This window comes from Opisthocomus hoazin, chromosome 7 (assembly GCF_030867145.1).
Source record: "Opisthocomus hoazin isolate bOpiHoa1 chromosome 7, bOpiHoa1.hap1, whole genome shotgun sequence".
Taxonomy (NCBI): domain Eukaryota; kingdom Metazoa; phylum Chordata; class Aves; order Opisthocomiformes; family Opisthocomidae; genus Opisthocomus; species Opisthocomus hoazin.
The window spans coordinates 29401795-29545438 of NC_134420.1; the positions used below are offsets into that span (position 1 = coordinate 29401795).

Here is a 143644-nt window from a genome sequence, read left to right on the forward strand (position 1 = left end):
GAAAACTGAAGAAATTAATGAAGGATAATTTCAGTTACATTTCGGAGTCCTGCTCATCTTAAAAGTCATTTACTGTATGTGTAGTAGGAGATGGCAGTATCTTATAGTGTCTTGCTTACTCAGCAAGTTTTCAGACAGTATTTCCTCTTTTCATACATCTGTTTTAGTTACATTGCCCCTGTCTCCATGTGAAGAAATTCAAGGAAATAAAGATAAAACTTCCCCCCATTACATACGTCTGTCTGAAAAAAAAAACAAATATTACAATTGCATGCACACTCAGTCCACTTCTAATGTCTGAAATGAACATAAATTCCCCACTTCCACAGTTCTCTCCATCTTCTTTTCTCAGACTTCTGACATTCTTCATAAGAAACAAGTTGGTCAGAATAATGAAACACTAACAAATTATTTGTAATATTTAATCACCTTTCATTATACCAATCTCTGCACAATAGAAAGTAACTTTCACGCCTACTGCTTTTACTGTCAGTGCTTGAAATATCCATTTCTTTGCTCTTGAGCAGATCTTTGCAGAGCCACATCTGAAACACACTGTTTGGGAATCTCTGGCTAAAACTACTGTTCTGCTTTATATAGAAAACAGTTTCTTTGATAATTACTCGCTACTGGTTTTCTAGCTTTTAAAAAGCCACCAGCATAGAGTTTCTGCAACCAGTCACAGACATCATACTAATCTACACAGATAATTTTTTACATCAGATGAAACAGTGAAAGATGTAGCAAGGAAGATTATTTGTATGCAAATAAAAAATTTCAGAACAAAAATCTTGTGATGAATGCAGTAAACTTACTGTCACCAAGTATTACTGAAGGCTTTTGAAAGTCTATGAACAGTATGTATATATTTTTTGCAGATAATTTTGGCTAATCAAATGACACAGCATTTCTGGCTTCTCACCTACAAGTTTGAATAGTATTTGGGGTGGGACCTGCAGTAATTGTTAGTAGTTTCTGGCTGGAAAATACTTTTTAACGATCATAGCACAAAAGAAGGCAGGGTGATGAAATTAATCCAGGAAGCACTGCCTTTTGGAAGAATCGACAAAAAGGAACTGAAGTAATACTACTCCTCTGCCTCCAACACGCGAGCTGAGATGGGAAAGTGTGTCTGACAGCATGTTTAGTTGTAAGAAACACGCAAATAAACCTTCATAATAAAAACACTGATGATAATGAGATGCTTATTTTGATTATTTTATTATGGTATGGGTAAAACAAAGAAGTGTACTACTCTAAAACCAAAGTCAACTTATCCAAGGTTAACATTTGTCTGTTGCACATTGTCATTATAAAACAAATAAATCAAAAACAATGGAAAATATGCAAACAAGTGTCCATTGTTTTGTACTTTCATCTTCTGAGCAACACTATTATTTAAAAAATAAGGCACATACCACACATAAAAGTCAGAGACGTTCTATATTACAAAGAACCTATGACCAGAATGCAGTGAACTGAGAGGATCATCCCAGCATCTGGGGGACAATGTCTATTGAAAAGCAGAGGCTGAATAGCAAGAGCTTAGATTACAAAGGACAGTTTAGCATAAGCAGAGTTAGGTGCTATACCAAATACATTCTATTATCAGAAAGATGTTTCAGGAAGAGAGTAGACTTTGTGCTGTAATAGCGTACAATACTGAAAGAGTACAGAAAATAAAAAAAGAAAATGGCATTTTCCACTCAATCCTTAGCTATTCAACATGAGTAAAGTATTTTGGGAAGAGCAGTGCTTTCACAAGTGAACATTTATTTCACCTCTCAGCTGTGAAAAGCAGTATACTGCAAACTGATGCTTTCACTAGATGCTAATAATATTTTCCATGAAATTTCATTGTTCGTATGGTCTTCAAGTATGAAATTCTACAACATATATAAAAAAAATAAATCTCCAGTGCTCACAAATTTACTTTCTACTGCTTTGAAGTCCTCAAACTAATGACAGTCAAAGAAATGCCTCCTCAGAAAAACTGGCCAAGATACTACTTCTGGAAGTACTTCATGCAGGGTAGCACCAAACAGTTAGAATCTAATTCTATAAGGGCTTCTAAGAGAATGCTGTGCTTCTACATGAAAAACACAAACTAGTTTTAACTTCCAATAACAAGGAGCAAACCAAATACAAATCTGAATGACTACAAAAAAGAAATGCAGTCTAGTTAGGTTTCTAAAAATTATTATTAAAAATGTGAATTCTGAAAATTCAAAATGCTAACCACTCCTCACACACTGAAAAGAGGAAAAGGGGGAAGGTACACCTGCAAGATCTGAACTTTCTGTAATTAGTTCTAGAAGGGTCTTTAGAAAGTTGTGTTTATTGATGTTTTGCAAGCATACAGCATTGTCATTTATGTGTTCTATGGCTGATATTGATCCTGAATGTATAGTTCACTAATTCCCCATTAATTCTGTGTTGTTAATAAATTACTTCCATCCCAATCTTTTAAAACTATATATTAAAAACTACTATTAAAACTGAGCAGTTCCTCACAAACTTAGCTGACTAGGAACAACAGAGTACCTCCCATTTTCTTCCCAGAAAGGCTACTTGACAAAAAATAGTTTTGGCTGTCTTTTCCTGTGTGGGACCTCCTCTGATACAAAAATCAGATTGACTTACCTCTAAATGTCCTAACAAACATTCTTACCTTGTAGTTATTAAGTACTGTTAGAAAGAAGCATGCAAGGTAAGCTCAATAATAAAAAAAATTATTAACGTAGGCCATAAAGTTAAAAAATTCTTATCTACTAGCATCCTCTCTCAGCATATTAAGTCTTACACAGCTGACAGCAGCTACTATAAAAAACAGTACTACTGAAGTCCTTTCAGTAGTTTTCCCTGAGACAAAAAACTGTTATTACTCAAGTAAAAAAACCTTCCGTGTGAAAAGTGTATGTAACTTAGACAAACATAACCTCTTCAGACCTATTATTCCTATCCAGTTAGATGGGAAATTGACTTTAGCTTTTGATGCTACCACAATTTTAATTTAAAACACATAAATTCAGCCTGTTTGCTGCCAGTTCAGTGTACATGCCTTTCCTTCAAAGAAATTACTAACTATGTACCAGGAATAGAGATACTTAAATGCTCTGAATTAACATATGTAAGATTTGGCCAAAGCGCATGTAAGATTTGGCTGAAGTGCAGGGATGTTGCAGAGCATTACTAAAGCCACAGTATCAAGCAGCACAGAAACAGTCAGACTAACCCAGTGCTTCACTTAAGATACCACTTACAAGAAAATCAACAAACCCAAAAATATTAAGACAACCAGTAACACTTCCAGTACTCCAAGTAGCCCAGTTCTCTTGGTGCGTTGTGGCGTGCTAGCCAAGTCAACCCTCAGCTGACACTTCACTCCAGGATAATACACATTTCATATCACAGCATCAATTCTTCTGTGTTGCATTATGTATTTCAGCACTGTTGTGTAAATACCACATGTAAACAAGGTTTACTTACTCCTGGCAATAGGAAGCTTCACTTCATGCTCTTTATAAAAGCCACAAAAAGGAATTAAACTGTCAAATGCAAGTAAACCTTACCAGAACTCCTCATTTCCTTTAGTGACTTGAGATTGCTGTAGTGCTCAAATCCTAACCATTACTCCATAAGCAAAAAACAACAGCAAAATGAGTTAATGTTTGACAAATACTTTATAAGAATAACAATAAAATAAAAAAAAACAAACGTGTACAAGGCCCAGGAGAAAAACCAAAAGTCAAAGCACAATATACATTCAGAAAACCATCTTCAAGTGTAATTCTAAAATTAAGTGAACTTCTCAAAGATGAGAGATCAGCTCCTTCACACCTACATTAACTACTTTCTTATTTACTAATCTGATTTCAAATCATTACTCAAATCTTACTTTAAAAGCACAAAATCGAGCTTCTCTTCAGGACGCTCACAGGCTGAAGTTCAAGACAGCGATGGAGAGAGGGGTTTGGGGTGGGGGGGTTTCCCTTAAATGCCAACACCTGAATGCTGGGTAGGTACTGAAGCAGATCTGCGGAGGATTTAAAGCCCACTCCCACCTCCGGCCCACAGGTGGGAGTGGATTAGGAGGCCTCAGCACCACGGGCCAGCTGGTGCCTGGCAGCCTCCCTGCTCCCCTCGGGGCCGGCGGGCGTGTAACTGGGGGAGGCCCCGGTGCCGGACCCCGAGGTGAGGGCGCAGGCGGCGGCGCGCGACGGCAGCGCCCCGCCCCGGCGCTTCCCACCCGAGGGGTTCGGCGGCTGCCGCGCGCCGGCCCCGCCGAACGGGCGGGTCGCGCCGCGCCGCGCCACCGCCTCCCCTCAGCGGCGGGAGCCGTCGGTCTGGGAGGCTGCGGCCCGGCTCTGCAGAAAGTCTGACTGAGGAAAATAGGTTCAAACTGTGGTGTGAGCGCAGAGGATCGAGGTAAAGCGTGCAGGGTTTCACCCCCTTCCTCGTCCAGCGCTAATTCGGCGGGTTTATGCGGAAGCTGTCACAGGCCGCGTGTGAATTTACCGACGGTCCCTGACGGAGATGGAGAGTTCTTCCCATTGACAGCTGAGCAGGGATCGGCTGGAGCTAAAGAAGGGAGCGACACGTACGTCCACACTGAAGTCACGACAGTGGCTGCATTTGGTGGGGCTTCTCAAGTTGCAGCCCACTTTGTATTCTGCTGTCATAGATACATGACGACTAGTTTAAAACGAGCAGGCATATCCATGGTAGCGACTGCAGAATAAACATGCTCCTTGTTTCTTTCCTGAGCGTTAGATTTCTGACCGGTTAATAAAAATGTCTGTAGTATTTCACCCCCAAACTGCTGTAAATGCAGGTGTCTGCCCAAGCACTAGAGCTGTTCTTGCAGAAAGGGTGCCAACTACTGGATATATTTTTTTATAATATCCTCGAGGCAGGTTGATCCTTGTGTGGCCAAGGAAGGGTAACCTGTGTAATAAGAACCTGCTTTTCCACCAATGTGGGTATGTTATTGTGGATTCGGTAGTGATGCATTTTATTTAAATATTCAAATCAAGATTAACTACACATCAATATTCATTGTTGCAACTGAAGGCGCACTAGCATAATTATGCTGATGTAAATATCCTAAAATGAAAAAGTCATTATGCTGATGTAAATATCCTAAAATGAAAAAGTCCTAAGTTTTCACACATTCAAATGTTTGCTAATAAATCATTGCTTGGAAGATCGTTCTAATATTAGGCAGAAATCAAAGTAACACAAGGAAAACTACTTGCATTCAGTAACATGTTTGGAAAAATCTCACTTTCTTTAGTAGCTTGTATACTCTAAACACCGTCCTTGATGGATTGTTTCAGTTTAAATAGTTACTTCAGTCAATGCAAGACCTGGTTTTAGCACAAGCTGATGATCTGTCCCCCTGCTTTGCTGCTGAAGTTACAATACTGAAATGATACAGTGGGGTGAAATGCAAATTAAATGGATTGAGCTCAAATTGTCTCAACAGAATGTTTAAAATGGCACGAAGTACCTTACCTGCCATGAGTTTATCTTCCTGGTCTCTCTACAAGAGGAAACAGTTATCTTTATTGACTCGTTCAGATTTGTCTAAGCTTATTCTATAGAATCATATACAAAAATTAAATTCTACTCGTTGAAAATTAGATTGAGAGGTCAAGAGGATCCCATACGTTATTGTAACAAAGCTGTTTCAATGCAGAGCAAGACATGTATTTAAGATAGCTTCAGAACACCTCACCTGCAGGTTTCATTCCGTCTAAGAGAGGATTATTGTGCTAGCTGTTCAAGGGGAGATCTGCAATTGAGTAGAATGAGGAAAACTACAAGAAAACACTAGCTGATAGCATTTTTTTCCTTAATGTAATCGTACAATGGCCATTCAAATGAGAGCAGCAAGGGAAAAGACATTTCTAGATACCAGAAAAGTCATTTATGTTGCTTTTATCACAGAATTTCTTTGAAATAAAATCTTACATGTGTGTAGGAGAGGGGTTTGTCACTAACATACTGTCTTGGAGCAGGTTTAGAAATACAAGCCGTTCCTGTCTCCTTACAAATGAACTTTGTAAGAACAGTCTGCTGAGATTAAAAATAGCCCCACTGATACCTTTCAAGTGCTTCCCAGCCACTGAACTCTGTTTTAGAGAAACAAAAGCGGTCAGTGAGATATCCTTTAACTTGTCTTTGGACAGGGTCCCCACAGCAGTCTGCATAAGCAGCACATCTTAAAACAGGTTGAACTGGTGAAAGTTTAAAAGAAAAAGATAAGAAATTACATCCTGAGATGGAAAAAATCGTCTAGCATCTGCTTTCTGTTCCAGACGGAAATGTTGACAGTAAGCAGCCCTAAAACCACAGATAACTGTTATAGCTGTGAACACATTTCAGTCATAATTCTTTATTAGGATAGCTTTACAGAAGACAAACAATCAAAAAAAGTGACTAAACCAATATATATAAAATATCAGTGGATATGGAAATGTATGGAAATTTATATAAGGTGGAAAAAATAAGTGGTAAGTGTGCCCCCTTTTTCTTCTTCACCAGGGATAATCATCTGAACTTTATTTTATAGTCATTATGGCTTATTTAACAAACATAAAGAATACATAGTTTTCATTGTTTTGCTTGGATGTATGAACTGTGGGACCCAAATATATGAAGCCAGGATGTGCATGAAAGTAATTTAACCTTCCGTGAGGTTGCATTTGCTTGGTATCTGTCGTAATGCTAGCAACTGCCCCAGTAATCCAGATCTATGCCAGGAAAGTATGTTCACGAAAAGACTAATTACTAATATAGCTCTCAAATACAGTTTTACTGCTGGTTTTCATATACCAAACCCAGAAAAAACATGGCCCAAAATCCAGGCTTTTCTTCTGCTTTGTAAGTTAGTCCATGTATATGTTGCCTTAAAAAAACCCAAGTACAGTAGATTTTGATTGTTGGAAAGTCCTCAAAAATTTCTACCTGGAAACAGGACTTGTTCTTGCTCGCTGGCATAAGGTGGGCTAACAGTACTACGTATTTACAAGGCAAGACATTTCCTCTTCTGCTTTTTTGTTTTCTACAACACTGAAAAATTTTAAGAATGTAGACAATTTGTTCGGTTTATCAGGTTAAATGGTTGAGCCATTTCTAAGAAGGAGTGTAGGGAAGAGCTGCTGCTGGGAGCTATCACAGAACAGCAGAACTAAGACTGGAAATCTTTTCTGTTCCCTCTATAGCACTCTTCAGCACGCCACCAAAAATAATTTGATTTAAACGCGAAGGGAGTAAGAGTGGAATGAGGCTGAGGGATGAAAGAAGATGACAGAGAGCTTGGTAAGAACAGGAGAGGGGAAGATGACTACGACTGGCAGCTGGAAGGGGGCAGAGACTGGTTAAGCAGGAGACCAGGGAAGAGCATAGGTCTGAACAGTTTGGGCAAATGGGCTGGAAGATGATGATGGTCAGAGAGGCGAGAAGAACGTATGAAAAAACACTGAGGGAAACAGATGGAGACATCTGACGAGAAATTGAGATGTAGAACCGAGCCTGACTGGCTGAAGAGTGTTGGCCAAGAAACTATGAGGAAACAGTGAGGAATCCAAGCAGGGAAACCGATAGAAAGGAAAGAAGAAAGCACGTCAGCACGTTGATACCCAGAGCATTGTGGATAGACTGGCACTCACTGCAGTTAATAAGAGAAATTGACAAGGCAAAAAAGAGTGGAAGGAATGGAAATACAGAACTGAGTTTTCGTAGACTTGAAGGAAGCAACTGTTCAGAGTTTTACTGGTGTTTTTCCTGCCACCGTTTGTTCCTTTTTATATATAGCTATTTTGGGAGAAGGCGATTTCTATTTCTATGTAGGTTCCTAAACCACTTTTATCACTATAGTAACTGTTGCAAGTAGAAGCAGGACAGTTTGCCCTTGGCTGTTGTATATATGATTCTTTGTCGGACTGATGCTTTAAAACAGAATTAGTCAGTGCTAGAACTACTATGCCGCAGAAGTGTCAAAAGATTGTACACACATAAACCAAAAATTAACTGGTAACTTACAATTATACTAAGCACATGTAAACAGAAAATTAACTTATGATTTTACTAACGTTGGTATAAATGTTGAGCTGATTTTTATTGTATCTGAGGACAGAATCTGGCTAAAAGAGATCCTCTCTAAACCTAGTTTGTACCCAACTGCACTCAAACCTCATCTGTCACCAGCATCAAGCTTTTAAACCTTCAGATACAGTGCTGCAAAGAGGGGTCACATACCCACTATTATTTAAAGCATCATCACATTTGTACTATTTTAGTGAAATAGCCACATTGGGAATGGCTGTAGGAACTCCAAGCTGTTGCTCATACTGAGTATCTTACAAGAGCATTACAGGGTAGGGCTGTACGCGAAGCCATTGCTGCTGGAAGCGAATTCCCCTCAGCTGTTTGTAAATGCCTTGCCCTCGTGAGTAGATGCCTCTGGCTGAGTGGTGACTTCTGGAAGAGCAAGAGGCTCTTTGGCATTGCCTTTTGTCTGCCAAGATCCTTTGCACAGAGCTGCTGCTGCTTGGTCCTAATTCTGACTGCCTGAAGAGCTAGGAGATGTTGTCTTTCACCAAAGCCTGGCTTGTCTAAGAGCAGTGACTTGGCATTCCTAAATACCACTGGAGTCAGAGTTGAGCAGAAGCCATTTTTCTCGCAGAAGGAAGATCTTACCTCAGAGGCAACATCTTCTGACTTTCATCCATTTGGCAATTAAGGGGAACTGGAATGTAAATACTGCTCTTTGTGAGAAGCTTAGCCTCTACTTTGTTTAGTTCTGAATTCAGTGGTAACAGGAGCCTATGCCAGACATGGGGGCGAGCAACTGGTTTGTTCCCATTTAGGCAACTGCTTCCTTCTTAACAATACACTTAGTGGGAATCACAAGCCCTCCTCTGGCATAAGCAGCATGATTCTAGAAATATCTTCAACATCTTTGCAACATAAACGTTCATTCCTAAGAAGGTGTAGAATCAAAAACAGCCACAGTTTTCCCATCCATTTTGATCATTAAGATAGAACTTTAGTTGGAATCAAAATTCTTCATGATTTACATTTACTAGCAATTTAGCTTTTGAATGCCCAGATGAACATTTTGTCTTATGAACTCTGCTGTCCTGAAAGCATCAAAGCAGGAGGGTAGGGATTATCTAAAACTAGGAATCAGGGTGTAGGAAAGTTTTACAATGGTTTTCTTAATAAACTCTTTCCTTCAACAGACATCTTCAAAGTTTTTTCCAGCGATATCTTTAATAACTATCAGTTAATAAGTACTATTGTTACACTCGCTGATGTTAAAACCTTTAAAATGTGGACCCACTGATATTAGAAACTGACACTGCATTCACAAACAAAACGAGGGCATTTGTTTGGAACATCACAATAAAGATCTGCAATCCAGAAGACAGATAAATTAGTAACCTTGGTTCCACTCTGAAAACTGACAGGAAGACTAGTCACAAACCCCAGTGTTTGCGGAGAACACTTAATGGTCATTTTGAAAACCAACTTCCACAAGCAAGGAATTGTAGCAGAGAAAGAAACTTGTTCAGAATAAGCAGATACCTTTAGGTAAGGCAAGTTTATGAATCTTTGTCACATTTGTGTAAGTGCCTTGGAAATATCACAAGTGTTAAAACAAAAAGCTTGTCTTGAAATACTTAAACACTAAGACACAGGCTCCACCTAGTGGTAAAACCGGAAGGATTATTCATTTTGTTCTAAGAATCTTCTAGCAATATTTATTATTACCAATTATTCTCAGTCTTCCATTTGGTTCTGGAAGGTTTAGAAGCCTCTGCATTCTTACTGCTGCTGAGGAATTCTTACCTAAAGCTCAAAATAAGTGGGACGTGACAAAACACATACAAATCACTGTAATTATAGGCTTATGTACCTCTCAGTGCTTAGGAGGGAAGAAGTGAAGATGGAAAGGATGGAAGACTGCATTGCAAAAGTCTTCTTTTATATGCTTTTATACCAATTTTAAATCCAACCTCCAGATCTGCATTTGGTAGCCAGAGAACAGCACTGTGTATTTAGTAGTGGTAACACTGCATGGCATGCCTTTGTCTCAGATGAATATGCTGCATTCCCACAGTTAGCAGAATACCTGCCAAGTCACCATCATCAAGTACAAGAAAGATTTTGTACATTTCAAAAATGTATTCAATTTTGAAGCCAAGTCAGTTGCTTGCACCTAAAGAGCAGAAGCCCAGTGTTGGGCCACTTGCTGAGGTTGTTACTGATTCTTCCTTGCCACTGAACAGCAGGCACTAGAACTATTTAGCCACGCCTGTTCTTTAAAAATAATTAAAAAACCCCCAACTATCAAAAGGGACAGAGGGCTATTTTTATTATCAGGCCCTTTAAAAGTTTTATTATGGACTGAAGTTTCTCACCAGTTTATAAGTCATAGAAAAACACACTTGCAAAAACACAGCTTCTACAGGGAAAAAAATAAAAGGAGCTGTATATAGTAAGTGATGCTGTGCATTTAATTATTTTAAATGCTAACCTTTCCCTTATAATTTTAAGTTAACTGGTTTAAATATGTTAATAGGCCTGCTAACATAATATTTACAATTTTAAAATTAATATTGTCTAAGTAGGACCCCGTATTGCAGTAAATGGAACATCTATTGTAGAGCAAAGTGATTGCAGTCTGAACTGTACTTGTAATATAGTAGTATCAAGAATACTACAATTGCTGAAAATTCAGATATTGCTACAAAAAAATTTACAGTCTTAGAAGACGAAAGAAAAGAAAAGAAATACAAAACATGCTAATTTCAGGGTTTGCCAATTTCAGTTTTGCCTTTATATTGGGAAAGGATGAAAAATCCTTTAAACGTTGCTTCTGTCTGCATGTGTGGGGAAAAAAAAAAATCAGTATTTCAGATGTGTCTGTTTTCCCCATTCATCTTTTTCAGACACTTTTTTTTTTTTAAAGACAAATTACATAGATGCTATGATAGAAGAAAGAAACCCCAAAACTACTTTCAACTGCTTATGTGGAAAGAAATGTAGAATTTCCATTTATAGTCTTCTCTTTTTCATTATTTCATATATGTGTATGATGTATATAATTATGTTAATTTCAGAGTAAGTTGCATGAATAGAAAAGCAGAGGAGGACAAAACCCAGTTGCTGGTTGAATGACATTTTATTTTCACATTCAGACAGCTGTACAGTTTTTATAAATAGATGTGGTACTATAATATTTACATCATTTCCTCACCCATTACTAGTGTATTCCATTCAAAATGATAAATACCCTGACCAAGCCAAAACAGGGTTATTTCTGGGTACGTTTACTCAGAATTCTATGTCAAAACATACAATACATCAGTTTGCATCAGAACATTTTTTCCAGATATTTTACATGTAACATTATTTTCTCTAGACAGTCTCTCCTTCCAGCATCCTAAGAGCTTTCCAGACAAGTGCAGGACAGTTCAAGAACAAAAACAGGATGCAAAAAACATTCATATTCAGCCTACTTAAAATAAGGAACATGATGGGATAGTTGTAACTGCTGGAGTCTTATTATACATTAACACAGTATTTGCAAGATTCCTTGATACATAGATACAGATTGAAAAAAAGCAATAGCTTAAAAAATTTGGTGACAGCATCATCCTTTGGGCTTCTGAACATGTTCTTCAGATTGCTATAGAAATATTTTCTGTATAGTTACAGACCCAAAAAGACATGGGTCTGCTATGAGCTTCTGCCAGTAATGCTTCCAAGGGTGGGGTTGTTTTTTTTTTCCTTATTCATTTTCTAATCCCCGTGATTAACTGCTTTAGGTAGTGCTTATATGCATCTGTTAACTCTACTGCTGGGTTATCTATAAACGTTACCTAAAATCCCATTTGAAAATCCACACAATCCACAAGGTGTCAGGGTTTTTCACAATATACTGCCTTCAAATTTTCCCTCTCCACTTCTTTTCCCACTTGAGAAGTAGTCATCTCCACAGATGGACCAATTTAATAGCCAAACTTCAGTTGTCACCTGATATTTTAAGACTACGGTAGCTAAATTGTTCATCTCTACCAAAAGAGTCTGAAGAACCATGTGACAAAAACTCCATGTTGGTGGGTAAAAATGACCACCATAGAAGGAAAACAATAGAAACACTACATTTAAACAATGTGCAGGACCAGACTGCTTCCGCTGTGCACATACCAGAGAATCTGAAGCAGCAGCCTGCAGCTGTAAAGTGACTGATCTGTAACAAGTTCCACTAGAAACAAAAAACCAACTGAACTCAAACTGTTAGTCATCTTAAGAAAAAACAAATTCCAAAGGAAGGGCCAAAGTAGGTCACTCCCAGCTGGATGCTGATGCTCAGAACTGTCTGATTAACAGCTCATATAAAAACTCCATTAAGGATTAATTCGGAAGGAGACTGAGCAGTGAAGTCTTAGGTTTTTCTATGGGGAAGGACTTGCGGGGCCATACATGAACAATCAAGTTCTCATAGAAGACAGTAAAGTGAGCTCCAGTAACTGCAATAAAAATGGGAGTACTGCATGTCAATGTGCCAAAGGGTAGGTATTTCCCAGTATCGTGATCAACTGGAAACCGGTCGAGGTGGTTTGCTTTTGTTTTCTGCCTCTTTTCCACGAATGGCAGCCACATAAGAGAAGAGACACAGCACGGAGTAGCATATCTCATGAGCCTACAAGAATTTAGAAAAGGAGATAATGAAATTCAGATCATACAGTGTTTTACAAAATCCACATTTTGCATTTTGCTGCATGTCTTCCTTCATGGGACAACTGTCTGGCTACAGACAAAATCAGAGAAAAGTGACCCATACTACCTTATAACTGAGATGGATAGAGAAGAAAAGCATTGTAACAAATAAAAAAACCTCCCTTGGGATAAAAACATTAGTTGCTTGATGGTATGATTGTAATAATTTTTAGGAACAGTATGCTAAGCTAGAAAGTTGGAGAGCTGACTTTAGAAAAAACATCCTACATATTTGCTTTTGGTCTGTTGTATGAAGTTACAAGAAATTTTCTGGGAGGGGTTGAAAGTGCTAACTAAAAAGACTAAAACTAAACATCCAATACTGTACCTTGACTCATGAGATTCTCATGGGATTCTTCTTTATTCACAACTATCTTTTTATGCTCAAAAGTAGAAGGACTGGTAATCCTTGTAATTTTTAACCAATGCTAGTGAATCCATGGATAATACAAGCTTGTTGTGTTTTGTTTTTTTCTTTTTAAATAAAAAAAACCACAACCCAACATTGCATGTTTCATATGAAGAATGTCACTACCTTAAAGCAGAGGGTTTCAGATAGCATTAGCAAGATTTACAATTATTGCTTTTAACTGATAAAGTGTGCTATTATTTAACAGAAATTCATCTTTTAGAGTGCGACTGGCAGCACAATTCAGTGAAGGTAAGACTTAGTTTATATCCTAGTTCTAATACTGGCTGTTCTGGTGTTCTTAACAGTTCTTGTCCTGTAAACTGACGTGTATAATCTTTGTAAAAGTAATAAGCATAACAACGTGTTTTGCTGTATTACAGTACAAGCTAAAACACGTAAAATATAATTAATTTTCATTAAACTTATTAAAAAATATAGCTATCTGCTTCTTAAATTACATATACTGTAAGGATTTTGTTTCCAAAACATTTCTAGCTTGAAGTGATTTGTCACTCTCTCCTGTTGAAGGACTGTGAGTTTCCACGCAGTCACCAAACGTACATGCCACACTTCAGACATAAAATAAGAAATTTCAGTTCTGATGACAATCACTGGCTTCTGTTTCTTCCTCATAAGTGCATATAAGCCTGATCATTGAACTATTATATGTAAACATGCTAAGTATCATTATCAACTGCTGGTGTTCAAAAAATGTTGTAAAATGTGAGCACTAAACCACAGCAATAACTCACCTATATGGCAGGAATCAATACTTACACTGTTCTCTTGCATTTCACTGCTCACTTTCATGAGGACATGGGAATTTTTCATAAACTCAGTTAGCAATCATTTTATGCCCAGGAACTTGTCTCCCTTTCCATCTGTTTTGTGGATTAACGATTGCATTCTCCACTGTCTTAAATTTACAGTTCCACTAGCTTTTATTGTGCTAAAGTTCATGCCAAACCAGCTACCCTGCATCTTTATCTATCTTAACAAAAGAGACCATGCTTTCTGCACTGAGTTCCTCTACTTTCATAGGAACAACAATCACCAAGTTTTGTTGTCTTCCCTTAAGGAAAACTATCATAAAAGAGCAGCTGGTGTTTCACTGCAGCATTAGCATTGCAAATCCTGCCATCTCAATGTAATTCTTTTCGCCACATGAAAATGTAAAGATAAATCCTCTAAAGAACTACCAGAAGGCATCACAGTTGACTCACCATTGGCGTCTTGTACTTGTGGCTCACCACTTCTTTAGTTTCAGGAACTAAAACCGGACGGGCAAGAGACAAAACAAAAAGTTCAAAAAACGAGAGGAAAAGGGGAAATAAATAGCATAATGTTCCCATAGGAAGGGGAAGGGATGCACACAGACAGCAGGTGCAGGTACAGGGCTCCTCACTATCCCTCATTTCTAGATAATCTTCCTTCATTTACATGAAGTATGTCCTTGAAGATACTGGTAATGTCATAATAAATTACTCAGGCTGGCAAAAATATTTCACTGCCTCTGTTTGGAAAACCATAGTAGATATTTAATGGTTCTTAGAGACTCTGGCTTTTTTGTTACTACTTATTCCTCCTAGACAGCAAAATTAATGACAAAATGTGCTTAATGACAAAATACGCCTAATGTCTACTACAATAAAACATAAACCAACAATTCCATAGGAATGTGTCAGTACGCAATTCCCAAAGATTTTATCCTTTAGATGTTTGAATCCTTCTCTGCTGAAAAACAGATCTCAAAAGAACTGTTGGACACTCTGTAGTAAAAAAAGAAGTTGAGGGAGAAAATTTTCTAAGCTGGAAGACTGTTTCCCAGTTCTACTTCAAGAGTTTCTCAAGACATTCTTTCTCCTGTCTAGGATATGTGTGATGGTATTTACTTGACATACTCACTCGAGTTGTACGTCAAAACATTCATTGCTTTTGAACAAGTTGCCTTAAAATAAAATACTGCTTTCAGTTACACATATTCTTAAAATACCAGGCTTGTTGATTTCTAGAAGATTTTATATATAAAGAGGATTAGGGCACTGATGGAAAAAAACCCCAAAATCTATTATCCAGAAAATTTAATCTTGCTCCCTTGCACTGCCTCAAACTAACAGAAAGGAAACAGGCGTAATATAGCTAAAGAAAATTTGCCTTTAGTTCTCATTGTGGAATGCACAAAAAAGCAAGTTGTAACCATCCCATTAGTGTGCATTGCATCTGAACTGTGCCTTTGACCCACACTCAGTCTACAAATACTGTTGTGAACAGATACCATGGGAAATCACCAGGAGAGAACAAAGACCACACTAAGAACACACAAATGGCAAATTTAAAATGTTAAGATCAGTGGAATACCAAGACCAGCTTTGAATACTTCCCTTCCAGAATAGCTGAAATTTGCCATGGAATTTCTATGTCACAACAAAAAAATTTAGAAGCAGCAATACAGAAATTATGCAAAACCAAATCATACCAGGTTCATAAAGGGTAAATGTTTTATTACACATAGTACTAGTGACAAGAAAAGAAACAGAGGCAGATGAGTTCAGTATGAATAACTAGGAAAAGTCCACAACAAAACCTATCCATGCAGATGTCATCTTTTTAACTAAGATATGACACAGCTAAACGCTGGAGAAGGAGGCGGATCACACTCTAAGGGGCCAAAAGTAGGCAGTGCAGACTGGGTTTGAGAAAGTACTCTAAATATAAACCAGTGCCTAACTAATTCTCGTATGCTGTGATATTGTCATTCTTGAAAAAAATCTAGTGAAAAGTACAGAATATAATTGTAAAAAGTAATGTAATATTTTTTTAAATTCAATTCTCTCTTTTCTTGGAGTTGGCGGTTACATTAAGGACTGAGAAACAGGGGAAGTGCACACCCAGGCTGCACTGCCTCAGTGACAGCAGTGACTAGACTTGGGGAGATAAGGAGGTGCACATCCAAGCTACCTTACCCGTTGGCACCAGATGTTCCAACTTAACTCCAAGTCACCAGGGCATAAAGGTGGGAGTGAGGCTGGTGCACAGCCAAATAGGGTAGGACTTTTACAGCTGTGTAACTCTCACTGCCCACTGGATAACATACAACTGTTCATATACTCTTCAAAAAGCAGGAAGGGAAAGCTGTAAGGACCTTGTGCCACAAGGGAAGGAGAGAAGGGAAGCTGTAAAGTCCTGTGTCATAACTGAGAAAAGGAAGAGAGGGAACAGGAGAGCACCTAGGTACTGTCTCCCCACTTCACAGTCAGTAAACTGCCTTGTCTTTAAGTAATGTACTCATTCACAGTCCTTCCAATGGGGAAAATTCTCCCAAGAGGACCGAGTTAGGAAGAGTAAAAAGAGTGGGCTCAGATTTACACTCAGAGAAGTCAAAGCACTACTGCTGCAGAATAGAAAGAAAAAAAAGAAGGAAAAAAAAAAGAAGACGACCCAAGACTCAAATTAAGAGATTAGCAGAAGAACTTTTCTTCTAACATTAGAAGTTATTACTGATGCTGTTGAACTAAGTAGATGAAGGGAGTAAATTATTAAGCACCATCCTGCAGCCTTTGGTCCTGTGAATGAAAATATGGCGCTATCATAGAATGAGTTTATGGGACATCACTTTACCTGCTGGAGAATGAAGGTTTTCATAGCAGCGGCGGTGAAGGGGCCACAAGAAAGTAAAGCACAAGTACACAGCAGTAACTCAAATTCCAGAGGGAAGAGCCCTACATTTCCTCACTGACTTAAACCTCCACTTCCATTTGTGGGCAACAATTCCTGAACTTCTGCTTGCATCCTGCTCTGAAATCACAATTCCAACACTCATGCTGCCATCTAAACCCAGCATTAACACAAACAGACCTTTAATTTCCTGCTGCTATATCACTAAACTTGGAGCACTAACGCTTGGCAAAATCAAATAAACAAATCTTGCACTGAAGTATTTCCCATCAGACTGGAGTATGCATGCTTACCGGTCTCAGCCTTTCTAAGAGGAGACAGTACTTCAGTATATTCCTAGTATAATGAATCCAATTGCAAGGTTCACAATGCTTAACACAGCTAAATAACTTCATTCTTAAAAAGTCCACGCAAGCTTTTGGTTAATGCTGTTAGTTTACTATTAAAAAATTAACACAATTTCTCTTGAATAGGACAGATTAGCATACCTTCTCATCTTTATAACAATTTAAAAGAGAAGCTCTGAGGTAGTCTCTCATCTCTGCACAAGAAGAAAGGTTAGCTCCCCTGCAACATCTTTCTTCCTTTCTTCTTTATTAGCTGGATGGGCAAATTGTAAATCTCATTTGGTACATTTAAATTGGTTCTTGTCTGTGACTTCTGTTTTGGGAGAAGGGTATATTTAATCTAATCGGTTTAATTTCTCAGGTTTTGCTTGTAGTATCTAACTCACAGTTTATTTTTAATTACTTCTTAAAGTTACCCTTTCATAAGTTCCATATCACTATTCTAGTTTTTGCAATAGGCTCCTGATTACAAAATTTTCTGTAAAAAAATAAGTTATTTTTCTTACAGTTATTATAGTCATTATTTAGGGGCTAAACACTGTACTACAGAATCATCAGTAGAAGCTGACTGGAAATAACTAAGTCAAACACTGTGTTTCTTCTTGTGCAATATAAAGAAACTATTAAAAGAGTTAAAACCTCTCAAAGAATGACCCAAAATTTATTTCTGATCCAAGTAATTTAACTTAAAGAATTCAGAAGCTGAAGCCATTCTTTAAGCTAATTTTATGGCTTCTGAACTCTCATCTTTTTAAAACTCAACAATAAATCTTTTACAGCCTTAAGCAATTTCTGTAAGTAGTAAAATCAGTCATGCTCATCAGGGTGAAAACATGGTATCAAAGGAATATGCAGACAACTTCTGATCATCTAAACTATTAGAAATTTTTCAGGGTTTAAATACACTAATCTGATCATTTGAACCATGAACATTTTCAGAAAATGGGAAAAGATTGTTCACAAATTTAAGTCCCAGACTTCTGGGAGATTAATTTATGGCAAACAACAACCAAACTGCAATAGTCAGAAAGGCTTTATCATTTGAATACCTTAGAACTTTGTATCACCAAAAGAAGACAACACAATATTATGGACAAAGACATTAATTTCAGCAATCTCATATTAACTGTCTTTTATATTCTAAGATAGGATCCCTCAGCCAGGACAGTCTATTCACAGCACCAAAGAACAATGACAGTCTTGGTAAATGGAGCTGCTGATTTAGATTTTGATTAAGGGCGAAAGTATGGATGCTGATCTACTATGGAAAGAATGCTGTAAATTTTATCTTCTTTTTAAATGTCTCATACATACACTTAAGACCTAGACAAATGTCTCACAGATGGGTGGAAGAATAAACCAATACAGGTTTGGGGACTTTTTCAAGAGAAATATGTGGATCACTCTTCTGGAAAGCTGCATCTGAAGTCACTCATTTTTTTCAGACATTAGTTAAGTATAGTGTGACCGACACCAACATTGAATACTAACCTAGAATTTTGCCCAAACTAGACTGTAAGCAGATTATATATAATAGCAATAACTGACCAAAATAGCACAAATTCTTTATTCTCCTTAACCTTAACTTTTCCACTCTTTACCAGTCAAAGCCAAGGGATAAATAAAATGCAACCTGACAAAACATCTTCTGCTCCATGCAACAAAAATTAAATTAAACATAGAGCAAAGAGGAAGCTTTGCAATTAACAGCAATTCTTTGTAATAAAAGCATAGTATGTTGAGGAAGATCAGCTATAAATCCTGCTTAAAAATGTAGTTTCTCAGATGAAAAAGAAACATACCAAAGAAAATTTCTACACACATCCAAGTTTAACTGTTGTTTTGTTTGCTTCAGAAGACTCAGAATACCTTGTCTATTAACAAAAAGCACCTAGGCCACAAATCTTAATATGATAAAAATTTATATGTTAATTTTTATGTTAATTCACCCATCTCAGGCAACTTCTCATGTGCAAGCTACATTTCTCTCCCAGCTCTGAAACTGCAATGCAACTCTGAATCTGAAGACTGGAAATTTGAGTTACTGCCATGTGAGTACAGACCTAATATCAAAATAATGTAATTACCAAATTCCTCCAGGACAAAGACTCCTCGCACAGTATTGCACTTTTTAATGTGATTCAGCTCTATGAAAACCTACAAAAAGAGGAGGAAAAGTAACATAAAATTAGTCAGGTTTGGTTTTTTTGAACCTAAAAACCAAAATTAAACAAAAACATCATCACAGCAGATACAACCTGGAGTATTGTAGCATACACTACCAGTTCATTTACAGTTTAATATATAAATAAAGGTTGAAATAAATATTCAAAAGACAAACTTGCCACAATGCTAGAAATCAACAAATAACTTAAAAGTGCTAAGAAGCGAAGACAGCAGAAGATGAAGTACCTTCCGCTCCTTGCAGGAGGAGAAAGCATGGAAGAGAAACGAAGGAGTTAGTAACTGACATATCCAACATTGCTACCCCTTCAGGCACTCAAATGTGTTACTGCAAAAAGAATACCAACACACCTGAAATACAACAGAAGAGGGGGACGAGAAAAACACTGGCTCCCAAATTTGGCACGATTTGTAACCTCTGATCCATCCCAGTTAGTTTCCGCCCCTCCATGCATCCTCCTCCAGCACAGAGGGCAGGTAAGGGGCACTATACTTCCCACCCTAACACTGATCCTCCTAACCTATCTAATAGTCAAGTTTAATCCAAGAGGAACCACTAATCTTCCTTCTCCCTGAGAGCCTTGCCATTTAAGATTTTACTATAGTTTATGATATATAATCTGCATACTTACTCTTGCAAATGTCTCCTTTAACAATCAGTACCAGTTTTCTGCTTTAAGCAGGACGGGAGAGTTTGGACCCTTCTCTATCGTTTGCTTACTCTGCATATGGCTGCTGCCAGCTGAGCAGTCACTTAGAAAACAGACCTGCTTCAAACTCATGTTTTACGTATTTGAACCCCAACAGACAAAACAGTTGAATTACATGACTAGGTTTTTCAGTCCAGAACCAAGATGCTAAGATCGCATGAATAAACAAGTTCTCTGAGCATAAGGATTTTGTTCAATATCCAGTCTATTTCAAGATACAAACCAGTCCCTTCTTATATGCACATCTCCAAGAGTCAGAGTCAGTACACAGACATAAGAATACATAGAAAGTGCTGTAAGGAATCAATTCCACATTCCTGTTTCTAATATATGTGCTTTTTCAAGGCAAGAGAAACACTGAGAGTAACATTGCCCTAACATTCAGAGTAAGTCTATGTCAAATACCTTAGAGAGACCCTTGCAAGATTATGTTACAATAGTCTGGATTGATACTTCCAGTGCCTACACACTTATGACACCATGATCTCAGGACCTTTTTTAAAAAAATGTTACTAGAGAAACTTCATTGTCTTGGAAAGAAGGGAAAGGAAATCTCTGCAATCCTTTTGAATCCGATACTAGCAACACCCATATGATCACAGATGCTATGCTACCCAAGAAAGGCAAAGGAAGTCAACATCAGAAATCACTGTGGTTTTTTTAAGAAACAGGCTTATCTATATCAATAGAGATCAGTAAATGCACCATACATCTGAGAGAAGTCAGGTTGATTTTCAGGTCAAAGAGGTTTTAAATTATTTATATTAGCAAAGAATTAACAGACAGAGACAGGATATTTTTTTCTCAATGTAAAAAACTAAACTTCAGCTTACTTAATCGGAAAATCACAGAATGGTAGGGGTTGGAAGGGACCTCTGTGGGTCACCTGGTCCAACCCCCCTGCCAAAGCAAGGTCACCTACAGCAGGCTGCACAGGACCTTGTCCAGGCGGGTCTTCAATATCTCCAGAGAAGGAGACTCCACAGCCCCTCTGGGCAACCTGTTCCAGTGCTCCGTCACCCTCAGAGGGAAGAAGTTCTTCCTCATGTTCAGACGGAACTTCCTGTGCTTCAGTTTGTGCCCATTGCCCCTTGTCCTGTCTCTGGGCACCACTGAAAAGAGTCTGGCCCCATCCTCCTGACACCCACCCTTGAGATATTCATAGGCATTTAGAAAGTCCCCTCTCAGCCTTCTCTCCTTCAGGGTAAACAAGCCCAGCTCCCTCAGCCTTTCCTCATAGGAGAGATGCTCCAGTCCCCTCATCATCCTTGTAGCCCTCCACTGGACTCTCTCCAGTAGTTCCTCATCTTTCTGGAACTGGGGAGCCCAGAACTGGATGCAGTACTCCAGATGGGGCCTTGCTAGCGCAGAGTAGAGGGGAAGGAGAACCTCCCTCAACCTGCTGGCTGCACTCTTCCTAATGCACCCCAGGATCCCATTGGCCTTATTGGCAACAAGGGCACACTGCTGGCTCATGGTCAACTGGTCATCCACCAGTACACCCAGGTCCCTCTCCACAGAGCTGCTCTGCAGCAGGTCCACCCCAAGCCTGTACTGGTGCATGGGGTTGTTCCTTCCCAGGTGCAGGACCCTGCACTTGTCCTTGTTGAACTTCATCAGGTTCCTCTGCGCCCAACTCTCCAGCCTGTCCAGGTCTCGCTGAATGGCAGCATAACCTGCCAGTGTATCCACCACACCTCCCACTCTGTCCCTTCATCCAAGTCACTGATGAAGAAGTTGAACAAGACTGGGCCCAGTACTGACCCTTGGGGGACACCACTAGTTACAGGCCTCCAGCTAGACTCAGTGCCGCTGATGACAACCCTCTGAGTTCTGCCATTCAGCCAGGTCTCAATCCACCTCACTGACCACTCATCCAGCCCACACTTCCTCAGCTTCCCTAGGAGGATATCATGGGAGACTGTGTCGAAAGCCTTGCTGAAGTCAAGGTAGACAACATCCACTGCTCTCCCCTCATCCACCTAGCCAGTCATGCCATTGTAGAAAGCTATCAGATTGGTCAAGCATGATTTCCCCTTGGTGAATCCATGTTGACTACTCCTGATAACCTTCTTTTCCTCCACTTGCTTGATGATGATCTCCAGAATGAGCTGCTCCATCACTTTTCCCGGGATGGAGGTGAGGCGGACCAGCCTGTAGCTCCCTGGGTCCTCCTTTTTGAAGACTGGAGTGACACTGGCTTTTCTCCAGTCCTCAGGCACCTCTCCTGTCCTCGAGGAGCTTTCAAAGATGACGGAGAGTGGCTCAGCAATGACATCCGCCAGCTCCCTCAGCACTCGTGGGTGCATTCCATCGGGGCCATGGATTTGTAGGTGTCCAGATTGCTTAATTGATTTCTCACACAGTCCTCCTCGACCAAGGGAGGGTCATCCTTTCTGCAGGCTTCCGCTCTTACCTCCACGGCCTGGGATTACTGAGGGTCAGCCTTAGCACTGAAGCCTGAAGCAAAGAAGGCATTCAGTAACTCTGCCTTCTCTACATCCTCCATCACCAGGACACCCACCTCATTCAGCAGTGGCCCCACATTTTCCCTAGTCTTCCTTTTGCTGCTGAGGTACTTGAAGAAGCCCTTCTTGTTGTCTTTGACATCCCTTGCCAGATTTAATTCCAGGTGGGCCTTAGGCTTCCTTGTTGCATCCCTGCATGCTCTGACAACATTCCTGTGTTCCTCCCAAGTGGCCTGTCCCTCTTTCCACATTCCATAGACCTTTCTCTTCCTTGCTCATCCATGTGGGTCTCCTGCCTCCTTTGCTAGATTTCTTGCTCAGGAGGATGCACCGCTCCTGAGCGTGGAGGAAGTGATGTTTAAACAGCAACCAGCTCTCTTGGACCCCCATATCTTCTAGAGCCCTGACCCATGGGATTCCTCCAAGCAGGTCCTTGACAAGGCCAAAGTTAGCTCTCCTGATGTCCAAGGTTTTGATCCTACTTATCACCCTGCTTCTTCCACACAGGATCCCGAATTCCACCATTTCATGGTCACTGCAGCTGAGGCTGCCCCCAACCTTCACATCCTCAACAAGTCCCTCTTTGTTTGTCAGTACAAGGTGCAGCAGCATGCCTCTCCTCGTTGGCTCCTCCCCCACTTGCATCAGAAAGTTGTCATCGACACTCTGCAGGAACCTCCTGGACTACGTGTGCCTGGCTGTGTGGTCTTCCTATCTTCCCAGCAGATGTCAGGGTGGCTGAAGTCCCCCCTGAGAACCAGGGCCTGTGACTGTGAGGCTACTTTCTGCTGCCTGTAGAAGGCTCATATAATCTGAAGCTTGCTTTCTGCTTACATTTAAGTACTCGGGGAACAGAGACTTAATTCCATTTTTTTTGTTTGCCTGGTTTCACCCATGTTTTGTATCAGTTTAGTTGGTCAAAAACGTTTTATTTTTTGAGGAATAGTTACAGAGTAAATAAGTCAATAACAGAACTTTATTGCACTTATTTTCCTTTTTCTGTAATACATTCTGTGAAAAGTTTTACTAGTAGTCTGAAGTACAAAATTCAGAAAGTCAATAGAAAGGCTCAGGCAAAACATTGGTTGTTTTATCTGGTAACAGTAAAGCTGTATAAAAGACTTGACTGCCCCAGGTGCTCATGATCTGAGTATAGTGTTAAGGAGTGCTGCATTTCATTGGGGGTTGGACTAGATGACCCACAGAGGTCCCTTCCAACCCCTACTATTCTGTGATTCTGTGATTTCCACAAGAGTTATGAGCGAGATGAGAATTTATTGAGTTTGCCACAATTACAGTAAGTTTTCAATTTTCAGAAGACATATGACTTGATGGGCAATTTCTTGTTATATTGTTTAAGGGACAGAGATGCTCTCCTCTCACTCAATCAGAAAACAAACATAAAGGAAATAAGTGTTACTTACCCTAGGGAAACTGTGGTTCTTCAAGACAGAGCATTCAGTGTGGATCCTACTGTAGATGGGCATGTGCCTGCTGCATTTTATTAAATTTCCATCTAATTTTGACACAGATGAATTCATAATGGGGACAGAGTTACTGTGGCCCAATATTATAATTTGTAGATGTAAACTCAGAATAATCTGCCAGTGCCACGGGTACATTTGATTCCCCCTATTCCACAGGACCTCCTCTCACGTGCTAGGCACAGACAGACTTGAAGATTTTTTCTTCTTAAACTCACGTGTGCTGCTGGCATGGTCAGACAATTTGTGAACACTAAGGACAACTATCACGTGTCAATAACAGGCTGGCCCACCATGCATCTAAGACATTTCCTGAGGAACTCATAAGGTGGTAAGAAAGTATACACACTGCAAATCAAGAGCTTTCAAAAACAGTTTCATCAAAGCAAGCACCGTTCTAACACTGAAGCAGCATGTTCAGCCTGCTCAGGTAGGACAGAATAGACTCCATTAATTTTTATTTTTATTTTTTTTAAAGAAGTGGAACCCCCTCTCCCCATGTTCTAAACGAATTATTTCTATGACATCCAAACAAGCAGAGCAACAGAAATCCCTTCTTTTAGTAAGTTGCATTGCTGAAAAGAGTACTTAGAAAGAAGGCAAAGAAAAGGGCCTGTATATGGAATAAGGAAAGGAAGATGAAGAGAGATCTGTGCCTGATGAAGTTGTGCAGGCATTTGTTGATTGCTCAGTATCCCCCATCCACACTCAACAGAAACAGAAAAAGCTGTTTTCAACATAGAGAAACGGCTGTAGGATTCTGGTTTTAATCATGCTCATATATATATTCTGAAATCAACTGCCTTAGGGAGCAGTTAATATAACTTATATGAAAATTGGAAAGGACAATTCATCTAGAACAGCAGGCCCTTCATTAAGAAAGCAGACTAGCCGATGAGTGTTAGAATAAGAATGCAAATATCCTTTAGCTCAACAGATTATGAAATTGGAGAGGATTTTTTTTTTCTATGGTGCAACTAGTAAGAGTCTTTTACATAACTGTGACAGCTGTCCATTCTACACAGACCTTAAAATGGCAGACTTTTGATACCTGTCTAGACACTTTAAGATGGAAAACAAGGATATGTCTTAGGTCCACTAAATGGTACTGAATGCCCTCACCAGCTAGCAATGTAAATCTAACAGACCAAGAATTAAAGATACTGAATAAATGAAGTATATTTTCCAGAACTGTACTTCTTTCAACATCCATCTTAAGTAATGGAAACTGATCTGGCTATAGCCTCATTGGAAAGGTGATGAAGAGGAGGAATAATCTCTCAGGTGGGGGAGATAGCTGGTATGCTTTCTGGGTCTGACCTGCACAGACTGTGTTTCAGAAAAGATGTAGTAATTTTCACCATGACAGCAAATGAACACACCATTCTCGGTGAGGAAGGATACAATAAAGCTAGTATTCTAGGAGTGCTGGTGGTAGCACAAGACTCAGTGGTACAAAATTCAACTGGTCATGGTCCTGACAGTCCTATAATAACAATCAGTCCTAGGTTTCCCTAAGGTTTCTTTCAGAATGTCATTCCAGTCTTTCAGGAAAAAAAAAAGGCTTTGAATTTAAGGACAAAGGTATGTTCTAAGATTTAGAGTTTTTCTTTTGGACAGACGCACGTGTGCTCACTATGTGCTTAACACTGAGTGACTCTGTCTTGTGAAGATGCCTGTTAGACTTAAAACAATGATGATGAGGAGGCGGCTACCTTCTTATATATCTTTTCTCACTGCAAATGCATATGTGCCTGGGTGTTCGTTTATGAAATAGAGTCACCTCCATAGACTGTTCAAGAGGTGGGCAGTATGAGCTCAACATCTTTTTTGACTTCTGGCAGAAGAAGAAAAAGGAGAAGCAAACAGAACATTCCCTATGGTGTGTCCTTACCTTAGAACAAAGTAATTTCTATTACACCCATCCATAATGATATCAAACTGTTGCTTCAAGAGCAGGGTTTAATTTTCCAAGGCTTTAAGACCTGCCATTTCCAGTAACTATGAAAATTCATTCCGTACTACTGATGAGTTCCTCTTGCAGTTCTTCATATTTTGGCATATCCAACAAAAAGTTAAAACCTGTAACTACATCATACAGGTAGACTGTTCCATCGCAGAGTAGGTCTGAAATACTACAACAGGTCAGCTGTAGTCCAGGTTCTACCCTGGTAATAGACAGGAAGAAAACTGAAGGAGGTTCACAACTCTCCACTCCTTATTCTGGCACATACGAACTCAGAGAGGCACATGGTGCTGCTGTGACTTTGGGAGAAGTATTAAAGATTCTGAGCATGTGTGTTTGAGATGCACGTGCACTTCCAGTGGGATCTACACTGACGTATCCTCAAAGAAGCACAAATCTTGTGTGGGGAGAAAAAGTCTAGTCAGGAGGAAAGGAAAAAACACTCCACAAAGGACTGACAGAAGCTTTTCTTTCTCTCTCTCTCTCTCTCTCTCTCTCACACACACACACTTTCTCCCTCTCTCCCCTAAGAATCAATTCTACTCTCTAGCATAGCATGCATTTAATATCATATGCAAAACAAAAAAACACAAAGCAAAATAAAAAACAAGGATCACAGGAAGCAACAGAAACAACATCCAGAGAAAGGAAGAAATGACAATTCTAACTGTGTTTCCTCTATGCCCACAAAATCTGCTATTTGGAAGGAAAAAAGAATCAGTAATTTTTTCTTATTTTTGTGAATTACAGCAAAAGCCACTTTCCCATTCTATTTCCATACTAAATTCTGCAGATGATTTCTGAAATTTTAAAATAAGACAGATTAAATATGATGCAGAAGGTTGTCCTCTGTGCCTGCAATATTCAAACACTGTATCTTTAAGGCCGACTGCTTATGCCACCAGGATGTGTTCGCAGTGTGATGATGCACTATGGCACTTTAAATTACTATTGATCACTTTTTCGGTCTCTTAATATACTGGCTACCATTTGTTTTGTGCTTACGCAGTTTAGCCCACCAGAAACAAGAAGCTGAAACCCGTATCAATGTGGTTTTTTAAGTTAATTACAGTTTCCCTGAAGATACTGAATTCCAGTGTATTTTTACATACGTATATATATGTTTGTTCATGTGTAGAGATATGTATATGCTTTTTTACCCCCATCAGGCTATCCCTTGTCTTTGTTGCTACTCTGAGAAGAGGAAACACATACACAGGCATGCTGCAAAAAGCTTCATGCTCACAGTCTTCTCACAGATTTCCCTCATACCTGACTGTGCATAAATTTCAGGTTAATTCCTTCCAGTGTGACCTGAAGAAGACCTCCTTCACCAGTTTTCATATCCTGCACAGGAAACTCGCCACCCAACTCAGGGCCTGTGATGTGTTAAATAAGGAAAAAAAAAAGAAACAAACAAACAAACAAACAAAAATATCCAGAGAAAAAGAGAGAGAGAGAAAGAAGAGAAAGCAGTCAGCCAAGTCATGATATCTGGAAGGGAAATATGAAACAATAAAACCATAATTTCTATTTGATATGCATAGCAAAAGGACAACACTAACAATAGCAGGCAGCATTTCAGTGGAGTCCACTCACTAATGACAGCCTTCTGAGAACCACTAGACCTTTAAGTATCGTAACAAATATCACCCTGGTTACATGAAGGGACTTCGGTGTCAGCTCAGTCTGCATTTATTGTAGTTCCTATGGGGTTTTATTTATTTGTTTGAAATGCCATGTTTCATTTCTGCATGGTAAGACACTGCAATTACATAACACCACAGACAGCACAGTCTTAAGTACAAACACAATAAACAAGTACAAACTAGGGTTGCATTTGTGAGCGTGATGATTTTGTATGGCCTTATTTTGTGCTTTCAACAATGAAAAAGTGAACACGGCTACAACAATGACAATTTAACAGATATTAACAGATGACAATCTAGGCATTTTCACCTCGTTTCTTTAATATTCATTTCAGCTAGAAAATGCTTTGTTACAATGATTTTTTAAAAAAATATCATTTGCGGAGAAGCACTGAACTCTGGAGAATGGCTTTTAAACACATTTTTAATACTGCATTGTTGCTCAATTCTTAAAATAGCTTTCAAAGACACTTTTGCCTCCTCTGCCCTCAGTGAAAGTCCAGTCCTTGCTCCCCCTCCTCAGACTAAATTGGACTAACAGTAGGAGGAAGAAAATAGTCTTTCAAATTCCTAGGTGAGAGCTGAACACTTAGGATGCTAGATTTAAACACAAGTCATTTTCTCAGTCATACTGATGCCAGTTATTAGTATCTAGTGTAGATCCCTTAGATCTGGCATTAAGATACACCTAAAATAGGCTTGTACCTCAAAGCATGACTCCCAGAGTCCTAGCATCCACTTAAAAAAAAAAAATGAAATAGTTGCAACAAAATTAAACTTGAAAACACGAAACCACAGTGACATTACCCTGAACGTGCAAACAGACTCCAGCAAGGGAGAAACAACCATCTTATGAAGGTGTAAAATAAGCCACCTTCATGTTTGTTGTTCAGGTACATACAGCACCTGCTAGTCTCTGAGGACTCAAAAAAAAAAAAAGGCAAATTGCCTTCCTAAGAACTCAATCTCCCAAAACTGCAAATCTAATTTTGAGTCAACAGGAAAAAGAAAGGAGTGTTTGCCAAGAAAAGTTTCATCAGTATAATTATACTGTCCTGTCCCAGATGATGACGTTACACTAAGAATGTCTACACTGGAGAAGTTATGCTGATACAAGGACATTGGTTCAACTGCACCTTTTGACTTGCACCAGTATGAGACTTTCCAATACAGAAAAGGTTTGTGCATTGAAAGTCTGCAGAAAGCTGCAGATTCATCACTGTAGATTCACTAAGATGAACACGCGTATTTATTAGCCTCCATTCTCAACACAAAGTGGACAATATAGTTCTGTGTCTCAATGAGGAATATAAGGAGTAGCTAGCCAACCACGACGAGAAAGTGCAGCTCAAGTTTCATAGTCTTTTCTTAGTCACCATTTTACTGGCAGCTCGTGCTCCCTATATGTAACTCTTCTTTATACAGGTGTTTCGGTTTTGTTTGTAGTTAGAGTGAGGTATATGGGGGCAAGCTAATGATAACGCAAGTCTGCTACGTACACATGGATGTACAAAGCTACCCTCAGATTTCCAAGCAAAAGGAGATTATATATAAAGAAGTTATTAATAAAAAAGATGTGTTGATTGCAGATTAAAACAACCAATGTTCCCAACAAGCAAAATCTTGTACCTGGTTTAATGCTTTGCTGTCTTGCTGCTGCTCGCTCCATACTGTCTTTTACACAGTAGTATAATTCCCGGCACTAACACATAAACAAAGAGCAATACAGTGTTATTCTTCAAAATTACTAAGGGAAAAGAACGCAAGATTCTAAGATTCTACAAAAAGAACAAGCCCCATGTGGTGCATAACGACAAAAAGCCTATAGAAGTTCAACCACAGCTAATTACTAGGTGGCATATGTATTTCTTTTTTGAGGTGACAAAGAAACTATTTGATATCATTTCATAGCACAAGCTAGTGAAGAGTTCATGGCTTGGCAATCTAGTCAAGTTTATTCAGTTTACTAGCGTAGAAAAAGCCTCAAAACAGTATCACAATCCCTCCCTTTCTTTCAGCTTGCAGCAATCAATGTTACTGGTCACGCTCTTATTATCTATCTTTTTGTTATTCATATCAATTTCCTTCAGCCATATTCTTCTAGTCATCTTCCTCCAGCTCTCTTCTCTAAGACCAAATAATGTTAAACCATAATCTCACAGTAAAATTTCAGAAAATTTTCTATCTGAAGCCCAAAATACTATGAGTTTTCCGGGTAACTTCTGTAGCACACTGCTTTTGTCCTCCTTCCCTTTGTCTTCACACCTGCATATTATAACAACCTGGTCTAAGGAAAATTAATTTTCAGAAGCAGAAATCCAATTCCTTTATATGTCTCAAAGATAATAACCTTTCAATACATTACTTGCATTTATGAACCTTTACATTTTGTTTGCTGGTCATTGTGTAGCAGTTAATGGAGTTCTAAGAGTTACTGGAGTTTTCCTAGTAGGTTTAAGCTATTTCTTTACATTTGCAGTTAATCATAAGGAGAATAAAAGGGCTTTCATATTAGTGGAGTATGTAGGCATATATGAAATAAAAATCAAACACAGGCCCACGGAGAAAAATTCTTATCTATTTTGTCAGTTTGGGTTTGCCACTGAAAATTACACAATTAACTCAATTACTAAGACATAGTTTTATTTAGCTTTTTCCCAATAAATCTACCACAATATTTTTACTGCCATTATAAGCCTGCAAGATAATGCAATATTTAGTAATACTGATGCATTCCTCCTTCTAACCACAAAAACCCAAGCTACGTGTAATTTCCTAAATTACATCCTGCTGTACTACTGTCTTCAGGTAAATAACAAGGCATAATGCCAGCTTCAGATGTCAGTGCCGTTCAACAGCCATTGCCGTTCAGTAACCAGTGCTGGAGAGACAACGCTATTTTTTGATTAAACATGGAATATGACACACCAAGGATTTGTTTGTTCTACAGAGTTTTTCCCTCAGTATTGTGTGTATTAAACAAGATGCGTACCTTCTTTGTGTAAAACTTGTTCAATTGTGTCTCCTGACCATTCCTCCGCCAGAGGCACAGCACTTTTGTTTTGGGACAGTAAGTCATGTTGATGAGTTTCTCATACCACCAACGTTCATACACAGTTCCAATGTTGCTTCTCAGCACAATGCAATCATCACATACCTGGGAGGACAAAAATATTACCTAAGATTTCTAATACTGTTCATTGAGTGCTACTAGTTGCATTAATATTCTTGTCTCTACCTCCATGAAAAATATGTCTCCTGTTGTGTCTGTCCCAGCATGTACTACAAAAGTCTGCTTCTTGATGTGGCGGCTGCCGCTGGGTCTCACAGGGAGTTCCCGTCCATTCTAGAGAAAAAAAAAGTGCAATCGTTAACAAACTTTGAAACCAATTTGTCCTGATCTATTGAAAAAAAGTCTATTAGGTGACACTAGAAGCATCTTCAACAAATGAAAGAAAAAAGAAGTATTTTCAACACAGCTGATTGGAGGCAATTTTCGACAAAGGCTTAAACAAGATACTAGAGTAAGTTTAGTTTCAAGAAGCGTGACAACTTTAGTCTCAATAAGTGTGACTAAGAGAATTATCATCACATACAACATTCATGCTGGTACCATACTCAGTATGGGACAGTGAGCTGTCTGGGTTCCAGTAACATTGCAGTGAATTGGTCTGCTTTTTCCCAGTTAGTTGTAAGACAATTTTGTGTCCTTTCTGTGCATAAAACTAAGTTCCAAATGTAAAAATGCTTTGAAAAATTGGCTTTCAAAGGGCCTAGCTTGCATCTACCCTGATGACGGTTGTGTTAAAAAGCTGGCTTGTTTTATTAACTTAAGTGTTAGCCTATATTCTTAATGAGCATTACAGGACACAAGGTTTCTTCTGCATGGCAGCTGATAGTGGAAACATTTTTGTATAGAAACTGATTGCTACAAGTCTTATAATGATCTGGAAACCGATGGAAAACTAAACGCTCGTTACAGTCACAGTAAGAATAAAGGTTCCCACCCACAAAAGCGATATTAAGAAAACATTAGGGTTGCGTAGAACCGTAGTACTGGAATGTCATGTGTAAACATACTTGCATTGCAGTTCTAATTGATAACTGCGTAACATTATAATATTATAAGTAGGGTCATACCATCACAGTCTTTATTCTAAACATGTGAGTGCAGTGTTTAATAATTCAATTATTTTTAATATTTAAAAATTATTTATTATTTAAATTATGTTGCAGAGCATTTATAGCAGAATTTTCAGGTAATTTTCTTCCTCCACTGTAGCTCCCACAGGTACATCACTCATCACTGTTTTACTTACCAGACTGGCAAGTTTGTCTAGAATATCATTTATTTGCTGACTGTGTACCAATCCAATATGCGATTTTCCCATTAGACGACGCACCTTTTTCCTAATATCATTCTTGTTCACCTAGAAAGCAGACATAAAGACAGTTACATACTCTTCTCTATTCACAGTGGCAACTCCTATCTCCCAAAATGAACGTATCTTGGTTTCCATTGCTAGGACAGCAAAACCACTGATCTCCAGCTCTGTCATGCTAGGGCCTCTTTAGCCCAGCAGTATGAGCAGAAGTTGCAGATACACCACTTTTCTCAGCTACTGGGCAAGTGATATTGTGCACAACAGATTTCTTGCCTTCTCTTGCACAACGCAGCAGCAATTCCACTACCCTCCACTTCCAACTACTGACGTTAAAAGCCTCAGTTCTCCATGTTGCCACCTATATGATGGGTCTCATCTGCCAGGCTAGCTTCTCCACCTCTTCCTCTGCAACGAGTTCATTTAGTCAACTGTGGAGCCCTCAACAAAAGAAATATTAACACAACGGCATAGCATCTTTCAAAAGTCTCACTCTTTCATGATCTGTTTCCTGGTCCCTAGGCCAGCGCTCTAACAAAAATTTCCAGATAGTCCTCAAACAGGAGCAGGTTCCTCCTGAAGATGAACTACAGGGAAGCTCAGAAGCAAAACATTTCTGCCCCAGGTGCCATTTCAAAAGGCTGCTATGAATGCCAGCCATTGATACTAAAGGCTTTAAGATCGTACACTCATGCTTGAGCGCCAAATTCAAGCAAGATCAGACTTTTTTTTAATCTTATTGTGATTATGACCTCAGAGCTATAGAGCATACAAAACAAACTCAATCTGCTTCCTTCAGCACAAATTCTTTGCACTTGAAAGAAAGCATTGTATTTTTCAAGAATTTTTTAGGCAAAAAACTACTAGGCCCAAAACAAGAAAATATATTAAAATACCAAGGTGTTGAGTTTGGAGGATTATGCTTCCCTTGACAGCTCACAGTAATTCACCTCTCTAGTAACAAAAGACCTTGCAACTTTGCAGTTTCTACTAGAAGCTGCCCTAAGATGAGATACTTTGGTATAGTCTTTAGTCTCTTAACACCTTCACTCTAAGTGCTTGAAAAAATACAAATAATATATACCACATATACCAAATACTAGATCCACCATCTTTTATCCCAAAACTGATGGGGGGGGGCCAGTTAGTGACCACAACAATAATGGAAAAAAAACCAACACCTCACAACCCTTCTTTTGCCCAGTTCTTCACCCCATCCTCACTCTTGGGCATCTCTGAAGATGCACTGAAAGAAACAATCTTTTTATCACAACTCTCAGATCTTCTGTATTTCCTTTTCATTTATAACCCATAGGTCCAGAGTGATATAATTTTCAAAGGCATAATATCCTGTTTGCCTTCTTATCCCTTTTCACCGGGAATCTGTTTTCTAAGGGACCTGATTATTTTCACCACACCAAAAGACGCTCTTCTCCTCTGGGACTAACTCTGTCAAGATCTGTCATGAGATAGCCTTTTGAAACCAACGTTATTTGCTCTTCTCTTTTGCATCCTGCAATGAAAGTAACTGCACGGGTTATTATTACTTCTACTTTAAGTATTGCTGCAATGCATGTCCTAATGATCAAATCCCACAGTCTTCTTCTGAAATAAACTCATTCCAAATATACTCAAATCCCATCTTAAAATTTACCTTCACATTCCATTTATGTCAGAAAAAAACAGTGGCATCTTTTTCTCTCACCACTCCCCCCTCAAAAAAAATTACATACAGTAACTTCTTCCACTGGTTGTGTATCAGACACTCTTGATCTATGGCATGATGTGTCACCTCCTCATTTCAACAGTGAAAATTATCAAACTATCACCTGTGTATGGCTATTCTTACTGTTAAGCTGTTGCACTGGACAACACTGCATCAAACCTGTTACAGGTAAAACCATGTAGCTAAGCTAGTTCAAAACATGACAAGAATTTTAGAAGATTTATTTTTTTCAGAGACTTTAAGGGAGGATTTGGACTACCTAATCAATTATTCAGACTAAAAGAAAGATATTTCTAGTAGCCATCTAGAGCATTAAGGTGCATATAGACAGCCCATTGAATGAGAAAAAAAAGGTTGCTTACTAGTAATGGCAAATTTAATGTTAAGTTATTGATACACACATTCACAATCTGCCCATATTTGGAATTTGCAGCTGTGAGGAAATCAGATTTGAAGATGCTCTCTACTTAATTTATAACCCATACTCTTAACAATAAGAATGTCCTCTAAAGTTACTAGTAGAAATAATAAATTTCTATTTTAAACGGCAATGCATATGCATACCCATGTCATAGAACTGCGTAAATTCAGACAACATATCTCAAAGAATCTCCAGGTACTGAAGCAATTTTTTCATTAACATTAGGAGATGTTTTATAACATTCTTTTATACTTCACTGTTCTGAGCTCTGTGAACAGAGATGTATGGTTTCAAGACAATGCCAACAAAATACATGGCTTAAATCTGAGCAGTGATCTATTAAAAAGAAAAAAAGTCACCTTTATCATAAGCATATAAGCAACCATATTATGCAGCAGTGTAGCCAACAAGCGGTCCTCATCATCCTCCAAACGCTTTCGATCATGTTCTCCCAGGGAAAGATACCTGTAAGAAGAGCTAGATCTGAAGCAGACTCACAGGCACTTTTCATCCAATTCACTAAAGCACTGGCAGAGGACGGATCACTATTTGCAAAGTGTATGGCAAATAAAATCTCCAAAAACATTAAGCCAAATGGGCATTTTCCAGTAAAACACTGTGATTACTAATTAAACATTTCCATAAATTATTAACTAGTTGAAGTAAATAACATCTGCTCAGCGGGGAAGTTCTCAAGTGGTCCACTGGGCTTATCCATTTCCTCTTTTCTGCGGTCGCAGCTCCACAACAATTACAACTGCCAGAATCATAGAATCATTAAGGTTGGAAAAGACCTCTAAGAGGAACGTATAACTTAGTAAAAGAGCTACCTGCCTTCAGAGCTTAAAAAAAGTTTTCAGACTAGTACCCCACAAACCAGTTCTTATTTTGGCTATCAGATTCCATGTTACATGATAGCATGGGTGTAGGTGGTACAGCTGCAGGTGGCAGACAGAGCAGAAAATGATCAGATATTAATAGAGCTGGGGGGTGTGTGTGGAAGCAAGCAGGTGGTAAAGATTCACATCTTAGAAGTAGTCTAGCCTTAAGCAACCATGCAGATATTTCTAGAGTGGTTCCCTCATTATTTTTTTGTTTGTTTCTTGTAACTACAAACTGCAAAGTAAAAAGACCTGTAAGTGACTTTCCATTTTGAGAAGGCTCAAAACGCAGTTTCTGAAGACATGTCATTCCTTCACTTTATGGCAATACATTGATATCTTTCTTTATTCCACAATACAAACATCTTGCCACAGACATCTCTTGCTTGACTACTGATCTAATCTATTCTATATATTCATACTGTGATTACGCTTTCATTAGCCATTTCTCCGGAAATATCAGCACTGCACAAAAGTTAAAAAAAATATATGTCACAACTGAAGACAGTATTTCAGTATCAGGAGATACTGGCCAGCATAGAGACAAAAGGCTCACTTTGGAACAGTCAGGTATAGCAACAAGGTTTACAAAGTGACAACAGCATGTTCAGCAGAATTCAAATACTTTTTTTTTTACTATTTCAGCCCCAAGTGAAGCAATGTGGAGGAAAGAGGTCTACTAAGAACTTTACCTGTCAATCATCTCCTGAGGTCCCTGGTCCATCCCCATTCCTTCTCTCTCTAACATCACAGCATCCAAAAAAGCATCTTCCCAGAACTGCATCTGGTCCCACAAAGTTGAACGCTCTTTGCCTATCCAACGTATACAAAAATAGAGCATTTATTCCATTTACTCCAGTGAAATACTTTAATTCTTGTTCCTTCCCACTCTTTGAAAATACCATAAGCCAACACACACACACAAAAAAAAAGGTTGCTTTTAAAGGACAAGCAATATCACAACTGAAGAAAAGTGTAAAAGAGAAGACAAGACATATCTCTCATTCTAGTTCAGGGCATAATCTTTTCAAACCCTTACACAAAAGTACCTCTTATCTCTATTCTTTGAGGAATATATCTTCCTCCATATACTATTAACACTGCCCAAAAGACATAGGAATATCTCACACAAACACAGATCATGGCAAACACACAGAGAAGTGGAAAGGTAAGATTATTACTCATAGAGAAGGTTTCCATTGCAGCATCCTCTAACTGGTCCCAAACAGATCCTTTATCCCTACCTGCACCATTCCAAGCAGGCAGGAACGATAAATGGAAAGGATGAAAAACACAGGAAGAGAGAGCTCTTGATTAACAGCAAGTCCAGATGAAATGCATTTCAAAAAAGCCAATATACTCCCAGTTCAAGGATACACTCAAAGGCCATTAGTATTGAGTTTAGTAGCCCTCTGTTCAATGACTTAAGCTGAAAGATCTTTTTTCAAGATCAGTGGCACATTTTAGCCTTCCATGCATAGCTAAGTAAGTTCCTTCTCTTTTTGCAACAGTTTAAAGAACTCATATTCAAGAACAGCAAGACACTTGGACAAACTACATTTTATGGAAACTACACCACTCACACCCATCTCCTCTTACTCTTCTTCGATCTCCCCAGCAAATCTTTCGCTTTACTCTGAATGGCCTGATGCACCCCCCCATTCTACCAGTATCCACAACAGTAAATGGTTAAAAATAGTCTCTAAGACTGTAAAAATTCCAGTCTGCCCCAGATCTGACTCCACCTGAACTTCAGTCTAAAAGATCCCCTCCCTGCAGAAAAAAATAGTTTACCCAAAAGTCCTTCATAGAGATAGACACGTTGATTGCCATCCTCTGGACCTCTCCCTGGAGTACTGCCTTTGCCGTCTTTCACAGTCTGCTTCAGGTTGTGAGACTTCGCCTGAAAATCACAGAAGAGGTGTCAGACAATTTAACTGCATCCTGCAGGGCTGTTTCTTGCAGTCCACTGTTGGACTTACAGATGCAGTTTGCCAGCTGTACTTCACAGATGCTCCTCCCACAAATGTTCACAAAACAAATACATTACTCTGTTCAAAGAGCAAGGTAATATACTTAAAAGTCCAGAGCCAAAGGAAAAACATGAGAGACAGATATAGAAATTGAAACACAGAGGAAGCAAAATGCTTCCCTGAAGAAAAACTGAGGCAAAACAAAAAATGCAAATCCCAGACTAAAGGAAAGAACTTAAACCTCTTCTGTCATCCCCCATACCTCATGCTTATTTAGTAAGTTTGCCCAAATTCTAATAGCAAATCTTTCCCACTGTTTAGGAAATAGCTGAATATCACTGTCATTGTACAGCTTGCGAGGAATGGAGGAAGAAATAGGCAGCCTTCTCAGGACTGCAAAGAAAATAAATATTCACAAGCAGAGTAAGATTCTCACATTCAGACTTTACAGGTTTTTCTTTCATTTACCATTCATAAAGGTACGACTTTAAGCAAATGATTACAGATCATCTAGTCTGAAGAACTGTGTGCTGGGACTATCGGCCAACAGGAACTGTGACAATAAAGCTGGCCCAGCTATTTCTCTACCAACAGGCAAACTATGGTGAGATACTTGATATTCATCGTACATCATGTACACCTATCATCTTTGTTCTAAATCGGTTGCAATGGTTCTTAAAATTCCATTTAGTTTCATTAATCAAGTAGAAAAATGCAGAAAGCCAAGTGTAGTTTTTTTTAAAAAGTCTAACTCTTTAGTAACTGAGAAGACACCCTTTCGCAGCTAAATAAGCAGACATGGTTACATCATTTTCATGCTTTTAGAAGAAATCTGCAATGAAGCACAATGATTTTGTTTGTTGCTTAAAATTAGAAGTAGAAGCCCTGTAAAGGCTTTTACAATTTTATCAGAATTATAAAATGACAAACACAGTGAGACCAATCTTCAAGCGTTGCAAGTTGTTTTCATATTTGGCTGACAGCTTGGTTTAGCTAAATCAAGTATAATTATTTTCTTGGTAAGATGTATATTAGAGGTTATACCCAATAATCAAGGACTTTAAAAACCAAAATGAACAAGAAGTGCATTTAGTTTTACTGCATACAGATATTCCAACTAGGAAAATATATTTAAAATTTATTATTACACTTCAAATAGCACTAAAATAATGTTTTAAAGAAACAGAACAGCTGCTAAACCTACAATGGGTCTTCCCTTTCCTGTATCAAACAGCTGCTCCTAAGAAACAGGGGAATCTGTGCCTCTTAGTTAGGCACAGTCGAACAATGCCTATCAACGTTGTTTTGTCTCTAAAGGGCAATTAAATGTCCATTTCGTTTACAGAAATATTGAAGGAGGGGGAATTAAATATTGCTAGAGCCTGTAACATGGTAGGAGATGCAAATCTACTATTCTCAAAGAACAATGTATTGCACAGGAAATGAAGGTATGTGGATACATATAAAATTACATCTTTAATATTTTAATATTGTAAGTCACTGCTGATTAACCCTTAGAACAGAATCAGAGATCCTCTTCCACACATGCACACACATTGAAATGATTACTGTACAAAATTTGATTAAAAACAAAGGAAAGAAAAATAAAAAAGGGAAGTCTGCAATGCCCTTACAAAGATAGAGCTAGTAGCAGAGTTTGTCTCAATTTCACTGTCTGACACAGCGCCTCTCGATCCTGTCAAATTGCCACCATTTTCCACACTCGGGCCATCACCAGCATTGCTACTCAAGTCACTGTCTGCTCCTAATGTCTCTCCAGAACTGTTACTAACCTGTGGAGAAAAATAAAGCAGTTACCCTCAATACACAAAAATACTGTGGATACAAAAGTTGTAAAATGTTTCTTTTTAAGGCACAAAATATGAAGCAGTACAACTGAACGCCACATGTGTCTTTTATCCTTCCGTAACATTATCTTTTCATCAAATCCTACTCTGCAGGAAAAGATGTAGAGAGACTCAAAAAGCCTTTCAGAAAAATCACAGAACTGTTTAGGTTGGAAGGGATCTGTTAAGCTCATCTACAGACAAGCCCCTCCCGGCTCAAGCAAAGTCAGTTAGAGTGAGGACCATGTCCAGTCAGGTTTTTAAAATCTCCACAGACGGAGAATCCACAGCCTCTCTGGGCAAACTGCTCCAGTGTTCGACCACCCTCAAACTAAAAGTGTTTTCTTGTGTTCAGATGGAAATTCCTGGGCTTTAATTTTTGTGTTGACTGCCTCTTGTCCCGCCAGTGGGTACTACCAAGAAGAGTCTGACTCCCGTGCCTTCATTCCCTCCCATCAGGTACTTCTACCCATTGATAATATCTCCCCTGAGCCTTCTCTTCTCCAGGCTGAAGAGTCTCAGATCTCTCAGTCTCTCCTCTCATAGAAGATGCTCCAGTCCCTTAGCTATCTTCATGACCCTGAGGTGGACTCACTCCAGTAAGTCCTTATCCTTGTACTGGGGAGCCCAGAACTGGACATAATATTCCAGATGCAGCCTCACCAGTGCTGAGTAAATCGGAAGGATCACTTCCCACGGCCTCCTGACAATTCTTTTCCCAATACAGCCCAGAATACTGTTGGCCTTTTCTGCCACAAGGGTGCGTTTTCCTGTTTCCATTCACATTCCTCGCCAGGTTCAGCTCTGGGTCCATATTGGCTTTCCTAGCCCTGTCCCTGCAAGATGAGACAGCAAGTGTCACCTGCCCCTGCTTCCACCTCTCGTATACCTATTTCTTATGTCTGAGTTCAGTTAGGAGCTCTTTGCTCTTCCATGCAGGCTTCCTGCTGTCTTTGCTTGGTTTCCTGCTTGCTGGGATGGACCTTTCTCAAGCTTGGAGGAGGACATACTTGAATATCAGTCAGCTCTTTTAGACCCCTCTTCTATCTGGGGCAGCATTCCATAGAATGCAATTTCTGGGTCCATTAGAGAAAGACAATCAGAATATTATTCTTCTTCCAGGCTTGGAAAAGATCATGGAAAGCCACATATTCACAGGTATGCAGCAGTTTAGAGAGAAGAAAAACCAGTAACAACTATAAAAAGGAAAGTTCCTTGGCTTTTGTCCCTGGAATATGCCATATTAGGTAACATATGGTATGGAGAAGGCTCATTCTTTTTTTACTGAATGCATTCCTGCTACCTTTTCCCTCTAGGCCCTGTAGTTCACCAGAAAGCAAGCAAACATATTTTGATACGATTCAAGTGGTTTAAGGTAATCAGAAAGTTTGTTCTTGTTTTTAGTGCATCAAACAATCTGCCTTTTTTGCTCTCAGGTTGCATTTTTAAACTTCTATTCTTTTTCGATGGTTTATACACATCTAAGGCCTATTTATAAAATTATTGCAATCCACCAGTTCAATAAATACACTAATATGTAGGAATATGTAACAGCAACAAGCACCATATATGAAGGATGCAATCAGCTAGTAAAGCACTATGTACATTCTGTCTGACACACATGCTTGCCACCCACTGGGAGGCTCTGGAGAAAGAACTCATAGATATACATTATGCGTGCCTGACAGTATGCAGCCATACCACACAAAATGTAGGCACGAAATGCCCTCCCCAACTTCAGCAAGCAGTGAATCACATCAAGATTTCACTTTGGGCATATCCTACCACTGTGCTAACTTCAGAATCCTGGCTTGTACTTCGGACCATAACTGCTGGTCCTCCACTGGGAACAGAGTCAAAATCACTCTTCTGCAATCAAAAGATATAAAGGACAGGAAGAAAAGTCACATTAGTTTGCATCATAAGGAGAGAATGTCACTTCCCATTCCTTTGGGTCTTGAATCACATGTCTTATGCTTCCTTGGTTTATTTAGCCAGCCAAACAGAAACTACTGCCTGCTTGTCAAAAAGATCATGGGGTCACACAACTGAGGAGTTCACAAAGAGGGGAAGAAATTTTACTGAATGAGCCTTTCAAGAATGCTCAAACACTAGAAGTCTTCCCACAATTAAGTAGTGAATAGAAGAATCCTCTCTCTTACCACATAAATATAGCAAGCATAGGAGCCACTGACCTGAGAACCTGAGGCCAAACTAAGACCACTGTCTGCACTGATTTGCGATTTTTTCTCCTCCGTTTCTCCCAAATCAAAGTGTTTTACACCTTCTGGCCCTAAACAAAGGAAAAAGTAAATCATTAATACATCAAGAAAAAACAGTATGGCAGAAAGCAGATGACAGACTGAAAGCAGGAACAGTACCAAGAAAACAAATTTGCTTTCTCATTCCTTTGATTTTTTTTTATTTTTTTTTTTTAATTCCTTGATACTGTAAACAACATGGCCAGCAGGACACATCTGCCATTCTTCAAATGTTAGTTTGAATTTCAGATACTCCAAAGGCTTAGTCCAGGAGTGACTACCACTAAACCATCACTTTGTTAGCCATTCAAGATTGAAAAGAGGACAGACAAAGGTCAAGTAGCTTCTAGTTACAATAACACATGCAGAGCAGCTGCCAGTCAACTCTAGGAAGCCACTTGCTTTATTCTTGGTAAAATAAAGGATATGTATTTACTGAAAGGGAGAATCCCTTTTTTAAACAGCTAATTTGCTTGAAGTATTGGACTGACTTTGTTAGGCTGCCCACAACAACTACCTAGGCAAAAATCAGGCAACACATGATAAGAACATAAACAGCGATGACTAGTGTTACACCAGTAAGAATTTTGAGGAAGAAGCTTGTGTGATGCTGTACTTCACAACATTCCCCAATTGCATTAACAAATGGCTCTCCAGAGTTGGCAATCACATGTCAGTAGTGAGAGAGGGAACCAGCGAGCCTTAAGTCATGCATTCATTAACCCGCCGATCCGAAAACAAAAAAGGGGAAAAAAAAGCATAAAGAACTTTATGTTCAATTTCCCATGCAGTTCTAGAATCATGTCATCTATTGTCCTCTGATGCAATGGCAGAAGGAAGGGAGAATGATGGAGAGGTAGAGCCTGAAAAGAAATTTGGATAAGCACTGAACAAGGTAAATAACGAGGCAAGAAAAGAACGTGTTATAGACAGTGCACAGAATGTCACTACTCTCAGAAAGGGGAACAGACTGAATGCAATAATTCTGCCACATCCATATCTGCCAACTATTCAGTAACAGAAAGACGTGATCAGCAGCTGGAATATTTTTATTATATACCCATGACTATATCCAGTATCTCTAAGCAAACAATGCCACTATCTCTTACAACCACTGACCACAACCACCTGGGAATTATGAACATGTTTGTATTACATGTAATATTAGAGAGAGAGAGAGAGAGAGAGAGAGAGAGAGAGAGAGAGAAGGATAATATACAAAGATTTGCGGGAGTGAGTTTGAGATGGTATGTAAACTCATGAATAGCAAAGCCATAAGCGGGCTGTGCAAGCCATACTAGCTTACCAATTAACCACCAATTCTCCACGTGAAGTGTTTTACAGAAAGTGTTGTTTATTTGTTATAGTATACTGCCTCTAAATCTATATGCCTTAACTACTGTAAATCAAATCATCAAAGATTCTAACTGAAAGTATAAACAATATTTACAAAAAAAAAGAAAAATAACTAAAAGTATCTTTTCTAAGAATTTTGAATCTTAGTTTCCACTGAAATACACACTGCTCACTTCTAGAGATCTATTTCCACTCACTCAAATGGCCACCATTTCTAGTTCTGAATAACGATGCAGCAAAAAGTTTTGTATCTCCTTACTACAGCAAGAAACTTCAAACTAAACTTCAGCTGTATGTTTTAAGCAATTTAACAGTTCCCTGTCCCAACACATAATTCAGATATATTACCGGCAATTTTAAGCAGTTCAGGCATTTGACAGCTGTGGGCAATACTGGTAACTAAGTTTAAGAAGCACAATAACCACAATCACATTGTTGTCACTATCAATTTACAGGCACTTACAAACCTCCCCTTCCTTTCTTTGTGGAGTTCTATGTCTAATATACATAAACCACCAAAACCTCAATTTATCCCTCCCAATGTGGGCACCTACCGGAAAGGCCCAGCTTGGGTGAGCACGCGTGTGCATGTGCTATCTGATGGTCTGTCTCACATCCACTCCTACCTCACTTAAATGTAGCAAGCTGTACTGCAGAGGTGCCCCATTTGGCCCTTTCTCTCTGAACTAACTCCAGATGCTCGCTCACTTAACTGAAGTATTTAACTGAGGAGCCTAAAATTCCTGTAGCAAATCCAGGTCTATTCAGAACGTCAGGAATTTTCACCCATTCATCTTAGCTATTAATCCTCTCCAACCTTCAGTCTGTAAAAGGGGCACCAGCTCTGCAAAGTAGAAACTACACTTACGGTTAGGAAACACCCACCACATCATGGTTATTATGAACTAGCTATTGTCCTTATGTCATATGTCCCTATTCACAATAGTGATAACCAAAAGAGCAAAACCTTGTACTACACCTGCAGATAATACTTAGTCAATATTTTATTCAATATCATATTTCAATAGACATTAATATTTGTGTAGATTTAGACTACTATTTGGACTCTGAAACAGCCTCAGACTATTTCACTCTCCTTTAACAAGGGATATAAAAAACAAAACCAGGTTGATTCCTTATTATAAGGCTATTCTCTAACAGCCATCATTAAATACAATTCTTAACATACACCTTCTCTCTCCCCCTCAAAAGTATTTCTTGGTGCAGACTGACTGCAGTCATAAACTGTTCATGGCTGATGCCAGGTAACAAAATTTGCCATCCCACGGCTTGAAAGGACAGCAAACTCTTCATTCCAGTAACATTCAATCAATCAACATATTCATGTCAAAGACTTGTTAAGCAGAACTGGTCTTTAATTTTTAAGAAAGGAGATGGAATATCTTAAAACCCTTCCATATATAGCTGATATGGTGATGATGCAGAATATCTGCTTACCCTTCTCTGAAGGAGGCAACGTTTAGGGAAGAAAAAAAAAAAAAGAAGCGACATTTGAACACAATTTCCCCAAGGCAAACTGATCCGTTTGGTCTCCTCTATGATGCAGGCCTTCTTGATAGACCTTTGTTCTTGTTAGCATAAAAACTGTGTGCCATAGATGCAAGCTCACCCTGCACCTGGGGAGTTGGCAGTTATGGGGAGGCTGGAGGAGTCAGTTTCTACGTTTTTTAATTTTCTTACTCATTTTTTCCAAAGATTTTTGCTTTTTCACTTCCTGGTGCTTGTTCCACAATTCTACCCAAGATGCATTGAAAGCAGGAGAGAAAAAGAAAGAGTCAGCGGCTGGTAAGACAGGTGAAAATGGGGAAAAAATTTGAAACAAAAACCCCACCCCTTCATCTCAAAAAAAAAAAAAAAAAAAAAAAAAAGAGAGAGAGAGAGAAATGTATGACAACTACTGAGTGAAGGGTTAATTAACACCATTTTACAAGAAATTAATGTTAGGAATCGAGCACTGCATCATCTCTCTTTTACAGAATTTAAATGCTAGAGATGACTTCGTACAGCAAACCAACTAAGGAAAAACAGCTATTATGAATATATAAAATGCAATTGACCACCTTTCCTGAGAAAGTCCTTTAAGACTGTCAGATATTTATTCCTCCAAAACATAGGCATCACAGAAGCTCCAATTAACAGAAATATTTTTAAGTCTTTAGTTTATATCATTGAAAGGAAAAGGCACAAAAACAGCAGCAGCAATTCCAAGAAAATTAAAACTGTAGGTTAACACAATATTTAACCAATATTATATTGTAAAAATTATCACAAATTTTACAAGTACAACACGTTATTTTTGACCTGACAGCATTCTCAATAAGTGCTTGGATCTGCCTATCAACCAGTCCTACATGCAAAAAGATGAACTCTGCATCCCCTTGTTCCTATCAGGGTACAAAGAATGAAGACCAGAGAAGAAGAAGAAAAATGAGCAAGATATCGGTCATGCTTAACACCAACTTCCAAAATTCAAATTAGGTCACAGCATCCCAAGTCAAGGGATTTCATAAGAGGATACAATGCAGAGAAAAGGAAAAAAATCTCTGAAGTCTGCATGCACTCTTTTCATTTGAAGCATAGCCCTGAGACGAAATACTGATAAGGCACTTGCACTTTTCTATCACTCACATTCCTCAACCCTCTGAAATGCAGTCATCTTTTCTGCTCAGAAACATGAGATCATTCCAGGTGCTGGCCTGTTGGCCAAAGGAAACATTACGAGCTGACGTGCTGAACTGACTCTGAATGGTGGGCACTGTCCTTTCTCACTAGCATGGTTAAAGCTGGGAGTGCTACCAGGCAGATACTCTTAGAAAAGCAGCAGAGGCAAAGGGAAGGAAAAAGAAATAAAATGCTCTTCAAGGAAACTTACTGAGCAACTAAAAAGGTCACTTGAAACATGGCAGAAACCCATCCCACCCTGCGAATGGCAGAAATCAGGGCAAGACAGGCCCTAAAAAAGTTCTATTTAGCAAAATGTCTACTGAAAAAAAAAATAAAAACGGATATTGTTACAATTGTGGAGGAAGGCTCCAAAGTATTATCGTTAAATGTATCAGGATCAAGGCAAATGTAGCAAAAGAGAAAAAGCTATAAAGACAGCTGCTAACCAGGTGATTTCTGTATCTGCTTCATGATTGATGGATGTTCCTTCAACTTTCGTAAGTACACAGATGGATAGGATAAAATTGCTTATGGATCCAAACAGCATCCTATAGGCTTATCTAGCTGAGCACACACTGACAGAGATAACCATCTCTAAGATGTACCGAATTTGTTTGTTAAAGGGCTTTGAAAACATCTGGCCTCTTAAGTGCTCAGTCTATATGGCTTTACTTTAAAAACCACCAGGCTGAAAGCTACGTTACCTGCTGTTAAATTACTTTTAGCTGACTTGCTTGTTAATTAAGGGTAGAATATCCTAGCACATTAAAAATAGTCTAGATTTTACTCTCAAGTACTTTGCCAAAGAAGAAAAGGAAAACCTCAAATAAACTCCAGGGGAATAAAATACTATGCCTATAACTTTGTTATATGAGCCTGAACTAAACAGGACAGCAGGTGCAGAACGGATCTGATGCAGACAAAATAGGCAGTACAATCTTCTCTGTTTCAAAAAACTATCAGAATAAAGTGATCTGCCAGCATTAAATACTTATTTTAAAAGTAGTAGTGGAAACTTCAGTAATTACTAACATTTTCATTAAAAGTTACTGCAAGTGTGCAATAAAACCAAACTAACCATTAACGTAAAGGGGGAAACTATTAACTATCAACTTTAAAGCCACCAGTGTCCTAACAAAAAGGACAACACTACAGGTGACGACCATGGACCCTGGAAGACAGGAACCCCAGAAGCAAGCAAACAATTTGTATTCTTTTATGAAACAAAGTATCAGAAGCATCATATTCACAATTAATTTCCTAGCTAAGTAATTAGATATTAAAGCACAGCAAGGATCAATCCTCAACTGATAAAAAACCATTAAATAAGAACTTTGAATACCAACAACCTTCCCTGTTACAAGGGAACATCCTGCATACTTCAGAGGTACACAAGAAACCATAAACTTTCCGAAAAATGAACAAGAAAAGGGGGTCAACCAGGAACACATCCACCCTGAACTTTGGAAAACTCTGTGAACCTGCTGGCTGCTGTTCCCGTAGTGCAAGAAAACTGCACACATTCAGCTACCATACCTCTAGACCTTAGAGGTGTAGTTTAATCGCCACGCCAACACACAATTTATGTATGGCTATTGCAGAGAGTACTGTACATGATTTTACTCCATCATGCTGACAACTAACTTTTCATTCTGTATTTTCTCTTGTAACTAGATCAAAAGGTTAGCAGCTCAATTTGTATTTTGTCCATACACTACCAACATATTCATTGAGAGTTTTATTTATGTATTTGCAACCTGAGGCTGTAATTGCCTTCCAAACCTCATACAATCAAGGAACTTCTGAGGTTCAAAGGGACCTCTGGAGATCATCTAGTCAAATCTGCTTGCTCAAAGCAGGGTCAACTAGAGCAGGCTGCTGCAGGACCAGTCTGTACACAAATCAGGTGTTCACTGTCTCCACAGATGGAGAATCCACAACCTTTCCAGTCAACCTGTTCCAGTGTTGGATCATCTTCACATACAAACATTTTTTCTCATGTTTAAATGGACTTATTTACAAATATTTTGTTATTTCAGCAACATGTAAATGTTTACCAAACTCTCCTTCCCTAAAGAAGTTAGTTTGAATGAGAAAGTCTGCATTTCACTACAGAAAGAATTTCAGTCTAGTCATGAATAACTCTGGTCCTGTATATCCAAAGTATTAGCTTATACTGCAGCTTCCATAACAAAACATAAAGGAAGCATAATAGCCAAGCAGCTTTAAATTATCTTCCTGCAACTGAAAAGAAATTCCCTTTACTTCTAGATCTCAAGAGTCAGATGAACATGGACACTACATTGTTTTTACAGCAATTTTTTAAAGACTGACTTGCATACTAGTTCATGGTTCTTGGTGACAGACAAAACCAGTTAGAAAAAAAGGCTTCAGAAAAAACATTAAAGTCTTTCAAACTTTGATCAGTTTTGGTGAAACCATACCCTTCATGTAACTTAGTTCCACAGAAGACACGTGGAAATCATCAGAGCATCAGAACTACCAATAAGAATTTACCTGTTGCCTGTCCTTGAACACTGTGAGTTGTTTAAGGCTAATATTCTGCCAACAGTAGTTGACATAATACATTAAGTAGAACTTCTTAAGGTGCTTCACAAACACAGACTGTCTGATCTTTACGGTTTCCATTTCTATGAGGCTTTAATTTCATTGAGGGAAAGAAGCAGTCTCCGCAATTCAATCAAAAGATCTCTCTTCATTCTTTAAAAGAATGCTGGCCTAGCATCTGTTTTATTCTTAGTTGTGTCAGAAGCATACTTTCCTTTTTCTCTTTTCTACAGAAAAGAAATTAAGTGCCAGAGTGAGCCAAACCACTAAACTGAAATGCTGGAAATCTGAAGCTCTTTTAGCTCCCCGACAGATTTTTCAAATAGAGCGCAAGACTAGTTTCTGAGCAACTGCCTCCATAGATTACCTTTTGAAACAAGAAAGCAAATCAAGTCAGAGGAGTTCAGCATCAGTTCATAAGGACTCAACACCACTCAGCCTGCAGCTATTCTGTGGGTATAAGAATGAACACCTGCACTCCTGCCCCATAACTGCCCAGTACACACATTTCCTTGTCTTATGCTACATGCTGCAGGTACAGCCTCACAGTAGCGCGCTGCTTTCAGAAGATTAATCTTTCATACAATGATTCCATTGCAAAGTTATTTTAAACAGGCTATAAGAAGCAATGGCTAAAATTCAACATAACACATATTTGGAGTTGATAAAGAATTTCTCGCACATGCTGATGGTACTTTTATATGTTGATGGTACTTTTCTCTTGTTTACAGTCCTCAGCAGGTTGGATCCAACCAAAATTTTTTTTTTTTTTTTTTTTCTTCCCCCACCCGCCGTCCCCCTCAAAAAATCTGCAAGGCCCTTTTTAGGTAAAACAGTTTAAAGCCTAATCCTAACTTTTTCCCAGACATAGGGAAAAGCTGTACCAGCTAATAAATTAGACTGGGTAAACTGCCAGTGACCAGCCTAGCAGATGCTGTTTAGAAGGACAGGCATTCTATTTGCTATTGCATAGAAGGAAGATCCATCAGTCCTGCTCACTGAAACTGTAACACTAACTAAAAATGTTTTTGGTAGTTTTTATAATCACTAATCAGCAGATCCTGGGTCCCACTCCTATCAGGATGCAATTTAGATAACCCACAGGTAGTCAGCAATGATTAGAAAACTTTTGTTTCATGTAGTGCCTTCCACAGTCACCCTTTCCAAAGTCCTGCTGTCCCTGTTTCCCTTCTGCCATTTTTGGTTGCTTGAAAACATCAATCATAAAGTGAAAAATAAAGTTGTCTAAAGTGTAATGAAATTCAGAAACAATTAAGATTAGAAAGCTTCTGGGAGAAAACTGCCCTGGATAGTTTATCCAAGAGTAGAGTGAGAACACATATGATTGTTCCTTGTGATCCAAAGTGTAAATGAAGCATGTTACAGCAGCAATGTAGTGTGTCAAAATGGAAAGAATGCAAATAGAACCTAATGCTGAAACAGAAGTCCCTCCTCCACTTCACATGCACCTCAATACACACCAATGGAAGCAATAAAATTTTCTTCCTTTAGACTTCTTGTGTCAAACTCCCTTGGCCCTTTGCTTGTAGGGCTTGGTGCCTTTGGCATCAGCTGAGGTACCGGCAGCTGCACTGCAGGTTTTGGCTCCACTCTTGGCGATGACGCAGGATCCTTGCCAACTGGAGTGATAGATCCATCCGTTGGACTTCGTTTTCTCTTTTCTAGTTCTTTAAAGGAAAAAACCAAAGTGTCGGGGGGGGGGGGGGGGGGGGGAGAAAAAAGACATAGGGAAAAAGGAAATGAGAGCAGAAAAAGGAAGATGAGACATATGGTCTCACCTAAATCATTAAGCCTGGCATTGAAACAGCTCAGTCCCACATTTGTTCCCACAGGTCACCATGGCTTGCAGATAGTCTGACACACTGGCGGAAACAGTAGAGGAGAAAGCCAGAGTGCTGTTTTTGGGATTCTTTTACCAAGAATATCACTTCTAGAATACAAGCAAGCTCCTGTCGCAGTGAAAAGATGACAAATACAATCACATTTGATGGGTAAACACTAAATGAAACTTCAGTTAGGAAAAAAACCCAAAAAACTATCAGCTATAGTTCTTCCATCATTCTCTGAGAATTCCTGTAATTATATGTCCTCAGAGGCAGTTTGGATTATTTCTCTGTATCTGTATCAAACTCCACAGCCTAAATTACAGCAAAACTTTCAGAATAAAATAATTCAATTAGGTTTTCTGTAAAGAATTTCCTGCGATCCTACACAAACTAATAGTAAAACTAATAGCAAAAACTTCATATCCTAATATCTAAATTTGTCATACCACTAGAGCTTGTGATACCTTTGTCCAGTAGATTAAAAGACTCTATCAGCAACACCTTTCCATTTAGATAATAATTAAAAGAATCAACACCAAACATTCAACAGACTGAACAACTCCATCTTTTCAGAGCAAAAGTGTTTTCCCAATTCCTTGTACGTCTTTTCAGAAACCTCCTCAATTTTTCAAGATGTGATGATCAGAACTGGAAGCACTATCTCAGCTATCTAGATCAACTCCTTGGACACAGGTAAAACATACTAAACAGCTAAAATTTTACTACAAATCAAGATATCACACAATAATGAGAGAAGTCCTTCAAAGACATATCAAGGCTTCAAAATTTTGTATCAAATTTTGTTTATTATGACCACAATTAATATACTGGATAAACTCTACTTACCATCAAATTATGGTATCTGGCATTACATTAGCAAGACTTCACTCTAAACCCATTGAGCTTTACATCAGCCACTCTATAATTTTGCTTAGGATCAGTGTCAGACCGAAAGGCTTATAATTACCAAGAGCAGCCTATTCCCCCCATCCAGGACTGTTACATTAGCACAGCTTTCCTCACCTTCCTCAGCATTCTAACAGCAATTGGAAATGAACACCTGGAACTCACAGGGCACCTAAGCCAACTCATACAATCCCCAATGCAAGCCACCCAGAACACCAACTGTAAAGCGTTCAGCAGATGTTACTCCTCTGCTACAATGAAGTAAACAGCTTTTCATCATCTGAGATTACAGCTGAGTCAGATATTCAGCAGTGAGGTAGCTTTCTGTCATCTTTTGCCCTTTTTCCTTACGTATCCATTTTCTTATTTTGCATTAAGAATCAGATTTTAAGAAAAAGCCGAAAAATAAAGATGTATTTTCAGACTTTTCTCTCCAAGAGTACTTAGTGATATAAGAACCATTGTGCAATGCAAGGTGGTTGGACAGTTCTCACCTATTTTGAAAGTGTCGTAAACCCCCTGAAGTATCAGAAGCCACAAAACAGCTACCTTCACAATAAAGATCTTGTTTGGTTCATAAACACCATATTCTTATAAACACTTTTCTTACCTTTGTTGTAATAGTGAGTATGTGCTATCTCTAGCAGGCCAAAAACACTGGCCATGCCTCCCAGGCCAGCATTGGCATATGACTGCTCCAGGCTCAACACAGTACACTTCAGCAAGTCCAGCATGCCTTTATAAACCTTGCGGCTGATCTCCTGCAATGAAAATCCTGTTAGTGTCACTATTTTAAAAGTGAGAAAGTAATTCAAGAATATAAATTCCAGAACTGCTGTAACATCAGCTTTTAGGAGGCAATGTAACAAAAACTTTCTATGAATCGAGCCTCAGCAGACATTAGGTATGAGGACCCTGCTGAGTTCAGCACTGACCACATCCTGTATGACATCCTGTCGAGCATCTTCTTCTGACTGGATCGTGCGGTTCAGCTTGCTTAGTACAAAAACACGGAGCTGCTCACTCTCCAGCAGACGTCGGACTCGCTTCATGTTCAGCCAGCCAACACCTTGTCCATCGAGAACATTGTGTACCACCTCCTTCAGGAACTGCTGGTTCTCACTGATGGATTAAGAGGAATCAGGCAAAAGTCAGCCCTCTGCTTACATCGGCTTGCATGGGAAGAGAGACATGGCCAGGACACACTCAGAAATGCATTTCCTATTAAAGCTAAGTTTACAAGAAAAAAAGTTCAAATCAATAAGCACAGAGTGCACACAGCAATCTCACTACCCTGGACTTCAGGACAGTCGACTTTGGCCTCTTCAGGGACCTGCTTGGTAGAGTACCACAGGATAAAGACCTGGAGAGAAGAGTGGCCCAAGAAAGCTGGTTAATATTCAAGGATCACCTCCTCCAAGCTCAGTAGCGATACATCCCAACAAAGAGGAAGTCAGGCAAAAACACCAGGAGGCCTGGATGGATGAGCAAGTAGCTCCTGGACAAACTCAAACACAAAAAAGAAGCCGACAGGGGGTGAAAGTAAGAACAGGTAGCCTGACAGGAATACAGAGAAATTGTTCGAACAGCCAGGGATTAAATCTGGCCAGGGACATCTAGGGCAACGAGAAAAGCTTCTATAGGTATGTCGGTGATAAAAGGAAGGCTAGGGAAAACGTGGTTTCTTCAGAAGGAAACGGGAAAGGTGGCTACCCAGGATATGGAGAAGGTTGAGGTACTCAGTGACTTTTTTGCCTCAGTCTTCACTGACAAGTGCTCCAGCCACACCGCCCAAGTCGCAGAAGGTAAAGGCAGGGACTGGGAGAATGAAGAACCACCTGCAGTAGGAGGAGATTAGGTTCAAGACCATCTAAGGAACCTGAAGGTGCACAAGTCCATGGGACCTGATGAGATGCATCCATGGGTCCTGAGGGAACTCGTGGATGAAGTTGCTAGCCCACTATCCACCGTATTTGAGAAGTCGTGGCAGTCTGGTGAAGGTCCCACTGACTGGAAAAGGGGAAACACAACCCCCATTTTTGAAAAAGGTAAAAAAGGAAGACCTGGGGAACTACAGGCCAGTCAATCTCAACTCTGTGCCTGGCAAGATCATGGAGCAGATCCTCCTGGAAACTATGCTAAGGCACATGGAGAACAAGCAAGTGATTGGTGACAGCCAACATTGCTTCACTAAGGGCAAACTTTGCCTGACAAATTTGGTGGCCTTCTACGATGGGGTTACTGTGTTGGTGGATAAGGAAAGAGCAACTGATGTCATCTACCTGGACTTGTGCAAAGCATTTGACACTGCCCCGCATGACATCCTAGTCTCTAAACTGGAGAGACACAGATTTGATGGATGGACCACTCAGTGGATACAGAATTGGCTGGATGGTCGCACTCAAAAGAGTTGCGGTCAATGGCTTGCTGTCCAAGTGGAGACCAGTGATGAGTGGCGCTCCTCAGCAGTTGGTATTGGGACCGGCACTATTTAACATCGTTGTTGGTGACATGGACAGTGGGACTGAGTGCATCCTCTGCAAGTTTGCCAACGACACCAAGCTGTGTGGCGTGGTTGACACACTGGAGGGAATGGATGTCTTTCAGAGGGACCTTGACAGGCTTGAGAGGTGGGCCCGTGCCAACCTCATGAAGTACAACAAGGCCAAAGTACAAGGTCCTACACATGGGTCAGAGCAATCCCAAGCACAAATACAGGCTGGGCGGAGAATGGATTGACAGCAGCCCTGAGGAGAAGGACTTGGGCCTGCTGGTTGATGAGAAGCTCAACGTGACCGAGCAGTGTGCGCTCATAGCCCAGGAGGCCAGTCATATCCTGGGCTACATCAAAAGAAGCGTGGCCAGTAGGTCAAGGGAGCGGATTCCGCCCCTCTGCTCCACTCTGATGAGACCCCACCTGGAGTCCTGCATCCGACTCTGGAGCCCTCAGCACAGGAAAGACATAGACCTGTTGGAGCGGGTCCAGAGGGGGGCCACAAGAATAATCAGAGGGATAGAACACATCTCCTATGAGGAAAGGCTGAGAGAGTTGGGGCTGTTCAGCCTGGAGAAGGCTCTGGGGAGACCTTACAGCAGCCTTCCAGTACCTGAAGGGGACCTACAGGAAGGATGGAGAGGGACTTTTTGCAAGGACATGTAGTGATAGGACAAAGAATAATGGCTTCAAGCTGAAAGAGGGTAGACTTAGATTTGAGATAAGAAAGAAATTCTTTGCGATGAGGGCGGTGAAACACTGGAACAGGTTGCCCAGAGAAGCTGTGACTGCCCCCTCCCTGGAAGTGTTCAAGGCCAGGTTGGATGGGGCTTGGAGCAACCTGGTCTAGTGGAAGATGTCCCTGCTCATGGCAGGGGGGTTGTAACTAGGTGATCTATAAGGTCCCTTCCAACCCAAACCATTCTATGATTCTATGATAACTGCACACAGCCCAAGCTCTGTTCTATGGGTGTAGTATCAAATATTTTATTTTGTCCATTATTTCCTATAATAAGCCATAATCAGAATTTCCTCTAGTCCTTCTAGCTACCGCTCTACTTCTCACCTTCACAGCACTCCTCAGAATCTATAAGAACCCTCTACGCCACAACCTTCTCCCACAGCTGCCTTGTCTGACCTGTAGGGTTTCCTTGAAAGAGGAAGCACAGCACAACTAATAGCACTACTGCAGCAGCCTTGGCACGTGTACTGCTTCAGCTTGTTTTGCCACAGGGAAGGGAATGGTAAGAGGAAGATACCTCCTGTGCAACCTGCTGCATTCCCCAGTCTGAACTACAGTTATTGTTCTTGCGTGTCTCCCAATGCCAATAGCTCAAAGTAAATTTCACTCTACCCATGACTGCTATATAAGAAAGGGAGAACACACAGGCACAGGTCAGGTAATGTTCACTTGCACCATTCTGAGTCCCTTCCCAACGCCAAGAAAAGCGATTCACTTGAATTCATGGAATCAGACTGCTTCATGTGACTCAGCTGATCCCCTGCATGGTGCATTGAAACTCCAGTGGCTTGACTACCATGTTAGAATGGACTCATTTGCAAAGAATAAATACTGAGTTAAAGTAGGGACCCGGAATTCTTTGGATCTCAGACAGAATGAGGATAGATTTCGGAGCATAGAAAAATACGTATACTCACTATTAACTGTAAGACCATCCACACCAAATCTTCTTGGACATGCAATAATAATGATACATGATAATAGTACATGCAAGCTTAGGGCCACAGAAAAGTACTATTTTATTTTCAACAGCTAGACTTCTGAGGAAACATTGGCCAAGTATGAGACCATTGTAACAACACTTTATACTCAAAAAGCAATGAAAACTATTACCTGGAATTGCTAGTTCGTCCCTGAGGTGATGGAGATTCTCTCTTCACTGTTGGGCTGTGCTTAATGACTGAAGACTTTTGATCCACAAGGGCTCGTCTATTTCCTAAACAGGAGAAGAAACAGCATGAGAGGAACAGGTGGGAGGAAAACAGCCTGATCCCAGGACAGTAACAAACAATGCTAAGGTTGGCTAACACATCTATTCGGATTACAGGTAACAGACTTCAAAACAAAATCGAAACTCCAAAAAAGCAGCAGCATATATCATATTCTAGCATCACACATCGGCAGAAAACAGTAATGGGAGTAATGCAGAGAGAAAAACAGAAGATGGTAATGAGAGCAAGAGGTGAAAGGCAGGAAAGGTTTGGCTGCTGTGCATGCAGTTCCACAACAAGAACAATCTTCAAATTAGTCACTATATGTAAAAGCATAATGCATTGGGGGTGACTAGTATAGATCATGTGGTACTGGTTACCCAGTGAGAAAGGTAGCCCAAAGTCAGGCATAGGGAATGCTGGAAATTGTTATATCATGCACAGCTCATGCTGTAGGGAACCCACCTTCATTGCTTACTGGGCCAGCTTCAGTAATAATCTCCATTATAGTATTTAACCCAAATACTGGGACACAAAATATACAATTAGTAGTGTACTACAATATCTACAGTCCCCACCACCAGCATCAAATGAATCCAACTACCAGCTTCTTCCCAGCCCTCCCTCAAAACAAAACCCAAATGATGCTAGAGCAGGAAGGATGCTTGAAAGCCCAAGACAACAAGGGCCAGCGTAATTAATCTTTGAGATAGTGCTTGACTTGAAATTTGGCATTGTGGAACCTATGTACTGCATCTTCAAGAATATTGTTGCACACATTGTATTTCAAGGGCACTATCAAAAACATCTGCATCACTGAGGAAAAAAAATCAATGGATGTGCATGAAATAAAAACTAAAAAGGAAGATGGTAAGTGGTCAAACAGCAGCAATGAGATGGAGTCCCAGCATCATTTCCCATTACAGTTAGAAACACAGGGTACCACACACTTGGTAAGAACAAGTTTATGGAGCAATTTTGTACCTGTACAACAGAGACAAAACCATTTAAAAACCAGTGAAGTGCCCAGTGGGAATCCCAGTGAGCCAGCATGCACATGTAAATGAACACAAACACACACACACACACGCTTGCACATGCATAAAACAGACTGAGCTACTCCACAGAAATCCCATCCTCATATCTGCGTAGTAACACTAAAGGACCTACAGGATTACAGTAAAGAACACCAAAGTGCAGAAGATGAGGCGCAAAGCATGAACGTGGAATGGCAAACCCCATCACTGTTTTCTTCCAATGTATGGAACTGGTCATTAAGTTTACCCACAGAAATAACCCTGACATAAAGCATGTTTCTTATCCAGTACAACTGGACATGAAAATGTAACCAACTGGTAAAAGGTTGTCAAAAACAGCTGCGCAGAGTCTCTGCTAGTGTTTTCACCATACCAGTCCTGTTCCTCCTCATTTTAAACACAGGGAGTGATTACTTATCTCAAAAACAAAGTCCAAAGCAGAAACACAAAAACCAGCTTTTGGCCTTTGTTTCCACAAGGTCAAAGGTCAGCAAAACATCATACCAACCTTCATCCACATCCCTTCCCACTTCCAGATTAAAGTAATCTTTACCGATGAAAATGATGAGGAGGAAAAAATAAGTGAAAAAAATCAACGTATTGAAACAAAAGCAGTAAGTTCTAATCAGATAGAATAACTCAAAAGGTAAAATAAAACCTTTCCCCAGTTTAGCAGCTGAAAAGATCTCAACACTAAAACACCAGCACGTGCTCAGTCACCCTTCTCTTATTACGTCTGGTATAAGGACGACCAGGCTAATTCACCACGGTAAAAGAGGGTCATTTCCCTAGTGCCCATTCAGACGTGCTATCTAATGATACTGCAGACAAACAGGAGATGGTCCAATGGAAAGATTGTGCTCATAAGTTAAGGATCGATCTTCACTCCGAATGAGCTGAAGCATAGTTATAATTTGATTTCGATCAGAAATTTTCTATTTAGCGAACTGAAAAGACTATAAACACTTTTGAAACCCACAAACACTGCAGTCTCCATGGAAGGCTGATATTATCCCTACTTATAAATGCAGCATCATTGCTCTAACAAGTTACCTAAGGCTAATCATGAAGATAGTGGTAGTACAAAAGTAGGACCTACCTCTTGGTTCCCATTCTTTACACTAAGTACTTCGAAATAAAACAAAATAAAATACAAAACGAAACCAACATTCATAGTGTATCCATTAACACAGGCTGAACTAGCCAGTCTCCCATTCCAACACCGCCCAATTGTTGGGAAGAAGTCTGACTGAGAAATATCAAGACAATTTACTGTCTTGACACTTAAGACAGGTACTACCCAAACTACCACAATGTGTCACCCCCAAGATTCCTGTTAGGGGTAAGACCTCAGACTGCCAAGTCACAAGAACTGCAAAGGCTGTAAAAGACAAAGGAGAAACTGTTACCTTTCAGGCTGGGAAAGGGAGTATTCTTGTCTCTCCCAACTTTGGTTGGTAGGGCTAAGTTGGACAGACTGAAACTTGTGCTGTGGTTTCTGTACAGGCTGCCTATGACAGGAGAAGAAAACAATTAAATGCCTAATGCTCACTGCACATACCCGAACTTCCTAAACTTTCAGTGATTCACCTGCTTATTCCAGATCCCTAATGATGAAGTTCTTATTACTCAAAAGTCTCACACACATAACATCATCTCATTTATACTGCAACCACATCTGTAACCCAATTATTCTAAATTGTACAAAAAAGTAATTCTTAGCTTCCATGTTACAATCATTGCTGTTGTATCTTTGATTCTTAAATGTAGCAGCAATATCCACCTGTCTTTCTGCACTTAAACAGGTAACCTCACATCAGCTGTGTCTTCTTGTTTGATCCTCTTTTTAGGAGAAAATGAATGGTAGGGGCCACACGAGAAAACACGATGACAGAAGATGTCCAAAATGTGTAATTCTGAACGGAGGATTGTGCCCTGTGCTTTACGAAACACTGTAAATCTGCCACAGAAGCAGGCTTTAAAACAGAAGCTTTCCATTTATACGGAGAAAACAAAAGTTCCTCCTAGTACAGACAGATCTTAAGAACACAGTAATTTATCATCATCCGGTTAAGCCTGTAGACAGCCTGAAAACATCTCCTGTACATCAACGAGCCGATTAACACTTCAAGATGTTAATTTAAAATGTCAGCATACTATTTCAGTTTGCTTTGATTCTCTTTTTGCAGCCTTATTTTAGTAACAGTCATTTTACCAGAAACATCCAATGTACTTTCCTCACTGCTGCAAACTTCATGCATTGCTCCCCACTATAGTGCAAGACTCAACTGGCCGTATCTTCTTTCATTCATTAAATAAATCTATATTAGTTTTCAACATCTGTAGATTTTATTATTAAAATATAATTGAAAGTAGGTGAGCACAATCAAGAAATTTAATTTAGCACCTAAACACACAACATGGTAGCATGGAAGGCATACTACTGGTAAGATTTTTGTATCAACTTCATGAACTTGCACATTTCTTTGTTTAAATGAAACTGAAAGAACTTCTGATCTGTGCCTTAAAGTGCCATATAACTCAAGAGCCTAACCACATAACTAAAGTCATCCTTACTGAAAAATACATAAAGCAGTAGTTATCAGCAGTGTAAGCTACATAGTTCCTGTGGGTCCCAACATGACTTCTGGAGAGCTGGTAACAATTTGCCAACCAAGCCATTCTCTTGATTAGCCATCCCTCTATTCCATCGCTCTGTAAACTCTAATAAAATAAATAAAACCAGCTTCATGAATGCAATAGTACATACTTGCAAAAGACATGATGCCCCCAAAACCTTCACTGCTGTTGTTGGAGACAGTAGAGTTTGGGGAGCTGGCCCTGGAATCTGAATCTGCATCAGAATCATTGGCCAGTTTTAAACTGTTTGGACGGAGTAGCTTCTGAGACCTTAAAGAAATTAAGTACAACTGTTATTAGCTTTCCCCCTTCCCACCCCAAATCAACACATTGTAAGACTGTGGGAGATCGATGCTGGTCTCATTCCTCATAAGTATTCACCACACTACCCTTACCTTGTGGGAAAGAAAAAAAAAGAAAAAGAAAAAACGAGAGAATTGAAGCATCTTTACATTCAGGCTTTTATTACCTTTCAGGGCATGCTAAAAACTTGTCTGCAAAAGGGCACTGGTAGATTTGGGGGTGAAAGGGTTCTGCTTTGAAAGCAACAGCAAGAAAATCCAATGTCATCAATCACTATAGTATCTTTCCCCCAGAAGACAAAGCTTCACCAAAAAAAAAAGAAAAAAAAGAAAAAAGAAAAAATCACTCAAAGGTTTCCAGAAATCAGCAGGTGATATACTAGAATGTTTCTAGGAAAAATCGGTAATTCTGTTTGCTCCTACTGCTTACATAAAAGCCAGGAACTGAAGAAACGGACCAAGTGCCTTTACTCAAACCAGAGGGTTTACAGAATGTCAATATTAATGTGAGCAACAATACATTTCAGGTGCAAAAGACACTTGAACAAATGAACGTTAAACTATGTGAAGCAGATGGAAACCCCAACAGTGCTGTATAGAAGGCCAGGAGACAAGGAGGACTCACCTGCTTCCATTGAGATTCTGGTTAAATCTTGGGGTGTAGCTCTCTTCCTGCTCATCATCTTCATCCTCCGTAGGAAAACCATACTGCGGTTCAAAGTACGGATTATCATACTCTCGCTTCCTCACCACCCCTTCTGAGGAGCTCATGCTGCCAGCTGTGCTGTCGCTCTCACGACGATCCAAGCTTATCTTGGGAAAGCTTGGTTGCAGTGGCAAGGAAGGGAGATGGTTTGAAAATCCAGCAACCAACTTCTCTTCCATTTCTGCTGAATCTGCTGACTCCTGTGGACCAGTCAAATCATTGAGCTGTTCGCTAATTTGCGTTACATACAACTGAAGGGCAGGACAAGAACAATTATTTCAAACTGGGAAGTCTGCAGGGTCTTTGCTGTTTGTTACTGGGCCCCGACCCCATCCCCACTATCCGTGGCTCTAATCTGGATTTTATACACGCTGCAGTATTTGTCTTTCTAGGGACTTACTCCCCTGTAAAACAGATCTTACTGGTAAGTGTTAGCTCAGGATAACGGCTCTCCATTACAGCGTTTTGTGGTTATGCAAGCAACTCCCATTCTTCCTAAATGACCACAGATTCATGAGTTTCCCCACCCCACTCCCTGCTCCTCTAACACATCAGATCTTTCCAGGGTTTGTAAAAGCAATTCCTGCAGTCACAACCTGGACCACTGGTCTCTGTTACTGCTGCATTTTTCAATGCATGGGAGCTTTTATGTACAGGAATGCTCTATCCCATCTTAAGAGGGTACCAGCAAACTCCACCTTGCTCGCAAAGTCCAGAAAGAGCATGCAACTTAATCTGTGCATGGCTTCATAGCCCTATTAGCTTTTTCCCTTCTCAGAAAGAACCACATCCATTCTCCCATTCTTTATATCCTAATACACTGATCTTGGGGCTGAACTCATCTCAGTACACACATGATTCACTCCATGGATGACAGTGCTGGGGCTGCTACTGGCTGTAGTACTGGAACTTGAACGAGGCTGGTTGTTCTCTTGGGAGTTTTCACTGTCCATGGCCTGTTCATCCAGATCCCCTGAATATTCTTGAAAATCATCAAATTCCACTTCACTAGCATCACCAAGGGCTGCGTGAGTCAGGGGGTCAACATCTGCAAACACATCATTTTGCATTAAAGAACACTGCCTTCCTCAGCCTTTTGCCCATCTAACTAAAGATCCCTAGCAGATGAGGACTGCTCAGTAGAATAAACCTGCATAAAAAATTAGGTCGTAAAGGGCTTTTGGAGGTCATCTATTCCAACTCTCTGCTCAAAGCAGAGGTAACTTCAAAGTTAGAGCAGATTGCTCAGGGCCTTGTCCCACTGAGTTCTGAAAGTCTCCAAGGCTTGACATTCTTCTACTGCGATCCTGGGAACCTGTTTAACCACACGAACCATGAAGATCTTTTCCTTATGAACTAGCAGAATTTCTTTTGTTGCAATTTACGATTATTACCTCTTGTCTCTAGGACACAGGAAATGTGTTGGCATTCCTAGATTTAGTTTATTGAATAAACTGAGAGTTTCTCACTCTCACAAGAGAAACTATGGCTGCAGCCTCCATGTAAACCACAGGGAATGCATTTTCCTGTCCCTACTAGGATAGAGAGACTCATTTAAGCCAGCACCGAGAACCAATATGCAGGGGCAGGAGAAAGCTCATACTCTGTTGCCCTTACTGCACAGTATCTACTGGCAGCATCAGGTTGTTTCCAGATCTAGCGACCCAGTTTTGTTCAGCAGCACTTATTTCTGTTCCTCCTCCTCCCAGTGTCCTTTGGAGGGCTTTGTTTATAAGCAGGAGAAATGCCTTTTTTCAGCCTACCCCTGGATATTGGTGTATAGAAGACACTTACCTCAGAGCAAGACTACAATGAAACAATATTTTGCTCTGATTCAGGGACTTGGGGGAGGCATTTTGCCCCACAGTGCAGATGAATGGGGAAGAGAAACCTGTGTGGACCTTGTGAAAGTACAGCTCAAAGTTACTCACTTGGGGTATCGCCATTAATGTCACATTTCATCATCTCACTGACAAAGTCACCAAGGGAGGAGTAGGAGGAACTTGAGTCGTCATAGTCGACACTGTCACTGCCACTGCCACAACAGGTGAGAAAGAGAGATGAGTGGCAGCACCACAGCAACAGCAGAGCCTGATTTTTCAAAGATGTGAATCAGCACTGTTTTCATGGGCCTCTTAAAAATCCCATGGTATTACAGTCTCTATAAACAAATTTCTGGTAGGAGTCAGAAGCCAGCTTCACGAAAGGTCAGAGAAAATGAAATAACTTTGAGGTACATCCAGAGACACATGGGAAGACGTTTAAAGGTTCTCAGCAAATTTAATCAGGTCAAGCGTAAGTGAGCAGGGAGTAGTGTATTAATTCTCAGTGTGTGTGCATGCATAAGATGACTTCAAGGGAAGTGGAAATCACAGGTAAGAGCATTCCCTTTTTATACTAATGATAAATCCCACTCTGTCAGGACCACTGGTGCTGTGTAGAACACAAGAGATGTGCAAGTCCAAGAAAAATCTCACAGGCTAGCAGAGAATAAACAATAATAAAACTACATGAAAAACTCTGGGAAACACGGCCAAAACTACTGTAACAAAGTTTACTCTCATTTTACTGAACACACAAGGAGGTCTCGGGTAGTGGGTAGTACTAACAAGCTTCGCATAGCTATGTGCACCGAGTAGAGATTTGAAAGAGTGGTAGGATGGGTGGGAGCACTTGTAGTGCCGCAACACAAATACCCAGAGAAGGAACAGCATGGAAGAAAAAGAATTAGGGTGGGAGGAAATACCAAATGTCAAGTGGCATAGAGGTAGCAAAAGAAAACAGGAAAATACAAATGTTGAATCACATTAAATGAAGGTTTGAGAAGACACTAGCAAAGTGTTAAGAGGCTGCTGTCATGATGGAACAGTGAGACAATTTACTTCAGTGTCAGTATTCTGTCCAGACAGAAGAAATGAAACAGCAACCTGGCAGGCCAGAGGAAAAGGCTGCAAACGAGAAGTAGGAGAGGCACAGCAATCTGAAGTAGCTATCATGTGACTAGGGTTACACTCCGCACTCACCTGTCATCAGTGGGATCAGAGTCTGTTTCTTTCTCTACTGGGACATTCAGTGCTTCACCCAGCTGTGAATTGCTGTCATAGACACGGTAGTGGATGGGCTGCAGCTGGTGAGCATACCACTTTGGTTTGTCACCGATCAGTGCTGGGTCAAACATGTCTGCACCACAAAACAAGGAGAGAGTTAAGTGAACTCATTTACTGGTGTCAAAGGCTTCATTCACAGTGAGGCTCCCCCCTACCAAGTCCTGCACAAAGGAGGGGACAGTCTCTACTCTAAGAAGCCTAAAAGACGACTTCTCCATAACCAGACAAGACGAGGTAAAATTAATTGGAGGAGTGAGTGGTTAATAGCAGGGCTAACATGGTAGAAACACATAAGGATATACATAAAAACAGACAAATGTTCCTTGAACTGGATTTCCCTCCCCAGAAGGAAAAATACAGTGTAAAACTAACTCCTTCCCTAGAATCTCTCTGCTTTTTAAATTCCTGCATTACATCTAAGTGCAGGAAAGGCAAGACCAAAACTTACTGTTATGAATTCTTTGGAAAGCATAATTAGTAGGGTTGAGTGACCATTCTCCAAAGTATTCTACTGCCTGTGTCCTGGAAAGCTTATCTGCAAAAGGTGTTTGCTTTGGCCTAGAGGCAAGAAAAGAATTTGCCTGGAAGGCCACCACTGGTCGTGGGAAGAGACGAAGAGTGCGAGTATGCATCTGGAAACCTTGCAAAACATTTGGCGAGTTGAAGAATCTCACCATAGCAACTCTAAAAAGAAACAGAGGACAATATTTCAGACAAAAACAAAGAACACAAGATAAAAGAAGACAGAGAGCCTTTAAAAGGTGTGCAGTAGGCAATGTTTCAAACCTTTGAAGAACAGTAACCCGGTATGAAAAACAGTCGTCTTAAACACTTGTATTTAAAAAAAGAAAAGGAAATTAAAAAAACAACCCAAGAAATCACTCTGTTTTAATTCACCATCTCAACACCAAGACCCACCCAATGAGGGACATCATTCTCCTATCTGCTAGCTGAGGTGACAACCAAGTCTCCAGATTTTTTTGTAGTGCAAGGCTTGTGATTTAAGCTGAGGATACAATATCAGACTGACAAGTGCAGGTAAAGTAGATCATCTACAGGAAAACGCAAAAAACAAAACATCCCCTCAAGATACACAGTTATGTTCATGCAGTTAATAGATCTGAGATAAACACTGTAATTTCTGCTCCTTTTTTCCCCATGATGTAAAGTAGAACCTGCAGTAGAAACTGGAAGATGCTGCTTCCACCACAGGACCCACAGAAGTGTCTGTGCTGCCTTCAAGTGCAAACTGTATGAAGACTCAACACTACCTTCCTGTTCAGCCTCACCTGGTAGCCACATCCACAGAGTCCACATCATTTCCATAGATCAGAGGGTTGAATTCTGTGGAGGGAGTAGACTGCAAATCATTCTGCGGTCTTCCCAGCAGCAGTGGCACCTCCTGCCCCTCATGGAACTTCTCGAGATTAAGAATGGGCTGAGTATTCAGACTCATGCTGGCCAGTGCCTAACGAAGGACGACATTATGCACACATTCAGCAAGAAAAGTTATTCAAGGAACAAGAGAGAGATCAGAGTTTCCCTGCCCTCTAGGCAACTGCAACAACTGTGCATGCTTCATTAGTCTTAAACCATCCTCTACGCTCAGTCAACAAATATCTCCAGGCTCTCCTTTATGTGGATTGTCAAAACTATCTCCTCAATGCTGAAACAGACCTGGAGCCAGTCAAGGGGTAGCACAGAAGTCCACTTTGCTAGGTCATTCATGACATGAAAACAGACAGTCCAAATTGGACCACTAGTAGTATGGCACTGTGTACAACTTATTGTACAGTTATTCCCATGTGTAATTTGAATACATCTTGGGACCCAGAGGCCTTGCAACTTGCCTTGCAACTTGGCCATTCAACCAGTGAGTCTGATTTCTCAGGACAATGTGGAGACATCTTCACACAGGCATCTGCCTGTATCTCTGCAAACCTCCATTTCCCATCTCAATGAGGTCTTTATCTCTCCATAAAGTTACCATCCTTTTCAGCACTCGTAACATCTTCAAGGTTATGCACTGGAGCAGCACAACTAGTAAATCAGTTCTGGACACCCAGACCTATCCTAAATCTTCTTTGTTTCTCCCATTTGCCCACTGAGTCTTCACCTTTTTATTTAAAAAATAAAGAAATAAATACATAAATCAAAACAAAAACCAAAACTCCAAAGGAAAAAGGTAAAATGGAAAATTGAGGGGAAAAGAATAAAATAAAGAACCTTGTTGTCAGGAGTGAGCAGCTGTTTCTGAGTGATTGCAGTCATGCTAACCAGACACTGGAGGCAAGATGGAAGATCATATGATAACACCAGCAGCCCATCAGAGCCAAGACGAACACATGACCACAGAGAAACAGATGGAAGGAAAAAAAAATTACATCTATTACTACAAAATATCACAAATGACAGGAAATAAAAGGGACCACAAAATAGGCACATCTTGGGAGAGAGGTCTAACTGCCCCACCCCCAAACATTCACATGTGGCCACTTTGGAAAGTGGAAAGGCTGCTGTCCTTATTGATGCAACCAAGAACTTTCTACTGCAGTTTAAAAGCAGATATCCTGAATTTTATTCATTGACACTAAGACCCAAAGGCAACAAAAGTGTTAACCTTAGTGACATGGGCCACAATTTAGTCTTCTTTACTTTATACAGCAACCAGTAGCGCTCCTTCTGCTTTGCCAGTGGTGATCTCTTAATGATAATGCCTATAGGAATACATACGGATAGAACCTGAATTTGGGTGAACACTCTGAGAATTTTAAATATGTCTTCCAGGAAATTGCAGTTTGTCCTTCTGAAATCCAGCTCTGCCTTAGTGAGAGACTTTTGCTGAATAGTGCCTGAAATTGCAAGGGGGTGAGGCAGAAGTCGGGGGAAGGTGCATCTACCAAAACTCCAAGCAACACACTGCTTCCATCTGTCCTGACAGCAGGTACTGGGGTATCATAGAGGTTACACACTTTTCTCTCCTGGTCTATGAGGAGAGAGAAAGAGTAGAACTTGTCACATCTGTAACACACTTTACCTTTAGATACTGCATGCAGCATGCATAAGGAAAACAGAAACAAAGAGATAAAACCTGCTTGACACGATCAGCCAGGATGACCCAAGCTGATTAATGGCTTAGCAGGACCTGAGAGGAGAGACAGACCTCACACACAGATCTGTGAATGGAGGGGGAACAAAGATGATCATAGCTTGACGGATCAAGTCAGAGTTTAAAGCCCACATGGCAAATGTAAAGGAGGTATCCAGAACATTCTGCACCAATTGCAAACAAGTTAGCCGCAAACAACAATAAAAAAACCAGAAACCATCTGGTGTGTCCAGGAGCATTTCAAATCATCCCTCACTTGGCTAAGAAATTAACTGCAGTTACAAGCCTCAGTGACAACTCACTTTTCCAAATTAACTCTCTCCATTAAGACAGAAAAGCAGCAACTGAATACATACCACTTAACATCTGTATCAATTTATACTGCTTTTCAAGCTCAAAATGCTGTTGTATTCTAAAACGGGAGATGTTCTAACTGGCCAACTATACAAAAGAGGCATCATAAACAGGTTGACAGAAAACTCCTAGTCCTGTGCTTTCCCCTCAAATGACAAAGGTGGAAGCAGCAGAGACAGTAAAAGATGAAACAGGTAACAAAAATTACAACAAAGTCCTCTGGAGAAACTACAGAGAGATCTGAAACAAGATGAGAGTCTCAGATATAACTCAGTCAGTCATACAGCTCAGGGAACTCAGAAGACATCTCTGTAACGTTGTTTAATCAGCCACCCTACTGATTAGCCCACCTCCACATTCAGAGCAGACCTCTCCATGAGTGACCAAGGGGCGTTTTCTTGAAAAAGAGTATTCTAGTAGTCTGATACGTTTTCACATCCATCTCAGTTGTCAGGATACACACCTGCTTTTAATACATTTTGCTTTACATTTGCTGACCTGCATTCTCATCCAGAATAGCTGAAGACCTGTGCAAGAGTACATCTGCTAAGTCCTACTGAATCTGAGTACTTTCCCCAAAGTGTATATTACCTGTTTCAGATGCTTTTTCAGCTCTGAAGCTTCTGGTTCTGGCAGTGCTGGCAAAGATTCTGCATTCGTGGGAACAATCACCTGGAATTTAGCACAGCAACAGACTAAAAATTCCCCAGCTGTAGTCATTTCCTAAACAGAATCTCCACCACTCCAGAGACAAGGAATGAAAGCCATAAAATAAAATTATTTATTAAAAAAAACCCACAACACACACACATAGACACCTGCATCTACACTTTGATTTTCACTTCTTTATGGTTGTCACTGTTTACAATATCACAAACAATGGAGGAGTTACTTTATCATTTACCACAAAAATAGAGAAGTGTGAATGAATCCACACTCATCCTTTGGAATTTCTATCAAGTAGATGATGTTATACACAGTTGCCCTGAAATAGCCTTGCTCATGCCCCAGGAGAAAGCAGCATACATAGTCCCATTTGAATCATGACAACCAATGCTGCTGGAAGGGTCTTTATCAGATTGGGTTTCTTAGGTAGGGTTATAAGAGACAGGGTCTCAATTACTTAAGATGACAGCTTTATCATTTGTTCGAGGATTGATCTTCTAATGATATAGCCAGACAGATTAACTGAAAAAGAATGTCTTATAAGCAAAAGAAATGGGGGCCTTGAGACACAAGGAATGGAATCCTAAAGTTTAAGATGGGAGTGGCAAAGACAGACTGAGGCCAAGCACTGTTAAAGTCTCAAGTGGGTACACTGATGAAAGTGCACAGCTCCCTGGAGACAAAGCAACAAATCCTTACGGGCACCACTTACCCTATTGGTATCCAGGTCAATAAGCCATACATCATCAGGCATTTTAAAATCCAGTTTGTAAAGGAAGAAACTTGCTGGAACACCAATGATATAAGGTGTAGGAGCTAGAAGCAACTGAGAGAAACAGAGACTTTAATAAGATCTGCACTTGATATAACCATGTTCTTCCAAAATATTTATTAACTACAGTATGTTTATAGCAGAGGACACAGCACACAAGACATTGATAAATAAGTAATTAATTCCATACAATAGAAATATTAGAGAAGTGAGAGAGAGAGAAGAGAGAGAGGAGAGAGAGAGAAGTTCCTGCTCTGAGAGTTTCAATTTTCATCTAGAAGAAAACAGATTTCTGTCTCCTGTGCCCCCCCACCCCAGATGTAATTTGTAGGCTGCCTGGCTCTTTAGAAAAAACTTATCTAACAGTTTGCCACACCTGTCATGGACCAAGAAAAACAATGTTCAGAGTAAAAGCCTATAGAGCAGCAGCAAGTCTCAGACGAATACACCCTCAGCTCAAACTGACTCTGTGCCATTGTAAATACGGCTTTCTTTAAATAAGACTCTTGCAAGGGCTTTACCCTTACCCTTGTAATGTTAATTTGGTTTCAAAACAATAACATCTCCAGGAAGCAGAAGAAATTGGCACATTTTTTTCAAATGTCCATGGAAAACCTAAGGGGAAATTCAGGTTGTTTCCGATAAGGGAATCAGCAGAGGGAAGAGGTTTAAAACAGTAAGGCATGTAGCAGCTTGAGGCCAGTGGCTTGGGAGGCTAATGTATTCTTTAAATCTAGAACAGTTGGTCATATCCAAGAGGTGGTACAAGAAGAGACCTGCAGCATCAGCTGCAGGATAGCACTGAAGTAGTAAGATGGCCTGAATTCTATCTTTCCAAGCAAAATAATGAGTTCCTGCAGAGAGCCAACTATTGGTAAAACCCAGTTTCCCAGCTGAAGTAACTGAACACATCACATTTCTGAGCAGAATAAATTGCACTCAATACTTTCTAAACTCTGAATCAAGAGCCCTCAAGCATCTGTAAATATTACTCTGGACCTTCCCCAACAAACCTTAATACTCCGCTGAGGGCAGGGGAGTGGTAAATACTTGTCATAATACTGTGGATCTATGGCCTTTCAGTCCATTGTTTGTGAACTACTGCTTTGAACCATACTATTCACTAAGTATACTTTGAAGATATTCTAAATAAGTCACGTTACCTACCATTTAAATAGTTAGTGCTGTTCAAAGAACGTTCTTTGCAAGGCAGACTTTGCTACAATCCTTGAGAAAACAGCAGGGAAAGAAACAAGGACTACTCCTTTATAAGTTTCAGACATCACAGAAACATCCTTTGCAAAAGACCAATAATGGAAAAATACATACCTGTTCTGCAGAGGCCATGCAGGTGGGAAGCAGAGGGATCACGGGGAACATGTACTCTAATGGGTAGATCATAGCCACAAAGGCCATCACAGACATTGAGAGCGCATTATAGTCTCGGGACTGCAATACAACCTGCAACCAAAGAAACGCACTTTAGCACTGCAGCAACCGTTCACTTCTAATACTCCCCCCAGGGGTATATAAAGATCACAGCCTGCAGGCCTCTCATTTGATGGCCGTGAACTGGGTGACCCTCCATTAATCTGTCCGAAAACAAGGAAAAACAAGCAAAACTTTTCAAAACAGGAACCTCAGAAGGAGCTATTCCTTCCCCCCACCGAAAAATTTATTGCAGGCAGAACAGGAGACAGCTCTTCTACACATCCAGCCTACCCCGATTTTGAAGAGGACAGAGCTCCCCACGTACCTATCAAAGATCAACTCTCCCCTTCTTACCTTGTGCTCCAGAAGGATACAGGTCAGCACCTGCAGGCAGGCATCCACGCCCAACAACTCCAAAGGCAGATGTAATGGAAAATCCACCAAAGTGAAGCGGGATGGATCAGGAAGAGCAAAGGTCAAAGCTGGCTGCAACTCATGTGGCAAGACTTCCACATCCACTCGCTTCTGACCAGCAACAGGCATCGGTGAACGGAGCAGCCGGTATATCCAGGCCTCAATCTCCCGCAAGTCGTGTAGCAATGCACTCGACTTTTCTTCCACCAGGAGGGAGCCTGTGAAAATCCGCCACATCGTATCCCTGTACAAGGAGAACAACAAGGTTAATACCCCAAGAGCTTCACTCGACAGCCATTCCACAAGGCTCTTCCAGGGAAAGCGCAGATCCAGCAAGAATTAAAAGATGCAGCTAACAAATATTTGGTCACACAGAAGAATGGACGGTAGGGATTTAAGCTTACTGAAACAACCACTATGGAGAAGTATAATCTTTCTGTGGCAGGACTCAACACAAGTATGTCACTTCCACCTGAGAGTTCATTCATTCATTCATTTAAAGGGTTCAGTTAGGCCCAGATCTCTGAAGACCTCTCATTGCCCTGGTGCTTGAAATTCAGGATGCACACAGGATATTCTCATATCTCATCCAGAATTGTGGCAAACTGATCGTAGGATTCTGCTTCCTGCAGCCCTACAAACCTTTGCAAGAATAGGAACTACACCTCAGATGGTAAAAATATGCCACACCAGGATCTCCCAGATGTTTTGGCATGATAAAATACTCTTTTAATTCCATTCTAAATTGCACCATATCATTCTTAAGAGCTTAATAACCCATGGCAGAAGTGGATGCATTTCAGCTGAGAAAATAAATTTCTGAAAGTTGTCTAGAAAGCATTTAGGTACTTCAGCAAGATAAGCAGCCATTTTTCCATTCCCTAAGCTTGCAGTCTGCAAACTTGTAGCTCATACACGAACTGGCCAAAACACATGCACAGCATTGCTCAGGGCCTTCAGAGCTTCAAAACTTGAAACTGGGCCCAATAAGGGAAGCAAAGTGGCTTGTCCACTTCAGCCCTTAATGCTGTAGCACAGTGAAGGCTGCAAACCTGCTATAGCCATTCTGCAAAAAAACTGAGCCTGATAAATATCTTCAGTTACTGTAACAGATCCCTTAGAATGGTATGAGTTCAAATTAGAAGTTCTACCTTACAGTCACAACAAAGAAAAGAAAGGGGGGGGGGGGGGAAGAAAGAAAGGATGCCACTGGAGGCTTCAGAAAGGAAGAAAAACTACAGAAATTTGGAGGGGTCAAAAGAAGGGCAATTTGAGATGATGCTGAGTAAGTGATAAACCTCTGAGGAACTGTGATGCTTCTCATCCTCTGCTCTTCCTCTGTCCACTTGTAATTCACCAGACAGTAGGCTGTTAACAGCCACACTCAACCACTTGCAAGCTGACAGGATTCAATTTCACCTTTACTCTGCCAACACTTCAAAACTATTCTAATTTTCCAGGTCACAGCTTGCAAACCACACAGTAATTCAAACCTGCTGCTTTACCTTTCCCAGAGATGTATGCTCAGCATTCCTTCTCTTGCCCTCCTCATCTGTCACTCAGTTCTCCTCTTTAAGAATTATGTCCAACAAGAGCAAATTTTTCAAATGCCACATGTTATCCAATCACTAGAATACTTTAGTACCCCTTTCAAAAATCAGATGAGCTCACAGAGTTGAGGAAAATAATGAAGTTTAGGGTTTTTCCACATCAGTAATCATCAGACTAAACCAAGTGACAAAATACAATCCCTTAATACATACTCCCATGGGGGGGGGAGGGTGGAGGGGCAGAGTTTTGTTCTGACAGAATCATATTTTCCCCAACACTCAGTGAATTCAGGTGATAAACCTGCTAAAGCAGGAGTCAGTCATAAGCCCACGACACTGTCCCAGAACTGTTCCAGGGCAGTAAGCCAAGAAGCAGGCTATTGTTCTGTAAATGGGACAGATTTCCTCTTTCATGAAAAATGTAAAGAGCTTATGAAGATGAAAATGATAGATGTCCTGTCATTTTTGGCTTTTGACAAGTTTAATTGGGAGCGTACCAAGCTACTTAACTAACATTGAGCGATCTCACAGCCCCATCCCTCCCACTATTGAGATAATCCCCTCCTTCTCCAGAGATTAATTTTATATTCTTTCTTTGCATATTGGAAAGGAAAATATCATCCTGGAATGTAGGTGTCAGGCACAATAGCACAGATATGTATCCATGACTGATATACACAAAGACATTGTTCCTTCTGTACCCTGCAGTGCAACAGCTTCTGTTGCATATCCAACATTATAATAGCAGATATGTAAGATTACTACATTACATTAAAAATACACCACATTCCTGTTAATTTGCTGTTACCAACCCCCATTCCTGTATGCTTCCTAGACAGCTGCTTTGTTTTCCACCTCTCCTCCCTCTCCCCTTCAAATATTGTACTTTGATCTCTTTCAGTCGCTCCTGCTTCTCTAGTCTATTCTCTCCCATGCCGAAGTTCAGATTGTTTCATAAGCTCATTAAGCAGACTTCCATCGTTTCCCTCTTGCCCCAAGTGGAAATTCTCTGTTATTTCTTGGCTGTTTGTAATTTGCCAGAGATCAGTCCTGACATAAACTGTCACGGAGTCTATACGCCAAAGCAACAGTAACGGCATCAGCACTCAGCTTCAGAAAAGACCGTGCTCACTCAGTTGTTAGCAGGCTAGTGCCTTCTTCGCTGTATCAAAAAATGAAAATCATACCAGGTTACAGAATCAGACAGAGAAGTTTTAAAGAAATCATCACAGAAATTTCCTTTTCCTACTGTGAACCTTGGTTAAAACAGCAAAAAGGTCAACCATTGTTGTTTGGCTGCTTCTGCAACCACACCTTTTGCCACAATTTGCCATGCAGACAATTGCAGCCCTGGACACAAACAGTGGGAGGAAAAAGTTCTTTCTTCCCCCTCAACATACCTCTGCACCCCACGAGGAATACCCAACTTCTTGCCCAACAATCTCTCACTACAGCAGTCCACAAGTCTCTTGAGGGTGTACAGACACTCACGAAAGGTAGAAAAGAAGGGGTAATGGCTAAGGATGCACAGAGAAGTCAGAGTGCTGTTCCGAGAGCGATGGCTGCCTTTGGCCAGACGCTTACTGCGCGGTGATCGATTCACATCTGGGGTAGACTCTGTACTTGGAGGCTGCAGAGAAGAACCACTCTCCGAACTCTCAGTGCCCACTTCCTCTTGGGGTGCAGATGCATCCCCAGACTTGGGGATTTTCTGTCCCTCCCGAGCTCGATGCCCCCCTGTGCCTTCTCCCTTCTCCTTGGGTACTCGCTTCTGGAAAGAGCGGTAAAAGTTGACGCAGATTCCATAGCGAATGACACCTGTATCCTTGTCTGTGAGTGTGAAGACAAAGGAAGTGTCATCACGGAAGCTCATGCGTTTTTGACGCACACTCAGGCATCCTTCCGGCTGGCAGAAGAATACAACATCAGGTGGTAGAGGAAAGTCCACATGGTCTTCTAGAGGGTAACGTCTCAGCAGTTCAGGAGTCTGAGCAACACTATCGCTACTTGGCTGCCTACAAAAAAAGGAAAGAAAAAGAACATACATGGTTGACTAATGCCATTAAAAATCTTTGGTATCTCCCTATTAACGTGTCAGGAGCCCGTGGGCTCAGCTTCATCTATGTTTCTTCTCTCCACTACTATCCAGGAAAGCAGCTTCTCAGTCACTAGCCACATCGCTCAATCACTAGCACAAGGCCGCAACTGCAGAAAGGTTAAATAAAGAATTCTGTAACATCATTATCAAGGCTCAGTAAGGACCCTGTTCAAATCTGACCAAGAAAAGGACTTTCAGGGGTATGTTGTTGCCAGGAGAACATCATGTTGTCATGTTTCTCTGTCTTTGATTTCCAAAATGAATTTAACTGCACAGGTCTCTGAGCAATACTTGGGTAGGAAATACACTATCCTTCTCCAAATATACAGTCAGATGAAAACACCCTGCATTTCACACAGAAACACAGAATCACAAAATGTTAGGGTTGGAAGGGACCTCTGTGGGTCATCTAGTCCAACCCTCCCACCGAAGCAGGGTCACCTACAGCAGGCTGCACAGGACTGCGTCCAGGCGAGTCTTGAATATCTCCAGAGAGGGAGACTCCACAACCTCCCTGGGCAGCCTGTTCCAGTGCTCCGTCACCCTCAGAGGGAAGAAGTTCTTCCTCATGTTCAGACGGAACTTCTTATGCTTCAGTTTGCGCCCGTTGGCCCTTGTCTTGTCACTGGGCACCACTGAAAAGAATCTGGCCTCATCTTCCTGACACCCACCCTTAAGATATTTATAGGCATTTAGAAAGTCCCCTCTCAGCCTTCTCTTCTTCAGGCTGAACAAGCCCAGCTCCCTCAAAGACGAAAAGTTGAATTAGGAAATCCAGCATCAATTCCTACCTGGGAAAAACAAGAATTTACTAGGAAGGAACAAATGGAAGGAAGACAAATGGTGGAATGATATGGACCTTATCCTGTAAAATTTTCATTAAGAAGTTCTAGCAAGCATAGATATATATTTCTGTGTTTGATTTTATAGTTGGATTTCATAGGATCACAGAATGGTTTGGGTTGGAAGAGACCTTATAAATCATCTAGTTCCAACCCCTCTACCATGGGCAGCGACACCTTTCACTAGACCAGGTTGCTCCAAGCCCCATCCAACCTGGCCTTGAACACTTCCAGGGAGCGGGCAGTCACAGCTTCTCTGGGCAACCTGTTCCAGTGACTCACCGCCCTCATAGTAAAGAATTTCTTTCATATCTCTAATCTAAATCTATCCTCTTTTATTTTAAAGCCATTTCCTCTTGTCCTATCGCTACATGCCCTTGTAAAAAGTCCCTCTGCAGCTCCCTTGTAGGGCCCATGTCAGATACTGAAAGACTGCAACAAGGTCACCCCGGAGACTTCTCTTCTCCAGGCTGAACAGCCCCAACTCTCTCAGCCTTTCCTCATAGCAGATGTGTTCCAGCCCTCGGATCATTTTTGTGGGCCTCCTGTGGACCCGCTCCAACAACTCCATGTCTTTCCTGTGCTGAGGGCTCCAAGGATTTAAAGTATAAGTTACTATAAAAGCTGGGTAGTAATATGCAGACCTATTTAACACTGTGGCTCACCAACCTTTGTACAACAAATCACTAATAGAACACAAAGACAGAAAGGCAATAGTGCTCATTCCTAATTTTCAACCAGAAGAACAGATTCTTTCAAGGTATTGACTATTTTCCTACCACTACTTTTCCCTGAAAGTTACTAAATCACTGCCAGAGAAATAGTATGAGATCCACATACTGAAGGAAAAAAAATACGTCCCCAGAGCAACCTCTCTTTGGTTAGATCCCTTTGCTATGATGTCTGATCTCTTACCATTTTCTAAAGTAAGTAGCATTTAGTATCATGTTTAGTAAACGGGATGTAGGAGACCTGGCTCCACCATCACTCTCCTATGGGATCTCAGGCAAGGCATTTTCTCACCTTGTAAGGGATTTTAGATGATGGTCCATGTTGGGCCACTATGGAAAATTACAAGCTGAACACAGCTGTGAGAATGCTACCTTGAAGAAGGGAATTGGGAGGACTGTTGTCAAGCAATATGTTATCGCAATCCAGAAACCGCTGTTGGCCAGCAGATCACGCACTTGGCAGGCCTTGTTGCACGCGCTAGCCATGCATGCAGCAATGTCTAGTGTTATGGGTTTGCATGGCAAGGTTTTGGTAGCAGGGGGGCTATAGGGGCAGCTCCTGTAAGAAGCTGCGAGCAGCTTCCCCCATGTCTGATAAAGCCCGTGCCAGTTGGCTCTAAGGCAGACTCGCCGCTGCCCAAGGCCAAGCCAATCAGTGATGGCGGCAACACCTCTGTGATAACATATTTAAGAAGGGGGAGAAAAAAACCTGCGGTGAAACAGCAGTCAAGTGAGAGGAGTGAGACGATGTGAGAGAAACAACTCTGCAGACACCAAGGTCAGTGAAGAAGGAGGAGGGAGGAGGTGCTCGAGATGCCAGAGCAGAGAGTCCAGAAATGGGAGTAAAGTTGAGCCCAGGAAGCAGGGAGAGGTTGAGGGAAGGTGTTTTAAGATCTGGTTTTATTTCTCACTATCCCACTCCGATTTGATTGCTGATAAATTAAACTCCCTTTTCTCCCCAAGTTCAGTCTGTTTTGTCTGTGACAGTAATTGGTCAGTGATCTCTCCCTGTCCTTGTCTCAGCCCTCGAGCCTTTCATCATATTTCCTCTCCCCTGTCCAGTTGAGGAGGGGGAGTGATAGAGCTGTTTTGCTGGGCACTTGGCATTTATCCAGGCCAAACCAGAACACCTAGTCAGTACTTTTCCATTTAATCTGCTGAGGGTATAAGAAGGGGTCACTCAGAGAGAGAGAACACAAAACACACTACGAACCACAGGGACGCCCTGAAGGTGCTGCGCCTACCTCCCTTCTCCACGATGACCCTGCTAATAGTCACCCTCCTGCTCAGTGGTGTCTCAGACATAGTTGGGTTGGTAAGACTCTCATGAAAGGGGAAACAATATGCTAGTAACTGCTTATGCAAGGCTATAATAGAGCAATAAATACTGTTGTGCTTTTAAAATAGCATGTGTTGGGTGAATTTGTGCATAGGAATCCTGCGAACCGGTTACACCTTGATACTTTAGATTTGCCCATTTCAAAATGCAAATGACACTTGCTTTTCTCTTGTCTAAGAGGTCAGAAAATCCAATCAAGTAATACTAGAATGTTTGTAATTTACAAAACAAAATCACTGGTGTAAATAGCTCTGCTGACTAATTCTCCCAAACTAATACTTTATTAAAGAAAAAGTAAAAATGTTTTAGTAATAAAGCATAAATTGGTAACACAATTTATACTGCCTGTACAATTAAGTACTGAAATACTGTATGGAAAGAAAAAAGCAAACAAACCCTAAAGAGCATTTATATATTAGTGGACACAACTAACGCATCATCTGCTGAAGAAGAAATATCAAATCATACTGGTACTGTTTAGAGGGTCTATTTGGCAGTAAATGGTTAAAAAAAAAATTATATCAACAAAGTACCAGCGAGTATATGATCAGTTCATGCCTTTGCGGTAATATTAGCTACAGAGTCTTCTCAGACATTTATAAAATTTGCATCTGATAAAAGGGAGTTCTTCCAAAAGGCATTGCTATTTGTGCATGGTGGATAACAGATGTAATGGCAAAGGCCACACAGAGCTCCTACGGACTTTGCAGTAGAAGCTACTTCAGTCAGCTCCATCTCTTATCATAGGCATTTGTTGAAGTGCCTGAGACAAGAGACCTCTGAGCATCAGCAGTCCAGCTACCGCTGCCCAGCAGAAACCAAGGAAACTGTAGGAGTCCAGAAGTGATACAGGTAAATTTCTAAGTGAGAACATCAAGACACTGTAAGCATCACTGGAGGAGGCAGTTAATATTTCTTCCTCCTTTCCCTAGTTGGTGAAACACATATGGAAAACTTGGTTATTTTTCTACAGACAATAAGTAGTAATTAAACTGTTAAATTATTCTGTCCATAAAATACAACAATAAAAATAATTATTACTTAGGATTATGCAATTTCCTCCACTTAGTCTATTTCAATATTGCACTCAAAGTATTCTGAAAAGAAAGTAGGAGGTAAAGCAACAGGCTGATGCACACAAACACTCGATATTTAGAAACGAAAGTAAAACAGACTTTAGAATACACCCGTTAAATAGACTGGCAGAAAGTTACTGCATAAACTTTGAATAAAGAAAAACAGCATTTACTGCGCACCTGTGCATTTGACAAACAGCACACATATCAACCCCACATTTCACATATGCTTTAAGCAAATAAAAATAACACTGTTTCTATTGATAGTTAATAAGACTTTAAAATAAGAAAGCATTCATGTCATTCCTATGAGGATAAATGACTATTAGAGGGAGAAACAGCCAAGTAAGGCAAGTTCCAGATTTCTTTTTACAGTTGAGTTTACAGACTACCAAAAGCTAGAAAAGTAACCCCAAACTAGTATCTTACTTGCATACAGCTTTCAGTATTTTCAGTATGTGAATCCTTCTATCCTGATGCCAGTAGAAGCAAAGACGTTCAGACACACAGGCTACCAGAGAGTCATATATAGATTGCCTTTTCTTAGTCACCCTTTGCAGACCCTTTGAAAAGAAGTCCAAGTGCCCTGGCCCAAGCAGATGCTCCCATTCTGGTAGCACTCTGCATGCACTCCAGACAGCACTTCCTCAGCACCAAACAAGGCTTCATCAATGGATGCTAGGCAACTTGTCCCCACTCTACTGCCCAAGCAAAAGCAGTGCTGAGATTCTTTTACATTACCTGGCTCCAATGATCACAAGATAGTCGAGTAACCGAGGGCAGATTTTCTTTTTCTGCACCATTGTCCTTGGCGCCCCTCCCTATGTCATCTCAGTGAATTTCTGTTCATCAATCCAATAGTCAGTTATCCAGTCAGCCGTGATTGAGTCTCTTGGGGAACAGAATTTGCTTGGAACTGTCTGGCAAGTCCAACCTACAATCAAGAAAAGCAAGAGTGTCAAGGGCACAATCAGGAATGCTAAATACACATAAGCAACTTCATGACCTTAATTGCACTCCGAAAAAAGCCTCAGTGTTCTGTGCAGTCATGGCCATGCACAGATCTCTCTTTTCATGAGTACAAACTCATAACCACATGCACACAAAAGCAGAGAGCACTGAAAAACACACAAAAAAGTACAAGAGGATCTCAAGATAGACCACAGACAAACAAAGAAGTGTATTACCGGCAAAGAGCTATGCATGAAATGGTTTGAGGCAAAAGTATTGATTAGGCAAATCCCTGGGATTCCTACAGTGCTTGGGAAAGCAGCTTTAATTGGCAATTCTCTACGGTTAAACACAACCGAAGAAAAAAAGCAAAACCTGAACTTTAGCTGTCTAATAAACAGAACAACTAAGGAAGGAGTAGTATCAAGAGAAGTCCAATTTGATAAAATGCACCTCACCCTCCCAAACCTGGATGTGGCCTAGAGCAAGAACGATCTCCACAACCCCCAACGACTGCAATCTTTAACACTTTTTCTGTGAAGATACAGAACTGCAGTTCCATAGAATTGCAGTTTGCAATAGCAAAAGTGCTTCTTGTAAATAATATGGTTTCTTTCACTTACTTTATTCATTTCCATTTATCTTGTGTATCTTTACCATTTACTCTTGATGCCTGTGCCTCCTACAGCTACTTTCTCTGTTCATTTTATAATAGCAAAAATTTCTTGGCACAACTGGTATTTTACTGCAGCGTTAATACTTGTCAGTAATTTTGCTTTTTTCCCAGCCCTTCACATTTCAGGTACAGAGTTGGGGAATTTTACTCGTTAGCCCTCGAAATATCAGTAAGAACACAAACACATAAAAAAAGTATGTATACAATTTATCAAAAAAGTCAAATCATTCTAGTCAGTAAATATCAATTACGGAACAATAAACTGAAAGCAACCTTAACCCTGACACACACAAAACCCCACATTTTGTAAGACTTCATGGCATGGTTTTAGTAGATCCCCAATTACAGTCACTGTAGGTTCCTAAGTGACAGCACTATGAATTGCCTCCTCTCAGCAGCAATACTTTCATAAATTATCTTCCCTGAACAGCAGAGAAAATACAGGCACGGGAAGCAAAGCTCTTGTTTCTTCATTTTAATAATATTATTGAAAATATTGTGGAAACTGTCCTGCAACAGCTCTTGATCCAACATGTTCTGCAAACATCTTGGTGCAGATAAACTCAAGAGGAACAAGATGAAGTTGGGATGATCAAGTGGATCTTACTGCCTTCAGTTTGAAGAACTACTATCTGTTTTCTTCCCAAATAGCTCTACCCAGAACTCTTTAAGGAACACTCTGTTCAGTTACAGATTTGAGCACAGGAATAAGTTATCACGAGGTAACCTAGAAGTATAACTTTGATGAACTTCCACTACTCCGTGGTAACCAAACATATGTTCTTACTCTGTAACAAAGACTATCCTACCCCTCAGTGAAGGTGGAGAAAGTAAACTGCATTTACAATGGAGTCAAAACATATGCAATGACTACAGAGTAACAAAGAGGCTACAAGACCACAACCTTAGCTTACTTTTCAGTAACTCGTTCATACCCTGTGGTTTTTCTCCTGTTCTCTAGCCTGGAGAACATCTCCCATGACTGCAATTCATTATACATCTTTCCCACAGTTCTGCAAAGGAGCTAGTGAGGTATGCAATGTGGAGACCTCCATCAAAACCATAAAATTTTCAAAAGAGTATCCAAGCAGACCAGTACAAGGAACATATGCAGGGCTTTCAATATCCCTGGAATGGTTGAAGCTGCATCCTAGTGATGTCATACACCAAAGTTTATGTCAGTTTTTTAAAAAATATCTGAACACTTTTGAGATTTCTGATTTCTATTGTAACGCAGGGAGACCATACTGATGTAGATATCCTTCAGGGGCTTCTAGAGTCTCTTTTACTTGGTTACTTAGTCTTAACAAGGCCATAGTTACAGTGAGATGTAAGAGGACCAAGGCTTTCTTTTGGATGATTAAGTTTTGTTGGATTGGAGCAAGAGACAGAAGAATTAGAACGAAATTTAGGGTTTTTGCCTTCCCCTGTTCAATTTCTTTCTTCTTCAGAGATCTAGTAATAGTTGATGACAGCAATTAAAGAGCATTAGGTCAATATTTGCTGGAACTCACCTTTCTACTCGTGGTTGGAATCAGGTACCACAACCGATGATCTGTATAAACTACCACAAACAGGCATTACAGTCCTGCCTCTCTCTCCTTACCTGCCAAAAGCTCGCTTTCAGGCCAGTGTCATTCCCTTCTCTGTGCTGGTAGAAGTGCTTGTGCAGTTACATGGTGAACCAGATCCTGGAATTGATATGGACTAAAACTAACACCCTCCTTTCTGCTCCCTTGCTGCTTTTGTCTTTACAAGGTTATTTCTATGACTTGGTTCACCAAGTGGCCACACAAATGCTTCTATGGGCACAAAGAAAAGGTAGGAGCAAGCAGCTAAGGGAATCTGGAAAATTTGATTGAACATAATATGATCACAGAACTACAGATGACAGCTTCTCTACAGGCAATAAAGAGGCAAAGTAGTTTCTTGCTCAGGTATTTGCTGTCATCTTTCCCCTAGCTCCTAGATTTTACAGACTAAGTACATTAGGATAGAAAGAGATCAAACAACCAAGAAATACTTCCATTTCTCCTCTTTCATGTTGGCATTTGGACCTGAACCGAGAGATAAGATAATATCTTGACTCCGAGCTGGTACAGGTTTTGACATTGATGGCCTCTTCTCTCTCTCAAGCTGCTTTAACTCACGGTTGCTTTTTCTGAAAAGGTCTTCTGCAGTGTGCCTTCTCTTTGGAAACATCTTGGAACCAGTCCTTTGAAAGCTGAATCCTCAAGCAGAGCTTGAGAAGAAACTTCCTATAACTTCAACTCAATAAAAGGAGAAAAACAAAGAAGTGAAGGCCACCACAGAAACATACTGCACCAACACATCTCATATCAGAGAACACCATAAGTTAAATAAGCACTCATATGGATGGTGAACAGGTTGGTGAGAACTAACACTACCCACGTACTGTAGCAGCTGTCAGCAATACTCACGAACTAGTAGAAATTGGCACAGTAGCCTAGACACAAAGACAAAGGCCAGAGCCAGCATTAACCCACAGCCTACCAGTAACTCAAGACAAAAAAGTGTTCAAAACAATTCTATTACTGGCATTACTCTACATTTCAAAATCCCCCAAACACCCATGTTTTAGGTCGTAGCACAACTTCTTAGAGGACAATCTGCATGGCATTCTGCAATTTAAAGTCCTCCCAGAAACAAAAGTCTATATAAACACACATACACTCATGAACAGCACCACACCACAGAACGGATATGGTAGGGTGAAAGAACTGCACCAGACTTTTTATCAGTTTCGAGCCATCTTGTGTCAGACCAATACTCAGCATTAGTCCTGAGAGACGTGAATTGTGCAGCACCCCCGTCTCATCTACCCCTTGGAGTCTTCAGTCTTTTTAGAACTGTCTTTTCTTTCTGACACAAAGCTAGAGGAACAAAGTCATTTAGTCAAAGAATAATCTGAATACAACAAACTCTTAACCCGACTTAGCTCACTTACAGTCGTTTTCCTTGCACAGAAGCTTCCAGCTTTGCTAGGCCAGCCTAACTGTCAACTGTAGGATAGTCAGCAGCTATTTAAATCATTGCTTGAAAAAATGATATGAAGACAGCAGATTATTTTCCAAGAGGCAGATGTTAAGCCCTGCCTTCCTCGCAACTCTTCCATAGTTTAGGATGGTACCAGAAAGGCCTCTCCTTCCATCATCTCCAGCTTTTATCTGGTACAAGGATCATACTGCACAGTTCACCAGTGCATGGATACCTTTAGAATATAAATCAGGGTCATACAATTCAATTTACTAACTGACCGAGTGAAAAGCATACAGTGGTACATTCAATTCTAAGAGAAAAAAGGAAGTCGTGAAGGAGACAGCAAGAATTACAGGACAGAAGCCATATGAATTCTGGTTCACTGAAATCTCGCCTTGTGAAAGACCAGATTTCCAACCATGTCCAAAAGGAACTAAGTTTTCAGTACTAGAATGTCCTTGGAACATCTTGAACTTCTATTTACTCCCAGCCAAGACAGTCTGTACTCAGTTCAGATCTATGGCCACTATGCCTGACCTTAGTGCATTGTTTACTGTGAACTCAAAATCCATACCAATCGGACTAAACTGAAAGCTGAAACAAACACAAATAGGGCAAGGAGTATGAGTGCTCGCTTTTTGGTTGACTTACATTTCCTTTTCTCACATTGCACACGTTGAGTATGCTGCAACAGCTATCTGATAAGCTGTAAGAAATAGGTGCAAGTACCTCAGGACCAGCCAACCTCACCTGTGTGGCCAGGAACCCCACTTACCTCATTGCAGAACTGGAATTAACACAGTTTGAAGCACAATATCAAGTATTCATTGTAGCTTTGGGCTTTCTTTAGTCGTCTTAATAACCTTTGTGAAAAGTTTACCACTGAAATTTTGGTTACTACTTCTTCCAAGTGATTCCAGCCATTATCTCTGGTAGAGCACATGCTATTTTTGCTCATACTAAGCTTTTAAAGAAGCAGACGAGGAATCCCCAATTCACATGAGCCATTTTACACTTTCTGTGCTTAACAGCTATACTAACATTAAACACTGCCTAAAAATATGCAGCATTCTAGCAAGCCCATTATCCCTATTATCCAGATACTACAGCGATTCCACTAACACAAGAAACACAAATGACGCGCAGATGAGTTGAGAACACCTCCCCTTCTCCAGAGCTTGACAGAACATTGAACAATTTCTAAAGTCAGACCTGGATGAAGTTGCTATACCGGTGCGGCTACTTCGTGTTTTACCATTCACCTTGGCAAGACAGCAGTGCATGCCAGTGCTATAACTCCTAAAAAGATACTAGCACTTTGGTACACAAAAAAAGAAAAAAGGGGGGCGGGGAAAGGCATTTTCAAAGGATTGCAAGCTTGCCTAAAACAGACAATAGACAATAGTGTATTTATCTAGTATGGTTAGTCTATAACATAGGTGTGGTTCTGCGAAATACCTAGGGATAGTTCCAAGCATAAGAAATCACCCAGTAGAGAACAAGACTACAGATTCTAAAAGCATCCTCCCCGGAGCACACGCATCACTTAAGTCAGTAAGCGTTCCTTACGGATAAAATAGCAGATGCATCCCAACTGTTTCCACTTTCCTTCTATCCATAAAGCTCGAGGGAAAGGACAGAATAAATCAGATTAAATAAAATTAGAGAATGAATTGTGGAAAATGCCTTTGGTAGTACAAAAAGACATGCTTAGAAGCCCTTCTGAAGAATGATAATAAAGTATAGATTTCTTCCTTTCCTACAACAGAATATTATCTCTTTGCCTTCTGAAAACAGTACTGACACAGTCTCCACATCCGTTTTCTAGAGCGAAATAGAGGTAGCATGGACAGGGATGCTGACAGACTGAACATGACCAGAATTAGTTCCCAAACCGAAGTACCGTGCCACACAGACAGGAACCTTTTTGCAGCATCAGAGAGTGAAGCTGGACTGATTCAGGTTCTCAGTTGCTATAGCGACAGATCTCCCCGTCCTTGTCATATGCTGGCTCTTCAGCATTGCCTCCTCTCTCCCCCTTGCTTCAGCCAGACACTTGGCTAAAGCAGCAGCCTGCTGTACATGCAAGACCACGCAGTCGTCACACATGCACATACTGTGAAAACAGACCCACAGGTAATCCGATTCAGATCAATCTCCATAGCAACCCAATCTTTAGTCCCTAGATCTTAGCCTGTCAGGTCTATTTATAGAGCAGCTGCCACGCTCCACCCCCTCCGCTCCACCACCCCAGCTCCCAGCACTACCCACGCTACAAACAAGCTTCGCCCAGGCACAAGGACTGCCTGGAGCCAACGCTGAAACATGTCCCTCCCAGCACCTGCGGGCCCTGAGCTAGGTGACAGCGCAGTATCTGCAACACGATAAATGCCTCCCGGTCGGTGAGGTTTTCCATACCCATGAATACTACAAATATCAGAAGTCGTTACTGCTCACGGAAAGCTGAGTACCAACAGCAGCTGACAAAATCTGCTTATCCAGGTATGCACAGGATGCTTCCACAGTCATCCATGGCAGCTGCTCCTTCAGTCTTGCACAAAACGGACGTGCAAAAGGACGTGCAAAGCGTGCCAAGGCAAAGGTGCGATCCTAACGGGAACCTGCAGGCAGCAGCAAAGGAGTGGTCCCAGCAGGACCTGCCCCACAGGAGCACAGCTGTACCCACAGTAGGTATTTGAAAACCATGCAGCTGCGACATTCATCTATTCACTGTTTGGGGAAGAAAAAAAAAAAAAAGAAAAATCAAGACCGAGGCCTTGAATGAGCCATGAGAGATAAGCGCGTGAGAAAGAATGGTATGCAAATACTGTTATCCATCTTATTCTACTACACTCTTGGGGAAAACCATCAACAGTAAACTAATGCAGGAGAAGCACACACTTCTACAGTACTCCACGTGCTAATAGGAAGGAAATGACAGATTATAGCCTCAGCCCCAGCTCATTTCGCACACTTCAATTTAGGTTAAAGACCCTGTTTCTGCTCCCCTCCTTTACTGCCTCCAACACCTCTCTTGTGATCCTCCCTGCAGCTCCTCACAGTGAACGGCACGCAGAGCGCCACTCACCATCTTCTCATAGAACATAAATTCTGGCATAAAAACCCCCTGTCAACCCAGCCAGCTCTCCTGCTCTACACTGTTGGAATTTAAATTCATCTTTTGTCTAAAAATAATCTCCAGAGATTTGCACGAGAGAACACTAACGCAGGAGCTTTGGCTCCCCGCCCTTCACTCTTTTCAAGTCTGTCTTTCCCCTCCCCCCCCCCCCTTGTGCAACATCACCATCACAAAATACAAGAGCCTTCTCATCCATTTCTGCCTCATCAGCTTTTCATTGATCCTCAAACCTGCAGCAGCAGCCACTCATACACTTGGGGGGGGGGGCAGGATGGGACCAAAACCTACTGACTTAGCCTCACCTTCTGCAACCACCATAGCATGACATTTTCACAAACCAGAACTGTTTTTGGTTCACGCTTTGAGTTAAGAAACTTTCTCACTGCTTCTGAGCGCGGCCTAGACCCCAGCACCCATGAGATGCTTCCATTCCCAGCTCTCTGCCCAGTTCCCCTTCTAGAAGCAGGCCACAGTTGCCATAGCGCGGCCCCCAGCAGGTTTTTTTTCAAAAGCCAAACAATACACATGTACGGCTATAAAAAAATAAAAAGAAAACAACAAAGCATGCGACATTTGAGAGAACTGCTGGATGCAGCTGCAACTGCTAAATTATTCAGTGTTCTCCCTTGCCATGCTAAGCAGCTCCGAGCCAGGAGCTCAGAGAAGAGAGTCGTACAAGAGGACAGCAGGTAGGAAAGACACGCCGTGGGCAAACAGCAAGGAGCGCACCAACAACTGGTGGCTTCTCCTCTCACACAGGTTTACCTTACTTAATATTGACATCACTCAAGGCACCAACACCACCAAACACAGGCACAGCCAACCCTCTTTCCTGGAAAGGAGCCACACAGGGACAAACGACAGGGTCGCTGGGATTCCAGCAAGAAATTCCAGCCACTTACAAGGCAGAAAGGGAGGGGAACACACAACCAGCGTGCAAACACTGAAACCTTGCTCAGGGTAATGAGAACTGGAAACAAAGAGAAGTATTTGAAATAATCCAGTCATTTGGCTGTTGTTAGCACCACGGAACCGGTACTCAGAGCCTCACATCTGTTTTGCCTCATCTTAAAAACACTCAGCCTGTGTCTACGCGTGTCTGCCTTGTTATTCCTCCCCTCTACACGCCTTCCCCTCCTCTTCATCAGCACTGTGGAAGACTAGAAATTCCTACTCTCACACCGACCCCACTATTAATTTTGGTGATAAATCATAGTACCAGCTGGTCAAAGCTGAAAGGAAAGCAAAAAGAAAAGCCCATTTTCTCTCTGCTAGAGCTCTGGGGCGTGGGAAGCATGTGTTTGGCAGACTTGCCCACCCGTAAACGCTGGAGAAGCAAGCTCAGAGCAAAGCAGGGACACGAACCGCCTCAAGCAATTGTAGGGCCAGCGAGCGACGAACCAGGGCTCCCGAGAGGACTTTCTGGACATCGGCAGTCACAACCGCAAAGGAGTGAGGGAACACACAACATCCGCTGGGTATGTCTACAGATTAATGAGAGAAAGAAGGGAGAAACAAGGTGGCCTAGAGGAAAGAGCAAGCACACCCAGCTCATAGTTCCCATAGAGCACGGTTCAACTGCTATCAGGCAGAAACAGACACAGACACGGCAGCAGAGTGGCTCAGTGCTCTTGGGAGAAGCAATTCTGGTGAACACCAGTTTCGATTCTTAATCATCTTCATCACAAACAGCACTCCTCTCCTCCTGCTATCTGATGCAGAGGCAGGACTCCACATCTCCTGCCACAAGGGCCTTTCCAGAGCAAATGCAATACAAGCCAGGCCAGTGGAGATCCATGGAAGCTGGTGTCAAAGCTATGGGTAAGCAGACGATCAAACATTTGACACTGACAGTGGGAAATTCAGTTCGAATACAAAGGGAAGCATGACACAACCATGGCACTGAACTCATAGACATGATAAAGAAAAGGAACAGATCAAGAACAAAAAAACAGGCTGCTCAGCTCATAAGATAACACACAGTTCCTTGAGGTCATCAGATACATTACTGTCAAGCTGAGTATCTTTGTTCCTTGTGTAAAAAAACGACGTTAATTTCCTGATTCTCAACTATCACATAAAACAAGTGTTTAGAAATGAGCTACAAACAAATCTAAACAAAAAGGAGAGATCTGACAAACATTACAGGATACATCAAAGGCAACGTGATGACCAGCCCTTTTTTGAGGGCTGCCGCTGCTGTGAAACATTGAAGGCTGTGGAAGAAGCAGAAAAACATGAAACCTTGTTCCTTGCTGCTACACCGATGCATTATTTCTCACAGGGACCTGGAAACACAACAATCTCTCATTTAATCGCAATGCCTAGGAACACAGAACGAGAACTGCCTCAGCATAGGTAATTTAGGCATATGCAAGCTGCACTTATTTTAAATTACTGCAAAGGTCCTGCTCGCAGCAGTGATTAAAAGTAAACACAGCCTCTCAGTTCAGTGGTTTCTAGGCACCAAAAGGCACAGCCTCCCCAGTTGGGAGTTCTCCGGTATAGAGAGATTTTAAAGCTCCTGGCAGTATGTGGGTCATTTCTTCAGTTTTGCTGGGTTTGGGGTTTCAGCTGGTTATTCTAGTTCCAAGCGACAAATCATGAGCATGTTTCTCAACCGTCAACAGTCACTTTCATGTGGTCGTGACAGGCTTAAAGACCTCCAGTGACAGAGAATCTAACGGCTCTAAAATTATGTTCTAGCTCAGACACCAGAGCAAAGACCAGCTGAGTTATACGGGCTGAGTTACAGAGAGTGAACAGCAGGTTGTCACAACAGGTCTTCATAACTCTTGAGGTGCAGAAGGACAAGCAGCAAACCTTTCCATCACCAAAATAAATACCACAATTATTCCACAGATTAAGAGATTATCCCACTAAAAAAACATTCCCTTCTAACTGATGCCTCATGCCGCTCATTTTTAGTTCACTTTGTGTTCTGTTAGGTCACTGACGATGCTTTTCCTTCACAAAAATTTGTACCATAAGGTAGACAGAGACTGTTTAAAGTGGGGAAGTGATATTAATCTTGCATATCAAGACCTTTTGTTCTTGTTTCTAAATACTTTCCTCATTGCTGCAAATCCCCAGTCAGTAGCTGCATGCTGTATTTTCCACTAGTGCGTTGAATAACTACGTCAAAGCCTTTCTGCTAAGGGGCTCTCCAGAAATTTAACACAGTGTATCTTAAATGCAGGGCCAAAGGACATTTGCAGGAATTAATCTGGGTTGTAACATATGTATTGCCTGTCTTAGACTCCTTCCTAATGGAAAGTAAGTTAAACATTCAACTCCATACTTGGATCTTAACAAAAAAGTATCAATTTTTCATCTCGTGAGCACCATGGCACTAGCCACCTACTTAAAAAACTAGTGTGAAATAACAGCCAAGTCACTAAATTTTACATCATTTGTTATCCAGTCTCATGCACTAAATCTCTAACAGTATTTTCTCCCCAAAAAAGAAAGTCATTTCTCTAACAAACCTACCGATGAAGCAGTATCAGAGGAAATCTATTAGCTCAAGTGCCGTAAATTAAAAGCTGCGAAGTGATTTATTCTCTTAGAACTCTGCAGTACTCGTGACTTGCTAATTTAATACCAGAAATTTTCATAAATATTTGTTTTTTCAGCTGACTCATTGTAAAAGATATTAAATAGACCAGACTGAACATCTGTCCAGAGGTCTGTCTAGTATATCCTGTCTATACATAAACTGAATATTTGATATGGCTTGAGGTGAGAGGGGAAAAAGTGGTAAGTGATGAACCTCTGTGCCCATCAGCCCAAGCCAAAATAAAATCAAAGCCAACATTAATTTAATATAGGAAGATGATATGAACAAGTGTTTCAGTAAGACTTGATATGCACAGATGCCTCTCCCATTTCTACTGAACCATCAATCTCGACACTCTAAAAACTAAAAAGCTACTTTGGCTAGGTGGGCAAGGCTTACTGTTAAAAATCCTTGAAACTTATATTTCTCAGTCTCCAAAATCCTTCTGAAATAGACTGAAGGTGGATACCCTATCCACTTTCAGAATTACAGAATCAATTTTGAAGAAGAGGTTTGCCCTCTAGAATATTTACTTCATGTTTTCCCATGAAAACTTCAAATGATAAGACCTTTCTTTTTTTTTTTGCCAGTTGCCACACAGCCTTCAGTTTACCACCATTCACGGCTTTGGCATGTAACACATACATCATCAAAATACATCTTGGCTGTATTACACATTTTGCATGGACAACATTCTTTCAGTGTGGACATTATTTTCCTTTCTGGCCATCCACTAAAACTAGAACTGTTTTAAAAGTAGTAAGGATGTGGAAACTCATGCAGTAGGTCTCTGACGCTTGAAAGCTGTTACTTTGATAAAAACACAAAAGTAGAGACTTTTAATACAACTGCAGCACCACTAGATAGGCACATACAAGATCTTTTAGTGCGGACAGGGCTATATTATTTTCCAAACAAAAGCGTTATAGAGACTTGCTGATGATTTTGCATTTCATTAAACACACAGTAAGATGCTTAATGAGCGTATAGTTACTTCCAGGATATATTAAATTAGGTCCAAGAGCTACGCATTTTCTAACAATGCAACAGTAAAGCAGAACAACTATTTTGTAGCTGGAATGACCAATCAGTTCAGTATTACATAACATGTTATGAGGGGATGGCCAGATTAGATCCCGCAAAAGCTGCATTTTAACTATGTTAGACGTCTGAGGTGCTGTCCCGGATGTGTCAGGATTGCAGATTTCCATTAGTGCTGAAAACAGCAAGTACTTCTTGTGCCCATCCAAAACGGTTCCCAAGGTTCCAGCAGTATGAAGTCCAAAAATAGAGACACTTCCCAAATAACCTATATTTGGATGACTTTGGTTTGGTTGCGTGACCCTCAGGACACCACAATACATCTTCCCTCCCCTCGTTCCTGTCTACCAGTAACATCCTTTTTGCAGCTGAGTGATGCTGCAAAGAGCACAGCAAGGACACCTGAGAGCATACCAACAGAAACGCCGACCCAGGGTTGCACTGAACATAGAGAAAATGGCTGGCTTGCCTAGGGAAAGCACAACATATCGCCAGATTCACAGCTCTACCCCATCACTGTGGGGCTGTGAAAGTACAATGTGTGTTCTTCTGTGTAGGTCAGAAAACAGCACAGTACAGGGGCAAGCTCAGGAAAAAAGGGAGAGAAGAAAGCCAGGCAACAAATCAGTTTCCTCCAAGGCTTATCATTTCTCTAAGCACTTCTTTATCGTGACTCCACACAAACAGCAACGCAGACCAAGCTTTCTTCCCCTCCTCTGCCCAAACATAAAAGCGAACAACACAGCAAGGTGGTGACACCCTTTTCTCACGGGAAACATGCTCTTGATTTATAGGCTACTTCATAAGAAATTGCCTAGCATAAAGTGGATTTCCATTCACACTGTCCGGGGCAGTAACAGAAGCTGCTGTTTACAGACCACGGAGCAAAGCGCCTCTCCACTCATATTAACGCAGCGATCCCTTCGCAAACCGCACACCGAATCCCTTCACAGGGCGCCAGCCCGTCCCGCGTCTCCCTTGATCTGCCCCAGCCGTCCTGCCCGCTTCCCCCCGGCACGGAGCGAGGAAAAGCCGCCGGGAGGCCCGGCCCGGCCCCGGGCGCCCCGCTGTGCGGGAGGGCAGCGGGCCCTCGCCCTCGCACCCGCCGCCGGCTGAGCCCCCTCCCCGGCCGGCCACGCCGCCATTTCCCGGGCCGGCCACCCCCGGCGCCCCGCTGGAAACCCGCAAGCCACCCCCCACAGGGGCTGCTGCCTGTTCCCGCCAGGGGCCGCTCCGCCACAGCGGGCCGCGGAGGCGAGCGGAGCCCCGGAGCCAGAGCCCCGGGGGGATGGAGCCGCGCCCGGCCGGTCCCGCTCCCCGGAGCGGCGAGCCACCACCCCAGCCCGCTCCTGCAGTGACCTTGCGGAAGGGCTCGCCGTACCCGAGCACCGCCGCGGGGCCCAGCCGGGCGGCTGCGGCGGAGCCTGAGGCGGGCGGGGGCGCCCCGCCGCCGGCTGTCCGCGTGCCGATCACCTCGGGCAGCGCCGGCCGGCCGGGCTCCGCGCTCCCCTGCCCGGCCCACGCGTAGCGGCGCCGGGACAGGCTCCCCGCTTCGTGACACGCACGCACGCACGCACGCACACACCCCGCCGCCTGCGTGCCGGCCCGCACCGGTCCCGGGCCCCCGCTCACCTGCCCCGCCGCCGCCCCCCACCGCTCTGCGCCGCCCGGCCAGTTCCGCATCGGGCGCCAGGGGCGGAACGCGCCACCGCCACCCGCAGGGAGGGAGGGAGGGAGGGAGGGCCGGAACGAACCACTCGCACACACGGCGGGGGGAGCCACCTCACCGGCTTCCCGCAGGGTGGCGCTGCAGCAAGCTCGGACCTCTGCCTCCGCCCCCGGCGCCCGCGCCTGCCCCTTCAGCGTGGCCGGAGGCAGCGTGGTGGGCCGCAGCTCCCTGGTGAGGCTGCCCGCAGCCCAGGCCCCGTGGAGGGACGCTGGCCTCCGTGGTTCCGACGCTCCTGACCTGCCCTCAGGCCTCGGCCCGGCACCGGGAGGTGAAGCCTCGCAGCAAAGCCCGGCGGCTCCGGGCGCGGAACGGCTGCTTTGCAGCAGGGAGACGCAGGGCCGCGGGCCTTCACCCTGCGTCCGTCGAGCTGCTGCCTTGCCGGTTTGCTGCTGGCTTCAGAAGATCCCGAGAGGATTTTGGTTATTAAAAGCGTGAGGTACAGCTTTTTTAATTCCTCCCAAACTCCTACAAACCAGTACGCTGCACAACCAAATCCATTTATTAACAAAGGTGAAATTAACTAAAATAAACCCAAAATGCACCAAAACTACCACAAGTATCCCAGTGGTTTAAAAATAAATACAGTAAGGTGCAAAATGGTGAAATGCCTGATTTGATGTGCCACGCCTGTACTCCACCCATTGTAGGGGAATTGGGACTTCAGAAACACACACTCTCCTTTCCTTCCTCCCTCCCTGAGCTGAACAGGTCGCGAGCAAACACGGCTGTTGTGTGAGGGCATAGCCCACAGGGAACACCTCCCGAGCTTTTAGTTCAAACACTCCACGGTGTCTCCAGTGGCCAGGTTAGCGAAATCAATTTGGAACAGACAGCGTACAGAGACTTAGGGCGGCAGGACTGAGTCTCAAAGCCTCAGTAGCGTTTTGCAAATATAAAAGTACAAGGGGCCACTGATCTCGAGGAAGATTCTTCCCCACACCTCCTGTCCCGGTTAATTTTCCTCCCAGTAGCTGCTGTGTTTTGGATTTAGCAGGAGAAAAATGTTGATAACACTGATGTTTTCAGTTGTTGCTGAGAAAGAAGGACTTCGTCCAGTCTCCCGGACTCAGATGATGATCAGGAGTGCAAGAGCTGGGAGAGAGCACAGCCAGGCAGCCAGCCCAAGCCGGCCAATGGAAATATTCCACACCATAAACGTCATGCTCAGTCTATGAAGGGGTGTTGGGGTGGGGAAATCTGTCTTCTCTGTTGTGTGGGTTCACTGGGAGTTCAGTCTTTTCTCAGGAGTTTTGCAAAATTTGCAATTTTCCAGGTTCCATGATTGCTGCTCAGGGACTGGCTGCAAATTGGTTATTGGGTGGTGAGAAAAACATATTATATATAGTTTGTTTTGCATATTCATTATTATCATCATTAGTATTATTATTTCCGTCTTATTAAAATGTCTTTATCTCAACTGACAAGTTTTCCCTTTTGTCCGTTTCTCCTCCCCATCCCTGCTGCGAAAAGGAGCAAGTGGCTGCCTGGTGCGCAGTTGCCAGCTGCTGGGTTAAACCATGCCGCCTGCTTACTTGAGCTCCCTGGGCTAACCTGGGAAGCTACTATAAAATGAAAAACTAATTCTGTACTGATTTGTCCTTTAAAAAAAAGAGAACATGAATATGTAAACAAGGAGCTTATATTCCATTATATGGTAATGAAAAGGGATGCAGAAGCCAGAGCCAAGGAAAATCACCATTTTCACCATTGCCATCAGCAGCAATGTTATGGGTTGTACCTTGAAAATCCCTCAAATTTGCATGCAGTTTTTCTCTTCAAATTAATAAAAATGAGATGCAGCTCAACATGAAGCTAAAAATGAAGGTGCAGCTTCACTGCCACTACCTTTTCTGACTGTTGGCAGCCTCATTCTTTAACAAATCCTTGGAGTAGGGCCCAGCTGCCCTCTGCTCCACCCAGAACTGACTTGAGCTCTCAAGCTCTGCTTATTACTTTCCCACCTCATACTCCGCTGCAGTCCCCTGTCAGCCTATTCCTATTCCCTCTTCCTCTGCTTTAGTAGTTTCCAGGTTAAATTTTATCCTCTAAAATAATGCAGAGGCTTCAGCAGAACAGCGTCCAGCGTGGAGCCTTGCTGAAGTGACAGCTGCTTCCCTTTCCCATTATGGCAGAGGATCGTTAGGTGCTTGGGAAACAGCTAATGCAGGAGCTCTCTGCCTCCCCCGTTCCTGCGCTCCCTTCGAGACGATGCGTATGGACAGCTGTTCCTCTTGCTTCTACGCTGATCATTTCCAATGTATTCACATCAGGTATCTGCTAGGATCCTGCTGAAATCCACCCAACAGCCAGGGGCACGCTGGACTCCTATTTCAATTTTGGCAAATCGCAATATGCAGAAAATGGCATAGAGCACATGAAATAAAAGGGTTAAATTCTGATGTAGCTGTACAAATCAGGATGAGGTATGCATGGATAATTCATTGTCTTCGTGACGTGCCCTGAATCCGCTTCAGCTATTTGCCACCTCCGGCACACAGCAAGGCGCATAGTGAAGCTCATAGTAGAGGCCAAAAGAAACTGCATGGGGTTGCACTGCTATTTCTTTTTCACCACTTCTTGCTTCTCCCCCACCTATATACTCACTTTCTTATCAGCTTTGAGCTTGTTCCGTCAAGAACTTATTCCACCCTCCTCCAACCTAATGACAACACATCAGAGCATGTCAATATCCTGTATTAGGCTTTATTCTTTTATATAAACATTAACATTTCTCAAACAGATTAGTTAAAAATACAGATTTAAACAAGAATTTTTGCAATTGCAATGAGTTATAAAAAACAACAGATTATTTTACAGATTGTTACAAGTGCTTTACAAAGGTGCAGAGTGAAGGCCAGTGGCAGGGGACCAACCTCAAGTGCAAAATGGACACGATACCCTCACCAAGGGCATAGCGCTCAGATACACAGCCAAAAAAAAAAAAAAAAAACAAAACAAAAAAAACGAGCCATGTGAACCTAGGCTCTTGGGATGCTCACCGGGCAAGCAAACATAGACCCTTGTGACAGAGAAGACTCATGAGACCAAGCTACCAGGATACTTAAGGTTACATCTCTGAGATCAGCCATAAGATGTTGTTTCTTGGAAAACAAGGAACATATTTTACAACAGTATATTTCTCTTCTGTCAGACAAAATATTGCTGTAAATCTTAGAATACTTACGGATGTGGATACTTAAGAACTTGGGGCATAAATCCAGTGCAGATTTCACAGTGCCCAAAGTGAAGAAAGGATACAAGACCCAAGTGTCCTTCTACAGCAGCTGGCACTTCTCATACAGGAGGGACCTCCACATCCCACGACCATCACTAAAACCTTGAGCAAGTACCTTGGAAAGACTTTGGCAAAAAGAAGAAGACGCAAGTGGATCTGGTTACGCCCAATATTCCTGCAGCCCATGATCTGAGTTGTGCAGCCCATAGCTGACGCAATGCCCACGTATTTCACTAAACGCAGGGTGTCCTCTCTCCTCAGCCGACACATCTTCACACCCACCTTGGAACACATGGCACATGCTCCAAATTCTTGGAAGGTTTTGAGATCCTTCCACTACACCTACCTTGCCTAGGTACCAGTTCTTCCCACCTATCCTTCTTCTATTCCACCCTTAAAGATAAAATCTATGCCCTGATTTGTTTTGAACTAAAGCTTTCCAGCTGTTAACAAATCAAAGGTAAAGTGAACTGGCTGAGAACCACCATGAGATAAAACTGTCATGTATTACATTGAAAAAATCCGCTACTTTATGCCTGACATCTTTCTGATGTACAAATGTTCCCTACCCACAGGGCCTCCCTGTTAGACAAAGTGCACTACACATCAGAGGAATCCTTTTTCCAAAGGAGGGCCAGAATGAAAGGGCAGCTCTAGAGATGAAGTCTCATAATAAAGAAACAACAGCTACTTCTCTTGGAATTGTTGTGAAGGGCAGCACATACAAGAGATTTTATTTAGAAAACCCAGTGAAACCCCTAGAACATCCACATTGACTTCCCTGAGCTCCTCAGATCCAGGTACACTGGGGACCCTGCAGAAGCCTTTTGAGCTGGGTTACTCTCAACAGAGAGGGTTTGGCAAGTTCCTGCAAATTCGTTTTCATGATCAACAAGAGAGGAGAGGATCAACAGACAAGCCCTCAGGACATGCTTAGAGAAGAGAAAGACTCTGAAGAAAGAGGTGTATGTGTGTGTGGGGAAGGTCTTCATTTCTACCGTTTTCAGATATTTCGTGTTATTCCTTTGGGGTAAGGGCACTACATCGAAACCAGCCCCCCCATCTGATCTACCCCAGCTGCCTCCTGCATAGTCTCATGACAACACTGAAACCCCAGGCTCATCACTCCCTGCACTGCCTAGCCCAGAGTTCAGCACTTTGGAGAGGGGAGGCTGGCTTCTCGTTAGCCAAGGCTGGGAGCTGGCATTATGTCAGAATGTCAGTGCCCTGGGAGCATGCGGTCACTCATGCACATCCCAGATTTCTGAGAGCAGGGGAGGGAGTTTCTTGTCCTGCAGCCGAAGGGCAAACACCTGTTCAGAGTGGACGCTACTTAGTGTCCGAAGGCTGACCAGCTTCATTAACATCCGTGGAAACATCAGGCGGTCCTGCAGAGTCAGACAGATAGACAGCTGTTAGTAAATTCACACCAAAACTTTGTTCAAATAAAAAAAAACCCAGATGATGCATTGGAACCACAATCCTGACTTCTTCCAAACCCAGCGTTCTCCAGGAGGCGGCAGTGTGGAGGAACACGAATACTACACCATGTCCCACAACTCCAGACTTGCCACGCTGTCTAAGCTATGGGACATGATACAGGACAGCAGGCTGTGCCAGCTCACAAATCCTGCACTTACAGCTGCTACCAAACAGCCACAGAAGGGAAGAGCACAACAGCAGAGGCAGCAACAGACCTGTTACAGACAGTACTGCAGGAACTGTACCAGCATAAACACAAAATCAATTTGCATTGTCATTGGGGATGTTCTGGTCAGGCACTTACATTTGGTCTGTTGATGCAAATGTAAGAATGAAGGGCTTCCACATAGGTGTGCTGCAGCCTCTCTACCAGGGGCTGGTCCTGCACGTTCGGTCGATCTGCCAAAAATCAGGTCAGAAGTCAGCAGGTTGCCACAGGCAGCTTCACTGGATTCGACATCCCCGCCTAACCCCAGTCCCTCAGTACGGTCTCTCCCCAAAAACCTCATCTAGCGTTCACCCAGCACAGCTAGGAGAGTCATCCACGACTGCAGCAGCTCTGTCAGTTTTCTGTAACTATTCTTTCTCAGTGATGTCTACTGCACATGGGGAGTCCAACCTGACTCCTGTAGAGATGGAAGGTTAGAGAGACCAAACAGCACCATATTAAGCATGTTTCATCTCATATTCCTGTCCCAGTGAAGATGAGAAGCTGCCCATTCAGGAGGGAATGGGAATGTCTCTCCAGCAGCTGGGCAGTTAGAAAACAGGAACAAAGAAGAAAAAAAATTCATCTTTCAGGTCATAAGACAGAAAACAGGAGTAGAGTAGAGGCCGCTTCTTTGCAAAGCCCTGTCCTGGCCCAGAGCGACACTGGTCTCACATCCAGAGCCTCTTTACTTGCCCACTAGATGTCACTCACGCCGCGTGACCGGCATCCCACCTGAGACAGCATAGCAAGGGGACAGTAAAATAGCAATTTCTAAATGAAGAAGATCAGTGTTGGCTGACGTTTACATACACTTCTCCAGCAGTGAGGAATCTGATTTCCTCTGGAGGCAACACTAGAAAATTCAGAATATAATGAATACCCTAAGCAGAAGTAGTAACACACTCCCTTTATCACTAGACCCTATACACCCCTTATTACTCCTCTTCAGCTTGTTACCTTCCTTAACTCTACTTTCTTTGCCCTCTGACTCACTGCTGCAGCTCTTCAGATCTCCCTGGTTTTTTACCTGCAGAGAAAATGTTGATAGCGATTAAAAGTGCATATTCAGCATCATTGAGCTGTAGCTCATTCATTCCCTTTGAGAACTCAAAGATGGGGTTAATAAACTCAACCTGCAGACCTGCAACAAACAGAAGAGAACAAGGTGAGGCAGTGACAATTGTCTCCTCTCTCTCTCCCTCCCTCTCACAGAATAAGCTGCCAGAAACCCACCACAGTGTGCCAGCGAGTGGGGAAAACATAAGGGTTTTTCTCTGCCTGCCTATTATGTTCGAAGTGTGGCTGAAACCTCCGTTTACATCCCACCACTACTGGTGAGCATCAACAACGGCGGCTGCGGAGTCGGGCTCTAAGTGCAAAATGACGCTATTTCTGGGTTAGAGCCTTAAATGCCACACAGCACATTACTAGGCAACAGCTAAAGGAACATGACATCAACTATAAGATTAAGTCCATCAAAAAGTCAGAAGCCCACCAGTACATCTACACTTTCCACTCTCACACCATCACCTCCTTCAAATCCAGCAGCCCTCTTGCTTTCAAAGAAAGCTTTAATCCTGTGCTCCAGATTCATCCGAAGTCCTTCTGAGCTGAAAATATATAGTTCCCAGAAGTCTGAACTATGCCATTTCCTTCAGCTCAAACAGGTGGCAGAGCTGAGGCAGAGCCTGACTTAGGCTTCCAATCACCTCCTTTGATAAATGCAGTCACGCAGAAATGCATTGATATTTATTGTCATAACGTACAGAGTCCACTGTCAAATCAGGTCGCTGTGCCATATGCTATACAATCATGCTGAAAACTTTAGGCCCTTCCCCCAAAACAGCACCCAAGTTTCTGAGTGCCTGCAGTACAACTGCATCAGAGAAGGATGAAAAAGACTGAGGCAATCTTTCTGGCTGCCTGCTTTTTGCCTTCCTAATAATCTGAAGAAAAGGCTACCAGGAAGAACATCAAAGAGTAAAGTTGTATATAGAAGCCGTCTCAAGTATAAATGGTTAAATAGCTACCCAAGGAATTTAAAAAAAAAACAAAAAAATATCACATGAAGGACAGCCAAAAATCTTGTTTTCAGAAATGCTGAAGACACCTGTCTAATGCACCACCTGCTTTGGCGAAGTCATCCCGATTATAGCTCAGGTCCTTAAGAAAGGTGATGCTCTCAATCTCCGGATTGTAGCGCCGAGATGTCTCCAACAACATCACCTGAAACCAGACACAGATACACTTGATCTGAAAACAGGGAAGAATGTTACAACATTAATTATTTGCGGAGTGTTAGAGCATCTCTGAAAAAAAAGAAAACAAACAAAAAATCCCCAAAAGCCTCCAATCAGTTTCTCTCAGAGTTCTTAAAATTCCCAGGTAAGTTCCGCTGCATCCTTTTCGATGTCTGCTTCTGGGAAGGGGGAATACCTGCTCACCACTACCAAGGCTCTTGGCTCACTCTCCACCACAGCCCCTTGCCAGTATAGCCTGGCACTGCAGCAATGGTCCCATAGCTGAGGTACTTCAGCCTGCCATCCCAAAAAAAGCATGTAACAAGTTCTCCAGGTGGGTACTCCAAATCCTTTCATCTCTGCTATTACGTATTGTGGTGGAGCCAAACTCTCACCTCTATGGTAGATGTCTTCAATAAAGCGATCTGATCTTCCCTGGTGAGCTCCAGGAAGCCAGGTAGTTGTTTGGCAAAGTCCACAATCTCTTGCACAGAGATAATTGCAAGTTCGGTAAAGTGAGCAAAACGCTGCTGCCTTGCTTCACGGTTATTAGGGTCAGGAACTTGGGGCCACGGCTGTGGGAACGGGAAGAGACAGCACATATATGTGAAAGATGGACCCAGGGCAGAAAGATGAGAAGATGAAGTGAACAGAGAATGAACATGAGACACATTGGAACATCATCCTTTGCTATTCTTTTATCCCACAGATGCAGGGCCTAAAGTATCTCTGTTCTCCCAAATAATTTACCCACAACCTCGACTCCCCAAACTTCACTTTTTCTTGTTTTGGGTACACCAGTAGAGTTTTTACCGTCACTTTGATCCTGTCTGTGAATGAGCGCTGGTTGCACTGCTGCTGAGCGGCCACAAGCTTTTTTATCATGCTCAACTGTTCAGGTGTTAGTTTGTGGGAAGGGCTTGGCGGATTCGGAGGGTTTGGATGCACCACGACTGTCCGAGCCTGATCGTCTTCCTGCTTCTTCAGTTTCTTCAGTCGGATCTGCTCTTCAGACAGAACATCTAAAGCAGGAATAGCCAGAGATAAATCATAACATAGAGGAGCATGCTGGAAACCACACTAAGCAGAGGGTAACATGCTGTGGATGGACAGGCAGAGATCACAGCTCCCTGTATCTGGTGTATCAGAGTATACACAACACAGACAGACAGCCATATTTACCATTTGTTTCTCCCTCTTTTGCCCGCTTTAAACTGTTCCATTGCATTTCTTTTAATCATACTGTCATACAAAGTGTTCGCAAAGGACAGAAGCTCCCTTTATGATGCCTTGCAGATCTCAAAGACAATAGCACCTTTCCCCATTGAGCAATTCCCCAAAATGTCACATTAAAACAGATTCCAACAGGTGCTCTCTTCACATGCCATGGTGTGTCCATTGTATTTTATATGATCCTGCTGTGGTGTCTTTTTCTGATATTGCTAAATTAACAGCTGGTGTCATTTCATCTTCCTGTTGAGAGGTCAGAGTCAGTACTAGATGAAGTTCGAGAACAAAAGGACAATTTTCTACACAGCCCATCTGCAGCAGACTGTGGAGGAGTAACATACCACAAGACGAGTAATGAAAGAACAGCATTGCATAAAACACAGTGAGGACTGCAAGTCCTTCAGGAGTGGGGCTAGAAGTCATCTTCAGTCGTGAAGTCAACAAATATGCCATTGAGATGTAACATAAGGAATAAAACAACTAAGAGGCATCTGCTGTGAAAAATCGTATTGGATCAACTGCTCATTAGGTAATTTGAATACAAAAACCTGCTAACGGCCCGTAACTAAGTTAACTGAAGAATTCACTGATTTGAATGTAGAGGAGGTTTGTCATTTCTTTAAGTCTGCAAAAACTATCTGCAAGCTGCATCCAAAAGAAAAAAGGACACTACCAGACATACCTGGATTCAAGGATTATCTTCAAGAGAATCATCCTGTGAGTTAGCAACGAACAAACAAAAAGCAGAAAAGGGACTGATTGGAAAAGAAGCTGTATCTTCAACCCTATCTTCAGGAACAAAGATTAAAATTAAAGCTTGACTTTGCAAACAAGATATAAAAAGTGCTGAAAGATTCTTTGGCCATTTTTTATGCACAGGTAACAAGGAAAACATGGCTGCTACTCAGGAAGGCAAGCCCCAAAACTGAACAAGTATATACTTGCACTTCTCAAAAGAATCACGTTAAACATGAAGATAAGAAATGGAGAACTACTGTGAGAGAGCATCCTGAAATGGATAGTCCACAGGATTGGAGAGAAAGACGTAGAACACAGCATGTTCAACCTGAGACTAATCCTTATCCCTGATTTCCAACAGGGAGGATGCGTGCACAGGTACACACAAGCACAAAAACTACAATTCTAACAGCAAAGACATGCAATACAATTACCAAATTAGGGGGGCATCTGCAAGATTAGAGAGTGCTAGTCACAGTGTTAGTTTAAGAAGGGAAGTAATTGATGCAAGCGATTACAGTCCCTCATCTTGGGACTCAAATGCACACAGAATTTATAGCCAAGTAGGAAGTCACCAGATGTTACGGAATCTTGAAAATTGCCTATGTGCAAGCTTCTACACCATGCTAAATTCAAAGCAATCTAAGTTACTCAGTTTGCCATGAAGGAACTATTTAACTTCATGGTTCACACTGGTTTAAGAACAATAAACTGGCCATGAATAACTTCAGGCTGGGAATTAGAAGAATGTTTCCAGCAATTAGTAGAGGGAAGTTCTGGAATGACCTTCCAAGTGAAACAGCTGGAGGAAAAAGCCCTCAGTTTCTGTCAAGATTAACAAGGCAAATTTGCAGTGGGGATTACAGTGTTGACAAGAATTGCCAAGCACTTGATAATAACAACCAAAATATTCCTTTTGGCCTAATTTTCCTGAGCTGTCTTCGATGTAAGACAATGACTAGATGCAGAAACACACTGAGGCTCTCTAGTATCTACCTACAACAGAAGAGTACAAAGGGGGACAGGTAGCCTTGCTGCACAGCTTTTCAAATACATCTGTTTCGTAGCTCTCAGCAGCAGGGGGAAAAGAGGCAAAAACAGCATACATAATCCTGATACAAACCAGTGTGATGAAGATACTGATTACATATATTAGATGTGTCATGTTTCATGTCGGAAAAAACTGAACAGCATGTTTCCTTGGTGTAGCTCAGTAGAACTTACTTTTTACAGAGGTATTTTTATAAGATGTTTCTGAAACACCCTCTGTTCCTCCACTGTTCTGGATGCTGGATGTCAGAAAAGGAGACTTCAGACAGATTTAACATTAACCGGGCATCCATTCAGTCAGTCTTGGCCAGTAGTGTGAAGAAACCTGGATGCCTTGACAGAGGAGGGCTGTTCCTGATACGTGAGCAGCAATGTTGTTGAATATTCAGAAACAGCAGTCTTATGGCTCGTTGAGAAAAATAGCAGAGTTCACTGAAGGGAGCAACAAGATTGGGACTACACAAACACAGCTGCAGTACTGTGCTGCTGCCCTTGACCTCTGTCACAAGCTCACAGCAGGATGCATAGTGCCTGTTGTTCAAGGAGCACGGTGACCAAACTCGCAGGCCTGATCACAAGACAGATAGAAGCCCAAGTTTACTGATACAGCTGACAGCATACTGAAGAATACGTAAATCTTAGTTGCAAGTCTCTCCTCTGATGTCGTATTCCACGAGTTCTAACAAAACAGTGTGTTCAAGGAATACAGCAGAGCTGGGGCTCTCAGCACACCGGCGGTGTTCCACTAACAGCCTCACCTCTCCACGTGATCCATGCTAAGGTCTCAGTGACTTCCCACACACATTCCGAACGCAGTCTGCATGGCTCACATGAGACCCTGAAGCACTCACACTGGCCCCTTCCTCACACCCACCGGCCCCCAGCCCGCCCCCGCACGTGTCCCAGCACCCTTTCCTGCACTCACACTGCTCCCGCATGCCCGCCTCCTGGCACTTGCGCAGCCGGCACTCCTGACACTTGCGACGCATGTACATGTCCATCTCACACTTGCCGCCGTTCTTGCAGACGTACTGTGCACCCTTGATGACGCTGCGGCGGAAGAAGCCCTTGCAGCCTTCACAGCTCAACACGTTGTAGTGGAAGCCGGAGGCCTTGTCCCCACACACACTGCACACCTCATTTCCCAGCATCTTAGGGGCTGGGCCCTTCTTCCGCTTCAGGGGGGGATTTTCTACCGAAGCAAACAGTGCCAAGGAAAAGGGAAAAAAAAAACAAAAAGAAAACTCAGACACATGCGGGAAGCATTATGTTTGCAGCTGACTGCCCCGTTCCTTACAACAACCGATATCTGCACTGACACCCACTATCTCCCAAACACGCAGGTGAAATGATCAAATCTCCCATTTCAGAGACTCCCCTTCTGGGCATATCTTCTGCAACAAACCAACTATTGACATAATCCAAACAGTTTCACCTCAACTATATAAGGACATACAGCTTCATGCTTGTTCCCCTCCAAAATAGGGTGAAAGAGCTAAAACACAGTCAGGCCAGATGTTCTTCTGCACCTTCCATCAGCAGGAGTGACAAGTTACAAATATGAGAAAGAGCTGCAAAAAAGCTGAGCTGAAATCCAAGACTGTCCAGAAAGTGATTTTCTTGAGAATTCACTTCCAGTTCTCTTACTTCTATTCTCTGCCACACTCATGCACAAGGGTAAGGAAAAATGGTCCAGCAGTCAGACAGCAGCAGAAAATCAGTGCTGAAACTGTGACCGTACAAAAAGCAGACTGAGTAGGCAATCCCTGTAACTAGAACACTTGGGGAAACTGTCAAGACAACAGCAACTTCGTGGAGTTAGGGGCAAGAAGCAGGCAAGCAGCACACTCCACACGCTCTATGAACCTTTGGAACCCTGAAGCCATCATTTTTTCCTTCAAGAGTGCTCCCCACTCGTAAAGCAGAAGCACTCTCATACTGACAGTTCATTTACTACACCTTGTTATTCCACCTGAAAAACAGGGCCTTCACCACTGCCTCACATTTCAGATGGTCTTGTACAGCAGCTCCCAGTTCTTCCCTATGTCATTCTGATGGATCTTCATCTTGCCACTGGCTGCGCATTCCGAAAACTTCTTTGGTCTACTTCAATGCATCTCACCTTAAGTATTCCAGGCAAATGCTTGCCAATGTTATTTGTATATTCCCTCCCTATTAGCCATCTCTCTTCATTTCACTTAATTCTACCCATGTTTATATCTGACACGTCCTTCTGCACAGCACATAGTGCAAGTATTTTTCTGTATGTCAGATATTACTGATTCTTCTACGGCAGCTGTTCATAAAAATTACACACAGCGTGTCTTGATAAGTCTCCAGATCATGTTTAGATATGCCCGGAAAGCCTTTATATTGGAGTTAATTCATAGGGATTGGTTTGCAAGACAAGGCTGCTGCATTTCCTGATCACCATCAGCGTTACAATGGCATGTCTCATTTTTGTATGTATAGTTCTAACACTTCTATCTTCACTCTCAGTTACACTTACTCTTCTGCTTGATTTCTTGAAATTGTAAATGGTTCTAGGTCAGTCTCAGAAATTTTTATTCATGTTCTTCACTATATATTGATTTTCAGAGTCTTAAGTATCTTGGTGTTGATTTTCAATCCCATCGACTTTACAGAGGTCTGGAGGTCACTCGTTTTGGCCTGCACTTCTCCTTGCAGATTTGACAGCAGGAAAATATCGTCAGAAAGATTAAGTCTCTGATATTCCCCTCCCTTGTTCTACTATATTTCTCTTCACACAGTCTATTACCAAAAGGAAATTATGCAATGTCTACAGTTATTTCAAATTACTTAGTCTGCCATTGCCTCTGTACTAACTGGTATAACAACTCTGCAGAAGCCTCAGATGATATTAATACATTTCTGAGGAACAGGAGAGTAATCCAATGACTTCCACAAGGTGGATCTGTCCAGGATTTCTTAGCTGTCTTTAAGACGTTACATAAACATCTGGTCACCATTCCTGTGACTGTTTTATTGAGACAGATAGGCTTATGCTTTGATCTATGCAAATTATTTTCCATCTCTGAACACTAACCATTTTACTTATATAGCATATGTCATTTTCTGTAGTCAAAGATAACACAGAAATAATTTGACATGTAGCCAGCATGAATGCCATCTCTGCACCTTTAGCTGTCCTTACGGTCCGCTTTTCTTGGCAGATCCCCTATTTAATAATATTTTTCCACACTTCGTGGCTTTTTTTCCTTGCATTTTTATAAGGCATTTATCAATTGTTTTCGTTTCCTGTCCTCAAATCTGTTTTAATAAGGACTTCTATTGGGTAATATCTCTTCACCTTTCAACTACTCTCTTTGTTTCTACTCTACTGACAAGTCCTTGTTCAAAGTTCAGATCACCTTTTCTTTTTGTATCAGGGATTGCCCATTGCCCCACTGTTCAACAAATGCATTTCTTTGTAATATTTTCATTAAGTTGCTGATACTATGCTGGACACCTCACCCATGCTTTCCTTTTTTCCCCGTTACCTATCCAGAGATGTTATACTCTGTCTTCTTACAGCTTGAAAGTGTAGGATTGTGTGCCAGCAGCAATTCTAACTGCAAAATCTCAGTTCTATTTCCTGATACTCTTTCAACCTCAGTTAACTTCAGAAACGTGTAGCGGAAACTTCTGCTGTCTTTTTATTATATGAATCTCCAAGAACCTATTATTTCCTCACATCACTAACTCTTGTTGGATTGTCACCTGTAGTAAAAGCTTTATTGTTCAGCAGCTTTTGATAAAGCTAACAAGAAGAAATTCATTTTACTGCCATGGACTTAGCCTGTAGAAGGTCAAAGAAGCAAAATATTCAACACATTTATCACCTGGATAAATACAGTCATCTTCAACTGTCAATAACCGATTCAATTCTCGGACATTCTCTGTCAGTGTCTCAAGCACAGTCAAACTCCCCCTACAGTTTTGCCAAGTATCAATTCTGTTTGCAGCTGAAAGAATGACAGCCTTTAGCTTGCATGGATTTTGTAAGAATTTTTCCATACCTGCATGCTCAGGGGGGTTCTCTGAGCCAGGGAAGAGGGAAAGCCCTTCCTCCTCCATCTCAAACACACTTGCCACCCTCTTCCCATGATCCTGTGTGCTGAGTTGAGTGGGACCCATGGAGGCCACACACGAAGGGCTCACTACAATCTCATCGCTGCAGCATTGTTACTGTTGAGCAAGGGGCCAGAGGTATCCGTCTTCGAGGTCTTTAGTTTCTCTCTGCTACTGAAAGTCAGAAAGGAAGTACCTATGGAAAAAAAAAAAACAGATGCCAAAGAGGCAAGAGTTCAACTACTGAGACTATTAACTCCCCATATCTATTACAAGCTGCATCACAAGCAAGCTTCAAGACTTTGTTTCCTTATTTATTAAAAGGGACAGTTAACTTTGTTTTATCAATGTTTATGGTCTTGGAACACAATATTTTAACAAACTGTGGTAAAAGGTACAAGATTAGCACACCCAAGCACAAAACTGACTTTTTATTGACAAAATATTTATCAAAGCAGGATGAGTCTTCATTACTGCTAACGCCACCATAGGACTTCAGCCCTGACCTCTCCAAGTGTTTAGAGGGAAATTCCAGACTTTACAACTGGTGGCCTTTGTTAAAGTTTCCAGTAACAAATCGCTCATTGGTGCCAGCTGCCCTGGATTTTGTGGCACGTACTGCAGAGCTCATAGAAAACTGTAAAAGACAATTCTGATACAATGATTTAGCAAAGACTATAAAACACCAAATTTCCCTATTAATATTAGTAGCCAAAGGCCATGCCAAAGATCAGTGATGTATCAAAAATAAAGATGGTTCTCATGGGGGACTTCAACCACCCTGACATCAGCTGGGAAGACCACACAGCTAGACACACGCAATCCAAGAGGTTCCTGCACAGCATCAATGACAACTTTCTGATGCAAGTGGTGGAGGAACCAACAAGGAAAGGCGCTCTGCTGGACCTTGTACTAACAAACAAGGAGGGACTGGTGGAGGATGTGAAGGTCGGAGGTAGACTCAGCTGCAGTGACCATGAAATGGTGGAGTTCAGGATTCCTGCATGGAGGAAGCAGGGCGATAAGTAGGATCAAAACCTTGGACATCAGGAGAGCTAACTTTGGCCTCGTCAAGGACCTACTTGGAGAAATCCCGTGGATCAGGGCTCTCGAAGGCAGGGGGGTCCAAGAGAGCTGGTCCGTCTTTAAACGTCACTTCCTCCACGCTCAGGAGCGGTGCATCCCCTTGAGAAAGAAATCTAGAAAAGGAGGCAGGACACCCACATGAATGAGCAAGGAGCTTCTAGCGGAGATCAGGTGGAATAGAAAGGTCCATGGAATGTGGAAAGAGGGACACGCCACTTGGGAGGAACACAGGAATGTTGTCAGAGCATGCAGGGATGCAACAAGGAAGCCTAAGGCCCACCTGGAATTAAATCTGGCAAGGGATGTCAAAGACAACAAGAAGGGCTTCTTCAACTACATCAGCAGCAAAAGGAAGACTAGGGAAAATGTGGGGCCACTGCTGAATGAGGTGGGTGTCCTGGTGATGGAGGATGTAGAGAAGGCAGAGTTACTGAATGCCTTCTTTGCTTCAGGCTTCAGTGCCAAGGCAAGGCCCTCAGGAATCCCAGGCCCTGGAGGTAAAAGCGGAAGCCTGCAGAAAGGATGACCCTCCCTTGGTCGAGGAGGACTATGTGAGAAATCAATTAAGTAATCTGGACACCCACAAATCCATGGGCCCCGATGGAATGCACCCACGAGTGCTGAGGGAGCTGGCGGATGTTATTGCTGAGCCACTCTTCGTCATCTTTGAGAGATCCTGGAGGACAGGAGAGGTGCTTGAGGACTGGAGAAAAGCCAGTGTCACTCCAACCTTCAAAAAAGGCAAGAAGGAGGACCCAGGAAGCTACAGGCTGGTCAGCCTCACCTCCATCCCGGGAAAAGTGATGGAGCAGCTCACTCTAGAGGTCATCATCAAGCAAGTGGAGGAAAAGAAGGTTATCAGGAGTAGTCAACATGGATTCACCAAGGGGAAATCATGCTTGACCAGTCTGATAGCTTACTACGATGGTGTGACCGGCTGGATCAATGAGGGGAGAGCTGTGGATGTTGTCTACCTAGACTTCAGCAAGGCTTTGGACACCGTCTCCCATAACATCCTCCTAGGGAAGCTCAGGAAGTGTGGGCTGGATGAGTGGTCAGTGAGGTGGATTGAGAACTGGCTGAATGGCAGAACTCAGAGGGTTGTCATCAGCGGCACTGAGTCTAGCTGGAGGCCTGTAAATAGTGGGGGTCCCCCAAGGGTCAGTACTCAGCCCAGTCTTGTTCAGTTTATTCATCAATGACCTGGATGAAGACTTAGAATGTACCCTCAGCAAGTTTGCTGATAACACAAAACTGGGAGGAGTGGTGGATACACCAGAAGGCTGTACTGCCATTCAGCGAGACCTGGACAGGCTGGAGAGTTGGGCAGAGAGGAACCTGATGAGGTTCAACAAGGACAAGTGCAGGGTCCTGCACCTGGGAAGGAACAACCCCATGCACGTTGACCATGAGCCAGCAGTGTGCCCTGGTTGCCAAGAAGGCCAATGGGATCCTGGGGGGCATTAAGAGGAGTGTGACCAGCAGGTCGAGGAAGGTTCTCCTTCCCCTCTACTCTGCCCTAGTGAGGCCTCATCTGGAGGACTCTGTCCAGTTCTGGGCTCCCCAGTTCAAGAAAGATGAGGAGCTACTGGAGAGAGTCCAGCGGAGGGCTACAAGGATGATGAGGGGACTGGAGCATCTCTCCTATGAGGAAAGGCTGAGGGCGCTGGGCTTGTTTAGCGTGAAGAAGAGAAGGCTGAGAGGGGACTTTCTAAATGCTTATAACTATCTCAAGGGTGGGTGTCAGGAGGATGGGGCCAAGCTCTTTTCAGTGGTGCTCAGCAACAGGACAAGGGGCAACGGGCACAAACTGAAGCATAGGAAGTTCCATCTTAACATGAGGAAGAACTTCTTCACTCTGAGGGTGACGGAGCACTGGAACAGGCTGCCCAGGGAGGTTGTGGAGTCTCCTTCTCTGGAGATATTCAAGACCCGCCTGGACAAGGTCCTGGGCAGCCTGCTGTAGGTGACCCTTCTTCGGCAGGAGGGTTGGACTAGATGACCCACAGAGGTCCCTTCCAATCCCGAACATTCTGTGATGACAAATCCTCCCCTTACCTAGTGCAAGAAATTGAAAGCCAGCATCATACCTATGGCAAATGACCATCATACCACCCTCAGGAAATAGACTCACCAGCAACCTTCTCAGGATACCCTTTTTCTGGAACATGGAAACCATACTGGAAAGCATCTTTAATATACAGCACTAATTCCCCTGCAGATCCTGAATCTGGAAAGCGAACTCAATCACTTTTTCAAAAAGTGCCACCTGCACGAAAAAAGCCTTACTGGTTTTACTGCACAGATTTAGTGAAACTGATGCAAACTGCTAATGTAAACACCCCTAATCTGATTGAACATGCATTTTATCAGTTGATCTTAACTCAGCGATTTGCCAATGCAAGCTAAAGGGATTAACCGATTTAAAAAGCAACTACGTTAAAGGCCTGTACCAGTTTAACTTGAGTGATTGAGTTCAGGACTGGAAGCCTGCCACCCTCTGAAAGACAGGAGGTGACAGAAAGCTGTGCAGCAGCCCAGACACAAAAGCATCAGGTAAGCAGAAGCATGCCTCACACACTGCAGTGCTGACTGGGAAGAGGCAGAGGACCACAGTCCCAAGTCCCTTCCTCCCTCCTCGGTATTTGGACCAGACTGTGCAACTTTTCTTAGAATGTCAAAGGCAAAGATGAAAGCAATACTTCCACAAGCCACCCCCTTCCCAGTACTCTGAAACAGTCATCAAGTATAAATGCAGTCATACTGTCAAGCCTGCTGAGCTCCTGCCATCCCCCATTACACTGTGGCAGATAACAGACGCAGGTGTTAAAAACCACAGGGCATATTAATCCACGTGACCTTTGTAAACACAGCCTCAGACCGTATAAGGAATTCAGAGCTCCCTCCCCTTTGGTGCACGCAGCCACTGAAGCACTGGAGAAACAGACTATCTAGGATAAAAGCAGTGGCAGCAAACATGAAACTCAAAGCCATAGAAAGGCAGAAGCCCTACTGTGGGAGACTACAACCTAACTGATGTGATTTGTTGTCAATTCAAAAAGACTCACAGTCCTCAAAGGAAGGACGTGGCCATCGAAGTCAACTTTTTTTGAAAAAAGTCTCCATAGTAAATCCTGCAGCAACTGAAACCTTGTGGGGAGGCACAGAGCATCAGACGGAGACAGGTACTTCACTGAAACAAACCCAAACCGGACTTCTATTCCTAGTCCCACGTAAGCTCCTCACTGATGCTGATATCAGATGTCCCTGGGCATGTGTGGGCACGAAACAAGAAAGTTAAGTGTACTGCCTCTGTGCATCTCCACATTCCTTTAAACCACGCAAAAGAGTCACTCAGACATTAATTACTGTGCAGAATGAATCACCAGCAGCAATACCGCAGTAATTTTCCAAAGGAAGAGTCTGATGCCCAGCTGAGGGACTGTGCGACAGTGCTCAGGCCCCACCGCCTTCAGTTCAGTGACCCAGTCTTGCTGCATCCCAGCCACAACTGCTACAAACACCGGAAAGCAAAACACCAGGGTACAGCCTGATGGGATTTCAAAACTTTGTCATCCGCACAACCATGACGGACACTGCAAGAGCAAAACTTGCTGTCAGCAGGACATCTGGAGCCCAAAGGGGAGTTTCTACGAGACTGCAGACTTCCTGGCAATGTCTGAGAAGTCTGCAGCTACCAGCAGGGAGGGAAGTATAAACTCGTTTGTACACCCAGGACACGGCAAGGGGTAAGGCTATAAAACCAACCCACACACTCCTACCTCGTGCACTAGCCTCCAGCCTTCCCCAAACAGAACGGGCCAGACAGAAGAGGTCTCTCGTCTTCTCTGCTCCTCAGACACAGCATTTTTTAGTTTTGTAGATCCAGTAACAGTTGCAGGCTGTGGAAAACTGACCTAACTACAAACAGCAGCACTCTGGTACTAGATGAAGAAACCTAAACTAGCATTTTCTCCACAGGCACACATGTGAGAGCCTCTATGACTAGGCTAGGAAGTTAGTTTTCACAGAAATACATGAGGATTGTTTCCAAATGAATAAAAATTTTGTTTTGTACTAATAATTACGTTATTAGGGGTTCACATTTTCCAGTTTGCACCACCACTTCCACTAAAAATGTAGAAGGGTGATTCCACTAAAAATGTAGAAGGGTGATGCAAGCCGTAACTGCAAGAGGGAACACAGTCTTCTTGACACAACCTGCTGTGCTATCTCCCACCATCTGTCTCAACTCTGCCAGTTTTAGAAACCAGGACTGGCCAAGCGACAAAAGATGAAGCAATCACTTCTCTCTAATGCAGTGTCTAGAACAGAGAAATCTGATGAGCAGACATACTCCAGTGAGGAAGCACATACAGATTAAAGGCTAAGGGAAACAATTCTCTGCCAGTCCTTGCCACCCATGTCTCAAGATGCTAAACACTTCTGAAATGTTTTGCCACCAGCTTCGCCCTACTCTATTTCTTCCCTATCCCTTTCTTTTCTGAGACAACAGAACAACTGGGATACTGACAGTCTCAAAATCAGCGCTCTTGCAACAGAAAGTGCTGTTAACAAAGACCAGAGGTGGCAGCCCTGGCTCTTGCACCTCATTCTAAGTGCCAGAAACATTCTTCACTCCCTCCAGCAATGGTCTCATCTCATCCTATTCCCTCAGCTGACTCCTCTTCCAAGCCCAGCTGAAGCGCTTACAGAGTCTTGTGGAAGTCTTTGATCTGACCCGTCATCAACAGACACAAAGCTACAAAATATGCCTAGTTTCTGTCCCACATTCACTGAGGACAAGTAAAGGAGATAGCAGTGGGCAGCACAGCACATAAAGAAACCAAATAAGCCAGATACAGTTACTGCGACACTTCTGCTAAACAGGCTGTCCTCTCCCTGGTATTCCTTGTTTGGTGCTGTCTGAGCAGTTTAAGGATCAGGAACCAATCAGATGCAAGTACAACTCTGGAGAAACCGTACTGCGGAGCGCAGGAATAATCAGAGGAATAGCACAACGAGTCCTTTACCTCCAAATACTGGGTGTTCAGAGGAAATGGTAGCTTTTTAGGAAGTTTGCACAAGTATCTGGGACCTTTCAAACCAAGATTTACTGGTCGGAGTCCTGGTCCTGTAAATTACAAAATACTACAGCCTTCTGCCAAGGGAAAACATGTGGTTATGTTTCAGTTCTGTAATGAATCACAAGCACACACTCTGCAGCACATCAGCATCAGCAGAAGAGACCTCACATTTGTGTATGTTAACATGACTGTGCTCACACGTCACACTGCCGTCTGTCAACAGGACTGGGCCTTTGTGCACAAGCCTAACAGGCTGTTGGTGAACAAATGCATCTGAAAGATAGCCCTTGCTATCAGAGGCATCTAAAGCAGGGATATAATTTGGCATTTTGGCTTCTGAATGTGTTCTGATATGCAATACAAGTGCTAGCACCTGATCTGAACCTACTTCTGAAAGCTGGGCTCACAACTGTGCATAAGGGTCTCCGCTGAAATCTCGCACAGTGGTGATGCTAACTCAGATATCAAAACCTGGCTGCAGATCTAAGCATCCAAGAAAAAAACCTGTTGGACTGAGATTTCACAGGACCCTACAGCACCAGCACAGAACTAAGCCCATTAGGAGACACCATGGTTCCAATCCTCTCATAAGGAGTAACCAGTATTTCGTGACCTAATGCTCCTCCCAGACCACCTCTGGTGTAGCAGCCAGAGTATTTTCACACACCTCACCAAGGAACTTGTTACTACCTTGTAGCTGTCTCAGAGAAACAACGGTTATTCCCAGTTCATGTTGGCTCATTCCTCTTCCTTCCCTCTGCATCATCATATTTCTCAAGAAATGCTGGAGCAGCTAGTAGGTCTGTAAGTGGGGCAAAAGTACACAAATAACAAGTTTCAATCAGGAAAAAGTTGAAAGAGACACTTGTACCCTTCAGGGCAGAAAAAGAATCCTACGTAAATCTGTCATTTTGAAAATGAAGTAATATTACATGTGAAAACTGTTAAAACTCATGAGGAAAAATAACCGACATCAGATTTTCAAGGGCAGGGACAAACCATGAAAATGCAAGGTGTGCAAAGCAGTACAGCAGGATAGTATCAAGAATGATTTTGAACAATACGTTTACAAAGAATGGAAAGAACTGTTCTGTAACTCTCAGGGAACAGAAACTAGCTGTGTGTCCTCACTGTAAATCCTTCTCTACAGAGAACGGCAGGGACACAGTCTGAAGTTGCATTATCCATTTTGATCTCTCAAAAACATAAAGACAACTGCTGGAAGGAGTTTGTAAGCCACCATCAGTCCCAAACTGATAAAAAAACTCCTACAGCCTCCTGACTGCTTTCATTTGCTGTCAAGCTAAGCTTCAGCTGACCATGAGTGGCTGCCCAAGCACACAGCACCAGCCTGTGAGCCTTGCATCTTGTTGCCACCTCTGCTAGCCATGCAAGAGAGTTCTACCAGTCACTCTTGGCTGCACAGCCGGCTCCTCAGGGATGGGCAACTGCATTCTGGTCTCTCGCCCCCAAGTTAAGGGTCTTATTCCCACCTCTGCCTCTCTAGCTCTAAGTTTTAGAGCCCCCTCTCCCCTTTCTTTGGCTTTTACTCCTGCTGCTGACCAGCTCCTTTATTACCGGTGACTTTGCTGACAGCTGGCATAGCCTTTGCCCATGCACTTGTCTCTTCCTTTGAACTGGTGCATTCCTCAGCTTGCCTGGGTTCTCACTGTGGCATCCAGCTCTCCTTGTGAAGGCTTCCTTTGGGCTGTGACTCCATCCTTGGCTTTAGTCTGGTCTCTACACACACACTGTGCTGCCTCCTACCCAAGCCAGGTATGGATGCCATGGCAGAGTTCAGAGAAAACAGCAAAATTGACTAACAACTGAACAGATTCAAATCAACAAATGTGTGTCACTTGGTTGAAAGAGTACTGGGAAAAGAAGCAGAAAGTTTAATGATGGTGTATAGCAGGATGAAAGGCATTGTTCTGAAAGATGGTACGCCTAAACGGAGTAGAAGGAAACTGAGGAAGGGAAAGTCATGCTACTAGAGAAAAACACCCTAAAAGTGAGTTCTGGGAGACTGGAGGCAGTCTCCATAATTTTCCTTCCAAAATTAGACCTTGTATTACAACAGAAATGCAAAGATGTCTGCAGACATTTCTGAAGCTGAACCTAATACGACTTAGATGCTCTCAACCCACAGAATATGCTATTACAAACAAACAATAGCAGCAACAGAAATTCCAAGCCAGTTCCACCCCACCTCAGGTAACAAGAAATATAGGACTGACAAAAAAGCAGTCTCTCTCCATTGAACAAATTGGTTAGCAAAGTGAATTGGTATCATAAGGCACAACTGTACTACCAAATAGAATGCAGTAATTCAGGGCAGAATCAGCTCAAAGTACTTTTGCTTTGCTCCACCCAACCAAACTCACTCCTTGTCTATGACCTTCAGAACACAGGGCTTGTTTCCTTCCTACACAGCCTGTGGAGCCCCCTGTTTCGGGAACAGGGCTTCCCAGATTGTACATCAGATGAAAACCGAATGTGCTGACTCCAGTCCTACCCCAGAACCTACAAGCTCTGCGAAGGAACTCCTTGCCCCAACAGCAACTGTTTCACAAGAAGTCAGCTCTCCTGTTCACACGCCTCATCCAGCAGGAGCTGCCCCCTCCCCTCCCACCTGCCTCTCATTACTCCTTGCCTGTCAAAGGCTGAGGTTCCAGGTTTGCCCTGGTCTTCGCCTCTTGGTTTCTGCTTGATCAAAGAGTGCCATGTCAACACAAGGAGCAAGAGGAAAAGAGAGTATACGTGTGGCTGCTCCCAGGGTAGGCAGGATCCTGAAATGGGCTGTGCCTTTCTGTTTCCTGCCCCCCTCCCTCCCAACTGCCAGATGCCCTTGGTCGTGCAACCGAGAGGAGGAGACAGGAGACGAGGCTACTGGAGTTCATCCACACTGCGCACAGGGCTGCTCTCGCCTCTCTTCCTGTTTGCGTGGAAGTATCAGTCCCTCTGACAAAGGGGGAAAGAAAGACACAGGGAAGGCAACGACGACGGTGAGAGGGGATAGAATTTTCCCTCAATGAACTGGAAATGCATAACAAGAGGTATCAGGAGTGATGTGGCCACCTTGCTGTCATGAAATTCCTTTAAAGGTCATTAACACAAGTTCTCTTGAACTCTGGAAAATGGCACAAGCCAGGTCTGGGCAACAGAGCTCCAGTCCCTTCCAGGCTTTCATGTCAGCTTTCAAGCTTCTGGCTAATCTAGAGTATAACCACCTCAGAAATGGCAAAAACTAAGGCATACACTGGGTTACAGCAAGGAAGATGTTACAGTAGCAGCACCCCTCCACCCTCCCCTCCCCGCTATCTTGTAAAATGACAAGTCATCTTTTCCCAGCTCTGTCTGGCCAGATGAGCTGTGAAGCCAGTGTCCCAACATGGGGAGCAGACAGAGCACAGCCACTTTGGAGCAACATCAACTTCTGCAGCACCCATGGGGACGAACATGAGCAGAACTTGCCATTTGTAGCTGAACTACAATAATCCCCTGCATCTGGCTGCAAATCCAGCTCATCGACAGCTCAATGCTGCTGTCAGCACCGACCTTCAGATGGCAGGAAGCACAACTGAGGCTTTGACAGGGCTTCCAACAGGAAAAATCCCATCTGTGCTCCTCCCAGGAGGATGAAACACACAAAGCAGAGAGCAGCTGCCCACTCCTGCTAAGAGGGGAGCAAAGGGCAGCTCTCTGCCACTCCTTGGGAAGAAGAGGAAGGGAGAGGACCAAGCCTGGAGCCTTGTCTACAGAATGTATTTGTCAGCATCAGCCATAATAGTAAAATTCTCCCTATGGAAACTCACTTTAAAATGGCAACCAGCATTCTTTGGCCAGTACCACTCACAATTTCCCCAAGCAAATTAAGCTATTCTACCAGTACGTCTTTTTTTCCCTTGCACATCTAAATGTATCTATGCAAAGGTGGTTTTGGTTTGCAAGTTTGTTTTTCTTCCTAAGGCCCCTGTATTGGCTAATGGCGTAATTCTTCCGCACTTCTAACCACACCACCAGACACACACACACAAAAAGAGAATAAAATCAAACACAAAAAGTGTTCAAGCAACCCGGAGAACTTCCTACTGCAAAATAACCTGCTAACTAGTAAGACTCTGCTTTGGAAAATTGAAAGTTGAGATGTTTGCAGCTCATTACTCCTGCTGCTGACCAGCTCTGACACATCCTACGTGCAATGACAGCTCATCACGTCCTACTTGAAGGCTGAAAATAAAATCTGACCCCACCACCTTAGTTCCCTTACAAATGCCACTGGATGGCAGCATGGAAAACATGCCCACAGACTCATTTCTTTCTGGATTCCTTCTCTAACTTGTTCTACACAACTATACACAGCTACCCAAAACATAACAGCCAGCCATTCTTTGAAGCAACAGTTTAAACAACCAGTGCTTCCTTCGTCTTCCCAGTGAAGGTTTAAAAGAGACAGGAAATGCACAGTGTCATCCACATCAGAGGTAACGGCAATGACCAGCTAGGTTCAAAAAGCTGGTTTTTTTAAATGGGGCTTGCACAGAATCGGGGGCGGGGGAAAGAGTTAGAGAAGCCTCTCTTCAATCACTTCGGACTTCTACAGGGTGACACATTACAGAACAAAAGAAAACTCCACCTTAGAACCTACATTCCTTCTTTACAACCCTCAGTCTCACAGATGTTACAGGCCTGCTTCAGGGAACACAAGTCTGGCTCATGGTGGATTTAAGCTGCCATCCCAATGCTATCTCCAAACTGAAGAGAGAGATCAGAACTTAAACAAATAAAAAAAAAGGCAGCAAGAATGAATACCCAAAATAGCATCCTGATAGTAGAGATTCCCAGGAAGAGAGTTAAACCTTGTCCATAAGCAGTAAGAGAACCAACTAGATTATGCCTAGAAAAGAGCACTGCAGGCCTTTTTTCTACATGTAGAAAATGATAATGATAAATAATCACATGATATACTGTTTACCCGATTGTTTCCTCAAAAATCTCCACTAAACTATGCAGTCAGGGAATAACATTTCATGACCCATACCTATTCTAGCCAAGCACCTTCATCAGCTGGTTATCACGGACGGGAAATCTGCTCAGCTCCCCAGGTTGTCTCAGCCCATCTCTTCAACATCAGTATTCCAAACTGCTACTGACTCCTCTGAGCAGGAACATGGCCCAATCCACTGTCAGCATCGAACTACTACTAAAACAGTAACAGCAGAGTAAGAAGCAGCTGCAGTATTTTACCAGGAAGACACAATGCCCAAGGACAAGTAAAGCTGTGGGATATATCATAGCAAAGGCAGGAATAGAACTTCAAAGCCCTCAACTCCTAGACCCTTGTCCACACCATCATCTCTTTCAAACTGGTCTTCTCCATCCTCTAGCAGCTATGAAACCAAAGAACATGAAGAATAAGATGCAAAAGAGGAAAGAACAGAAGAAAGGGGAGGGCTGTTTACAGTATAATTGTTTGTTCATTTTTCTGATTTCCTCCTTTCCTCCCACCCCAAGAGTACTTTAATCAACATGCCGCATATCATCGTAACTGAAACAGGACTGTTTCTTGGAAACAGACTTTTTATAATGTTTTATAATGTTTTAATCTAGCACTTAGTATCCAAGCACTATCCCACCTAAAAGCATCAATCAAAACAAATACTACCACTCACAGGCAGAACAGAGATATAGTACTGGATTGCAAAACAGGCAGGAAACTCATTAAGATTCCCTTAGGGGCAGTAGGGGAAAAGTACCAATCCCCATTCACAGAAATATCATCCCTAGATGTAGCATAGAGGTCAGGAAGAAATGACAGTACTACAGAAATACCCACATAAAGAACACATCAGAGGGATACTGGAACAGAGTTTCAAATTGCTGCAGAGTAAGCTTGACTGTTAGTCTATTCCCCACTCACCCATTACCAGGGATATATTTTTGCAAGTTTTGCTAATACTGCTCTTAGAAGAAGGGGAGAAGAGAGGCAAGGGTTCCCACCCTGCAGCAGATGTATGTATCCAAACCTAGATCGGCCAGAAGGCTGCAGCAGAGCAAGGGGAGAGCTCAGAAGAGCTGCCAAGAAACACAGTGAAGACTGGCATAGGGATGCAGATCAGAATAACGGACTATTAAGAGCTCTGTTGCAAAGTAAACCTGCCCTGCTTTTGACTTTACTATTCTGGATCCTGGCCTGTATGGTCTATTTCTGCTTTGGGGGTCATTGCAACTAAACACTTACAAGGTACAATAACAGCAAAACAAGGAGGAGAGATTTTTTTGTTTTTATAAGCGGACAGGGTGGAAGCTAAGAGGGAAAGGTTAAAGGTCTGAAAAGGAGAGAAAGAGGATCTGTGTGACAGGAAGGGAGCATGTGAGAGGGCGTGTGACAGGCTGTGTAGCAGAATATGTGCGTAGATCCCATTCCCTCCGAGGCGCTCGGCCAAATGTGGAGCTGAACTTTCTGCAGACTTTGTCCTGCCAAGTCATGTTCCCTTCTCACACTGCCTGACATCACCACAAATACTCAGCTGGAAAACAGTCCAGAGCCAGACAGAGTCCACTGCTCAAACACCAGCCAGTGAAATGGCTGCACTCACAGCACACCCACCAGATGGGAAACCAGAGCCAACAACTCTCCTCGCAAGTCATCTCCAAGGGCCCAGGAGGCCTCACCCTCATCCATCCAGAAAGAGCCCTAACAAGGCACAAAGAAATAGGAGGTGCTAACAAACATTTTTCTATTGCCCAAACAACGTAGCCCAGAACAGACTGACAGTCTGCACACAGGCTCTAATCGATAAAAGCAAAAGAACGTAACCATCAGACTGTCAGTTTGTCACAGACAATGAGCTGCAAGGAGCCCGCTCTGTTCCCAGCTCCAGCGCAACCCCACCACGAGGAGAAGGAAGCCACCACACGCAACCTGCAAACCAGGAGCCAGTGGTTCTGCAAAGACTGACGCTCCGGCAGGGTCTGCATGAAGCAAGCAAGCAAATGTCACGCTGTCAGAGACCTCATATCACCTGACTTCTCAGAAATAACTGCAAACCCAAGAATCAGTGCCGGAAAATGCGAGCAAGCGTACCAGTGTGCGGAAGCGGGCAATGGGGCTAAGCCAACAGGTGGCTGGATTTCTTATTTCGATCCTTGTATCAAGGGAGAAGGGTGGGGATAGCCCACCGATTCTGGGACACTGCTGAAGGCACCACCCAGAGCAAGTATCAGGGAGTAGCAGCTGGAGATGATACCGAAACAAGGGAGGACAAAGTCTGCAGTCTCTTCTTGGTTTTTCTTCAGCCTTCAGCTCCTTAAAAGCAGCATGATAGAAAATGTCCTCAAAGTGCAGGTGACAGGGAGAAAATTCATGTTTTCTTCAGGTAAAGGTTTCCGCTTTCTCCACTCCTGTTCTATTTCTAGGAAAACAAACAGCAACTTGTGAGCTTTCTGAAGACAAAGGGAAAATTCTTCCTCAGTCCCATACAGCCCACAAAGTCCCTCTTCTCAGATGCGCCTAGACAGAAGCTACATTATACGAGCTATGCTTATCAATATCTTACATTTAAAACACTCCTCACAGTAAAAGTTCCCTCTTCCTTTGCTAATGCAGGGAGCCTGACATCTTCCTTAAAGGTCAAACAGTGCAACTTTGCCTGTCTGCATGCTACCTGGACCTTAAATCACACCCTAGGGCTTCCTGCCCAGACCTGCAGATGCCTGAGAATCCGTCCCCCTCAGCAGTTGTGAACAGAGAAGCCATCTTTTGAGCTTCTTCCTGGCCCTTTCACAAAAACCAGAATATTATTCCTCTCCTACAGACAACGGCCAAGGGTGGGAAGCAGTCAATGAGAAGACCAGAATCACAAAGTTAGTATCTGAAGGCAAAGTGACAGCTTTTCCTGCTCTCGGAAGGTGCAGCTGGCTGAGCTGCCCTGCCTCCACAGCAGCCCTTGTGCAAGCCAAAGCACGCTGATGGGGAGGGCTGGCCGCAGGACTCCCTGTGTGTGCATGTGCGCATGCATGTCGAGGCACGCGCAGTCAGAGCCAGTGTCCAAGGCTCTTCCAGTGCAAGTTCAAGTGCCCGCAAACATCTGCAGGTGGATACCTGCTGGTAGGTGCTCAAGAAGCCACTACACATGCATATCTGACAGCCTGACTGTGTAAAATCCTCCGAGAAAACTTACTGGCATGGCACGTGGAGTCCTTTGGGGGCTGACACATTTCTGCATATATGTCCCGGCAACCAAGATTCACTATGGAGCCAGTGCAGTACCTCTTTGCCCCCATTTCATAAGGGCCCTAGATAGACTATTTAAATTCCAAGCATCTTCCGTTAAATGGATTTTACACACATTTGTCAAGATTACGCTCATTTATTTTCTAAGTTAATGACAACTTATGATAAAGCCTAAAAAAGTCATTTAGACAAACAAATGCGCACCCTATCCAAGCAGCACATGGTTGCTGGAAAATGTTTAAAGAGTGTAACTCAAACTCCAGAAAGTCACTAAGTCCACAGAATCAGAATCCGGTGAGGCACCAAATAAATCTTTCTTAAAAAGGTAGAAAGATTAGTTTCTTCAATTCACTTCTTAATTTAGTTCAGTCCACTCAAAGTTGGAGGAGGCGGCATAAAATGGGGGGGGAGGCATTTCTCTCTTCCAATCTCTGAATAAAAACAAGACAAGGGAGGATGTGCTATGCTCATTCTACGATCTGGAAGGACACAATGACCAAAAACAACCAGTTCATTTTGGTAAGGACAGATAACACCACCCTTTTAAAACAAGTCAGTTTTAATAACACACACTCCAGAAAGCATATTTTTTTCTTGTGTATCCAGTGCGTGATTATAGTCTAATTATTAAAAAAAAACTACGTATGTAATTTGACCTTTTTATTCAAATGCCATTTTGTACAAGTCATGAGGAAAGAAATTATTCACTTAGTAAACACAAACGACCATTTTCTAAAGTAAGCATTTACTGTGATATAACAGCATCAATGCGTGTATGGAGATACACTGTATCACCCTGTTTAGCAAGTAGCAGTAATAGATTAGCCTAACCAATTAGAATAAAACCTTCCTTTTCAGAAAGTATCAAATGCAAGACAAAGCTTGAATGAATTATTTAAATCACCAGCTTTAATCACTATTTAAATCAGCAGGTAGGAAGCCTTGATTTAAACCCATTAACCTTGTTTGTCTCACAGTTGCGGTAGGACCAGCGAGCCAAGACTGCCCCTCTTGCTGGAGTGAGAAAGGATACAGCTTCCATGTCCAACTCATTTCAAGGAACTTTACAAATACATTTGCCAGTATTTTTTTAAAAACCTTAAAACGAACTAGAAAGCCTTACATGCCGGGAGACAGCTACTCTCTTGTCAGTCAGCTGCTTTAGCAATCAGCCTGATACTCACCTAACATCTTTTATTTACATCCCAGAGAGGTTTCTGCGTGTACATAATGCAACCTGACTCTGCAACATGGCTTCTAAATTGCTTTAACCCTCACATCCCACGAGATGGTTCTCCTACTTCATCCTATAGACACTAGTTTTGGTCTGTTCAAAACAAGAATTAGATTTCTCGTTCTCTAATATTGTTCTCTTCATTTCTTCATCAACTTCCCACTAAACAAACATTTATCTTTTCCCCTCCCTTAAACGTACTGGACGGTCTTAATAGTGCTCTGCTCTCCTTTGTGCGCTACCCTAATTAGCCTTTGCCCTCCTCAGATAAGATATTTAAAAGCTTGGCAGTGTATACTTCAAAGTGATTTATGAAATTATACCAAAATTGAGTATATCACCTTAACATTTTATTTTTGACACTCAATAAAGCCAGTAATTTTGCTTTACAGGAAATCTGGTTTTGAGATCTCCAGATCTAAAAGCGCAAGCTACACCAGCTCCAGGGGTGTCTCCTTTTTAGTGAGGACACAAGAAAGGAATTTGTCTATGCTCCAAATATGGAAAAAAGGTATTTTGTCCTGAGCAGGAAGTCACAGAACAAAGAGCACACAGGAGTGCTCAAGTAACCCATCGTACCACTCCTAACAGAGAAAATTTTAAGATCTGCCAGAACATGGGCAGCCTCATCTAATTTTACATTACACACATCTCCCAAACCCAAACTGACTACAGCACAGCTTCCAGCTGCAGTAACTGCAACGAAAATGCAAAGTCAAATGTTGGTATCAGCAGAAGTATAATCTAATGACCAAGTTCAACCTGTTTGCAGCCTCAATGCAGACCTGTACCTGTCAGCAGGAAGCATTCCCCTGAATTGCCTCCTAGGATGAAGTTCCTTCCCACCAAGACAGCTTCTGCAGTCAAGAGAACGGGATTCTGCCTTCCTAAATTACCAGGTGGTGAGGAAAACAAGGTAACATATCCTACTGCAGACTAGCAGACCAATTTGCCCCAATGAAACAAGATATCTTTGTATGACAGGTTTCACCTCAGTTCTGAAACACTGATTCCTCTCCAAGGTTGTCAGGTCTGTGAATCTTATTACTTGGCCTGGGGAAAGGAGGGAGAGCGACATACAATCTGATAGGCTTTCCTATTCAACATGCAAAGACCCACACATCTGCGACAACAAGACTTTCACAGCAGTCACTTCCAGAGCAAAAAGCAGGATCATGCTTCAACGCATTCAAGACAAAGCACATTATATTCTGCATTCTTCCTTGGGCAGATCTGGGAATAGGACTTCTGAAAAACAACAACAGTTGAAGACCTCAAATTCAAAACTTAAAATTTTGCAAACTGTCAGTCTTGATAGCCATACAATCACGGACCAGATCTAATTACAAGCGACATGATTTTTGAGGTCTGAGGCCATCACTGCTTTAACAACCGCAAAAAATTCATCCTTCTGTTTACCACAGAACGAGTGCTTCGAGCCGTGATGATGAACGCTAGAGCAAGCACCTTTCCTGGAAAAAACTCACAGCAATCAAATGCACTTCTAACGCACTGGAAACATGACTCTTCCTGCAGGTGTGAGATCAGGATAAGGCAGCAAACTCGCGCTCGGCACCTGTACAGCCGCCTGCCTGTTCTGCACAGCCTCTGCCCGCCTCCTCGCTGCACAGCCAGCTGCTGACGGAAACACACTGACAAGGTGCAGAGAGCTGCGGCAGCGCTAACTGGAAACAACCGACGATGGTAACCCAAGGCACACAGCCAGGACACACTAATTCTGCGATAAAGTTTCCTGTTTCTTATTTTTTAAGACAAGGCCATACATATATATACACACACAGTCTCTGCTACAGTACTACTCCTTGCACCCCTTCGCAATACAGGTAGCTGCAGGTTTTCTCTGCCAGCTATGGAGCTCCCAAGCAGCTCCACAACAACCCATGTTCTGTTCTACCCGAGGCTGGTTTGGGTTTATTTCCCCGCTTTTATATTGGGGGGTGAGGAGATTGTTCGTTATTTCAGCCCCGCTTTTCCCCTGCAAAAGCTGATCTGTATGAAGAAGCATGCATGGGCATATGTACATGTAAGAAGGAACTATCAATCATGGAACTCTGTGCTAGATTTCACACAGGGGTTACATAGCAGGATGTCACGCAGTCAGCCTGCCCTCGCATCTCTCACAGCAGTGGGGATCTTCTGGTGAATGTGCCACAGATACAACAGCAAAGAAGCACGACAAGGCCAAGCTCCACACGGTCCTGGCACAACATGTACCGTGTCCAATGCCCTCTCTTCCACAGCCCGAAGGAACAAAGGGCTGAGCTCTGCAACACTTAGCTGAAATTTTCGAAGTGTCTTTGCTTCCCTAAATAGAAGACAATTTTTTTTTGTTTCTGCTTCAGCAAGAGGGTTATGCCTTGATGAAGATGCGCTTTTTCCACAGACCCAGCCCACTGCCCACCAGAGAAACTAAAACACAGCTTTTCCTTTTCCTGCTGTCTGCCCTCAGGTATAGCCTTCCCCCCGACACCTGGGGAACAGCAGACACTCCGTGTACCTTGGAACGAGCAGAGCCAAGAGGACTCTTCCCTACAGACCAACATAACCTGCAGCCGCAGCCAGAAACTGGCTGACATGCAGGGATCCAGTTAGTCAGAAACGTGACTCAGTGTCGGAGACACCCTCAAACCAGCCTTGCACTGAAGGGCCCAGCTGTGCCTTTAGGAAAAAGAAAAGGGGGGAAGGAAATCCCAGGACAAAGTATTTCTCTTTCACCAGTGAGCCAAAGTCTGCTTCTGTCCTGTAATGCAGTCTCTGCTGTGGCAGACCTGTGGACCTCAGAGCAATGAGCGGCAGTGAAGTGGCAGAATGTGGAGTCATCACCAACGTGAGCAAAGCCACCTTTCCACAGCGCCGTGTGAACATCCCAGAAAGCTCGCGGCCCGGGCTGACAGGACACACCAGGTGAAGGAGACAGAGAAACGCAGAGCTGAGTGGAGCAGAGGCGGGAAGAGGAAGGCTAACCGGTCACCGCAAAGCAAGTAAACATCGCCACGCTGCGCCGGGCAGCGTCCCGCCGACAGCAGATGGAGATCCGGGACCACGACCCCGAGGCGCTGACGTTCCCTGCCCAGAGGCCCGCTCTCCCTCGCCAGGTCCTCCCACCTCCCGTCGCTGCCCGCTCTCCGGCGGGCCCTCTCCAACGCGCAACCGCCGCCCGCCCCAGGCGGCAGGCCCCGCCGCCGCCCGCCACGCCAACGCCGCACGACCGCCGGCACTCGGCTCCTCGCCGGCGACGGGAAGGCGACCCCCGCCCGGCGGCCCCCGCGGAGCCGCCACGGGAAGCGCACCTCCCTACGCCGCCCGGCCCGGCCCGTCAGGCAGCACGGCGCGGGGGGCGCAGGGCCGCCGGCACCGGGGCGCAAGGAGCGCTGCCGCGGCTCGGCCCGGCGCAGGCCACGGGGCGGGAGAGCGCGTCCGCGTCCCCCGCCGTGAGTCACGGACACGCGCAGCGGCCGGGCCGGGCCCGGCCCGGCCCTGCCCTGCCCCGCTAGAGCCGAGGGGAGAAGTTACCGGAGCGGATCCCTGTCGATGCGCGGCCGCCGGCAGGAGGGGAGGGGAGGGGAGGGGATGGGAGGGGAGGGACGGCCCAGGCCGGCGCTGCTCGCAGCCCTGCGGCGCGGCGGAGCTGCGCTGATGTCACGCGCGTCCCGGCCCCCGGGTCACGCGCAGGCACCGCCCGCCCCGCCCACCGTCCCCGCCCCCTGCGAGGCCGCCCCGCCCTCCGGCCCCACGCGCGCGAGCGCGGCTGGCGGCCGGCCGTTACCCGCGGCCCCGCGCGGGGCCGGACCCCGCCCCGCGGCCCCGCCCCGCCGCCCTCGCGGCCCGGCGCGGCCGGGTCCCCGGCTTCTCCTTCTGCGGGCGCGAACGCCTCGCTCGCGCGGAGCCGCCGTGACGCGAGGAGCGCTCCCGCCCCCGCCCGCCCCCAGCCGCGCACCTGCCTGGTGGGAGCCCCGGGACCCCCTCGGCCTCCGCGCAGCCGCCGAGCGCAGGCCAGACGGCGGGGGGCGCCGCCCTCACCCCGCCGGGCCGGGCCCGACCCGGCTGTACACGGCTCCTCTCCGGGCCCAGGCGCTCCCGCAGCCGGCTGAGCGGGCCGCCCCGCCGCCAAGCTCCGCCTCCGCCCGTCGGGAGGCGGGAGCGACCCCTGGGGCCCGCCTCAGGCCCGGCCCCCTCACAGCGCCGGCCCGGCCCCGGGGAGGGCAGCGGGACCGCCCCCTCCGGCCGGGGCGCTTCCGGTGTGCGCGGGTAAACTGTGTCCGTGCGGGCCCGCAGCCGGCGGCGGTTCGGTTCCGCGCTGCGGCGGCGGGGGGAAGTGCCATGGCGGCCGGTCCGGCGCGGTGCGGCTGGGGAGGCGCCGTCCTGCTCCTCCTGGCGCTCTGCCTGCAGCCGCCGCCCGCCTGGCCCCGCAGCCTCCGCTTCGTAACGCTGGTGAGGAGGAAGAGGGGCGGCGGGAGGGGGCCGGGCCGGGCCGTGCCGCGGGGCCGGTGTGACGCGGTGCCGCCCGCAGGTGTACCGCCACGGAGACCGCTCGCCCATCAAGGCCTACCCGCGGGACCCCTTCCAGGAGGGCGCCTGGCCCCAGGGCTTCGGGCAGCTGACGCAGGTGCGGCGGGCTGCGGGCGGCGGGCGGGGACCGGCCGCGGCCAGCGCCGCCGGTGACTCCCGGTGCCGTTGCAGGTGGGGATGCGGCAGCAGTGGGAGCTGGGCCAGGCCCTGCGGCGGCGCTACCGCGGGTTCCTCAGCGGCGCGTACCGGCGGCAGGAGGTCAGTGCCGCCACGCGGGGCGGGGTTGGGAGGAGCGGCGACCGCGGGGACGGGGGGGGGAGCGCTGGCGCCGGGCCTTGAAGCGTTCCCGCTGGCTGGGGCGCGGCGGCGGCCCGTCCGGAGGCAGCCCCGCCGCCCGGGGGTCGGAGCCGCCTCCGCCCAGCCCTCCCCGCCGCCCGGCCTGCAGGTACCAGCAGCAGCTGCTAACCAGAAGGGACCCGCTCCGTGGTTTCCACCTGTGAAGCACCAACGGCTCCGATCCCTCGAAGCTATTTGTTCTGGTTTCTCTCTTCAGGCTGTCGCCACGCTTCATAACAGTTCCTGGGGAACTGGTAGGCTTCGTCTACAAAAAGTTACGGAGCCCTTGTGGAACCCTGTGCTAAGCGCAGGGGGAAATTTGAAAGGTCGTAAAAAGTAAAGAAACTGGAAAATCCCCGCCAGATGCCCCTGCTGGTTGATCAAAGAGGTGTGAGTCGCCCGGAACAGGAGCGAGTGTCGGGAGGAGAGGCATGCCGTCAGGCGGTCCGGACAGACAGCGGGCAGCCAGAGCCCCCTGCCCCGCCAGTGGCTCTGCACCGCTCAGCACCCTGTGGGCGACTGGCCAGGCGGGCAAACGGAGAAGTCCCGTATGACTTTCTGTCTCTGTTTCCCCCCTTTTTGGCTCCCCAGTAAATACCCGGCTTGCCATAGTTCAGATTGTGTGCCTTCTTTGATATTTGCTTCATCAGCAAAGCTTCCAGCATCGGCTCAAGCACAGATCCTTTACCCCCTCCTCAGCAGCTCCTTTCCAAACATACTTCATTCCTATAAAGCTTTTGCCAGCCGAAACTGTTTTCCTTCTCTTGCTTGAGAAGGAAAAACAAACCAAGGCATATGCAAACAAAAGTTGTTCTGCTAACCAAGCCCGAACCCCCGCTCGAGTTGAGCAACCTCCCTCTTGTGAGAAGTGTTGCCTCTGGGTGACACGGTTTGACCGTCTGTCACCTGACTCGGCGACAAGCTGGAGCCTTGGCAAAAGGTGCTGAAGAAAGCATGTGTGCTCAGAGCCTAACTGATTTTTACAACACTTCTAGAATTTGATCCTTATCTTTCAAAACATTTCCTTTATGTTTCTTCAAAGCTTACCTAGGATGAAAGCAATCCTGCCCAATGAGTACAGGGACAGTTGTTTTTCAAGCCACAGTTAAGAGGTAAAAGTAGGTAGAAATTGTCAGGGAAAAGACAATTTTTTGGTTTTTTTTCCTCATGACTGTTAAGTTTTGAGATACACTTCACATGGGAGATGCCATACAGAGTGAGTACATGTATTTTTTCTTATGTTTCTCTCTCCTCATTTAACATGTAAAAAAAAAATCCCAATCTTGACATTGTATTGCATTCTTCTGGCTTTCTATTCTTCTTGTTTCAGATTCAAGATGCTGTTTTCTCAGACGTTCTTTTGTGATTTCCTGTGTGTTCCTCTTGTTTTATCACCAGTTGCTCTCCAATCTACCCCTAAGTGTTTTCAGTACACAGATACCAGAATACCATAGTTTTGTCATTTTGAGCTTCTGAACTTTCCTGTATTTTTCTCGTTTCTCTTTTTTCTGGCTCACATCTCTCGCTGAGCTCTGAAATTATAAGTCCTGGCCCGTTAATCCCAAGAGCCCACAATGATCAAATAAGATCCCAGCTCCCCTTTTTCTGCCTCTCCTTTTAGTCGGATCACTTTTGTCTTTGTTTCTCAGACAGAAAAACTGAGGCTTGGAGGAGCCAGGTTTTTTTCATGAGCGCAGCAGGTCGTTCCTAGAACTGAAAACTGAATGCAGGAGTTTGCCTGAGTCCTGTTCTGTAAATACAGTGAATTTCTTAACTGTGCCCATCGTTATCTGTGTCTCTGTCTTGCTTTTCTCTGACTCTTCCTCATGCTCGGACTCCTTTCTATCTGTAATCTCTACACGGTGCATCTGGCTCTCCCACTGATTCAAACAGACTGCTCCAGTGTTACACACCACGTTGTCTTTGTGCCTGTCCTTACAGTTTCATCCAGGCTGACATCAGCAGGCTCGGTCACTTCGACTCCTGTTACCCTGTTGTCCGTGAGCAGCTGCAGGGCACTTGGCAATGTTCCTCAGCAAGTGCGTTGTCCTGCGTCCGAGTGTCACTGCTCCCAGCAGCGTTACTAATGGTCCGCTGTCCCTGTCCTGTCAGATCTTCACCCGCAGCACGGACTACGATCGGACGCTGATGAGTGCAGAGGCCAATCTGGCAGGCTTGTATCCCCCCGAGGGACATCAGATATTCAACCCTAACATCTCCTGGCAGCCTATCCCTGTGCACACAGTGCCCGAGTCCGAGGAAAGGGTAAGTTCCTCTCAAGGATAGGTACTGACTACTCAAATAGTGCGTCATGCTGACTTCTCCAAGAGTCTTTGCTTCAGTCTCGATTCAGATGGTCTTGAACGTTTCCTGGGACCTAACTTGCAAAGGTTCTTCTGTTCTCAGAGCAAGATGGGAATTCAGGGGCTGCACTCACTCCATGTGTTAGCTGCAGCACCTCAGCAGAGCACAGATGATCCGGAGTATGTTGGAAGGCAGTACTTGAGGCTGTTTATAGCTGCGTTCCGCCAGTCCGGGTTTCATTACAGTTGTGCGTGTTGACTGCAAGTTCTGTAGTTCAGTGTTCTCGGTGACCTAGCTGCTCTTCTTGTCTCTGCCCAGCTACTGAAGTTTCCTTTGACCCGCTGCCCACGGTATGAACAGCTACAGAATGAAACGCGGCACTCGGCAGAATACATAAATAAGACCAAAGAGAATTGGGTAAGTGATTGTTTGCAGGAGATGAGGTGGTCTTGGGCTTGTAGTTGACGTATTATCACCTCTGTATAATCAGAGCTCTGAGAAGAAGGGTAGGAATACCTGTGCACGTAATAGAGTATGAGATCAGAAAATGGAAGGCCTTTCTCTTTTCTCATACCTACAGGAATTCCTGCAGATGGTGGCAAACAAGACTGGGATCCGGGATGTCTCTCTTGAGTCTGTTTGGAGTGTGTATGACACACTGTTCTGTGAGGTAAATTTGGCCATCATCTTACAGCCATGGGAGCTTGGTCTTGAGGACTCACTGGATTTGGTAGAAAATTATTTTGCAAAATCCCATAAAACAGCTTTTCACCATTCCCACCATACAGTTATAAGTAATGTTCTAATTTGAGAATAACAACAGTTCCTACTCACTAAAGGCACGTGCCAAGGATTACCTAATTTTACACCCTATAACCTCCTACTTTGTAGCTTAGACATATATCATGCCAGAGCCAGAAAAAGTCCCACCTGCATAATAATGATCTCTTTTGAAAGTCACTAGAAAATGACTGCAATCAGAAATCTTTAGATCTCTCTGGACAAGTCTGAGATAAGGTAGAAATGAGATCTCTGGAAACGGAAGGAGTGTTAACTTTATGAATTAAGTTGGGAGCTTAAATCTGGACTAGTCCTGGTTCTACCTCTACCTCTCTGTTGCTTCTGTTAATGCCATCTCTAAAGGAAAATAATGCTTTTCTAGCTTAACTGGGGGTTCACCCACATCTGCTTTTTCACCTGTTATGAGGTCCTTTGCCAGAGAAAGACTCTGGAGACAGAGGTTAACCTTTTGGGCACCAAACTCTGTATTGACGTGGAGTTTTGTTGAAAACACATCTCATGAAGGCTTAAACAAAATCAAATCAGGTTAGCTGTGCTGTGATAATGCTGAAGTAAAGGTCACGTATCCAAGAGACTTACAGTTGTTGCACACAAGTTTGTTTGTGTATAACTGTACAGGATGATGAAGTAAATTGTAGAGCTCTTGCATGTCAAACTAGTTAACTGTGGAAGAAGCAGTAAACCCAAGCATTTTGACACTGTGTCGTGCTAACTCTACAGAGGTGCAAAGCTACTTAGCTTACTGGCAGTGGTATACAGTGGTATGTACTGTTCTGGGGATGTGAAAGATAGATCTGCGTGGAATTGCATTTTGCGGTGTAAAGTAGCAGCTTGAGTTGCTGCAAGCTGGGAATATTCCAGCCCAGAGCTGCACTGCACTATGTAAATTTGCCCTTTGTATCACAAACCCGATCTCCTGTCTTGTAGCAATCACAGTGAAGCAACTTCTGTCAGTAACAAAACAAGCTTTGGTCAGAGAGATCAAGAATTTCAAATCTTCTTCGTTTTCAAGACTCACTTAATGAGCTCGCAGATTGGGCCCAGGCAGCCAGCTGACAACCACTGTAATCCTCAAGAACGTGGGGAACAGCTCACTGTCCCAAAATGAAACCAGAACCTTTTGAGGAAGGGCAGTTTTTTCTCTCCGAACTATCCCCTCAGGCTGATCAGTCTCTTCAGCTGCATTGGGCTTCCTCCTTTTTTCTCACTCTTACAAACCAGTGCCCTGAAGAGAAGGATTGTTTTTCTCACCTGAGCCAGTAGACTCATTCTGCCATCTGGATGGAGGAAATAAAAAAGTCCAAGAAGTAGCTGAATTTACCACCCATTCTCTTTGTAAATTAATGAAAAACTAACTAAATATCCAAGTCGATGATGGGAATTTCTCCGAACCACTCAGACAGAATGGGCCCTTAAGGATATTCAGCCTCATCTTCTGGCAGTCTAGCGGGATGTGGCATAGAAAATTGCTCCGAGTAATGCCAGGGAACCACAACTGCTCTTTGTCTGTCAGTGTAACTAATCCCTTCTTGTAATGGGTTGGCTGCAAAGCAAATTCTTCTCTTGGTTCCCAGTTCTGTGTGTTCTGGGTTTGAGCACTGGGCTTTGTCAGTGGCGCATCCCAGTATTACGTCTGCAGGCGCCTGCTAACTTTCTCCACTATCCGTGAGTGGCCCTCAGAGCCTCCAGGGACACTGCGCTGCAGGTACACCAGAAACCTTGAGTTCGTGCTCTCTCGCTTATCTTTTTTTTTTTTTTTTTTTTGACTGCATGCCATCTGCAGGGCATACTCAGCCACACATAAAGTAAATGCCCGAGGATTATTGTGTCGGTGTTACGACATAACCCTCCACTCCACTCATGCTTTCACAGAAATGTAACTCCTAGATTTTAATCTTTAGGCTTCTCGTTATTAGTTTCTGAAACAACATTAAACCCCACATAGTATTCTTTGCATGCAGTACAGCAGTGTGACGATAGAAGCAAAAATAGAAAAGGGGCATATTTAAAATAATATAGGAAATCAGTAGCAGTATGGGCAGGACTCCAGGCGCCCTGACTTCCATTCTCTGATCAATCTGCGATCCATGTTACCTGCAGATGAGTCTTCTGTTCTCTTTCTAGCAAGCACACGAAATGGATTTGCCTGTGTGGGTGACACCAGATGTCATGGCTCGACTGAAGCAACTAAAAGACTTTGGTTTTGAATTTCTGTTTGGGATCCACAGTCGGGTCGAAAAAGCTCGTCTGCAAGGCGGTGAGTGCACCGGGGAGGGAGATTCATGCTGCTCTGTCTAGTCTTTGCCTCTTAACAGTAGTTCCCTTTCCTCAGGGGTCCTGCTGGATCACATAAGGAAAAACCTAACCAAAGCAGCAAATGTTTCTGCCCACCAGAACCTGAAACTACTTGCCTATTCAGCAGTAAGTCACAGCCTGGGGCTAGCTTTTATCCATTTCCTCCTCCTCCTCGAAGGGGATTGGGGCTTGGTGATAGTTTTAACCCTTTCTGGCTTCTCTACAGCCCATGCAGTGATCAGAACACGCATCTTTGCCTCTGGCTGGGTGGGATGTGCAGGATCTGGCATCATTCCTCTGGGGCCTCTGAGGAAAATTCCCAGCCTGCGCTCTGTTCCTTGTGGATGAGACTGTCAGGCTTTGGGGAGCCACTGCTGTATTTATTTGGTAGATGGGTTGATGCTACTCAGATGTGTTCCGCAGTGTAGATATGGAGTCATCCCCGCTTTCCAACACCCTAGTGACTGGGAAGTCAAGCATCTCTCCCAAACTGCTCCCTAGAGATTAATTCTTAAAGAACAATGCAGCATACATATGGCTGTGTTTCACCTCATCCCTTCTCTGGCACCATCACAGATCACCATGCTAGCAGTACAGTTCCTCTCCTTTCTTCCAGAGGGAAGTGACAAAAGTGACGTCCCCTCAGCACTGCCCTGTCCGTTACTGGTATGGTCTGAGCTGCCCTGCCCCATCCGTAAGGGTGACTGATGTGGTTTTTTTCCCTCTTTCTCAGCATGACACCACACTTGTGGCACTGCAGATGGCTCTAGATGTCTACAACAAGATTCAAGCACCATACGCCTCATGTCATTTATTTGAGCTGTACCAAGAGGATGATGGGTGAGGGCTGCAGTAAAGACGTCTGCTGTAATTTCACCTCAAGGGTTAGGCACCTAGGCTAGGCTCCACCCTAGGGGGATGCAATCTTGCTCCTAGTGCCAGACTCTTAGGAGGAAAACTACCATCAGAATAAAGAAAAGGGTGTGCACACTGAGTTTTTGGGAAGGGATGACTTTAGCTGGAGAAAAAAAAAACATCTAGCTGTGTTTTGTTTTCAGTAATTTCTCTGTGGAGATGTTTTTCCGGAATGAGAGTGGGAAGGAACCTTTCCCACTGACAGTCCCTGGCTGTCAGCATAAATGCCCACTGCAGAGATTCTTGGAACTCACAGATCCTGCTGTTCCCCAGGACTGGGAGCAAGAATGCCAGGTAGCAAGCGGCATGCACGACACAGGTGAGCCAAGGCTGGACCAGAGCGTGGCAGAAGGGGAATGCGTGGACGATACCATGTTGACCACTTGTTTTCTCCCTTGCAGAACTGTTTGTGGGTCTGGCTGTGTGTGGATCCATTCTCCTCCTCCTTATAATCCTCCTCTTGACTGTACTCTTCCGCATACAGTCGCAGCCCCCTGGCTACCGGCATGTTTCCAATGGGGGAGAAGAGCAGGCCTGACAGTTGCTTCAACTCCTTCCCAGGCAGTAGGAGGGAGCAGTGTTGCCCCTAAAGATGATTGGGCACCTTCAGTTACTGAGCATTCTTCTACTTTGGCCATTGCTTCCCAGGATGAAGCTGGACTTGATTTTTGGATGCTTTCTAAAGGTGACATCCCAGAGAGACAGGACCGAACTACTCTAATGGAAATGACACCTTAATTCTGAAGCCAGTATACTGTGTGGTGCCCCCAGTCCTCATACAACTTACCTAGTCTGGGATTCCCAACATGGCCAGCTGGAGCTGGTCACGAGTTTTCCTCCTTCCAGTGATTGTAAATGTTACCACTCACCATGATTGTGGCAGAGGGGCCTGGGCCTCCGGCAGCTGCTGCATCCCGTGCAGTCAGGAGTTGCATCTCTCTTCAGGGTCAACCTCCTGTGAGTGCTTTTCTCTCAGGCCATTGAGCTGATGCTGCTGGGAAGGCTGGGCTTGGAGCAGAGGGCCCAGCTCACCAGCAATGCACCAAGACTCATCTACTGTTCATGCAGAGGGAACTGCTGCAGATGATGGCAGACAGTGAAAAGTGGTGCTTGAGGTTGCGGCTAAGTAGCTGCTGCAGGCAGCTGGTCTTTTTTTTCCCTTATCACATTGTGGTTCAAGAAAGAACTGGTCTGGAATCAGGAGAAGATTGAAAACCTGGCAGTAGATTCTAGGATGCAGCTCAGAGTAGGTTAAATATGATCCAGAGAAGCTCCAAGAGCTTCATCACAGAGATGAATTCCTGTGACCATAGCAAACACACCCCCAATGTCTTGTGCAATGTTGGCTCTAGAAAGGAGAGTCCCCTCAGATACGAAACTTGGGCTCCGTCTAAAGATACAGCCTTTGAATTTGACTTCCCCACTTCTGAACTTCAAGTACCTGTTACAGGGAATATCCAATACTGCAGGCAGTCCAGATTTCAGCTATGAGCCCAAGGAATATGCTTTACTAGCAGAATGTTTTTATGCCATAATTAAAGAGATGTAGCAGAGCTGTTTACCTAAGACTAGATTAAATGCCAAGTTCTGTAATTTTTCTTCCTATATTCCCTACTGGATGGACAGCAAACAAACAAAAAAACCCCAGTAAGGGTCAGAGTTTGCAGGTGACTGTGGCTCCCTTTATGTGCCACGCTGTGGCATTTTGTCCAAATTGTGATTCTTTCTCCAGGCTGGCCTCTCTGCTGCAGGGAGCTTCATGCCAAGCGCTGACCACCTGGCCTGGTAGCTTTTGGCAGAGAACAAGAGACCACAGCAGGCACCAGAAGCACGGGCTCTTCACATGGTGATGCTGCACATTCACTTCCCGCTTTTACTTCCCGTTCTGGTGCAGTTCCCGTCCCCTCTTGGCGGCAGAAGCCAGTTCTTGGGTTACAGACGTTTCCTTTTCTTGCCCTACGGAGTGCCGTGGGGACTTTCCCCTACACCATAATCGGCATCTGCCAGCCTGGGAACTCTGAATCAGCAGAAGCAGCTTGCTGTTCTCAGCATCTTCCTCACCTTTCTGTCCTCTGAAGATCTAGTCTAGGTCTCCTGCGCAGCAAGACACTCATGCAGAAAAAGCTACTGCCTGTGAGAACAGGCACAAGAAAGAGGTAATAGAAACTACATTTAAGAGGACCAGACGTGTTATTTTTAAAGGCAGCAAATTTTGCACACACAGAGGAAAGGTTTCTATGATGATTTAGACATTTTGCCTGTGAATTACTTTCTGTAATTGTTCCAATACATTTCCTTTTCGTTATTAAAATCAAATTCACACTGAACTCTGCTTCTTTTCTTCTCTAAGAGTTCACAGGGGTAGCACCAGCATGCCGAGTGTTGGTGAACAGGCAGACTTTACTGCAATACACCCCCTCCCAAAGTAAATCCCTGATGTACAAGCCTACTTACAGCAGCCTGAGAACCGACTGCAGCACCCATGCACAGATACAGCCTATAATGCAACCCATCCCACCTGGAAGGGTCCATTGTAGACACAACGCTACGCCTGGCCTTTCCACCACTGTTCTAGGTCTCTCAGCCCTCTTGCAGAAAGGTCAGTAACTTCTTCCCCTGTACAAAAGCAGTTCAGCAGAATGCTCACAGCAGCCACTCTCTGTATCAAAGAAGAATTTGAGTTCAGTACAAAACTTTATTAATACTGCGAAACTATAAAAGTGAACATAGAGAATCTGAGCAGGCCTGGAGCCTGTCCCACCCATCAACCTCTGGGACAGCAGCAAGGCTCCAGGCAGCCTTGTAAACAAACTAGACAAAGCAAAACTTTTCAGTTTAACAGCAGTCTTGCGATTTGGCTCTGAGCAGGGGTGTTTGGAAAAGATTCCTCATTTCTGCTTTACAACACTTCTATCCAACATTCCGAAGCACATAGGCATGGGTGAAAAGAATTACCTAATCAGGAGCAAGAAAAAGCCTAGAGCTCTGGAAACGGAAACTACAGAATCAGTAGGTTCCCAGCTCCATACTGGCCTTGCATCCCATCAGGCAGGTAAAGAGCTCTGGCATCATCGTGTTCTTTGTGCTCTAGTTAAACAGCTGCAAGCATGGAACAGGCTAAGGCTGAGGTCCTGACAGACACACATTTTCCAGGAAGCTTGCATATGGGAGCGCTGGCGTTTCCCAGGCTACTCAAGCTACCCATCACCTCGCCCCACGAACATTCTACCTTTTCAGGACATTAACCGTGTTAGCAAAGGGTTTCTCAGCTCAGTTTGAGTAGAACAGGCTGGAGACCCTATCAAGAGCTGCTCCACAGCAGACTATGGGAGATGGTAACTTCTGGCAAGTGATAACCAGCAGATGTGGCAGGCTGGGAGCAGTAACTTCAGCAGGATCTGAGAACGCCTTTGAAGTTTTCCTAGTGCCTCAGAAAATGGGTGGAGGAGGAAACAAGTACTGACACAACTTTCTAGAAGGAGAAGCAAAGGGAGTCAGGGAAGCAAGATCAGATCCAGGGAGGAAGGACAAAGTAGAAGTCCAATGCCCCACACAGCTTATACTGCCCATTGCCAGCACTGCATTTGTGCCCTGCGATCCAGACAGGATCAAACTACTAAATCAGTTCTCCAGGTCCTTCCCTTTTCGCTTCCTTCCCTGCAATTTAGAATTGTCGTTTTTTGTTCTCCTCTCCTCCAGCTCCCAAGACAGTAATTTAGCTTTGAGTTTGCTTGTCCCAAGGTTTTCCTGCCTCTGCCCTCCACATCTGGACAAACTCCAGCTTCCAATCCCCTGTTCTGTCATGGCTTTCAAAAGATGTTCTTGCTTCTTGGCCACCATCTCCTCCCGGCTCCAGATCAGAATGTTAAAGCCTGAGAGGAAAAATTAAACAATGTGCGTCAGAAAGTCTACATCAAACATAATACCTGAGGCTACGTCACTTAACTGCCAAAGATTCAAAATGCTTTGTCTGTTATAAGTATTTCCAAGGTACAGAGTATGCAGAGATATTTACTGCAGACACTATCTCCACACAGCCACGGAAATTTGATCTAATTAAGAAACACAGGTAATTCCTAATCTCATCTGTCACAGGCCTCAGACCTCAGTCTATAGCTAGCTCCCTCAGTCCCACGTAGCCTGCGAAAAACGGGGTGATCTTGGCTCCGCAGCCCAGGAACCGCGGCAAATTAACCGCAGGGAGAGGGTAAAGCGCCCCCCGCCCCGATGCCGCCAGGCGGCCGGCAGGCGGCAGCAGCTGCCCCGGACGGCCGCCTCGCGCCGCCGTGACGCAGGGGCTGCCCGCAGCGCGCACGGTACCGCCAAGGGAGGAAGACCGAGGAGAAGGTCTTCGTCTCCTTTACAGGGGTAGGAGGTGACACAGGGCTCCTAGCGAGTGGACCTGGGACAGCCTCGCTCACAGCTCGCCTCAGCCTGGAGAAACGCGCTGGCCCTTCTCCGGGCCCGGGCCCGCCGTGATTCGCGCCCCGGGCTGCCTCTACTCACCCATGCCAGACGCCAGCGTGTCTCCCATGGGGTTGAATTTATTGAGCTGCAAACGGAAACACAGCCGGAGTCTGTGAGAGCACCACGGCTTATGGAACAGCAACAAACCAGCAACAAACCTTCCAGAAAACCCAACATTCCCTAAAGAGCATCACAGAACGCCCCCAGATGACCACGGACCAGCCCTGCTCCGGTCAGCAGCTTTAGCCGGCGGCCATGCCCCCACAAGAGCATGAGTCTGTCACCAGTAAAGAGGACACTCCCTCTGTTCTAGGCCCTAGCCCATCAGTCCTGGCTGCAGTTCAACACACAGCGGTGCCTTTGGCTGCAGTGCTTAACTCACCGAGATGATACCAGAAGCATTCGGGTCATGGAGTTGACAAACCATCTCCCCGGTGTTTCCATCGAATACATCAACAGTTCGTGGCTCATTCACTGTGTACCCTGGGAACTTCGGGTCTGGGTAGCGACCTGCTACAATGAGGTCGTAGCGAGGGTGCCATGTTGCCTAGTCACAGAGCAGAGCGATGGGGAGTTAAGAGAAAGGGGCAGAGCTCACACTGACACACACCAGACAACCGGCAGCGTGAGCAGCGGGTTGCACACTCCACCCACCACCTGAGGAACACAGGCACCCTCAGAACAGTGCTCTGCTGGGAGCTGCAGCAGTGTGAACAGCCACTCACCAACACCGTATCCTGAACAGAAACCAGAGCATTCCTGACGTACGGCCGGCTGCTAGCACCAAGCCTGACGCTCCTCTCACTGCGCCGCTGGCTTAACTGACCTTAATAGGTGTGAGGTGCTGAAACTGCCGATGCGGGTGTGGGATCAGGTGCTGCGGCTTGGTCCAGTCTGAAGATGAGTAAACCCTGATCTCATTGCGCTGGTCTGTGCTCAGGAGCTTGGCACCGTCTGTTGGGCTGAAGTAAGCTGGGAGAGGGGGACAACAAGGCAAAGGAAAGATCACAATGCTGTGATAGAGAAATGCGACTTTTATGTTTCTTGTCAGATTGGAAACCTACTGCTGTTTCTTTAACAGGGATGTGAATACTGCCATGTGTCCCCACAGACAAGACTTTACCTGTTTCAAACAAGCTCTGAGCTCTCACAATCAGTAAGCTGAAACCTACAGCACTAGGTTACATAGGAAGAATCATTCTTCTCATTTTAGAATCGCAGGAAGAAACAAAGAAAGGAACTTGCTTGTTCAAGTGGAAAATTAGTGGAAAAGCTGGAGACAGACAACTACAGTTCGGACTTCCATGAACTGGTAAAACTGCACCCAGGAAACAGGGGTTTGAGTCCTATGCTCTGCTTTTGTCAAAGTAAGTGCTCCCAATAAATGTGGTTTTCTAATCTCAGCCATTGCTGATGTTTTCACACTCACCTCTCAAGGCACCGTGCCACAGCTATATGGCAAGTCTAGGCTGTGCTGAAGCTGCCCTATCCAGCTCCCCGCTCTGGCCACACATTGCCAATGCCTTGCTTGAACACTAGCTACTGTGCAACTTTGAATCCGAGTGAAAGACAACACTGCCACAACAATAAAAGCTGAGCTGAGTGGACTCTCTGCAGATGTCCATCCTTATCTCAACTCACCTGCATTGACAGGTTTGTCATGAGGAAGCAGATGAAGAAAATTCATTTTGTTTTTCATGTTTCTGAGGTCCCAGATTTTGACTGTCTGATCCACAGACGCTGTGGCCAACAACCACTCACATCGGGAGTTAAACTCCACATGAGTCACCTTCTTCTTGTGCAATTTCAGCTTCCAAATCTGCAGCAGAGGAAACAAAAAAAATCACACAGAAAAAAAATAATCAAGGTCTGGAGTAAAGAAATGGAATAATAATCTAGTAGTGCAGAGTAAAGAGGTCATGCATTTACACAGTAACAAAACTTTTAAAATACACCAGGCGTTTATCCAGTGGAAAACAGACAGGAGAAGAAAGACCTTGGGAACTAACTATTTAATTCTAGAAGTCTGATCCACCAATTTATTACAGCTATGAGAAATCCCTGGTTCATGGAGGGAAGCATTAGTGCCACTGTACAAAGCAAGATCTCATCGGGAATACTTTATGCAGTGCCCGTCTTCCACCTTGCAGAAAGATTAAAACAAACTGCAACAGGTACAGAAAATGCGCTGCTGAGATAATAATAAGGAAGGGCCTGCTTTTGTGGGAGTTTAAAAGGTCAGAGGAGATATAATTGACTTTTAGACATACATCAGCAAAGAAACATGAGGGTAGGAGAAATATTTCCATGAACAAGAATAAATGGATATAAACTCGCCATGAATAAATTTATATCCAAAGCCAGAAGATTATTTCTGATCAAAAGGGTGAAGCTGGCCCATCCTCCCTACGATGATGGGCATCTCCCAAGTGCAGAATCACATTCTTTCCAGAGAAAAAAAGGAAAGGAAGCAGCTAACCTTGAATAAGCACAAACCATTTGGAGCACTCCGGACTCTGCCCACTGATTTACACAGCTGCCTCTGGCCCCAGCTCACTGGGTGGCAAACTCTCACAGATGTGACCCTTACAGGGAGCAGAAACGGTAATCCCGGTGTGACGGTACAGCAGGCTCTTGGAAGCAGGGCCCACTCCAGCTACTCTCCAACATGTTTCTGGAAGGCGCAGTCTGCCTCTGCCTGCCCTCTCGTGTCTGCTGGCAGTAGTGCAAATTCTATCCCAACGCTCGCTGCGTTCCTGTTGTGTACCTGCTCCAAGGTCACAGAAGGGTACACATCAAAGCAGTATCTCCTAAGTGACTCCCGTCAGTGCACTAAGTTTCTGCAGTTGTGAAGGTCGTTGGCAGAGGGTGCCCACATCTTCAGGTTACTCTGTAATTACTCTGGCCAGCAGCAAATACTCGACACAGACCCTGTTTGGGAATTGCTACCATTACACTCAACAGCGTGAAAATGTCTAATGAATGGCAGAAGCAGAGGACTTCTCACCACCCAGACAATGGGTGGACTTATCTCCTGAGCTGCAAGGTACTGGCTACTCTTTTCAGGGTCCCTGTAGCGTAGAAAAAGCACATGAGACATGAAGATTCCCGTAGAGAAGATGCGGCACAGAGCCATACAAACCTCATCGCCAGCAGTGCTGAGCAGGACCACGTTGCCCACATTGTCACCTGTCACCACTGCCCGGCAGCTTGCAGAAACATCCACACTGCAGTACCAGCAACTAGAGGGAAAGAGACAACATCAGCGCCGCCTCCCACAGGCAAGCGAAGGCAGCAGAGCCCTGGTTCACATCCCGACCCTGACACGGGGGAGGGCAACGGATTGTAACTGCACTCTCCTGCCTGACGATGTGGGCCCGAGTATCAGGAAGGGGGACAGCTGATCAGTAATGCTTTCTGTTGGTGACTGAATATGAAACAACTTCCTAGTCACCTGTGAAGTGCCCATTAGATGGCGTGTGACACACTGGGACTGTGGAACATAATGCAGGCTGAAAAGCCACTTGGTGCCTGCACACAGACACACCTTGGGAAGATCAGAACACCCTTGTGACACTGACAAGTGTACAGAAACAGCTTTAAAATTACGTTTTCCACAAAACACTGAAGCAGCAGTAAAGAAAAGACAAAAGCACTGGACTGGAAAGTTGCACATCAAACTGTCTCAACTTCATGCTCCAGGAAACAAAACTGAACAGAGACTTACCTGATAAAGACATAAGTCAACCCCAGCTCTGCTGGGAGGGGAAGAGCAGTGAGAAAAAAGCCAGGGTCCTTTGGAAACTTATTGGGAAAGCTTCATTTGCACAGATAAATTATTCCAGAATTCAAGGCCATGGAAATCAGCATGGTGAGCCTGAAGCCTCCAGAAAGGCAGCAGAATAAACTCAATAACCTGAAACTCAGATTATGCCGACATGTTTTGTGGCTGTCCTATGCTACCTGAACTGGTACAGACAAAACACACAGAACACTGATGACAATGAAGAGGAGGAACTTATCCTGCTCTTCTCACCTCACACTTTATGAACTGAAAAGCTGTCAGTATCTGCAAGACAGGAGAGGGTGTCACCAGAAAGCAACACCAGAAGACGCAGGCAGCATGCTCAGCTACTGTAAAAGTGTAAGTGCCCTGTGGCTGCCTAGCCTGTCACCCACCCTGCAGCGCTAGGGTCATGAGCAGGAGCCTGTCTCCAAGCTTCCTCACACCAAGAGTCTCCTAACACCAGCAGAGATGAGGAAGTTAGAGAGCACAAGCAGCAGCGCAGCGTTAACCCCATGGAACAGAGTATCAGCCTTGCACTGCTCCCTTCTCACCAAACATTATGGTGCTCATGGCCACAGTCCGGGGCACGGGAGATCACCTGCACCGCTCTGCCCTCAAGGTCCTGCAGACTTAGGGTGCCATCCCCTGATGCCACATAAAGCTTCACTGCCTCATAAGGACTGAACTTGATGTCTGCGAGGGAATCTCCTGGCCCTTTCTGGAATACACACAAAGCCAAGAGGCATCAAGGTTAGAGTGGAAGACAAAATCTTAACACAACGCTCATCTCCTGGAACACCCTACCCATTTCCCTAGGTACAATGCACTGCTTTCTGACAGGACAGATAGATAAGAACTCTTTTTTTTCCAGTGTTTCCAATCTGAGCACATACATTCTGAGCCTGTAAGTTCAACCCCACCACTCTGGGCTGCAAACCTCATTAGCAGCATCGCTTCTTCTGCTGTGGGGGTAGGACTAATCTGCAGTGAAACATCTGGCTCAGACCAGGCTTAGGAGATCACAAGCAAAACCGGCACCATTCCACACAGAAACCACATAAAATCTCATGACAGCCCTGCATCAAGCTTTTCTTACAGAGACTTCATTCACCAGTTCCCTACAGGCTGCTTCCAGTGCTGTATCTGGTCTTTCTCAAGGTACCAGCAGGCAGGATGAGTGGCGCAAGTAAAAATTCTACTGCTAACTCCATGGCACAGGAATCTTACATTCTTTGTTATGTTATATTGTTGTTAGGTCATTTTGTTATGTTCCTTTGCCCCCAGTCTGTCTACTGAGGAAGCATAGAAACCCTACAGAAAGGCAGAAAAGAAAGATGCTGGCTGGGACTCCCCAAACTCTTCAATACTCAAGTGCAATCCATTCGCTGCTCACAGAGCAACTACTTAATAAAGCCTTACTGTAAATACTAGATTTCAAGAAGCCAATGAACATAAACAAGGCCTGCCCATAGAGCTTGCCTGTCCTCAGAGCAGTAGGAGGAGGATGACACACCCTTTCAAACACAGGCATCATTGCTGTGACAGGCATCCCAGTGGGATACGAGTTCCTCACGTCCCAGGACCCAGCCTACCTCTCCTTGCTCACCTGGCCAGTCATCCCAGCACTACTTGGGTTCAACTTCTGCCCTATTACAAGGTTGCAGCTGGAACAGCCAATTTGGAAACAACTACAAAAGTTGCCACCCAGAAAGAATCAGGTGAGGAACTGTAAAGAGGAGGCTAACCCAAATTCTCTCACTTACCTTTAAACACTGAACTGAAGTAACTAATAGAAGAGCTCAAGCTTCCTCACGAATCCACAGAAAATGCAACAGTCTGAGAGCGTGATTCTAAGCACAGGCAGAGAGAGTAGCCTCTAGCAATTCATCTCCTCTTTCCACTCATTACTGAACGAGCCCAGACTCTTAATTTTGGTACTTTAGATAAGTACCAAAAGTTAGGTGGGATGAATCGGGATGATCCTTATGACACGCGTCTGTTGGAAGTCAGTGGTGTTTGTGGAGAAGCACTGAGGGGACTATAAATTGCCCTGTAAAAAACATCTGAAAACGAGCAGCACTGCTAACAGCTGAGAAGGTTAGAAGGTCCCCAGGGCACAGAGCTATGGGAGGTTTATGAACAGACAGCTGAGAAAATCCACTGGCACCCTCACACTCTCCCATGTACAATAAAAAGTAAGCAGCATCAAAAAGCTCCCCCCCTTCATGAAGAAAAGCTCTCTCCTACCCATCACCCCATTTTAGGGAACAATTAATCAGGAGAGTGAGGCTCCCTGGAAGAGAGAGGATCCCTGCAATTTAGAGGATAAAGGACATGTATGTGGAGAAGAAGCAGCCCAACTCCCACATATTAGAGACAAACATCTCTTTCTCTCTCTCCCTCTGCAGCGCTCCTGCCAGCAGGACACAGAGTGGCCCAAAGCATTGCTGTATTTCTTACTCCCAGTCCTCGGTGCTGGTGAAGACCCGGACAGTATTGCCATTAAAATCCTGCAGGGTGGTAGTGCCGGCAACTGACGAAGTGTACAGCTGACTAGGGTTAAAAGGGTTAAACTTCATTCCTGTGATGGCCCCTCCAGCTCCCATCTACAAGGAAGGGGATGAACAAAAGAAAAATCCACTGAGTGACGGGGAAGGAGAAAAGTGTGTTCTGCAAGTCTGCATTCACTGCTATGTCCTCAACAGGAACACTGAAACACACCACAGCCCTTCAAGGAGGCAAAGACAACCACGTCTTCCCACATGATGGCTGTCTAGACAGCTGCCCTCCTGGAGGACAAAACTGCAACTCCTTCAGTCCCCAGGCAATGTATCCCCTGGATGGCTGGCTCCACACTATTTACAAAAAGAGAAAGATGACCCTGGAATTTCTGGTGGATAGACCTCCTCCCAGTGTATACCTACATTAATTTAGAAAGGGGCCAAAAGTTAAGAGAGTCTTTGAGCCCCTATCAGAATGGGAATGGCTGAATACAGCAATGAGGGGGCATGCCAGCTATAAAAACC

General features: G+C 43.4%; 4 protein-coding genes across 43 annotated transcripts in view; 1 reads left to right on the top strand and 3 right to left on the bottom strand.

Moving 5' to 3' along the window:
• Positions 1 to 11715: 11715 nt before the first annotated feature.
• MADD (MAP kinase activating death domain) lies at positions 11716 to 91252 on the bottom strand. Of its 26 annotated transcripts, none has more exons than XM_075425795.1 (38): positions 91166 to 91252; positions 77909 to 78101; positions 72482 to 73096; positions 69472 to 69775; positions 69016 to 69147; positions 67627 to 67740; positions 66840 to 66920; positions 65012 to 65068; positions 64075 to 64253; positions 63234 to 63469; positions 62702 to 62858; positions 61610 to 61713; positions 60533 to 60726; positions 59598 to 59878; positions 58801 to 58940; positions 57440 to 57541; positions 56539 to 56577; positions 55459 to 55518; positions 54896 to 54998; positions 51482 to 51668; positions 51157 to 51307; positions 49275 to 49481; positions 44242 to 44295; positions 41119 to 41216; positions 40709 to 40792; positions 38711 to 38869; positions 36898 to 37006; positions 36285 to 36347; positions 35796 to 35916; positions 34582 to 34687; positions 32013 to 32123; positions 30932 to 31039; positions 30686 to 30850; positions 29323 to 29395; positions 27317 to 27423; positions 19320 to 19389; positions 14434 to 14480; positions 11716 to 12721 (listed from the first exon to the last, which is right to left on the bottom strand). In XM_075425795.1, exons 2-38 carry the CDS (start codon positions 77968 to 77970, stop codon positions 12614 to 12616), a joined length of 5088 nt encoding a protein of 1695 aa, XP_075281910.1. In that variant the 5' UTR covers positions 77971 to 78101; positions 91166 to 91252; the 3' UTR covers positions 11716 to 12613. The 26 variants fall into 26 exon arrangements, with proteins under 26 accessions (XP_075281910.1, XP_075281907.1, XP_075281909.1 ...); XM_075425792.1 differs by having other exon boundaries at positions 59598 to 59929; XM_075425794.1 differs by having other exon boundaries at positions 61610 to 61716.
• A 2693-nt stretch (positions 91253 to 93945) lies between these two features.
• Positions 93946 to 125837, bottom strand: NR1H3 (nuclear receptor subfamily 1 group H member 3). 11 transcript variants are annotated; one of them, XM_075425902.1, is made up of 11 exons: positions 125142 to 125309; positions 112404 to 112515; positions 106623 to 106739; positions 105489 to 105736; positions 102374 to 102640; positions 99244 to 99452; positions 98826 to 99005; positions 98317 to 98416; positions 97218 to 97331; positions 96284 to 96378; positions 93946 to 95885 (listed from the first exon to the last, which is right to left on the bottom strand). In XM_075425902.1, exons 4-11 carry the CDS (start codon positions 105604 to 105606, stop codon positions 95739 to 95741), a joined length of 1230 nt encoding a protein of 409 aa, XP_075282017.1. In that variant the 5' UTR covers positions 105607 to 105736; positions 106623 to 106739; positions 112404 to 112515; positions 125142 to 125309; the 3' UTR covers positions 93946 to 95738. The 11 variants fall into 11 exon arrangements, with proteins under 11 accessions (XP_075282017.1, XP_075282015.1, XP_075282014.1 ...); XM_075425900.1 differs by lacking the exon at positions 125142 to 125309 and adding an exon at positions 124718 to 124743; XM_075425899.1 differs by lacking the exon at positions 125142 to 125309 and adding an exon at positions 114367 to 114915.
• On the top strand, positions 125468 to 134691 carry ACP2 (acid phosphatase 2, lysosomal). 2 transcript variants are annotated; one of them, XM_075425897.1, is made up of 11 exons: positions 125468 to 125635; positions 125715 to 125810; positions 125885 to 125971; positions 128162 to 128314; positions 128672 to 128770; positions 128934 to 129023; positions 131279 to 131411; positions 131487 to 131575; positions 132183 to 132289; positions 132508 to 132683; positions 132766 to 134691. In XM_075425897.1, exons 1-11 carry the CDS (start codon positions 125525 to 125527, stop codon positions 132900 to 132902), a joined length of 1278 nt encoding a protein of 425 aa, XP_075282012.1. In that variant the 5' UTR covers positions 125468 to 125524; the 3' UTR covers positions 132903 to 134691. The 2 variants fall into 2 exon arrangements, with proteins under 2 accessions (XP_075282012.1, XP_075282013.1); XM_075425898.1 differs by lacking the exons at positions 125468 to 125635; positions 125715 to 125810 and adding an exon at positions 126267 to 126597 and having other exon boundaries at positions 125903 to 125971.
• A 348-nt stretch (positions 134692 to 135039) lies between these two features.
• DDB2 (damage specific DNA binding protein 2) overlaps positions 135040 to 143644 on the bottom strand; it is a 19004-nt gene continuing 10399 nt past the window's right edge. For 3 of the 4 annotated variants that reach the window (XM_075425882.1, XM_075425881.1, XM_075425884.1), the window contains exons 5-11: positions 141170 to 141336; positions 139974 to 140073; positions 138473 to 138650; positions 137658 to 137803; positions 137214 to 137378; positions 136871 to 136916; positions 135040 to 136236 (exon numbers count right to left, since the gene is read on the bottom strand). In XM_075425882.1, the coding sequence (XP_075281997.1) occupies positions 135986 to 136236; positions 136871 to 136916; positions 137214 to 137378; positions 137658 to 137803; positions 138473 to 138650; positions 139974 to 140073; positions 141170 to 141336 (1053 nt within the window). In that variant the 3' untranslated portion in view covers positions 135040 to 135985. Of the gene's footprint in view, positions 136237 to 136870; positions 136917 to 137213; positions 137379 to 137657; positions 137804 to 138472; positions 138651 to 139973; positions 140074 to 141169; positions 141337 to 143078; positions 143225 to 143644 lie in introns of all 4 variants that reach the window. The other variant, XM_075425883.1, reaches the window with a different exon arrangement.

What these genes read in the sequence shown, in the direction of transcription:
- NR1H3 (XM_075425908.1), bottom strand. Translation starts at nt 105,606, where the DNA reads ATGGGTCCCACTCAACTCAGCACACAGGATCATGGGAAGAGGGTGGCA. An exon ending in CAGACAGGATCAAAGTGACG is followed by an intron (nt 99,006 to 99,243) that starts GTAAAAACTCTA and finishes CCGTTCCCACAG; the next exon opens with CCGTGGCCCCAAGTTCCTGA. An exon ending in GGATGACTTCGCCAAAGCAG is followed by an intron (nt 97,332 to 98,316) that starts GTGGTGCATTAG and finishes TGTTTGTTGCAG; the next exon opens with GTCTGCAGGTTGAGTTTATT.
- ACP2 (XM_075425897.1), top strand. Translation starts at nt 125,525, where the DNA reads ATGGCGGCCGGTCCGGCGCGGTGCGGCTGGGGAGGCGCCGTCCTGCTC. An exon ending in GCGCGTACCGGCGGCAGGAG is followed by an intron (nt 125,972 to 128,161) that starts GTCAGTGCCGCC and finishes CTGTCCTGTCAG; the next exon opens with ATCTTCACCCGCAGCACGGA. An exon ending in AAGCGGCATGCACGACACAG is followed by an intron (nt 132,684 to 132,765) that starts GTGAGCCAAGGC and finishes TCTCCCTTGCAG; the next exon opens with AACTGTTTGTGGGTCTGGCT.
- MADD (XM_075425790.1), bottom strand. Translation starts at nt 77,970, where the DNA reads ATGGTGCAGAAAAAGAAAATCTGCCCTCGGTTACTCGACTATCTTGTG. An exon ending in CATTAATGGCGATACCCCAA is followed by an intron (nt 60,727 to 61,609) that starts GTGAGTAACTTT and finishes ATGTGTTTGCAG; the next exon opens with ATGTTGACCCCCTGACTCAC. An exon ending in CTTTGTCCTGGAGGAATTTG is followed by an intron (nt 14,481 to 19,319) that starts GTAATTACATTA and finishes GTCCGGTTTTAG; the next exon opens with TTCCTGAAACTAAAGAAGTG.